This window comes from Polyodon spathula, chromosome 22, assembly GCF_017654505.1.
Source record: "Polyodon spathula isolate WHYD16114869_AA chromosome 22, ASM1765450v1, whole genome shotgun sequence".
NCBI lineage: Eukaryota > Metazoa > Chordata > Actinopteri > Acipenseriformes > Polyodontidae > Polyodon > Polyodon spathula.
In genome coordinates this window covers 10,773,374-10,917,552 of record NC_054555.1, presented here as the reverse complement: position 1 = coordinate 10,917,552, position 144,179 = coordinate 10,773,374, and the positions used below count along the sequence as shown (strand labels likewise).

The following is a 144,179-nucleotide window of genomic DNA, read 5'->3' as shown; positions in this document are numbered from 1 at the left end:
ATAAATGAAATCAGGCAATGAATTCACAGCTGCAAATAACAACAGGGGTTAAAGAGACCAAAGATTTAAAGACAGAAAGATGCCAACTGGAAAGAAAAAGAAGAAAACATTATTAATGTATGAAGGAATAGAATATAATTATATATCACAAGATGGTAGACCTGACAGATTTATTGTGAGGTGACCCAGAAAGGTGTGCCACTACTGTAAAGATATCCAATTCATATTTATTATGCTTTAAATACAGACTCATTGTGGATGGCACCTAATACAGAGGCTAATGGTGTTCTCTTAACAATTGGAAAAAGTAATATGTTAACCACTGAAACCTTCGTCTATATAAACGGCTTTCAGGCACATCAATTAAAGCTGCTGTTTATCCATGACAAACTTTTGTGAAAAGAGTACATATAAGAAATAAAAAAACCTAAGATAAGGATAATCCATTTAAGGGGGGCCACCAAGCTCTAAGCCACTAAAGCAGTAATATTGTCACACTTTTGTTTGCCAATGTGATTTAAAGATTTAGTTCTCCCTATCATTGTTCCTCACTTGCAGCTCATTCAATGCATTCTAATCCAGGATTTTGTTCCATCCTGGTCCTTTATTACCTAATTGAACAAATTGGTTCAATACAACAATTAGACCTGGTTGCACAAGCCCCTAGACAGCTCAATTCAATAATTAAGGACAAGATCATGGACTGGGAGTGATTGAAAGAGACACAATGGAGGAACATTGCCCTATCTGTTTGCTGTTTTGTTTCGAATTTTAAAGCTCCAGTGGAAATCTAAAGCATGACATGAAATGAAAAACAGACACGCCAATAACAAACAAGCCTTATCGTTCAGCAAGCACACCGCCTGACATTAACACTGTATGTCATGTCATGGTCTTTCATGACATATCTTGTTTATGCCATACATTTCTTGTTTTAAATGCGGTGTGCTTCACAATAATGTATACAAAAACAACCTAAGGATAAATAGATCTGCTTTTTTTTCCTTGTTTATTTTGCTCCTCTGAGCTAAAACATATGCTTACAGGTTGTCTGTCTTATATTATTAAAGAGCACATGTCATTAAGAGTCTGGGGGTATACTGGGAGCATTGGGAGCAATTGTGATGAAGCTTGTTCATGTACTGGAAGCTCTAATTTTGATTTTTTTTTTTTTTTTTTTTTTTAGCGGTAAATGCAAGATGCAGTTAAGTTGCAATTATTTGCTTTATTCCACCATCTTGTGGACAAAAAAGTAAAAACACCTTTTTCTTTTTATTCATGATCAAGATTTTGAACGTCAATTTCATTACTGGACCGAGTTGCATTTTTTGCCACTACAATAGTTTTATGTGGCTGCATAAATTATTTTATAATTTATAAAAAATGACTTGTATCCGAGGAAGTAAATACGTTGTTTGTTGTTTACTTGTTTACATTGTTTCATACATTACCTGTACCTCAATGCAAACGCTCACTTCTACACAAGTGAATGGGTACATTTTGAAGAATATGTTTTGTAGAACTCCCTTTAACCGACCTCACTCCAAAGAATCGATGCGATTTTTATAGTGACGTTTTGTTGAAGGCGGATATTTTTTAATCGCCTTAACTTATACAAACGTACAAAACGTATATTTATACAAAATGTGATTAAGTTGTATGGCCCTTGATACATGGTCAGAAACCTCTACAGTTCATCAAATGTTTCCTTATTGTAGTCCAGTCTAACCTGTCCTACAGGGCTGCGAGAAGACAAAATAATCATAATGATAATAATCAAAATCATAACACATTTCTGAGCATTTTACTTTTGCTCATTTCACCACTGCCAAATATTTTTTTATAGTGTATAGCTACTTTTTTTTTCAAATACATAAGTAAAGAAAGACATTTGACTTTTAATAATAATAATAATAATAATAATAATAATAATAATAATAATAATAATAATAATAATAAATAATAATGCAGAAGGGATGTTTACTGTTGCTTTATAATAGACCTCTCCAAATATTCTTAACTGTCTTTCGATTTGTGGTACTTGACCATTTCGTGGACTTTCTTGTTGAGTACCCCTCCGTGGACGCCCTTGTTACCCATGAGAAATACTAGAGCTTTCCCTGTCTTTCCTACAGCTAGGAACTTTCCGTCGCCTCCTTTGACCCTGGCATCCAAGGCAGAATCATCAGCTTTTAAGAGATTGTCTCTTATAACCGAGTTCCCGCCCCCCCGTCCCCGTCCCCGTCCCCGTCCCCGTCCCCGTCCCCGTCCCAATGGTAATGCCAGTCTTCAGGAAGCTTGTCCGATCTTCCCCCACCAGCACCTCAACCTCTTACGCGGTAACTGCAGCCAGGAGTCCGCAGGGTTTGGGTGCCCACACCGATTTGTTATCGGAATATCCAACGATGGCAGCATCTTCCACATTCTTTTCCTTGAGAATGGTGCCAATGTAATCTTTCCAGTCTCCCATCTTTTGGTGAAGTTTTGAGAGTTTCTGTTTATATTCAAAAACAAACATAATAACTAACAAAATCTGCAGTTATTGTAATATTTGCTGCATCATATTGATTTATACTTAATTTATTGTGCGTTTGTGTTTATCGCATTGCCAAGGTGTTTATTATGACATCGCCGTGGATTAAACATTGAAGAATAATACCCGCGCTCGCAGTTACGTTGTAATATTTGCTGCGTCATATTTGTTATACAACAATTATTATTATTATTTTTAAATTTATCAGTATCTACATTTAAATCCCATTCATAATTTTTGATGTTTTCATCAGTTTAATCGCATCTTTCTGTTGAGCAGCTCAGCAGCTCTGAGAGTTGAATCAGCGTTGAGGCAACGCTGCGCGTCACTAGCTCTCACCGGTGAGTTTAGAAACGATTTTAAGGGTTGTTGCTTTTCAGCGTTGAATTTAGGAACGCAGCCTTCTTAAGCGATAGAGCCCGTCGATGCTGGCTCTACCGTGTGGTAGATGACAGTGGCTGGAATTATGCGTCCAGAGCCGAGTCAAAGGCGAGGGCACTAACGAAAGTCAAGGTCATCTACCACACTGTAGAGCCCGCATCAAGAGGGCTCTATAGCTATTAGAAAAACGATTTATTTCTTTATTGCTTTTTACAAACCAAAATGAGACAAAATTGAATGTAACTCCCATGACTCCCCGCTAGAGGTCAGTACAGATTTGTATATCTGGAATATAATTTATGTACTCTTTGTACAAAGATCTCAGTCTAACCTCGTGACGTGAGGCACTTAGTTAATAATAATATATTTAGGGAAGATGGTTCAGCTCAAAGACAGACTCCTAAGAAAGCAGCAGGTGTAAAACACGAATTGGAGAATAGTTTCATGCACTGCTGATCCTGATGATGTGCACAGACACAACATCCCCCATACTCCTGTTTACACTGAGATGGTACCACAGTATTGCAATAGATTACCATGTTGCTTGGTGAAGAAAGCTCTTAATACAAGTTCAAGGAAACAAGACACAGACTTACATCAACATATGAAGAAGGTGTTGGAAGAATAATGAGTATATACAAGGTCAGCTTGAAGTGCAGGTCCAGCATTGTAAAGTAAGGATATAATGGCACAGAAAAAAAGCCTTATGTAATTTGGCTGAGGGCATATAAAGTGATACCTGATGAAAGCCTTGGTGCAATATCCTCACAGTGAAATGTTGACACGCTGGTGCAACATATTATTATCACTGACATTAGTTTCAACATATCTGTTTTTTTCCACACTCAAGTGGTGTCACTCAAAGTTCTTAATATTTTTGGCTGTTCTCTGTCTCCTGCTATCAGTTGTCATGGCAACCTTGCCTTTGGGGCCAGTAGGCCACTCCTGTTACAGAACTGATAAAGCAATGCAGATACCAAATGTGTTTATTTCATAAACTGGAAGCAGTGAGGGAACAAGAGGATGATATGCGCTGAAGGGACAAGGTAAGCGCCACAAAGTCACCTTAGTCTGAGCTGCTAACCTTAATGATACACGAGAAAAAGGAAAAGCAGTAGGCTGTTTGGACAGCTTACAGTTTAAAAGCTTGTTTTTTGTCTCTTTTTTGTGTTAGAAAGAAAAACTGTTTCTATCAAAGCTTTGTTTTTCGTTTTTGGTAAGGCTTGTGTACTGTACTATTTCTTGGTTTTGAGTACAGCTTTAAATTGTGTACATTATTTAGCAGGCTTTGTCACGACACTGCAGAGAGCTACAGAATGTGACCTGGCTTTAAAGGAAGCCTTTTGATGCCATGTACTGACAGTGCATGGGACTACAAATATACCAGATTTCTATCGAACAAAGCAGAAGCCACTTTGTTTAACACAATTGTCGGTAGGATTCCAGTATACCAGACCAACCCCGTTCCAGTATCAACTAGGGAGTTGCCTAATATGTATCTGCTTATACAGTACAGTATATAATTTAATCTGCGACTGGATCTTTAGACAATAGTCATAGACAGGCTATGTATCTCGTTTTTGCATAATTGCCTTGAATACATTGCTTCATCTACCTTCAATATAATACAATGAATTAGCAGCTTGTGAGTTCCCTATAGTAAGTGGGTAAAGAATGTTTACCAAGAGTCAACACTAGAATTCCTTCCAAGTTGCTGTTCATAAAATTGGTTGGAATGTAACGAAGCACATCATTCCTGAAATCATATAAAAAATAAATGCGCCTGACTTAAACCCATATAAATAGTACTGAAGCAAAGGTGCTTAGACTCCAGGATTCGAGTGGTTTACAGTAACACGATTTGCGTCTTTTCAATAAAGCAACACTCAAGCTTGTCTGGCTCCTGCTAATTTAACAGTCACAGCCTGAGTCAAGCGTGATGCTGGATGTATCTCTACTGCATTTTTTATTTAAAATGTATCCAAAATCAAATAACTCCTGGGTGTCTTGGGTAGGCTCTGGGCCATCTTATAATACCAATTATGAAAAAGTGTTGTGTCTAACTGTCCTTTTCTTTAATGCATGCTTTTGTATCCTACTCTTATAATTTAGAATCAGAATGTAAAATAACATCTATTTATTTTGCAGATGATTCAGGAGAAAGTATTGTATTTCTATCTTGCACTGCAACAGTGTTAAAAAGAAGCATATCCTTCCTGAATGCTCCTCATGAGCACCAGCCCAGCTGTTAGCATGGGTACCGCTCAGCCTCCCATTCCCACGGGCTTCCTGGGCTACACCTTTGAGGAGTCTCACATGAGAGTCCACATCATTTTGATCGTCATCATCTTCTGCATCGTCTGCGTTCTCCTGCTGGTGGCATTCTTCTACGCCTTCTGTTTCCACTGCAGCACAGCGTCTGTGCCCAAGGACAGCCGGGCCAAGTGCAGCCTGGATTGTGAGGACTCCACCTTCAGGAGAAGCTCCTCACCCTCCGTGGTCAACTCCATTTGAACACTATTCATATTGTGAGAGGACTTTTATTTCTGTGTACATCAAGATCCAGTCCAGGCACTACATTTGTTAACTGATCAGGCTCATGGTTAGTGAACTAATTTAGGACTTGACTGAGACAAAGTCCTGGACTGGAACAGACCTCATTGACAACCACCACTGTAGGTGATAGGTCATGACACTGTACAAAACCACATGATCCTGGGATATTACTATATATCATTTAATGGAATCCTGGTATAATTTTTCTGTGAGACACAGTTTACAGTACAGTTTACATCAGGACGTGCTTGGGGCGGCTACTATAAAACCAGTTAGAGCTACAGGACTCAACGTTATATTCAGGAGCGGCCCCAGTAATCTTTCACATGGTACGCACAACTGAACCACAATCCCTTATCATGCCGATAACGACTCTGTATCACCATTCTGTAAAGTGTTTCAGCCAATCAGAGTGCTGCATTTTTGTTCTTTCCTGATTGTTTCACAGCACCTACACTGTCACATTAGAAAACTGCAAATTGCATCACTGTTTCCATTTCTAAAAGTGAATAAACACAGTGCACTGCCATCGAGATAGAACAGCAACTATAGTGATAGCCAAATAATCCACAACAACTGTACAAAATACATTGTATTTAAATTATTTGAATTTTTATTGTAATTATTTGAAATACAGACTTAAACAAAGGGAACAACTAGCTCACAAATATTTTATGCTGGTTTCAGTTCTATTCATTTTACTCACACAATCACTATAACTAATCATTACTCCTCCCCTAAGCATGGCATATAAACCTAACATTTATTACACGTGGCAAAACAGGCAGTTAAAAAATTAAAACATCAGTGACAACAATATAAGGAATAAACTCTCGTGGCAAGATAAATAACGAGACTGAATGTGGCGTATCCATGTCACCCAAAATGCAATTACAGGATTCTTATTACACACCTTGGTTTACTGTATTTGTTATAAATTATATCAGTTTACAATCGCTTGATAAAGTAATGTTTACTTACCATGCTCAATCCTGGAAGAACAGCAGAATTCAAATCATGCAGAAATACTGCACTGACATTCGATCTATTTGCCAGACAGAGTCGGTTCGGTGCTTCTACTAAAGTATTTCCCTCTGACATTCTGGATTATCAGAAGAGATTTTTGCTCTTTTTGAAGCTTCAACCAAACCTATCTGCTTCCGTTTGCTCATTACTAGCAGTAAACAAACCATACGATTTTATAAGCTTAAAATGTCTGTTTTGCGCAAACCCATTGTGCAAGATACATGCAAGTCCACAAGTATGAAGATGAGGTTTTTCAAACTAAAGGTACCCACAGTGCATAACGTGCACACGGCTGTGGACACCAGTGGTATATTGGCAGCATTATAATTGTAATGTTACCAGTAATTGTTATTGTTGGCTTAAAAAAAAAAAAAAAAACATAGTTTTGTGCAGCTTCACACTTGTACTGTAACTGTTCACTGTATTTTGTCTGAACGGCTCTTTATTATATTAGTATTAAAGGTTTTGGTTTTAAACAGTGAGAATTAATGTTCTGTGTCACAAGCCTAACCAGTCCTCAGGGTTCTTCGCAGAATAAGTGCAATTCCCCGTGCTCACATATTATTACTTTTTACTTGTACATGAAGTGCTGTGAAATCCTTGTGCCTAAATACAAATATATGTTTTAAACACTCGTGTTACACTGACCCGTTTATATCCCATATACCAATGACTATACACCAACATTAAAACACAACACATAACACAAAATATACACAGGGGTGGGCACTTTGCCACAGTTACATGTTCCCAGGTGTTGCTACAACTGTTTACGTAAGGTGTGTGTATTGCTTTTTTTTTTTTTTTTTTACATTTGACCACTTTTTTAAATTTTTAAATTGCATTCCCTGTCTCAAGATGGCTTCACATGTACCCGCATGGACCTCTCAGAGCTACATTTCCCATCACCCTCCTGCTCCCTGGTAAATCCATCTCAGTTACATATGTGAGCAGGATGGTGATGGGAAATGTAGTTCTGAGAGGTCTATGCGGGTACATGTGAAGCCATCATAAGTAGTAATTGGGATTATTCTCATGAGTTGTATTTTAACACACAATAATAATGGATCGTTTCAGACCAACACTGTCTGGATCACTTGATCGACAAAAAGTGTTTATATGATATGAGCTGTGGAAGGGTGGTGGGTAATTCACTGACACAGGAGACGGACAGGTGCCCAGTTTTATTTCAGGGGTGCTTTTTGTTTTTTTAGCCCGCAGAGGGCGCTGTTGGTCCGTGGTCTGCTTACCAACTATGGTAAACAGAACCACGGGAATACCAAGCGATGGTAAACAGTTCAGACGCACTCGCAGGTGCTTCAAACAATAATTCAAAAATAGAAGGCACAAAGAAACAGGGAAAATAAAACAGTAACAAAACTACAAAGGTGCTGTACTTGGCAGCGATATCCCAGTCGTCGCTACACATGCGACCCAGATCACCGACCTACGCTACCGGCTAACTAGCCTGCTCTGTTACAATACTCCGGGGTCTGCCCAAGGGTTCCCCGCTCTCACTGTCTCGCTGTGAAACACTCAGTTTCTTTTTCTCCCGACTGGTTCTCGGTCCTGGACCAGCTCTTCCGCACTCTCGGTACGTCTAAAAGGGCAGACCTGAGGAAACAGCAGAGCACTATCTTATAGGGCTAACAGTCTCCCCACCTCCCAGCCATTCAGAGAGGGGGAAAGTCCACACACCCACTTTCCCACCTTCCCATGTCACTGCCATGACTCACAGGCGGTTGTTGGACGACTGCTGCCCTCTTCCTACAGCACTGTGAACATGCCAGCAGAGTCAGCACAGATCTCCCCCTGCTTCAGAAGCATTCCTGGTAGGTGCTTTCATGATGCTAATGCACCATTTGAGGAGATTTTGTCACAGCTGATCTGGCCATTTATAAATGACCCCACCTTTCCTGAGCATTACATTCAAAGAGGAGGAGAAAAAATAGAATGCACGTCATTAGAAAGGTAACGGCAACTATTCAAAGCAGTCAGTGTCTTTCTGATGTTATCTCATTTTCTCTAATAAGGATGTACAATGCAAATATTCTGAGGTTACAGAACTTACTAGACTCTTTTTACTCTCAGTGGCTCTACCAGGAATAAAAACAGCAAAGATTGTAAGTAAACATCTTAAAAACCTTACTGTATTAGTTTCATAACCCTTGGGTATTGGTTTTATTTATCTTTTACAAAGCTTGATTACTGTTTACACCAACGTCAATGTAAGGAATTCAATATTTTATTATTTTACATATAAATCATACAATAAAACAGTAATACAATTTAACTATTTATTACACAACAATTCTACTGAAAATGCTTGAAAGTTATAAGGCTCCTGGTTTCCGTATTAACAACAAAATATCAGTATCTGGGTATTTGGTTCAGCAGCATACCCTATTGACTGTGGAAAGTAGGTTTCTGTAGTTTTCTTTTGTAAAATAGACAGTATAAAATTAGTTGGAATGTTTTGTTTTACCATGTCTTACAGCTGATATGTATGGTTATGGAACTATATTGAAGTACCATGTAAATACTGAACAGATTCTAATGTGCATTTTGATTTTACAGGGATGTTTATACTCAACAAATGGCAGGCAATACACCCCTTGGAAATGAAGTGCAAAATTCTGTTTTAAATGTGACTTACGAATGTATTCCTCCATACCACAGTGCCCAGTTCATTCTGAGACCAGTGGTTTACAGCATTATTTGTTTCCTGGGTTTGACTGGAAACAGCTTTTCTCTCTGGACCTTGCTCACCAATAAGAATACCACCATCTTCCGTAACCCCTTCATGATAAGCCTGGCTGTCATGGACCTGCAGTTTGCCTTCTGTTTGCTGTTCAAAGTTATTTACGATGCAAAAGGCAGCAACTGGATCTTTGGGGAGGTTTTTTGCAAAATCTTCCACTCTCTTTACATCGCCAACATTTTTGGCTGCCCGTTGATCCTGACCTGCATTTCCATAGAGCGTTACGTTGCCTTAGCCCCACCAACCAGGACTCTCCAGCTGCATAGACAAGCCTTCAGAATCACTCTCTGCTGTTTCATCTGGGTAGTGGTTTTAACAGCTTGTGTCAGTTTAACTTGTTCTGGAAAACTGACCAACCAGTTAGATAAAGACAGAACCGCTTGTGGGGAGAGTTTCTCTCAAGTCGAATGGATTAATCGCATAGGGATCATGAGCATTGTTGGTTCATGCATTGGTTTCTGTGTTCCTTTCCTAATACTGGTTATCTGCTACACTGTGATCGCCAGGAAGCTGAGCAACCTGCTCGGCGAGAACCCAGCTACTCTCAACATCAAAAAGAAATCCATGAGGACCATTCTGATAGTGATCACTGTGCTGACAGTATGTTTTCTTCCTTTTCACACTATTAATATTATCAAAAGCACACTGAAACTGCTGAAGTTAAATAGCTCCTACAACTCTTTCTGTACAGCGTATGCAATAATGGAAGCAGTAACAAGTTTCAACAGCTGCTTGAACCCTATAGTCTATTACTACCAGGCTGAGGGCTTCAATTGGATGAGTCGCTGCTGCCATTCCCAGGGTGAACTTGATGAAGCAGCTAACATGGAACAGAGAGACAGCCACAAGCATGCCACCAGAATTGACAACATCCCAGTTACAAATGCCCCATAAGCTGTGGCCATATGCCTAATCAGAGGGGCCAAGCACTGTTATTAATTACTCTTATTACTGTCAATAGTTTCTCACAAACGATGCTCCAAAATCGACATTTAAGATGCATCCTTCGTTGTCAGGGAGATCTTGGAAAAACAAAATTTCCATTGTGATTTTCATACCTCATTTCAGAGAGTATAGATCTTTTTATATCTGTTTGTAACTTGTGCCATTGCCCAGGCTCTGTCGTCTCATTTTTTATTAATGTATGGCCTATAATAAAAAGCTTTAAGAATCTGGCCCAATATCATGCACAGTTTTATTGGTAGAAAGATATTTGGTTTGTACAGTGATTGTTGTGTTTTATTTAGAGAATTATTCAAATATAACAAGACATGTTGAAAACATGTGGTTTTAAATAAAAGTAGAAATCAACAACATATTTTTTGTTATGAAGTCTAATGTCTTTGAGCTGCGGTAGAATCATTTATTATGTATGTTTGTTTTTGTAGGTATTGTCACATTGTCTTTGCAGAACATGGATAAGAGTACTTCACAAGATCAGGGTAAAGGAACTGGTGATTTTGACTTCAGCGATATTTATATATGCTCGTTGTGCAACCATGTCCATTTCACGCTGTCTGCTGCGTACAGTGTCATTTTCATCCTGAGTGTGACTGCAAACATCTTTTCACTATGCAGCTTGCTCAAGAAAAGTAATGTCTTGCTTAAGCCCTTTATGATAAGACTGGCTGCCATGGACCTGCGTTTTGCTCTGTCTTTGCCATTTATTGTCATTTATGAAGCAAATGACAAGGACTGCAGCTGCCCCTTGATTCTCATCTGTATTTGCCTTGAGCGTTACATTGCCATAGTCTATCCAGACAAGCCTACAGAATCCTCAATACCATTCCGGATATTGCGAAGCGTATTCAATTGCCACAGCCATAACTAGTTTCAACAGCTGTACAACCCTGTACTGTATTATTACCAGATGATGGGATTCAAATGGAGGATGCCCTGTAGTACTTCCCAGGATGACCTTGCTGAGCCAGTCAATGACACAGAAGTACAGAGAGAGACCCCAGACCTCACCACCAGAACTACAGCCAAGGCCCCATAACACTGGATGTCAACAGAATTACTGTATTTAGGAAACACTTTCTGTTTAGGAAATGTTGCAATTGGTAATATAATTAAACTAAAATGTCTCCAACACAGTGAGTATCATCAGTAAGTTAAATTACCTTCTCATGGCTCCAAAATAATCCTCATTATACCTAGAGCAAATTCAGGATAAAAATCTCATCTACAGGCAGTGCTTTATGTGTATTAAGTTAATTAATATGAGACCTAAATCAAAGGCCTCGCTTTCCATATTGTACCTTCAAAAAACCTTGGTTTTAGGCCTCACTGCAGTATCATAAATTTTAGTAGCCAGAAAATCTCTCTGAAATCCTCCATAGTCCCATGATTGGGTTGGAGATAGATGAGGAAATAAACATGATAGGCAAAATAGGTACTAAAAGGTCCTTGTTTACTTCCTTTTGCTATGCTGAATGATACCATTGTGTATTTTTTAAATGCAAATGCTGCTCCCAAATGCTCCTTTATGTGGAGTTTTTAATGGACCTTACTGCACAAATGAACATTACAAGGGTAATGCTAAATATTCAAATGTTTCTCTATCTTGTGTAATCTGTACTGGGATTTCAATCTGTGCACTGACTTTTGTCTCCATTGGAGAGCTAAACATATGTTCATACAAAACATCATGTGGCACCTTCTCTTCAATTGAATGGGATTTGTGTGTTTCTGGAAATTCATTGTATTGGTTTCTTCCTGGGTTTCCTTTTCCCTTCCTGCTAATGATCATCTGTTATAGTCCAGCTACTCTAAGGCTAAAGAGAAATCTATGAGGAACATTGTGATTGTGATCATTCTGCTGTCAATTTGCTTCTATTCCACACAATATTTTATCATTAGAATATTTCTTGCCAAAATAACCACGTTCATAGACAGTTTGAACAGCTGCCTTAACGATATAGTGTATCATTTCCAGGTTGTGGTCTTCAAAGTGAGAACGCCCTGTTGTCTGTCCCAGGAATCCCTTTCTGAACCAGACAGCAACAAGGTACAGATCCCTAACCAGGTCACTGGTGAGATCCAAGCAGTCCATTCCCCAGTAATCCTCCTGACTTGGAAGTGTGTAGCTGTTCTGAATGTTGGTACAAAATATTACACCCAGCAACCCTGTACTCTCTGAAATCAATGCTTGTGAAGCATAATTCAGGGGGAGAGACTTCACTTTCCCAGAGTTATCCATCTCACTTCCCTTAGGGTAGAAATTCCCAGTATTCCAGTCAGCCAACAGTGCTTGCTAGATTTCTAACTAACGATGTCTTTAATTTTGTAATAGCTCGATTATTTTCAATATGGACCAGCATATCTTTGTACAGTATATTATCAGGAAGATCATTTTTTCAAATCATTAGTTTATTTAATATGTTTTGAATGTACCTTTTTGCTGCCTTTCTGGACCAGATTACAAGGGTTCTATAAATAAATGCATTTGAAAAATGCCTTAGAGTTTCAAACAATTTTGTTTATGTCTTATAATAAAAACAATGCGATGAATATCTTTTCACTGCTCGTTTGTATATTGTATACTGTGAATACAGTATTAGGTATACAAACACTATGCTTTAGTATACATCTGTAAATGCAGCCACTTGTGGTTTGCAGTAAATGATGATTTTAACCTATATATCATTTTTATTACTTTGTTTTATAATTTAAATAATTGATTCTTTAATGTTGGTAATGTTTGAAATTTCACATTCATTTTCTGTGCTTCTGTATTTAGTAATATACATATATATTATTCCATTTGTGTTTAAGTAGAGGGGCTCCACTGCAGTGCTGTGGATCTCAATACCTAACCTAATTCATTGATTGATACATTAGTTTGACAGTTAAAATTGCCTTAGTCACTATGTTATTTAAACTGGCTGGGTCCAATCACTCGAGAGAGGAGTCAAAGAGACTGTGCACCAGGATGGAGCTGGTGACTCTGTAGCTTTGCCTTAGAGACTTTTATTCCCTGTTCAGATAAAGAGCAGTGTCTGTGTGAGTGTAACTTTTAAGGAGTTTGTTTTCAGGGGAGATTAAGGTTTCAGGGTCAATTGCAATGTTGTTGTTAAACTGGTTTGAGGTTTAAACCTGAAAACAAAACCTGCTTTATGGGCTCAATTTTCAATGTACAAATTTAAACCACAAGTTGTAACTTGTACATACCATCTGTAGCTTCAGTGAGCCTATTTACAGGGTAACCTAAATGCACATCATGAGGTCTTTTTTGTGTTTGGGAGATAACCTTATAGGTCAACTACAGGTTGTCTGTGTGTCTGTCTGTCTCTCTCTCTCTCTCTGTGGATTTTCTTTAAAATTTTGTATAGTTTACACTTGGATAGTCTAGCATGATGTATTTTGGTATAATATAATGCCCATATTATATTTTGTTTGTTATTTTGGATTCCACAATGCTTGAACGAATGTGTTTGTGTAGTTTTAATGGAAAGCAGTTAGGCAGCATTGGAAATTTTAGTTTTAATACCAACATTCATCGCACCTGTGCTAATGCAGTGCATAGAATTTAAATAATCTGCTACTTGGTCTTGATATAGGCTGTTGAATATTGCTGCAGTAGGAAACCTTGGGAGACTTTTTTGGACCCAAATAAGCCTGTAATGTATCTATTGATTGCATTACGTTGGTTTAAGACTTGCCAATTAAGGGGCTATGTATTGATTGCATTATGTCATTTAGATTTAAACCGTGTATTTGATATTTAGGATACTGTCACTAATTATCTGCATAATAAAAAGACCTTGACATGTATTCTTGTCTCCTCCATTTTTTGTTGACCAAACCAACCAACTTCAAAGAACCTGCTATTAATCATGCTAGGGTTAATTTAAAATTTATTAATATGTTTCTGGGTGTGGCCTGTTCAAGGTGGCAGTCTGGCTGCTGGCTTGTCCTGTTAAGGGCAGGTCAGATTGGGTTAGAGAGTTAATTTAGTAACATTAATCTTTTCTTCAATACTTTAGACACCAGCACCTCCTGCTGGGGTAGTCCTGGCCCTACATATTGGGTTATATTACAAACCTATACATATAATTAGGTTATAATAACCTATTCATAACACAAGAACATCATGCTCTAAATAAACCCAAATATTTAAGGTCAGTGAAACAGTAAAAATGTGTAAGTTAATTATATTTTCATTCAAAATGGGACACATGTGTCTGAGGAAACTTGTTAGGTCTGGTTTGTATACCAACCTTCTCCGAGCAGTAAATGCAAAACAGAAAGCACAGAAAACAAACAGAACGAAAGATTATGCAAAGCACCCTAATGCAATGACATCATTCATTACACAATCCTGGATCTGAGGCTAGCTTAAAGCTGGTATTACTATATTAATTTTTACTTTAGGTGGACAAGCCAACCAAGAGAGATTGTAAACAAACCTATTCAGTTCCCGAGTAGTATCCATGTAATCCATGTGGATTGACAAGGAACTCATTTTAGTTGTGGTTTACGCTGCTAATATAGGCAATCCTGTTGAAATAGTTTAGGGGCCATAATTACTGCATCAACATTTATATCAGCATTAATTCAGAGACTGACTTGCCTTAAACTCAGATCTACCAGTGGGACAAAGGTATTACATGTACATCTGTGAAAGAATGTTGAAAGGAACCACAAAAAAGAACCAAGAGTTAATATCTTGGCAAGACAAAATAGTTTAATAGAACAAAAAGAGTCTGACAGTAGCTTTGTTTCTTTCATTTCAGTTAGAGAATACAGGTTAAGGACTTATGAATAAACACCGTGTAACACTTTTTTTGTTCCTGGGTAGTATTTAGAGTATAATCATAAATCTCAAAAAACTACTCACTTCTAAATATTTTGTAGTCATTTTTGTATTACTTTAGTATAAATACATGTTAATTTGGATTCATGTTGTTTTCTGACTGTGAACGAAGACACAAATTCGCCCGGTTTCCCATTGGAAATAGTGATATTTTGAAATATCACTGTCCTGGTCACAAAAGCAAAGTTTGTGGGGAATAGCAGCCATTTTCAATGCTTTTGAGGCATAAGCAATTAGGAAATAACATTTACTACCCAGGAACAAAAATTGTGTTACATAGTAAATTAAAAAAAAAAAACTACTTATCACCACTGTAATTCTAACATTTATATTACCATACTGTCTGCATTGGCACACTTGTGCTATTGCAGACAGATCTAGCAGAGCTGCTACAATTACATTCCAGGAAAGACTTGTATTGAGAGCCTAGCCATGACACCACTTTAGGAATATACTTTTCTGTTCTGCTTTGCAAAGAAAAGCTTGCTTGTAATTAATAAAAGGCATATTAATCTGTTGCTTACCTTCAGTTAACAGTAATTTGTAGTCCTTGTAGATTGCAGCATACACATGTAGTGCAGTACTTAAATTGGGCTACCATAGTCATTAAAGGAAGAAAAAAATATATACCACAGTTGTTATAATGTAACTTACATCCTGTATACCACACTGTGGATAAGGTGCATGACTTTGCAACCTTGTGTGTAAAAATACCCCAGTATATGGTATTGACTATATGATCCAAGTGTACTGCATACCTCATTATGCAATCCTTATATAATAAACAGAAATCCCCTAAAATGTGTAAACTATTTATAAACTCCTAAAATTATGGTAAATAAAATTGAATATATATACACACACACACACACATAATATATATATATATATATATATATATATATATATATATATATATATATATATATATATATATATATATATACACACACACACACACACACACACACACACACACACACACACACATTGTAACCGACCTTGCAACTCACACACGTTCATTGCCCTTTTCAAGCAGGACCCAGGAAACAGAAATTGATTTTTCCAGTGGTTAGTAAACACAATAAACAAACAAAACAAACAGCTAGCTCTCACAAGCACTAACTACCACACCCAGGAACCTAACTACAACAGAACAGGTAAGCTGTTTACCTGTAACACACATTAACAAAATACACAAAAAGGCTTTTTCACACTACCTTTTTGTTTCAGTTGAAAGGACCATCAACCAAGCTCCTCAGACACCAGCAGCAGCAAACAGACTGGCTGCTCTCTTTAAATACCCTGCACCTGGCTTTTTTTTCACTAGCAAGGAGGAAATTAACCCTATCCCTGCTCATTATATAGATAGATAGATAGATAGATAGATAGATAGATAGATAGATAGATAGATAGATAGATAGATAGATATGCATGCCAATCCACTTAAGATTTTCTAGCTTAGGGGAGTAGAATACGGGATGTTTTAATAGATAAACAAAATGCCATGCTTCTTCACTTTGCAGCTGACTTTTGAGCAGTACTATATTTCCTTTTTATTATAATAGGCTTCATATATTAATTTGGGGTTTTATATGTTTGTGGCAATCTTGAAAAGAGTATATATATGTATACATATATGTATGTACTGTATGTATGAAGAGTATTTTCCTGGTTAAAATCCATAAGTTGTTTGAATGAAAGATGTTTGATGCATTTACAAAAGAAGAGCACCAAAACAGCATTTCAGAATAATTTATTTACAGAATTTGAACAGGTAACTTTCCCATTGACTCTGATTTCCTCAGTCAAGCAAGCCATGCAAGGCTGTGATCTTTTAACCATATTAATGTCTTAGCTCTATGCTCTTGAGCATCAAAACTCTGAACCACTGTGAATGATGCACATATAAAAAGAGAAGGGAAATGTGAAAAACAAACAACAACAACATCAAAATTAGTGTCATTTACAAAGCTCTTTCCTCTTGAAAGAGAATGCACTTCTGCACTTGCTGCTGGCGTGGAGGTTTTTAATCAGCAGAGGGAGCATGTGACACTCTTCTCTGTAGAACAGGTGGGAGATTTGATGATGGCGTCGTTCCCATTGAACTCAGGAGAGTCCAGCACATCGCTGACATCCTGCAAACCATTATCCATGTGGGAGTCTTTAAAATGAGACTGCAGAAAGAAAACATGTAGTATTGGTGAAGCATATTGTTACACATATACAGTGTTTTATATTTGTATTACATTTACGTACTCGTGACACTAAAAATGTACTGAAAGTTTCATTAGCCGTGACTCATTTGTCTAACAAATATTCTGTAGTTCTAAGTTAAATTCAAGTATAATACAACTATTACACAAACTGAAAACAGTTGGCCAAGGTTATATAAAATGTAAAAAAAAGACCACTACATTTTTTTTATTGTTTGTCTACCGATTGTTATTTATTTATTTATTTATTTAAATTAAGTGTGGCCAGTTATTTTACCCCCTATTTTTCTCCCCAATTTGGAATGTCCAATATTTTTTTTCCCCTCATGGCAGCAATTCCCCACACAGCTCGGGAGATCCCAAGGTTCAGTGGGCATCCTCCAATCCCACAACTGAGCCAGCTCAGGAACTCGAGAGAGGATGTAAGTAAGCTACCGACCTCTGGAGGACAGTGTCTGCTTTTGAGCTCACTGGGCGTCTGGCCAGCAGGGTGCGCTGTAGTGTGATGAGGAGAAACAGTCCCTGCCGGTTTTGATTCCCTAACCGACGGAAGCGCCAGAGCCAATGTGACGCTCCCTTCGGCATCCCCAGCGAAGACCGGCGACTCTGTACAGCCAGTACGCGAACCTGCGCTGTATGACTCACCCTGTACACTACGTGGCTGTGCTTCTACCAGGTGACCCCCTTTTCTACCCAATTTGAATGTTGCCTCAGCGCTGCAATCTGCTAACAAATCAGGAGAACTAAAGATGAACAGACGACCATAATTTCCACTGTAAAAACAATCATTTCTTTCTCCCCAGCATACCTAAGACACAAAGGTTACAGAGTTACTGAACCCCAAAGGCGAGGACCCAGCCTGGTGAGGCCACAGCCTGCCTAGTTGCTGTCTGAGGTGAAATATACCAAACAGTTTTTCCTCTCAGTGCAGCATTCTCTAAGATCAGCAACTCAGCACAACCAGGATTCAAACCACAGTCTTACGACTCACCCTACACTTCCCACAGTAATGGTTTGAAATTAAACCCCAAAAGTTTCTAAATAATTGCACGTGGGTTCTTTCTATATTCTGTTAAATGAGCTGACAGAGTCCCTCTTACCTTACAGACTGGCTGCTCCTCCAAACCGCTCTCCTCCAAGGACTCTTCCAAGGAGTTCCCAGATTCCTCTATCTTTATACGCTGAGAGTGAAGAGATTTAACATCATCTTCATCGTCTCCAATCACTGAAGGGAAATTCTGGAAGAAGAAAGGAATGAATGAATAAGGCATCCACTGTTGTTTTGAGACTCCTAAAATAACTGATGACTAACAGTAGAACATGTGGCTATTAAGGTACTATGTTTACAAAGAAATTCAAACTAGAGGTGTATGAAGAAGAGTTGCAGAAGAACATCAGGATGGCGTTCTTCTGATTGATTCTGCAAAACACAGTGCTGGTTGACTATTTTCCAATGTCCTTTATCCTTTATCCTATTTTCCAAAGATACCTCTATCCACCGTAAATAATATACAAAAATAGTGTTCTTTAATGAAATATTATGAAAGATGAATAAACTAAACTCAACATGCTGAGACAAGAAAAATAAAGGGAAGCAGGGAGAACTCACCAGCTTGTTCTCATGGATCGGAGAGGCTGGGGGAGAGATGGTGGTCTTGCTGATGGTCTGTGCCTCGAACTGTGGGCAGGCTGCCTGTGCATTGCCATCTTTGTCCCTCTTACCCTTCAGCCAGTAGGTCTCAATTTCAACATTACCCTACAGAAAGGGAGATGACAGTATCCAGTTTCATGTGCAGTTACACAGTAAAACAGAATTCAGTTTACTGGTTTCAACCCAGAAGCGTCTTACAGGCTGCAAAGAATGTCAGTTCTTGAGAGGGAGAGCAGCTGGTTGGCTTCTGACAGGAAAGAAGGTCCTGAAAGGGTGGAGGCTATTTTTCTCTCCAGGAACAGTCTAAAAGCATGACTTGCAAATTGAGATTCCCTTAGCCATGTGTAATATCAGAAATTATGTTTTAAATTAAAACATGTTTGTTATGTTTTGTCAAGAAATAGCATGGGTCAAAAGGCTTTGAAGTGCAGTAACTTACTGATGTTTGATGGTAAATAAAATCTCAGCTGTCTGTAGCCTGTCAATGTCTTTGAAATGGGTATTTCAAAACTGGGTCTCTGCATCATTTTTTTAAATAGCTCCATTGTTTTGATGTTCTTGTATTAACTATTTCATTTTACTGAAGCAATATACAAGAATACCATTGTTACAGATTTGACAATAGCTTTTGCTCTCCTCAAATTGCGTATACTATAATAACTGGCCAAAATATGGCAATCACTTGAAAATCTATAACATAAAAGAATGTGTAAAAATGTTTGATGTTCAATACAAAACGGTGTTGAGCTAAGCAGAATGGGCTCATTTTATAAGAACTCTGTGAGAGGTTACAGGTCAAAGTAAAGCACAAGCTGTCCTGAGCCACAGCTGGGCTTAAACTGTTCAGCCATTTAACTGTGTACATATACTCTCATGACATTTTTACTGTTAATTGTATTTTTAAACTACTGATTCTGAAATAAAACTTGAGGACTTTAGGTTGTTTGTCCCCCTTTTTCTATTAGGCTAGCCTCTCTTGTTAAAAACTATTTTATTCAGAGTGTAATCGTTCTAAACTGGCATAGTCTCTAATTAAGCAATCGATCCGATTGGAGGGCACTGCCGTCCGGTAGTTGAACATGTTGGAAAGTACAGTATGGGTGCTGCTATACAGGCAAGGTCAACTACCAAAGTAGTGCCTGAAACTAGTAGCTTTGTTGTCTTTTTTATTATGTTTCATTTTACCCCCAATTTAGAATATTCAATTACGTTCCCTGACCGCACAACAGCTCAGGAGAACTGAAGTTCAGTGCGCGCCTTCCAATCCCATGACTAAGCTTTTCAAAACCAAGAACTCGAGATGTTGGAGAAGAAAGGCCAGCGTTGTCCACCAGGAGCTCACCAGGCACCAGCCCAGTAGGAGTCCCTGACGGTATTGCCTACCAAAGCTAATGCCATGCTCCCTCTGGAATCCCCAACAAAAACCAGACCCCTAACTATATGATCCACCCAGCCAGCACACCACACAACCAGTTGAGCCACTCAGGGACTCTTTGTTATCATTTGAATAATTTAAAATATTTATTTTACACAATTTTTTTTAGGATTGATTTCATGTCAGTTTTTAAAGCTAGACATTCTCTCTGAATGTTCTACAGTCAGCTACTGTACAGCAGTGGTCTGCAATCCAGCTTCATGATTGGTGGATTAAAGGTATGAAGTTCCTAAACCTACTTGATTTTTAAATGACCATATAATTAGACTGCTACTAGGGGTGTTGCATTATAATCACACTCATCATACGAGTTCAGGGCTGTGTTTGAAGTAATTGGTATACACTTTTCCTATACTACACCTTACCATGCTTAGCAGGTTATGTCACAATAAATGCTCCTGTTTAAATTCCTGGTTAATAATGACGTTAAAGCTTGCACTGGGGGTATACATCAGAAACCCTTTAACGTAATTGCGCCTCACTGTAATATGCTTGAAAAACATAACAAGTTTGTCCATTAGTCATAGTTCATGCCAAACCACTTAGGAAATTGTACAATACGAGAAAATGGTAACTATAAATATACTTGAGTCCAATCATATAATTGATTATACTCCAATGGCAAGTTGTAATGGGATATATCTGACTGCAGAAAGACTATTATGGCGCACAAGCAGGTTTCCAATCATAGTACCTGTCACTCCATATTATATAAAAAATATTGTATATCAAATCCTATGAGTGCAGGAGCCTGAACTGTTGAATAAAGTGCTTGTGATTGATACTTGTATTTCAATTCAGCCCATGCAGAGCCAGACAGAACCAATCAGATGTAAATGGTTCACTGAAAGCAGCTTTAAAACTAAATCGAAATATTACAGTATAACATTGATTTCTTCCAGATATCATTGATTTAAATCTTAATAGTATCACCATTTTAAAACAAAATAAAGGTACACAAATACCTTCCTAACAGCTCCTGCCCACGGGCTGCTTGACTTAAAGTAGTTGTTTTTGTATTGTCCAGGGTCACAAATAAATAAACGGGACTGGTCACCTTAATTGTGATGGTTCCTCTGCGCTCAAATATAAAATGGCTTCCTTTCAGGTGTTCGTAGGTGGCCCCGCTTAGCTGAATATGCATTTCCTGTAGGAAGAGAAGTAAATAAGAACATGAAATGGAATTGTAATGCCTTACATGCTGTTGATAAGGTCACTGGATACTGTTGATTTAATTATACAGTACATATTTCCCTGGAAGTAACACACTGAGAAGAATCCATCACCTTTTCAGCCATTTTCAAGGAGACACCACATACTGTACACAATAATGTATAGCAGGTACCATAGCAATGAATAATAAAAGAATCATACTGTGTAGCAGTTTGAGCTACTCTAGGTTACTGTGAGCCATAATTGGAAGTTAAAAATAAGCTTAGGAGGTGTCTTATTAAGCTTAAACTAAAAGCTCGAATGGCTATAAAATACAGTGTCATTTTTTGCCAATTTGGCCAAACACGCATGACATTCAAATTTACATTGACACTCTGAAGTTATTATATTGACACAAGTCGTTATCGCCACTTATGGTTTTTTTTAATCTTTCTGATAAAAAAAAGAGCACAGCTGCAATGTTTAACTATCACACTAAAACAGCCTATTTGAAAATTCTGCTCTGCAACGTGACCACAGTGCGACCCTCAGGTGTGCCTCCTACAGACAAAGAAGCAGCAAAGTAAAAGAAATGCAATATCTCTTTACCTTCCCATTGCTCTCCATGGCAGAGGCAGTGTGCACAGTGTCACCGTAGAGTCCATAGCGAGGCATCTTGTGTCCCACCACACCTGCCACCACCATGCCAGAATGGATTCCTAAACACAGTTCACAAAGGAAAGATATACTTCAGAAAGAAGAAACACACTCAGGGTGTGTTCAGTAGCACTGGGTGTTCGGCCCAAAAACAGCTAGGCAGTATCATAGGTATAGTATATGATCTGAAGCAGTGTGGCTAGACACTTCTATGAAGCTCTTATTAACCATATGGGGCACTGCAACTTTAAAATTCTGCTAAAGGTAAAAAGACAATGAGAGCAGCAGAGTCCTGCAGTGAAAGGTCTGCACACACCGACTCGGATCTGGATGTTGTTTCCTGTGGAGGGGTCTTTGAGGTGGTCAATGGAGCGGACCATGTCCAGCGCCATGTCGCAGATGTTGTGGGCATGGTACTTGGTCTTATCTGGGGCTCCAGCCACCACCATGTACGCATCTCCGATAGTCTCCACCTGAGGACACACAATTCAGTCTGTGGAACCCACTGCTTTGAAACCGTAAACTTCTGTTTGTGTAATTATAAGAAGTGAAATAACAACTTAACAATGAGTGTGCAAGAAACTATGGCAGTCCTGGATCACTAAGAATGCCAAATCGCTGAGCGTTGTGTGATAATGAATGGTGGAATCCAGCTCTAGTAAAGCACAGTAAAAGCATGGGGAGTTACAATGGCCATGGAACTTTGTCCCAGCAAGGCAGAGCACAAACTGTACCTTGAAAACCCGGTGCTTCTCGCTGAGGGTGTCAAACAGGGTATACATCGTGTTGAGCATGGAGACCACCTGTAAGGGAGTGATGTGACTGCAGATGCGAGTGAAGCCCACCACATCACTGAAGAGGATTGTCACATCTGGGAACACCTGGGGAAGCACAGAGCAGGGGAGTTAGCATCTTAAACACACTCCTTGTGCAATGGACAGGATAATAACGCTAACTGCTGCTGCTGCTTCACAGGACACCTGCTTGTCCTGATGTGGTGGTTCATGGCATGATACCATTAGTATGTCAAAATAGCTACCTGCAGCTACCCTTGTGTCCCATAATTCAAAACCATTGTATTGCCATACATTCAAAACCATTGTATTGCCAATGTACACACACTGCAATTCCATTGGCAATCATTTGCATTTATTCTGTTTTACATGGAATTGACTTACATACTTTTCCTTGGACAACCTTACTATTGGTTACATTATGTAGTGCTTGATAAAGGTCAGTGAAACCAACCAATAGTACGTTTGCAGTTTTGCTGTCTGGTTATTGGGCGGAAGCTCAGGTTTACCTCACATGTGTGTACAGCCGGCTCCCCTTTTCGCAGCCGCTTAGCAACCGGCTTTGGGATCATCCTGTAGAGTAGGTCATCCGTCTTCTTCATCTCATAGTCCAGCATCTTCATGCTCTCCTCCAGCTTACTGGACTTTTTCTGTTCCTAAATCAACAGTGCATCATGTATTGTACATACAGTGAATTCCATGACAGTAAGACTGAAATATATTGCAGTATCCTGCTTTTCATTAGCTTTAGTACAACGCTCAATTTCGGTGCTGCTGAATCTTCCGTGCTTTAAAGGTGATATTGTACCTGTATCAATGCTCGCTTTAGCTCCTCAGACTGCTGTGTCCCCGCTAGCACTAAATCTCGACTGGAGTCATGCATGCTCAGATCATTGATGTACAGCCCGGTCTTAAACATGGCACTCAGGCTTTCCATTCTATACAGGGAAACAGAGAGCAAACCAAACATCAATTTGCCTAACATTGTTGATTATAATTATTGTGTAATAACAGTTATTACACAGTAATTATATAGCTATTCGCCCCCTTAATCTAAAGAGTAACCAACCATGGTAAAAACCATTGAAATGGCTGTAAAATGTAGACAGACCAACGCTGTATAAACTATACTTCTAGCAGTATGTCTTACACAGGTGTGCCCAGGAAGATGATGGACTCCCACTCAGGCATGTATCTCATCTGTCCTTTCAGCTTCAGGCATCGGCTCCCATCTCCCCAACTCTCTGTTGCGTTTGCGCTGTTCCCGTCTAAGAAGAGTATTACAAAACACAAAACGCTCAGCAAAAGGAAGCCTATTGGTTTTCCTGTCCAAGGGATTACCCGACAACTTCACAAAACAAAGGAGCTCATGCCCTTGTAAAGAACTGCTGTTTGCCCTGACTGAGGATCTAAGCCTCTGTCTCCAAGCTACATTTTGTATTACTTACTTTGGTTTGCATTCATTTATTTATTTGTTCGTGTTTGGAGAATGTTTGACCTTGTGAAACATTATTTCTGGTGGCCTGTTATACAGAGTTAGGCTTTGGAGCACACATTTCCAGCTTTTGTTTTCTATACTGTGTATCAAACTGGTATATACACAGCCTTTACAGAAACTAGATAGACCCCAGTCAACCAGGGTGTTAACGACTGGTCCCACAGACCCTGAGCAATAATACTATCAGATTGCCTTATAGTAACATAGAGATTGCAAACAGAAACAGAAGCACTGTTTGCTGGTCTCCTTCAGCGCAAATTGACTGCACTTAATCAATTCACTTCTGTTGCTTTCTGTGTTCAAGTGGCATGTTACATTACCCCAGTCTCTTGTGTGCCAGCACCTGCTTGCTGTGGAGAGCTCAGACTGAATAGCTGATTCATATGTTTGAGCAGTTCTATTGACCAGTGCTGCCAGAGCTGGGACTCTGATATCAGGAATACTGGATTGGTAGCAGCACAAGCACAGTGCCCACTTAACCTGCAGCCAATTTAGTCTCGGTTCCCATACACAGGTAGGCTGAAGCTGTCTGCAAGGTACTGACGAATTGATCAGTGGTCCCCTGAGGTGCAATCTGAGGCTTCTAAACTCATATGCATGTAGACTACTAAATCTATGCTTGAGGTCAAAGAGATTTCCTTAACTTAGTGTAGTACCATGTATCATGTTTTAAAATTAAAATGTATTCATCAGGTCTAACATGTGCTGTTTTGAAACCCATTTTAATGGAAGTGCTTTAAGGTAAGATGTATTAAATTATTTTGTTGGGTATAATCACTTTAATACATGTTATTGACTGGATTGTTTTCAAAGGGACACGGATGTGAATCCATTGTTATAAAATAGCATCGTCAGCAAATCCCATACAACACAGTGGAGAGACTCAGGATGTGACAATACCTTTATAATCATCTCCAATGATGGACTGAAATGCCATGAGCTCCACATCCACGTCAGCAGTGCGGTTTGCATTCTCGTAATCAGAGTCTGAAAGAGGAAGTCAATCAAAGGACCCATTCAATTCAATGAAATAAGTTCATGCAATAAATAGTTCATGTGATTTATTGATTTGTATTTATTAATGTATTAGAAATTAATTGAGACGCATGCAGCTTGTTCGTATGCCAAGCCAAATTATCATGCAAAGATATCTCAGATTATATTTTAAGATATGTTTTATTTAAGATATTTCAACATTATTAACAGGTATCTTTAAATGAATAGCAGATATCTTATTAGTAAATTTGAAGACATCTAAAATCGATTTAGGGAGCTCTGCAAATCAATTGAAGATATCTAAGATTAACTTACAGATCTTTTAACCATTAAGGGATATTTTAAAATGAGCATTTTGAGATACCTTTAATGCATTATCTTCACTTAATTTGGAGATATTATCAATTATAAGACACCACTAAATTATTTTTTGATATCTCAAAATAGCTTCCTGTGCATTTCAATGCATCTCTAAAATACTTCCTGGAATGCATTTGGTTTTCGTAGCCTCTTAGTGGTCATTACAAAACCTCTACGTTATTTGCTCCAGTCTGCAGTGTAGTCTGGATGAATGGGAGAGGGTCAGGAATCAGCAATATTCTGATTCGGAATATTCATTGCTCGGATTTATTATGCTTTTTCTCCAGTGCAGTTTACTACACCTCAACGTGAAAAAAAAGGCAACAGGCAATAACTACATTATGAATTACATTGTAAATGCACAACCGTGTGTAAAACAATGTCATGAAAAAGACACTGAAGAAAATACGTAATTAGACACGTTATTCACAACAATGTTTTTATTAATAGAATTCAATTTGATATTTATGGAACTATTCTGTACTCTTGTTAATGAAAACACAAACAGTTTCAGGAATATCAAACTGGATTTTCATAAAAAAGAGACTGAAAAAACAACTTTATTTAAATAGCACATGAATTTCTGTGACTAGAGCCTGCTGTTGCATTGTAGCTACCCAACAAAAAGTTTTAGCAGCACTCGTATTAGCATTTACAACTGTTTATCTCTCACTCTTTTTATTTATTAATTAATAAAACACATGAAAGTGGACTGCAGAAAAAACACAGTAAATCTCACCCATCACCTTATGTCCAGCTAAAAACTCCATAAGCTAATTCACAATGGTGAGGAATCCACATCATGCACCACCTTTCATTATTAAGTAATTAATAATAATAACAATAGATGGATGTGGTCCACAGACATTAATCTAAATTGACATCTAAGATATAATCAGAAGGCAGTATTTCTTCTATAAAGAAGCTAATTACTTTGCACACGGTTCTGAAGGTTCCGCTCTCTCTTCACTGGCTCCTTGGACATGATCTCGAATAAATTGTTGGGGTGTGAATTAATCTGAAATCAGTGGAAAGACAAGAGTAACTGTCATTATAGTGTACACCAAAACTGTGGTTCTCAATCAAAGCATTGTTCAAAAAAATAACACTGAACCCCAAGTGTATCATCAGCTATTCAGAGTGTCTGGGCTCATGTAGCGGAACTTGCCAGTTCATCAGGTGAAAACAGTATTTTCAAAGGGATGCGCCAGTATGTAACAGTCAGTGGCTATTCCTGGAATACACATTTGCTTTTGCCAGGCATATTGTAGAATACAGCCCCATCTAGTGGACATGTGGGCAAATGAGTAACAACTAAATTAAAAGAAAATACAGGCTATGATTTTGATTCAAGGTCTGGAATAATAATTAATACACTTTTATATATTTTCTTCTGACATTTTAATAGGCCCTGTCCATAAAGCTTGAACTCACTAGCTATTTAAAAAAAGTAAAGCCTGATATATGTTATGTTAAAGCATTTTAGATAGGGACGACTATCTCAAGCTAGAAAACAAAAGGGGTTACATGCTCAAATTCACTGATACATTCAGAAGTAGAGCTGAACTAGTTAACTGCCATTTCCCTTGGAGAATGGAAGAGATTTACAAACCATATTCCAGGTGAACTCCGCCAGGGGGCGTGCCAGTAGAAAAGCATCATTAATTTTCTTTCCGTCCAAATCAGGGAAAACTGTGGCCAGTCCTGAGCCAATGTTATGCACCACCATGTCCTAAAACAGCAAGGACCCTCGTTACTGGTTATAGCTGTTCAATATGACTTAATGATCCCCTGTCCTTAAAGACACTTTCCCTTATAACGCCCTTATCATTATTCACTATGAAATTCCAGCATTGAAAACACCAAGGCAGTGGTTTAGTGAGCTATTGGAATAAATTTGGTCATGTCATCCAGAGACATAGGACAGGCTTAAACCCATCATCAATTATCATGCTAAGGCTATGGGTTACTATACAAAGGAGACAGAAGGAACACTCAGGACAGTCTGAGCTAGTGAATCTCCTCTACAGATCTCCCTTGCTCAATGGAGCTGTCCATCCAGCATTGCTCAGAAAAGTGCTGAAATGTGTGGCCAAATGAGGTTTAAGAACAAAATCTGTTTTTGACTGCAGATTTATTGAATTTCCATGATGCATAGACTTTATAGGATTCATTTGTTTAAATGGTGTATAATGAAATGTGAAATAAATCCATTATTTAACATATATTGAATTCTTCCTCTGCTAGAATATATGAATGCACTGTTAAATGCTTTGAATATATTTAGAATTCTTATCAAGTATATGGCTAATCATTTTCTGAACACACTTAACTAATTATAAAATTAGCTACTAGAAATCAGATGCTAATACTTGTAACCTACTTAATGTTATAACCTTGAAATAAACAAAAGTAATTAAACAGATTTGTCTGATTAATTTTTGAATATTAATTAAGCACTGTTAGAAATAACATATATTAAGTCAATGGGGACTATTGATTAAAATATTAAATTAGCTATACACACACAAATAAAAAAGGATATATTTAATTATTAAGTTAATACTGGTATTTTAATTGAATGTATTTACATTAGCTGATAAAAGTTAGACAATATTTTCTTTTGAGTAACTATAATTAATGTATATACTGTACTAAGCAATGTGTTATACTTAATTTACCCTAGATAATCAATATTAAGCTATAAATATCTGCCACAACAAGCAAACAGTTAAGAGATCTTTAAATTATTTAGAGATACCTTGAATTCATTATCTCCACTTCATTTGGAGATATTTTTCATTACAGGATACATCTGAATGATTTCTTGTTCATTTTGAGATATCTCAAAACAACTTCCTGTGCATGTTTTACTCCTGTTATCAAGTCGTCTATGATAAGGTGTTGTGATCTAAGGTCAAGAGAAGCTCTTGAGTTGCAGTTACCAGGCTCTATTAGCGTCACCCAGATCAGTGTCACTAGCATTGTGGCAGCAGGGTTTAGTGAAGATCCACTGTGATCCTTTTGTAAAATCTTTCTGTAGTTTATTTGATTACATGATGTTAAGTAAAATACCTTAATTATGTTCATATAGGTTTTTTGGTTTGTTTTGTTTGATTTTGTGTGTGTGTGTGTGTGTGTGTGTGTGTGTGTGTGTGTGTGTGTGTGTGTGTGTGTGTGTGTGTGTGTGTGTTTGCATCTCAATCCTAAAATTGTACATGATGCAAAACATTTGGCCAAAGCTGTAGAATGAATTTTAGAAAAGCTGACAGTTACCTGGCGGAAAACGACATTGAATGGAAAGACATCGAAGAAGAAATCACTGGTGATGGGCAAGATCTCGTGTTCCTCCTCATCCTCCTTCTGGATGTAGCGATACGCAGAGTTATCAAAGTTTAACCTGCAAAAAGTTAGCAGGACGGACATCGGCATGAGAAAATAGATCTATATTTCTAACTCCAGAAGTTTCTAGACAGTACTCAATGTAAACATGCCTCATGGAAATGCGTATGTTTATCGAGAGATTCAGGCCTGATAAACAACCCCCCCCCTTTGTGTTACAACACAGTCAATGCAGCTCTATTAAGTGAATCTGCTCATGTTGTTATAGAAAGTGGAGAGAATTTTGTCAAATACTTTTACAAGTTACATACAATACAATTAATTATATAATTCTGGATGAAGTTTACAGAAAGATGGCATGATTTATTTGAAATAGAATGCATTCTAGTTGCTGTTCTCTGCAGGTGTGGGTTTGCTTTGCTGTTCCCTGCGATCTCTGTTCTACCTCATGGTAACGTGAGAATAGTCCCCCACCAGCTGCTCAGACAGAACCTCCACATGGATGTCTGTGTCGTAGAATTGCTTCCCCATCTGCCGCAGCTGGCCCATAGCATAGTGCAGGTAGCCCTTCCGCTTGCTCCTGCAGACAGGGCAGGAGACATAAAATAAGATCAGCTTTATCCATTCACTTGTTTACAGTACATACAATTTCAATAAGGCTGGGGATCACTTGTGAGCAAATCCCAGGTGATCCCTTAAACAAAAAAAAAACAACAATTAGGATATTGCATCTTCCATCATCTCTACACCACAGGTGCAATTTAGGAGCAAAATGTGTCAGAGGGCATAGCATTTATACATGTATCTAGAAGAAAAATAAACTAAATTATATTTAGTTTTCTTGCATGTCTTTGTTAAAATATACCTTCATTTTGACATTTATGGTTCCTTTTTCCAATTTGAAATATTTGTGCACTCACCCACCTGCTCCAAATACACAGCCAGGTAATGAAAATGCTTAATTCGGGGCAGGACTATATTCAAGCACAGTAAACATTTAGTAATATAATATATTTTAAACTGCAGTTTTGCTCATTAAACACCAATTTTAAAACCCTGAAATCTTGGGTGTTGATTTGGTTTTGTATTTTGGTAGTCTTTGTGAAATTTGGCAGGGATGGGGTTAAGAACTCATCACTGAAGAAACAGAAAAAAAAACTCTCCAGTAGCAGACTCCTCCTGGCAGCAGAAGGTGAGAGCTGCACTTTGTAAAGCACGGAGAGGCGTGGAGCTCAGGTACCTGTAGTGCAGAGTGACTCCAGTAGCAGACTCCTCCTGGCAGAAGAAGGTAGGAGGCTGCACTTTGGGGTAGCTGAAGCGGAGATACTCATGCAGGTTATCCAATCCGTTGACAAAGTCTCGGACATGCCGACCCAGCACCTACAACAAAGAGGGGCTGCTTCAATGAAGGTTTACTGAATTATACCATGGTAAAATCAGACCAAAGTGTAACAAAATCACAGCCAGTGAATGGTAAAGCTCAGATTTACAGGACTGGTATAAAGTTGCTTGTCTCTGAATATTACGTACATCCTGTGGCTTATCCAGGTTGCTGGTACTGGCACAGCACAAGCCATGTGGGACACAATGCAGGAATAAACAAACTGAAGCTGTTATGTGCATAATGCATGATTAATTAACTATGAGCAGTTAAAATGCTGTGTGTCAGCATCATGTTTATATGCCCTAAGCAACTTTATTTAGGTGTTGATATACCCTAGGCATCTTTATTCATATCATTCAAAGCAGTGGGACATATTTCTTTACTGATTATATGCACCCACCTTTAATATTCTGTCATATCCGTACTTCCCAACAAACCCTAAGAAGTAGACCCCCCAGGAGTTCATCAGCTCATTGTATGGGGTGCCAGTGACCCCGCTGGCTGCCTTGGCGATGCGGGGAATGACACTCTCACTGTACACCTGCAGCGGAAGAGGACCAGCATGTATCAGCAGCTGCACCTTGCTGTGAGGAGGCAGAGTTGAGCCTGTGCTATGTGCATAGGCCAGTCAAACTGCAAAGTAAGTCTTTGGAATTTGATTGAGTTATTCCTGCAAGAACTCCATCCTTATCCTTATATAACTCTTGCATTCTGCATCTCGCTTCATTCTCCTTCCAATAAAAGGATTTGGTAAACCAACCACTGCTTAGCTAAACCAGTTATCCTCAAAAATGAGCCAGCAAGACCACAGAGATGTGCAAGTGATATTACATGCAATACTGGTGTTATTACTAGTCTGTGCTCTGCTTTTCTGTATGAAGGATTATTTTATGTTACTTTTCAGAATAAGAAGTTTGCTAAATGTCAAGATGAAAATGATCACGCCATCGAAATATACATTTTCCCATGGCCAAATAAACTGAGCTTGTATAATTTATTTCTGGGACCCAGCACAGTTCTATAGAGAGCTGAGCGTGTGATTGTGTCTTGCTGCTGCTTCTGTCATTCAGGGCCCTCCTGGGAGCAGACCAGAATGGATTTTCATCCTGATTAAATGAGAAAACTTGAAAGCATGCAAAAGACACCGGGAAATACATTTACAGCGTGCATTTCAGCTTTCTGAAAAAATAAAATGCCACTATAGAATAGCCCATTGAAGCAAGATATACAGGATATTTTCATTTTAATAAACAAAAATCTAAAAACGACATATTCGTTGTGTGAGACCATTTAAACGTAATGGTATAGGAAATCTTTTTTTTTTTTATTGATGATTAATGACTTTATTATGAACTCTTTATTACTTGTTGCCTCGCACTAGCAGAACTGGTGAAGAAGCAGTACACTCATGAGGCAGATGATTACCTGGTGGGTCACAAAGGAATGCAGTCTGACGTCTGCTCTCTCCCGAACCAGCTTCCACACATCGTCTCCATACGACTCCTTGATAAAATCGTGCAGACTCTCACAAAGCAACCCGTACATCATCAAAGCGGCTGCCAGAGACTGCACGAACAGAATGGAGTTCACTTCAAGCATTGAAACATACACATTGTTTTCTTTTTTGCTGCCATCTAACAATACAGAGCCCCATTAAGACTACATAGGCACAGGGGCTGGTTCTCAAATGTAAAAATGAACACAGGTTGAGTAGAATGCCTAATAAATGTAGTGTTCTGTGTTCTACTTGTAAGACCGACGCATTACATAATTTTTAATTAAATTACATTAAAAATATAATTGTCACACACCATTTTAGGAGGACTTGTATTTCATCTTAAACTTTTAACAGCGTCCTGTCAAATCAACTAATGAAACAGCAGTGTTGGGGAGATGTCAGGTGTTTCTGTAATCTGATTACATTTTTGAGTAATCTGAAAAGTAACGACATGTGGTAACACATTGCACTTTAGGTGAAAAAAAAAATGTTGCATTTTAAAAAATATATATGGCCAATGCCTATCATGGAAATTAGAAAGCACTTCAACAGTGCAAGTCAAATCTTAAATGTCACAAGAATGCGCCATTCATATCACCTTGCTATAAAATAGCATCTGAGGAAACAAGTGATAGCTGGATCTTCATACACAATTTTAAGCTGCAGTGTACAGAAGTGTGTAGCTGTAGAGCAATGTATATACATGTATTTCCATTTTCACAAGATAATTATTACGTTATACTATAATACTTATGCTAAATGTTTCCCTTTTCACAAGATCATTATTCAAAACCAGTGCCAGTATTTGTCAGTCCCAAATCTCCACGTACTCGTGTCAGACATCCCATTCTTGATTTCAGACCCAATAAAATAACTTTCTACTTCGGCCAGGCCTAATCCAAAACAGAATCGGATTTTGTTTAGGGGAGACCGGGGTCGATTATCACACGGGGTTGGTTGTTACAGTGCTCATAACTATCAAACTAGATGGCGCAGGCAGGTGATATGAAATGTGTTCTATTGTCTGGAACTCAACCATCTTGAAATTTGAGATCAACTCCATCTAACATAAAGGTTAGCACATATATTTTTTTGTTTTTTTTCATACCCAAAGTAAAAAATGTATATCTTGTTATTTATGTTATAACTCTTAGTAGTATTGGAGTTTGGTTGAACTGGTGGTCATGTTAAATAGAACCAGATACTGTCTATCTTTTGGTGTAAAAACAAACCCAGTAGGTTGTCCCAGTTACTGAGAAAATTCACTTATCGCATAAAGTCTGGTTGGGGCAGGTTGTCACATCGTTTTTGGGGTTGGTTGTCACATGTAAATCCTATAGGAAGAAGTCTAATTATTCTTTCAACTTTTTTTTACACCAATATGTGGGATATGTCACCAGATAATGCTCATTTTAATTATTTACTGTTTGTTTTCCGGTTCTGTGGAGGCTGAGATATTATTTTATAGCGTGGGTCAACATTTCAAATATATAAAGGTCTATATTTTATTTTTATTTTTTGTTCACATTAAAAGTAAAAATACAACTTTTTTTCTGTCATTGTACACAGTAGAAACTTTAAGTTATTTAAAAAAAAAAGGTTGTCACAGGTGACCTGCACATTTTCAACCGCCTATCATATTTTGTAAACCATCAATTTGTACGCGAAAAGTTATTCTTCAATATAGCGAGAAACTGAACCCCGCAGAGTGTCACCAGTGCGGAAAACAGTAAGGAAAAAGCGTGACAGTCAATCCCGCGGTCCCTACTACATCAGCCGTGCGTGACAGTCTCGCCTGATTTGTGAATTTGTACTTGCGCTGGTGAGATATTGCATTATTTATTTATTTATTTATTTGTTTATTTATTTATTTATTTATTTATTTATTTATCTGGCAGACACGATTCTTTATCCAACATAGTATCATTATTTAACGTTTTTGCATACTTGCGTAATATTAGTTTTAATACTATACAATCTGTGAGATCATATCACTTTGTATGCTACTTAGTATTTAATACATACACTTTTGTTAATATTAATAAATTGTTAAAAAAAAAATAATAATAATAATAATTTTAAAAAAATTAAAAAGTCAGCCTTAAAAAGCTTCAGGTTCCTGTTTCGTTTTTAGCTGTCTGGACCTCCACTTTGTAGAAATGTATTTCAACGTCTAGCTTGGGACTTAAATAAATAAATAAATAAATTTTAAAAACGGTTAAAAGTTGGATTTGCTTTTTAAATGCAATTGCTTTTCGACCAAAAAGTAAGATTAGGATGTGTTGTTATTTTGCTATAGATGATTAGCGTCATGGTTGCTACTTTTAGAGAAAGGGAAACAGATACTTGCATTACCTGTTGTTAGGTTAAGGAAATATTTAAACGAAAGATATCTCAGGGAATCCAGCGAAGACGGTGCTAGGAAAGCACGTGGATGTGTTCAGTGTGTGCGCACAGTAGATATGCCCGGAGTAGCAGACGCCCCGGTGCCTTTTTCAGAGGAGAGATAAACCTGCGATCCTATCTCTCAGTAACAGTTCGGCAAAACAGACACAAATACGCATTGCTAAACTACTGAGATTTCACCAAACATTTTCTAACAAAATCACTGGTCACGCATGGATTACAGAAATAATTCCTTCCACAATGAACACCATACTATATCAGCTAAATCTCTTTACACAAGCAAGGAAAGTTGTTTAAAATAAGATATATATCACTGCCTAAAGCTATTTATAAATAGAAACCAACATGTAAGTAAAAAAAAAAAAAGAAGAAAAATACCTGCAGCAGACTCTGGGGTAGTAGCTTAGGGATATCTTGGTTGACTGATTTCTAAACAGCAAGTTGGACAATACATGGTAACTAAAACAGCAAGGTTTTTACAGTGACCTCATTTATACACACCCACATGTTGATAAGCACCTGTCACTACCTGGTGCCTCTTCACATGTAAAACAATGACAGTTATAGCACTGTATGACACAAACAGACTGCAAACAGATGCCTGCCCAAAGTGCTTATTTAACAAGTACAGCAGCTCAAAGACCAACGTGCTGCACATTCCATTTTATAGCAAATATTGCAAATAATCCAGTGGTTTAAATGGATTGCTATGGGTGTTTCAAATGAATATGACAAATTGTTTTTAATGCATAAAACTGCATTTTAAGGCGAATATGTTCCTATAACAATGGCAGTAAATCTTGTATCCTAACCTGATCTGACATTGAGCCTGCAGAGTGCCACAATCATGACCGCCTTTATAGTAACAGATTTACATAACATTTGAAAGTGCACAGCTTGGGCTGTTACCTTTCTAATGCAGTCAAATATCAGAGTGTAATGCCGTCTAATTAGGGATCTACCACTGAACCTCAATTCACTGGTGTCTGTTTACCAGTGGTTTTGCCTCAGGTGATTTTTATTGTCAGAAAGCAGAGCTAGTTTTCGTGGATTTGTGTTCAAACTTCCTCTTGCTTTTACCTGCATCAGCAGCAGGTTGTAGCTTCAAGTTGCAGCTCACGAAGCAATGCAATGCAAACAGAAATATAAAAAGTTAGTTGACTTTATTCAAATTTAGATTTTCATAAACTGGTAGAGAAAGGAGCCTATGTGAAAGAGTATAAGAATGAACCAAAAACAACTTATAACTACCTCTAAATATATAAATTGAATACAGTTCTATGTCTTTAAGTATGAGGTTCTAAGTATGTTCTTTTTTACTGAGTACGTTTTTACTGATATTTCGCAGATCATCTGACCATCATTCTTTTCACCTTTATGTTACCATCTATAGGCTAATGGAAATGCCTACTAAACTGTTATTGCCAGTGCTAGAGTGTTGGCAAACTGAGAGACATTTACCTTGAAACACTGCTGGTGATGTTTTCTGTTTATCAATCAAGTACTGGCTCTTTTTGTGCATGTGAAATGTATTTGTCAGTTTTCTGAGTACATCTGGATATAATGACTGGAGAGTGGATTAGGGCCTCCCCTCGCAGAAATGTGCTTCCGTGCTGTGGGTCTCTCGTGCTCTTTTAGGGATGTCACCCAGCCAGGATGCCCATGACACATTGACTGCTTTTTGGATTAGAGGAATGTCAGCAGGACAAGTATTTAAAAATAAAAACATTAGAGGTGGATTTAATCAGGAAACACTGTGGCTGCCTTATGTTCCTGTACTATGACAGCTTTTATTGGCATGTAGGTGAAGTGAGCAGGTGTTTCTACAGTTCAGAGGAGCTAATTGGACGATAAAACAATGGCCTGTTTGTGGGCAGACCTTTAACCTTTATATCCCTGCTTACTTTTTTAATAACTTTTTACTGGACCAAAGTTTATCCAAGCTTATTTATATACAGTATGTCCCACTGGAGGACATGGATGTTGATAAGAAGCAAAGTTGTCTACATTTGTTTACAAAGAAAACATGTTTAGAATTTATTTTTACCTGATCAAGGGACGTATATTGTCCCGAAAGCTTGGGCAGACATAATGACACCCAAGCTGGTCCAATTAAAATGTATTAAAAGAAAAGAAAAAAAATGAAAGGTGGACTACTGCAATACTTTTATATCCGAAGCTGTGATTGGCTATTTCCATGGGACACACATATGGGAACAGTAAGCATAAAGTATTGCTGCTTTTTTATGTTTGCAGTTCAAGCATTGCCTATTTGAAATGGTCATTTGTGAAATACTGCAGTTCTATTTTTTTTAGTTTTGGTAGTTGTCAGGAGCCTTTGTGAAATTAATTCTGTTTCTCTCAATCTAGCCCCCCGTGGTCACAAAACTTTTCAATCAGGCAATAGAACGGGAGTTAAATCTGGCTCATTGTCCAAAATTCCTACACCTCCAATGTCCCTGATTTTAACGAGAATAACCAAACCCAGCTGCTCCTGGTCAGCCCACAGTGTAACGTATCCAGGTCGTGTTCTTATTATTAAGATGATGCAGCCAGAGACTGACTTAAAACTCCAACAGTGTTCACATTTCCAAGCCAACCCTGGCTCAGCTAAATTCGGTTTATGGTGTCATGTGGAGATGTCCAAGACTTACCCAGCTGTTCCCTGAGAAGAAGGGCTACTGGCAGCGAGGGACAGCAGCAGACAAGTGTCTCCGAGGTTAAGAAGCACTGTAACTTGAAGATTCTTTTTAACAGCTCAAAAACGTTTCTCACCGCCTGGAGCAGGTAAGTGATTGCCGGTCAGTACGTTAATTGGACTTTATCTTACTGAAAGACAAGTTAACGTATTATATAAACAATATTTATTTGGATTGGTTCATGTATGTGTTAATTAAGTCCAATTAAACACACTCTACAATTGCAGTGTTTGTTAGTGGACTCCAGCTTATTTCCCCAAATGATCTTTCACAGCTACAAAGTTCATAGAATTAGGGCTGGGCCTCTAGTTTTTGACAGGTCTTTGAAGAAGACAGCAAAATCATCGTCTAACCATCTTTGAATGAGTACAAAGTTCTGTCAATTGTATGAAGACTTTCATGGCATATCAAATTTAAATTGGCCAGGTGGAAGATTAAACAGTCTTTAGTTAAAAATCTGTAAGAATGGTTAAGACTATTTGGAAAGTATTAGAAAACTTATCTTTAACTTGAGTGAGGCTTGTGTCTTACAGAGACCAGGTCAAAACCTAAAGCTGCATTTCAGAGATTTCTGGAGGGAATACTTCATAAACCAAAGTCGAAATTCCCTTGTCTACTGTGTAATAAGTTCAGCTGCTTATTTCCTGATTCCAGGAACTTATTAAGACTGGGTTTATATGTTGTTTAAGTGTTCTGAAGGAACAATGCTGTAAGAAAATAAGAACAGAGCATACTAATGCTGCTAAACCCATTTGGGGGATGTGTTTCATTTCTGTAATAGGAGCTTTCTAATTAGTTTGTTTCATTTGCTTCTACTGAAAAACCTAATATGACCTGCTTAAGGATTCCTCATGATTTGAATGAAAAAATCTGAAAAAATAAGTTATTAGAACATTTAGCTACAGATAGAGACTCTAATTAAAAATCAGGTTTAATTTAACATGAGCCTGATATTGAACCTGTTTCTAAATCAGAAGGGCCTCTGCTGGACCCATCTACATATCGACAGATACAATGTTGAAAGGTCACATTGCACATGATTTGAAACCTAAAGCAAGCTCACGTCTACAAACCATGCAGAATGACTGCAAACATTCTCTTTATTTTAAAGAGAGTTTGCAAGCACTGTCACTCTGACTTCTCATCTCCTCGCAGTTTGATCCTGCCTTTATAGCAAAGCTAGAGAAGAATCCAGCTATATTACTGTATTGAATAGAGCTTTATATTAACTGAGCAACAATTACCATTAATTGCAATTTTATAAAGTACAATTTCGTATTATTACATTTTATGAAGTTATTTAGTATTTTCTTCATTTTATTTCCCATCATTAGCCTCAATCTTAACCTTAATCTAATCATCAGAGACAATTACTGTGTGAAAATAAATTACATTTATATCATAATATGCTTCATAATAAACTTTTCATGAACACCAAATCAGATGTTTTCTAGAATCTGAAGTCCATAAAATGAAACTTTGCTATTTCTTTTAAAAAAAGGAAGAAGAAGGGCTGAGCTCGATCAAACCAGAGAAACTGAAATAAGCCCCAGCACTGGGGAGGTGAAGGTGGTCAGTTAGGTCTAGTGGGATTCCCTGGTGCTGTAACATGCTCTTATACAATCCACCTTATCCGTAGAGATGCACATCAAGCAGCCAGAAATAATGCTCTAGTACCTCTGTTTTTGACTTTCACAGGAGGAAACAAAGAATGAATATGATGCCAACATCTTACTCAGATCTGGTAAAGGAGAGGAAAGAAAGGGCTAAGGCAGCACATAAAAAGATTGAGGGAGGTAGGCATCTTGCAATTAGCCATTACTGATGAAATATGCTAAAAGAGTCATTATGACTCATATCACTAGTAATTAAGTCATTGATGTCATAGTTTGTCCCTGTTTGGTTTATAAGTGTAGGTAACTATATAATGTTAATCACACCGGTAAACTGTAATTTAATCAATTTAAAAAGTGCTTATCAAGAAGGGTTTAATAATGTGTTCTGGAATTTTAGCTGACATTTTTTGATTATTAAGCACAACCTCCTATTTAGTACCTAGAAGTGGCTCTTTTTCACAGAGGTGTATCATATGTAAATAAATATGACTTAAGTATTTGGTGGAAGCAACAGAAACAATGTTAAGACTTGTTAGATGTGTGCATTTCCATTTTGACTCAGATATTTCATTGGACTGTATACTTAACTCATCAAAATGTGACTCTGACACATGTTTTATATTGGACTGCTGATGCCATGTGCGTGCAGCACAGTAACACAAATAAATTTCCATCTGAAATCCAGACTTACAGCCCTTTAGAGTGTGCTTACACAATGTCTATTTATAAGCCTGTTTCCCATGCAACCACTCTTCAACAAACAAACGCACACACATGCTGTTCTGACATTTGTAAGGGCCAGTTAAAAGTGTCTTTTTTACAGCCTGCAATAAATATAATAAATGTGTTTATTATACTGTACTTCTATGGAGTCACATGTAGAAAAAAATATGTGGTAAAAATTTGGCAACATTTTTATCCTTTGCGAAAAAGTCAGGATCTAAGAGCAAAAATTACTGTATAACTTTTCTGACCCTTTTAACAATGAAGATGGAGTAAACAGCTTTAAAAACTAGTTGACTAGGTTCTAAGTGCACTTGTACTTTAGGTCAATGGGTACATTGCCTATTTCACCTCAAAAAGAAAGTCAGAGATTCATCCTGCCATTACCAAAATAATTCTGTAACCTCTCCACGTTGCTGCTTTTCCAGAATTATTTTGACGACTGTGTGTGCAGCTGTCTACACTGCCTGATGTGCTTGGCGGTAAATTTACAATCGCAGAATGGAACAGAACAGAATGAAACACACCTCAAAGTTGTGCAAGATCTGGTTAAGGAGGAAAGTGAAGGACAACTCAATCTAATGACCTGGCCTGCCCAGTCTCCAGACCTCAATCCTATAGAACTTGTATGGGATGAACTGGACAGAAGAGTCAAAGCAAAACTACCCACAAGTGCCCTACATCTGTGGGAATTGCTGCAGAAAAGCGGGGAAGACATGTCGGGTGATTTCCTGCTGAAACTTGTTAACTGAATGCCTCATGTTTGTGAGGCTGATATTAAGGCAAAGGATGGCTATTCTGAGGAATCCAAGATTTAGAGACAATTTTCTTGAACATTGCTTTGATACGCCTTATGTTTTGTTTTGTATATTGTAACATGTTTTCATTTTCAAGTATTTACAGAAACATATACAACGTAAAACACTGTCAATTATTCAGCAAGTGTACTCAAACTTTTGACTGGTACTGTATATAATTTTAACATAATGTTTAAGAACCACTGGAAAGTGAACTTCACACACACACACACACACAAAAAAAAATCACTCTTCTAAATTGTGTTTGCACATGTTTTCTTAAGATGTAAACTAAAGCTGTTCAATACCTATAACTCAGTGCTCGTTTCTGTGACATGAAAAGTGTCTTTCCAGGTACGCGTAAAAGGGAGGGGCTGGGTTAGGATCAGGTCCGTAACCTGTTACAGAATTAGAGTTCAATGTAAAAGTGCAGAGGCACGTAATATTCATGGAGTTGTGGAATCACAGCCCTTCCATAAATAATGGAATACTTGAACAGAAACAACTTATTACATTCTATAAGAACAAAAAAAAGCAATTGAGGTATTTTAAAAATCAAGCAGTGTTTCAGATAACACAAAGTTCTGTGGTGGCAGTTTCTTAACTTTAACTATGTAGTTATTCTATAAAATTCCAGATTCCGAGCAGTTTAAGAATTTATATTTAAAAATGTTAACCATGTTTTCCAGCGCGCCTTTGCCTTTTGGAGGAACAGCAGGATATGAGAGGACATTTCCTTTGCCAGGTTTTGAGCTCTCCCATACACAGACTGAGCCCACTTTAACCCTGGCACGTATCCTAAACAGACCCAACTTCAACCGTGCACCCAGAGGCTGGGGGGTCTGCTATTCTCCAGAGTCTGCTGAGCTGTAAACTTAAGGATTACAATCTACAAATCAGAGCCATCACAGAGCAGCACTGCCTCCCTATCTTTCTCTTTACAACCCTCATGAGCCAGACCATTCAAAATACAAACTCCATTTAATTAGGTTTTGTTTTAAAATATACAGGAGAGGGTAGTCAAGAATGGGAAATTATCCCCCCCCCCCCCCCAACCCGAACAAAAGTACTCCAGCATCTGAACGAAACACTGTTCTTTTACAGTAAAGACATCACTATTCACATTAAAGGGTCTTGACAAGAGGAGAAGCTTGACGCTTGTTTAATGTTCTAGAAAAAAAATTACTTGAAATAGTCACGCTATAAAAATGAAGCTGCTTCTTGTCATTTACACATGTAACATTAAATTAATACAATAAAAAATTAAGTATCTTTAGTTAACATGGGCTTCATTAGAAAGATGGTTAAAGAGCCCTCCCCTCTCCACAAATCGCAGGATTGATACATTATAATGTAATACTGAACTGTCCCAGTGAAATTATGGTAGCCTATAGGAAGTTTTACAGACTCTAGGTATTTTACTTGCAGTGTTCTTTACAGTAGCATGAATATATTTTCAATTGTGCAGTTCAAAGATGATCAAGCAATCTTTACATTATCAGGATAATTAAAAGGGATACCAAAAACTTTAAAAAGGACAAAAGACAGAAACAGGGAGGCTAGGAGTTCCCATGTCTGTTGGCATGGGCGCCCATTCGCTGGGGATCCTGGGAAGGGTAGTGGATAGGCCCTGGGGCTCTCATGAACTGAGGGGGAGGTGGGGGTGGGCCCATTGAGTGGAACATGGGAGGTCCAAAACCTGCAGGGGGAAAGAAGTTTAGAAACCATGATGAAGTTGTTTTGCATTAAATGAATCCATTAAACAACACGGGATTTACCTAACGTATTGCCCACATGCAATTAGTGGACAGTTTTACCCAAAACTGATTTTAAATATTTTACTTTATACTTAATTTAATACTTGTGTTTGTTTCTTCTATGCAGCACTCATTTTTATTTTACATTTAAATGTGTCTGCCCACTACCACATTACCAAAAATACAGGCTTTTAAAGCTTATCCAATCACACATACTGTGCCAAAAAAATTTGTGAACCCCAATTATAATTATAGAAATACCACAGTCTTTTCTTAAATATCCAATAGGGTTTATATTAACCAATTCCATGTTTTTTTAAACAAAATGATGTATGAACTAAACAATGAGTAATTAAGATTCAGGGTATGTGAAAAAGTAAGTGAACCCGTGGTTTTATCAGCTCAATTAAGGGGATAATTAGAATCAGGTGTTTAAATAACCGCTGATCTTCAGGGGTGAGTTTGGGAGGCCCCACACTATATAAAGATCAGAAACTTTGCGAGTTTGGTCTTCACCATACAGGTGTGTGGAAGCACGTCATGCCATCATCAAAAGAAATCTCTGATTACCCCAGAAAAACAGTTATAGATGTTCAGTCTAGAAAGGGTTACAAAAGCATTTCTAAGGATTTGGGGCTCCACCAATCCACCGTCAGACAGATTTACAATTTTACAAATGGAGAAAGTTCAAGACCACAGTCACTCTACCCAGGAGCGGTCGTCCTACCAAAATCTCTCCAAGAACAAACTGGAAAAATCATCAAGGAAGTCACAAAGAATCCCAGAGTAACATCTACGGATCTGCAGACCTAATGTGAATGTTCATGACTCAACTATCAGAAAAAGATTGAACAAGAATGGTGTTCATGGAAAGATAGCCAGGAGGAAATCACTGCTCTCGAAAAAGAACATTGCTGCCCGTCTGAATTTCGCCAAAGAGCACACAGATGATCCACAAGACATGTGGAACAATGTTCTCTGGACAGACGAGTCAAAAGGTAGAACTTTTTGGCCTCAATGAGAAACATTATGTTTGGCAAAAACCAAACACTGCGTTCGAACAGAAGAACCTCATCCTAACAGTCAAGCATGGTGGTGGGAGTGTGATGGTTTGGGGCGGCTTTGCTGCTTCAGGACCTGGATGGCTTGCCATCACTGGCACAACCATGAATTCTGCATTGTATCAGAAGATTCTAGAGGAGAATGATTTTGTGGATAAATAAATGTTGAAAAGTATGTTTGTGTCATTTGTTTAATATTTATCTATTATTAGGACTAAGATTAAGATCAAATAACATTTTAGGTTTGAAGTGAAAATCTTAAGGGGTTCACAAACTTTTTATCGGCACTGTACGTAGAGATAATACCGTATTACACAAAATGTGAAACATCAGTCAAGTTTAATTTTAGATGAGCTTTCCTCAACATGTATCTAAAAATGCAATTGCCGACAGCACTGTAGTTAGTTACCTGGAGGAGGAGGGGGTGCAATGCCTGGTGGGGGTGGCAGGGCGATGTTCATCACTGCTGGAGATGCATTTGGACCAAGGTTGAAGTAATTTGCTGGCGCCTCTTCCTCTGTAACAGGGGGAGGGGGCAGGGCTGGGATAAAATACAAAATGTTAAATGAAATTTAAACAAAGACAGTGGACTTTTGAGACGACACATTTACAGATAATAGAATTTTTGGGGACTGACCATTTGCACAGAAGCATAAATTGTTACTCTAACTGGCTGCATTTTGCTATTAAACAAGTAGCACTGCCCTTATGTTCCTTGCTATTGCAACATACTAGATCATTCCATCAGTCACTTCATGTCTTAATAGTATGTAAATGTGCCTGATCCTGTGTCTGCTAGATCATCTGGTTTGCTGTCTCTATGTGGGCCTGCCTATGAAAGAGAAACAGTACATTTTAAACAACCCCTCTTACTTCCTGGAAGACCTGGCACTGGCTCCAATCTCATACCAGCCTCTGTAATGCCATCTTTTTCTTTCTCCTTTCCTCTCGCTGCCTGGGACCTGATACACAGCGAAGGCAGGGACATATTAAACAAAAGAAATGGTAGACTGCATCAAAAAACTTTCCCTGTTCGTATGCAGAAGAAGCATGTTCACATCTTGATTACATTTCAGGCTTTAGATGTGTGGTTGCCCTCTAGTGTAGTAAATTGGTCATTACAGCAACAGCACAGGAAGCTGCTGAGCAAGTAAGTTATTTTGAAGAGCTTACCTGTCTTGTTTCACTGGAAGAAACTGACTGAAATGAACAATGATATTTTCAAGAATAACTCGAGGCATTACTGAAAGCTGGGAAACAGATTTACTTTGACAGCGTTACATGCCAACGTCGATTAATATTCAGCTTTTACCTTAAAAGATGCAAACAGGAGATCTAATTGGCAAGCATAAGCTAGTTTCAATTAAACTATAAAGGCAAGATAAATATGAACATTCATCTTTGGCAATAATTTTTTATGTTTAGCCCCTAAAGATACTAGGTTCGATTACGTTTACACACAGTCTACTGAAGTACAGCTTCTTAAAGTTGAGACCGTAAACCTGCAGCCTATTAGTTCAAAGCCTTTGATTTAAAATTCTGAAGCATAATCTCTCTACTGTCAAGGGAATGAAACACCTCACACTTAAAATGCAGGTCTCACTTTCAACAAGGTTCCCAACCAAGATTAGGTCAATTCAGGGAGCTTAATCTCTCATATAAAAAAAACAAAATCATAAAAGCAATTTTTGCTTTCACTCACTTATTGTAGCTGCTATGTTCACAATATCTAAAAGCAAACGTTTACTCAAGATCAGAAATCAAACCTTTAAGTCCCTTACTGATTTAGAAAGGGCTTTGTTAAGAGATTAATTTTTAAATGATAAATACAGCACTCACTATGCATGTAATATGCTATATAAATAAAGACCATCTGTGGGCTTTAACAGCCCTCATTTTGTAACAAATGCTTTCAAATATATTCAGCTTTAAAATTCTGCCAGATCTCTCACCTGCCCCATTTGACTGTCAGCCTGCGGCCATTGATAATCAATTTGTTGAAGGATTTTTCAGCAGCAAGTTCAGCTGCTTGTCTTGTAGCAAATTGAATAAATGCGCACTGCTGCCTCTGCACTATTGTTGTGGTGCGAATCTCTCCAAACTGGTAAAAGTGATTCCTGTAAAATCAAGAGCATATTCTGTTAGGTACCACAAAAGACACCACAACGGGTTTAAATTGACTTTTTTAAAAACACTTGTTTTCTGAAGTTTAAAAACATGCAGCTCAAGCTTCTAATTAATTAATTTGTCCGTAAATTAATTTGTCTGAAATCAAAAGCAACTGAAGTGTACTACCCTGATCCTCACCTGAGATCGGTCTCTGTAACAGTGTCTCCCAGCCCACCCACATACAAGGTTGAGATGGATTTGTCCTCAGGCGGGTCTAGACGTGGCATGGTAGAGGCTCGTTTAAGAAGCTTGTCTGCCACAGGGTCATTAATCCCATAATAACGGTCTTTAATATTCTGGTCTGCCAGGGGGTCATCTGGGTCTGTTGGCTTCTCATGCCTAAAAGTTAAAAACAGTGTTACAAGTTGTCAAGGTTCAACATAATTTCTCTTTGCATAAGAATTTGGGCCAGATATTCAAAAGGAGACGTGAATTTTGCGTGGGCAGTTGCAAGATTTTTATTCCCCTAAATTATGCCTTGAGAAAGAGGTTGTGCATGTGAGTGAAATATAAAATGGGAGTTGCAGAACAAAAAAGCTTTAGTGTCTTTACTTTTTTTATACTAATTTATGTGTAAAATCACAAGCGTTTTCCTCAACTTTAGAAGAGGAGTCCATCTTATAAGTTCAAAATAAGGATGTGTCGGTATACCGGCTTTTCGGCATTACGGTATTGATACCTTTCCTTTTATTCGGCACAGCAAGAAACTAGTGGAAACTAAACGGCAAAATGCACATGAAAGTCGTGACCACTGTGATGCAATCATTTCCTTAATTGTGATTTCTAGCCCTGGGTACTGCAATGTTAGTAAGTTATTTCTTCCTACCTGTAGGGACACTCTTCTCCTCTCTTACACTCTCCTTTCACCCAGAAGGAGCAGATGTGGGGTCGATTACGTTTGTAATAAGGGGTGGTCCTTGCCAGTTTCAGCAGCATGTCACTGGAGCTTGGTGCCTTCCCCAGTAACCCAACCACCCTTGTCCCATCAGAGTTCTGAATCTGCAGAGCACAGGAACAGATTGGGGAGTGAATCTACACCAATCTAGATTGTCAACAGTAAATATAACAAAGCTGCAAATCTACAATAGCCCTTATTTTTAACATCAAACTTACATTATATAAAAAAAAAAAAAGTTTAACATTGGAGGTCAGTCATGATCAATTGTCAATATGGTCCTACTTTAAATTGAATGAATTATCTAATTCTGAAATATGTATTACAAAAAGGTGCAAGTATATAGGCCATTATTTGTCTTAACTATTGCAGTTAAGTCTAAAATTATGTAATTTCAAATAAAAACCTATATTCCAATTTCTTTAATAATGGTACAGAACCAAAACTAAACAGTGTGAATGCATATTTCATAGAAAATTACCTCTCTTTCCATGTTCTGAGTGTAAAACTCTTTATTGACATCCGATTTCGGCATGTCATCTTTGATGGACAGACTAGTGTCACGAACCTGGATTGGCAATCCTAGAGAAAGACAAAGAATTCATAAGAACAGTACAAACAACATCCAGTCAATCACAGGAACTGTACATTAAGAAGTACAAATTAGGCCTGGGACAATGCATCAAATCAATGGAATAACCACCGATGGATAAAATAACCAATCAATGGTTGGGAAAAAAAAAAAAAAAAAAAAAAATTAAATGCACGGGTTGTTTATCAGGACCGACAAAATATAAATCTACACTCTTATTCCTTGCCTTTCCTTTGTTTACTTTAAATAATAATAATAATAAAAAAAAAAACTCCCTGCCCACTGTGCAGCACGTACATTTTCAGAGTAAGCATGACCAAAAAAAGAAACTTGGAGAAGACACTAGAGGTAGGCTGCATTTCAGGATCAGATTTTGCTAGTTAAATTATTAATTTAATATAATTTTAAATAATGCCGTCAGACGTTTAGAATTTTATTTTTTTTATTTATTTATTTATTTTTTTAGAAGAGAACAAAACGGAAAGGTAAAATGTGCTGTTTGTGGAGCTTCTGTGGCAATACCACCTGTGGGATCTTCAGTAAGACAGCACCCGACAAAACACGACAGCGGGAACGCAAGTACAAAAAAAAAAAAAAGGAAGTAACACCTTCAGTGATAGCTTATTTTGGAAAGAAATTTGATCCAAAAAGCAATAACAGGCCTGACAGTGGTTGTTGTCACACAAGATATCAGACCTGTTAATATAGTAGAGGGAACTGTGTTTAAAAATCTGATTGCAAATCTTGCTCCGGGCTATGAAATGCCCTCTCGAAAGACAATCTCCAAATTCATTACTCTGGACCACAAACATGCAAAGGAAAAGCTTTGACAGGATCTGAGTCAGGAGTGTAATTCAGTGTTAATCACTACTAATATATGGACAAGGTGGAAAAACAAACACACACTTTCCCAATCTAGCAGCCTTGGCAAAGAGCGTGTTAAGTATCCCTACAACATTGGTCCCAAGCGAGCTTGTGTTCAGAAAAGCAGGGATGCTTGTGAACAAACTCCATTCTTCTTTGAAACCGGAATGTGGATGCCATAATATTTCTGAATAAAAACAGAAAATAAGCTCTTGTGTTCCCGAGTTTGAGTTGAGTTTTTTTTTTTTTCTCTAATCCAGTTGCTATCAAGACATTTTAAGGTAAGACAGTAATATTTGTAATGTTTTATTAACTTTTTGTGGGGGGAACCTTGCTGACACTGTGAGTTGATATAAATAATTAGAAATGTGTACTTTTAAGTTCAACTGGACTTACGTTTGCATTTAGTGATTTGATGAAAATACACCACCCATCGATATATCGCGGGTCTAGGGGTCCAAAATAAATCTGCTATATATTGAGGGCAGCAATACAGCGAGAGACCCACAAAAAACCAAATAGGCTAACAAATAAGTTACTGTACAACCATCCATCCATCCACTCCCTCGTTTTATTGGGAGAGTCAGGGTCAAGTATAAATCCTCTACGCAACCTGCATTTTCTAATTTTTCGTGTATAAAAAGCAGCACACTGTTTTAATTCGTACAACGGTGGGTAACTGCTTCTCATCAACTTCAGTCTCCAATTAATTTTGTAAGTCTTCCTCTCCTTTCTCAAATGCACAAACCTGCTGCATTGAAATAATCAATTCCCAACAACAACATAGGAGGCTTGTTGCTAGGGAGCTGACATCACTGCCTTGTGGCTTTTGCTAGTACATTGCTGCCACACGTGAGCACCTCATTGGCTAAAATAAAAACTGTTTCAGCAAGTAGATATTTAATTTGCTTTGTGTTATTGTTCAATACGTGTGTATATGATAACTGTATGATTGTCATGCCTTGTTTTTAATTGTTTTGTATATTTGTTTGTGATGTGCAGTACAAAATAAAACGAACAGCAATTGTAACTGCCTACGTATATTGGAGCTAAGGCACACGCAATTAGACAGTAAAAATGGGGAGCCAACTCCAGGACCGATCCGAATCTGCAGTATAGTGAGGGGCGATATAAAGAGGGGTGTATTTGTACTTTTACACGTTTCTTTTGCGTTATGAAAAAACAATGCATCGGGTATTTATGAAAACAATGATAGTTAAAAATACTGTTGTCCCAGACCTAGTACAAACTGGCGTGGTGTTAAATAATACTGAAACGTACTAACTGTACTAATTTCCAGGTTAAACAGTTGAATGGGTTTAGTAGCAACTTGCCATATTCCAGATCCAACAGACAGGTTTGACACACATTCTTCAGTTTGCTGCATGTCTGACACACTTCTGTTTTTTTGAAGCGCATCCGCACCCCTGGGCACCAGCGAAACACTGTAAAGGGTCTGGCACAGATCTGTGTATGGGGGGGGGGGGTTGGTGGTTTAATACAGAATTTATTTGTAATTGGAAAGTACACAGAAAATTGAGAAATGTGTTGGACAAAAATTACTTTAACAGTTAAATGTATTTACTAGATGATGTTTTATAATAAGCAATATAGTGATGATACAGTCAGTTACAGAAATACTCATGACACACCTGAACTCTTTGTGAGCTGCAAAGACAACCACATTATAACCAATTAAATAGATTTTGCATCTTATTATGGAATTAACTATTATAAAAATGATACAAGGCAATACTAAAAACCAGTACTGGTTTGTTGCGTTATTTATTACCACTTTGGAATCTGCAGTGTTGAGAATTAAGTGCCATGAACGAAACTGTACATCATGTACTGTATAATGCTAGGCAAGTGACAATGGTTGGTTTATTTATTTAATGTTTACCAATAATCTATGTAGACTATTTTATAAAAATAAACTGAAAGTCTTACCTTGCATTCCTTGCCATATTTCTCTTTTGTCTATAAAAAAAAACAAAAACATATTACAATCAATATATCAACTTCACTATATTAAAACTTCCTATTAGCTAACAACAAATGGCTACTTTTAAGTAGTATAATCGTTGGACCCAAACTAACATACTGTGCTTTTTTGTGATTTAATATACTGAACCTGCTTTAGAATGCATGGACTTCAGGAAAAACAGACTTGGTAAATATCTACACAGTACAATCAGACTCATTCAAAATGTATTACGGGTTAGTCAGATAACTCAGTGAGATCAGCTTATAGCATATTGAGTAGAGTACAAATAAGTTAAAACATTTTTAACTGATACGACTTTTCTGGAAACTAAGGGTAACTTTCTTACTATTTGTTCCGTGTGAAAAAAATAAAAAGCACACAAAATTCAAACTTACCATGCGGATATAGGGATTTTCTCCTAGGCATGTTTGGCAAAGAATGGGGAAGTCCTATAAAGAGAATGACTAGTTAGGCGAAATAACCCATTGAGGGTTCAATGGATAGTAATTTGTTTAATAAAATGTATGTTATGTATTATTAACCACATTATTTAAAAGCAAGTGTGGTTAGTTCGAATCATAAAACTATTAATATGCCCACTGTATGCATACACTTAAATTCGTTACTTTAATACAGTGGAATCGTTTATTTACTTTACAACTGAAGTGTTAAAAACAGTTTAGTTGCTTTTTAAACGTGTTACGTACAATACACTTGTGAGTTGTATGGCAATTTATTTTGACAAAACAACAAGTAAATAAAACAATAATAAAGCAACAGTCCACTATTTAACACATGTATGCTTTTATTAGTAGTACAGTACGTAACGCCAAACAAGTAGGCCCACGTTTTCCAACCACGACATGTGTTTACTGGTAGTGTACAGTAAAAACACCGGATCAAAAATAACACATAGTTTTTTCCAGTAATAAACATCTACTCTCCATCGAAACCTGTAATTCATAAAAACAGGTTTCAATTTCTGGGTTGTATTGTTTATTCGCGGAAGTGTTTTTCTCGCAGGTAATTAAATACTTGAAGGTATTCATGCCCAAGTTTCATAAAAGATGAAGAGAATATTAATCCAAAGATCATAGCTTCGCCTTGTACAGTAATTCTACTACAAATTAACGTAATCAATATTTTAAAATAACTTTATGTTTAACCGTACCGCGTCTTCCCAGTTTTGCCTATTGTAAGTGTTCGCTCCCAACGACGTCGCCATCTTGCAAACACGTCTCCCACAATACACCGGAATAATCAATGGACCCGCCTGTATCCCAGCATCCACCTGCAATACAAAATGCACTCTCGAGCAGCGGAAGTCACTGAACAAAGCAACAGAAGGGCAACGTGATGAGCCGACACAATTCTGGTGTTTTTAAATACGGCATTTGCAGATAAGTTACTTTCGACAAAACAATGTGTTGTTTAATCGTTGCCTGATTTCTGAATAGAAGATAGAGGGGTCCAAGCACCCCTTGTAAAAGTTTACAACGATCGTGGGAATCGTTAGCAGGGTTTTATGTTCAGATTCAAAATCAAGGTAAAGGCATATAACCATCGTAATCATTACTTAAAATAAATAAATAAAACTAACTAATTTAAAAATGTTTTAATTAACAAAGGTAATTTTTGGTAAATATCCTGCCTCTGACCTAAAAAATAATCCCTTAAAATTAAAAAAAAAAAAACAGAACTGTATTTAAAAATGTGGTATTATTTTTAATAAACATTGAACAGATGAAAAACAAAAAGCACTATTTTATAGATGTTAAATTGAACACTGCCGTTGAAATTGCAGCTTTGAAGATTTACAGCCTTATTATTATTTAGATGTTCATTCTCAACAGTAGGCGGAGCTGCAGCAAGCGAATTCAAGCAACATGGTGTTTGATTCATTGCTGTCCTTGTCACTGCCCCCCCAGGCTCCTTCACCCCCCCGTTTTTTGTTTCGCGGTTCATGTCTGCGTCTGGAACAAAAGGGTGTCCGAGGAAGTGCAGCAGGACAATGACGCAGACCTTGTTTGCCACCTCTGGCCTGGTTTAGTTGCACATCAAAACAAACCTCTTTCTCAGAAGACCTGCGACAGTATTGGGGAAGATTACTGTTTTTGTGATCCGAGAGTAGTGACAGGCGGTATCCATGCCAGATTTGCGGTACCGTTTCATAGTGGCAACAAAGCATTTTGAAAAACTCGAACAGTGGCATAAAAAGGACACCCCATGCCCAGGCAGTTGACTTCTGTGTATTTTTTCCTAGAAGCTGTGCTTCAGTAAGTACGATACTAGCAGTGTTACTTTTTTTTCACCACTTGAAGATGTCTGATTCAGACTCTCATCTAGAGTTTGGTTTCCCAAAAACTCAAAAGTGATATAACTCGTCAGTCATCATTATTGCGAATTTAAATATGGCTAATATATTTTTCCAAATTATATATTAAATGTGGTTAGTCATGTTTATTAATATAAATTTGAATATGGCTGCCGTTTTTTTTTTTTTTTTTTTTTTCTTCAAAATTCTAGTGGCGTATGGATATCTACAAGTGATTCACCCTTTTTTGAAAAAAAGTTTCAACCCATGGGAATATGCTGTATAGTCACAGCCCCATGTGACCTGTTTTGACCAATCAGGATAGAGTACACTGCCTATGGAAAGTCTACACCCCCTTGAACCTTTTTTCAAATTTTGCTGTGTTAGTGCCTCAGAGTTTCATGCATTTAAATGAGTCTTTTTTCCTACACACCATACTCCACACTGTGTTGTTTTGAGAAAAAAAAAATGATAGTATTAAAAAATACAAAACTGAAAGATTGTAATTGGATAAGTCACCACCCCCTTGAGTTAATACTTGGTGGAATCACCTTTGGCAGCAATTACAGCTGTGACCCTGTTGGGATAGATCTCTACCAACTTTTCACACCTAGATTTGGCAATATTTGACCATTCTTCTTTACAAAACTGTTCAAGCTCTGTCAAGTTCCTTGAGAAGCATTGATGGACAGCAATCTTCAAGTCATTCCACAAATTTTCGACTGGATTTAGGTCGGGGCTCTGACTGGGCCACTCAAGGACATTTATCTTTTTGTTCCTTAGCCACTCCTGTAGCTTTGGCTATGTGCTTTGGGTTGTTGTCATGCTGAAAGGTGAACTTCCATCCCAGGTTCAGCTTTCTTACAGAGGGCATCAGGTTTTCCTCAAGGACTCCTCTGTACTTTGCTCCATTCATTTTCCCTTCTATCCTGACAAGTGCCCCAGTCCCTGCCGATGAGAAACATCCCCATAATACGATGCTGCCACCACCATGCTTCACAGTAGGGATGGTGTTCTTTGGGTGATGTGCTGTGTTGGGTTTCAAGGTGGGCTTTCTTGAGTAACGGCTTCCTTCTTGCCACCCTAAAATACAGGCCAGATTTGTGGAGTGCTTGGGATATTGTCACATGCACACTTTGAGCAGTCTTGGCCATAAAAGTCTGTAGCTCTTGCAAAGTTGCCATTGGCCTCTTGGTAGCCTCTCTGATCAGTCTCCTTGCTCGGTCATCCAGTTTGGAGGGACGACCTGATCTAGGCAGGGTCTTGGTGGTGCCATACACCTTTTACTTCTTAATAATCGTCTTGACCGTGCTCCAAGGGATTTTCAAGGCCTTTGATATTTTTTATACCCATCACCTGATCTGTGCCTTTCAACAGTTTTGTCCCGGAGTTCTTTTGAAAGCGCCTTGGTGCTCATGGTTGAGTGTTTGCTTTGAAATGCACTACCCAGCAGAGGGAACCTACAGGAACTGGTTAATTTATCCTGAAATCATGTGAATCACTACAATTTAACAAAGGTGGAGGCTGCTTAACTTGGTGTGTGATTCTAAAGGCGATTGGTTACACCTGAGCTAATTTAAGGTTGCTATTACAAGGGGGGTGGACACATTTTTTTATTTTTTAATTAATTTTCTACAAATTTCTAGAATATCATTTACACTTGGTAGTTGTAGGGTAGGATGTGATAAATGAAAAAAAAAAAACTGTTTTAATGCATTTTAATTCCAGGCTATAAGGCAACAAAAGGTGCAAATTTTGAAAGGGGGTGTAGTCTTTCTATAGGCACTGAATTTAAAAGACACTTTTTTAAAAAAATTTAGTCGTTGCCAATTATTTTTGTTATTTTCTCCCAATTTGAAATGCCTAATTATTATTTAGACTCAGCTCACCGCTACCACACCTGCGCTGATTCGGAAGGGTGAAGACGAACACATGCTGTCCTCCAAAGCATGCGTCGTTAGCTGACCACTTCTTTACACACTGCAGATGCACCATCCAACCACCCAGGAGCTACAGTGCCGGAGGACAGTGCAGCTCCCGGGCAGCTAACAGGCAAAACCGCTGGCACCCAGACAGACTACAGGGGTTGCTGGTGTGCGGTGAGCCGAGGACACCCTTGCTGATTGCTGATTTAAACCCTCCCCCTCTGGCGACGCTCAGCCAATTGAGTGCCACATCCTGGGAGCTCCCATCCACGGTTGGCTGTTGAATAACCCAGACTCGAACCGGCGATATCCAGTTAAAATACATTTTTAAACTTGCTCTAATCTCCTGTGGCTTGAGTGCTCCCGCTATCTCTTTCTATCTGGATTGATTGGGCGTGAACTGCCTGCTTGCTTGTATCTGTGCATACTGGAGGTGACTAATCTTTTGTTCCACTTGCCTGTTTGAGTTTACTGTCCGTTTGTCTTTTTTTCTGTTTCTTTAACCTTCAAAATAACTTTTTTTTTTTTGTAATTATCTTCCACAAGGTGTTCTGTTGAAAGGTAACCACATTGAGCAGGTTCAATTCCTTCACAAATTGGTTGTGATGAATGTGTAGTGTGTAGGTGTAGTATAAAAGGCACATAATGGTATACTAAACATTCAAACTCTTCCTACACATTGAGACTGATATTCCTGATAGTTATACCAGCTGGTGGTGCTGGTGTTCACTCTTGACATGGTTGTTCAAAAGACTAGAATGCTCATTTTGTTAGTTTAAGAAAAAATATATACAGTCAATGTGTTGATGTCTCTCTAATTAGATCTAGTTTCTGTAAACCTGTGCTGTTTTTTATAGTCTAGCTCAGGGGGTCTCCAAACCTGGTCCTGTAGAGCACCAAATCTTCATGTTTTATAGGTGTCTGTCATCAATGGCTAAAGATCTGGAACACATGTTAATCTTGACTAATTAAGCCAATAATTGGTGCAATTAAGTAACAGCTTGGTTGAAACGAAAACCAGAAGCCCCAGCTGGTATAAATATTAGCCTAGCTAATTAACCAAGAAAGGAACAACACTTAAGGTCGTTTCAGCCAATCACAACACTTTCTTATTGTGCAGCAACAACAGAAATCCTATTCAAACCATGTAAATATACCCTCAACTGCTAAGTAATAAAGCCATACATTTGCACTACAACCTTGGGTGAAACCTTCATCACAGTTGCATTGCACATTGTTCAAACACAGCTTTATTTCATTATTAAAGTTCTATACACTCTGTGCCGCCACTGCGATCACAACACTGAAATCACAGAGATGGGAGGAACCGTAATCTTTACTATCCAAAGCGTCATATCAATTAAGGAATCATAGAGCATCACCTGGTAACCCTGGTAATGATTACACTTGACCAACCTTCAGCCTTCACCTGGCTGCATGTAGATATTTAATAACCAGGCAATTCTACTTGATTGTTTCATATGTCTTTGAATCCCTTATAAATGATGACTGCATTTTACCATGGTAAAACTATACCAAAACTTACTAAATGTACAATAATGTAGGGAAATGACAGTTTAAAATTACAATAGCACAATTAGGCATTTTAATAAATATTATGCCATGTAAAGATATAGAGGTCTATTCAAGGAACAAAAAACTACAGCAGTTCTAAATTCCATCAACAACACAGTTAATAGGATCTGGCTGTATTTCAGCATGCTGATAGCAAATAAAATAACACTAGAAACTGTTTGTATGCCTATACTTGTCTTTAATGCATTTATTTGTTTTATTAAAGGTTACACTCGTTCATTGGTTTATGTTGGTATTATTAAAGGATCTGTCAGGTTAATAACTATTTTAAAAGGAAATTCAGAAATCAGGCTTTGATACTTCTAATCAGGTTGTAGAATGGGTCAGAGAACTTTTGAGAGATGAAGGATTAGCAGCACTGAAGAACAGAGTCTTGGGTTTGTCTACAGACTATGCACATCAAGGGAACAAACAATAGTTCACAGAAGTGCGGACTGAAAAGAGTAGTAGCACCATGTGCATATGCTAAGGGTGGAGACAGTGTGGCTAAGTAGAGTAATGCATTTAAATAAAAAACAGGATTGCTACAGACATATGCCACTATGGTTAAGGGATGCTGCTAAAGTGTTATTTAAGTGGAGCTCCCATCATTTAGTGTATTCCACTATATACAACCAATTAAAAACAAAAAATCATGTTAAAGAATAGTGGGAAGGTCTGGACCCAGAGTGGAAATATGGTGAAAACATATACAGTAGTAGTAAAGGTTTGTAAATACAAATTATTCCACAATTATGTTTAAATGGACAGTATGAATTCCATATGTAAACTCTGCTTTACTCAGCTACATTGAGTTTTTGTATTCTGCTAACATTTAACAGGAAACATGGAGTTGAGCGCTATCTTAAATATGTAAATACATAAGTAACCATTTGGTAAAACAAACCAGGAGAACAGACCATGTCATATAACTGTAGGTTTAATATAAATCAGTTAATTACCTTTAAAACAAACCACTGCCTATAGCAACAAAAAAAAAAAAGGCACACTTATGGAAAGCAAGTATACCCCCGCTTTAAAACAGAAGGCAGTCTTTACAACCAAGTATTAGGAAATAGGATATACTTAGCTAAGCCCTGTGTCTAACTTGATGGCCATGGGCAAGGAGGTTCACCTATCATTACCTCATAACCTTTTTACAATTAAGACTCAGTCAGGTAGGACAATGTGGTGTCCCAGTTTGACTAGCCTAGCAACAAACTAAAAAGGGAGAAAAGTTGAATCCGTATTTATTAAGGGAGATGGCCTCCTGTTTTTTGACTATGTAAGTATTTGTGGAATTGCTGATTAGTTATCTTCTGGCAGGTTCAGGCAGATTTCCTTCAGGGATAGTTAAGCAGTATTGTGTGGAAGGATATGAGCACTACACTGAAATTCCAGTTCTTACGACTGGTCAGTAGAACAAGCACAGGCTCGTGAGAGTCATGTATAGAGTCAGTACAAGACCAGTTGGGTGACCGATTACACCGAGAGACTGGCTTTCCAATGCTAGCAATGGAGTTTGCCAGGTCAAATGTATTTTGATACAGAAATCATTAAAAAATAAAAAGTCACTGTTAAAATATCAATACATAAATGGAAGCTGAGTAAGTTTAGAACAGAAGGTAGGAAGCATTTTTCTACACAGAGGGTATACCTTAATAAGATGCCAGGTGAAGTAGTTAAACACTTGTAACATTATAAAAACAATTATATTATGTCCTAAATAATTAGCTCACCTTAGTAGGGGGAGTGCTAGGAAGGAGGAGACATTATGAGCTGAACACCTCTTCTCGTTCAAACGTTTCCTATGTTCATATGTTTGTATTAATGAATCTGGAGACGAGCAAGTTTTGATATAGGATATATGTTATAATTATTATAATTAATATATATACAGTCATATAATATAGATCAGTATCCGTAGTATATATAATATATAGATTATATATGGTAATATATACAGCATATTTCTATTAGATCAGTAGGTGTTCCCTAAATAAACACACAGTGGCCGACAATCATGTTCAGTTTTACATTCAAATGTAATCCTCTAGTAAGAGTCTTAGCTTTGACCCCCAGCAGCATGCTGTACTTGAACATGTGATGCACCATTGACATGTTCCTAGTAAAACACACTGGGGTTATCTTATTCAAACAATAGAAGAGGTTATAGAATTGATGCTATTTAGTCAGCATTATACTCTCCTCCAGAGAAATGGTGCCCATATAAGGGCAGTCAACGCGATAGAACAGAAGGTGTTAGCACAAGGACCTTCTTATCTGGGGGGAACAGTAGTCGTTGAATCTTGTTTTTCATTGTTTGATGCCACCACCTGCCAAGTTTGATTGCTCCGTGGGGATTGCTTTCTCTAGCGCCTCCACCAGCTAGCGTTGAATGTTGCTTCAGTCTTGGCAGTCACCTTTGAAGAAATGTTTTAGTGTAAAATAACCCCACCTATTCTGCATTGGTAGTAAATGGATAACATTTGGGTTGCCACTGTACTATATATTTTTTATGAGAATGGACAAGTCTCTATTCATTGGGGCATTTAGCTATTAAATAAAGATGGGGTCTGAGTTAAAATGCAATACATTTACCACCCACAGTCATTGTCAACAACAGAAAATGGATTTTGAGATACTACTGCCCTTGTAAAATAGCTTGCTCATTGAAATATTTTGATATATTTGAAGAGTGGACAACTATCTACAAATGTAAAGCAAGATATTTAGTAAGAAAGTCAACAGAATCAGATAAAACAGTAAAACAGGGCTTCTCGTCCCAAGCACCACAAACCAGAAGAGTTTAAGTCGATGAATTCATATTGCATTCCAACTGGATGCCAATGGGATTATATTACCATGAAAAATGCATGTCATGAAAGTGAAAAAAAAAAAAAAAAAAAAAAAAAAAAAAATACATTTAAATGTACTGTGCCACAAATAAAAATGATCATAATACAAAAGGTCATCTCCAGGTGTGCCTTCCTAAAACGAATGCTTCTTGAAAAGCAATTACTCTAATAACACATTAATCCACACATGACAAAGAACTTGCAAAGGCTACACATAAAAATGTATTGTGCAAAAATAGGACTCATGTTTGAGAAAGGTTAATCCTGCCCACTGGCTGGTTCAGGTTTAGCTCTGTATGAAAGCAGATTTCTTTCATTTGTGAACAGAAAAGCCTATCATCTTAAGCCACTCCATACAGTTCTGTTTTAATTTAATTGATCAAATGTAGAGAGTGAATGCACACAGAATATATGCAGCAAATTGGCTGCTATATTTTCTTTTGTTGAATCATCTGGGCATTTATATGTGTATCATTAATCATTTGAATGTTGCATTTTGAAAACCTATATGAATATGATAGTGTAGCATTTGAGGATTGAAAGTTTGATTACTAGAACAGTAGCAGTAAAATAAACTAATTTGAAACCCTACTTTTAGCTATTTTATGCAGGTATTATAACTATATGTAGGCATTTCGATGGCCCACAAAAAGTAATATTGCAAAATCTGTAAAAGCTTTTGTCAAAATAAATTAAAAAAAAAAAAAAAAATGACTCGTCTCTCCTGCAAGCTATACATTTAAGGTGAACTTTACTATGACATACAATATTGAACGACTATTCGTTCAACACCTTCTAACAATTATAAAATAAAGAGCTGGTCTTTTACCCAAGTGAAACTGTATTAATATAGTATTACTAAAAGACACTACTATCAAAGACAAATATTTGCACTACATATCTGTCTCAATGCATAAAAGACCACACTGGCACTATACAATCTACTGTTTCTTTGAATGGAAAATACAAGCAAATATCCTAGAATTCAAGGGCAGAAATCCACATTTAATTTTTTATAAAGTCACTTCTGATATATAAAAGCAATGGAAATTGCTCCTTGGTGGCTTTTTTTTATTTTTTTTTTTAAATCACATTTTCAAACATTTTAATGTTTGAATTAATTCCACTGTGGCCATATCTCAAAATTGGCGATTTTATTGTGAAATGTGACAGTCAGGCTCTAGAGGTGCAATGTGCTTTGTAGTTAAATGAACTGAAGAATATTTCCTGGCATTACACTAGTACAGTATTTGGGTGAATAGATAATTATTCAGTTTCAGAGGGTTATGCCTTTATCTAGGTCATGTATGCCGTTTTCTTTCACGCACATTTTAGCAAGAACAAGCAATTCATTCGGTGGAGAGGAATACATGTGGCTTTCCTACTGATAGTTTGTCACTTATTACAACAAGGGGCAAAAAACAAATGAGTGAATTCTGAAGTAGGGCAAAGTGTACTGACTAGTGCAATTTGTGCACACTGCGGTGCAGTAAGGGGTGGGTGCCAGTTTTGTTTGCAAAGCGAGTAATGCGTGCAGGGTCTATCGGGGAAGAAGAAACACTCCCTTGGGCGGTAATTTAAGGAATACCACTGCGCTACGCTGAAGTCATGAACCAGCGAGTCAAAAGTGCAACCACTTATTTCGTCCACTGTATACTTTACCGTAAGTATTGTCCACTGCCATTAAAAAAACAGTCAACCGTCGCTCTTACATTTTGTGAACGAGGTTTTTTTTTTTCTTTTTTTTTTTTTTTAATCAATGTGAAAAGATCTAAAAAGAATGAGGCAATGTTTATAGAAAGAAACACAACTCGCTGGCTTGCATGAATCGATCCGAATGGGTTAATTTAGGCCCGCTGCCTGGTGCTCCTGATGCCCTCTAGCGAGTGTTGTGGTTTTCCTTCCCCGCTCTCTACTGCAGAAATAGATCTCACATTACTCCAAACCATAGCCTGCAACAGAACACCGGGAGCTACTATACTATAGCCTGTTTCATTTGTCTCTTTCAAAAAGCAACAGAAGACCCCTCTAAGCCGATAAGATTCTGAAGTCCCTATTAGGCAACGGTTTTATCTAAAACGGATTTAAAAAGAGCTGCGGAAGGGGTGAGTAATACATAGTTTATTTTAAAATGTACGCGAATGTTTTGTTCTGAAAGGACTTTCGGTATGCGTGAGACTCAATGCTCTCTGACGGAGACCCTTTTGGTGCCTGCATGAGGGGGAGAGAAACAGCTTGGCCTGACAGATTCCCGGAGAGAAACAGAAGCCTGGAATTTGAGTGGTTACTCCCCTGCTTAGTTCTGCCCCACATCTGGAAGTATTGCGGGTTTCTTATGCTAAAACTGTCGAAAGATCCACAGATTAGATCAGAACGGGGTTTTGCTATACGGCTGTTCTCGTGGAATTCAAGGAAGCCCAGTTGTGGTTTAAATATGTGGCGTGAGCTTTTAAAAAGACGTGCATAGTTACTTGTGGGGGTGAAATCAGTGCATTTTGCAAAACATAATTATTGTAATATTGGCATCATCGTTGCTATTGGTATTGTTGCAAAGCAGTTGAAAATCGTAAAAACAAAATGTCCAAGAAAAAAGACTAACGCAGAAAAGAAAATACAGAAGAAACTATTAATCTGCCTAATCTTATACATTTCACATGCCTGTAAATATTCTAAAATCATCTGCATGTACTGCAAAGATAGTGGTAGTTTTATTTAAACGGTCTGTAAATGTTAATGGTGACGATAATCATTTTAACAGTGCAGCTTTAAAAAGTGGAGCTAGTTGGGACTGACCAGCCTGACACCTTGTTTTTAGTGTGATTTGTTTCTTAAGGGACATTAACTAAACCACCTGTTAAATTGCAAGACATTTGTGACACCTCAGCAAGATCAAAGAAATCTGTTTATTATGTTTACACTTGAAAACAAAACAAACAAATCAACAAAGTTTTAGCTGAGAAATCTATGAATACTAGAATTCAGTAGAAGTGGTAAATGGTGTGCAAACATGTAACATCACATATTTGAGATCATTGCTATTTATGTCTCATCTTGCTGCAAATACTGTACTAATGTGATGACAGATTGCTGGACATGAACAGGTGGAGTGTTGTTGTATCCCATGTTTTAATCTACAGAATGCACATCAGCTAAAATAGTGATTCACAGCAGTGACTCATTAGTAAAGGATCAGGTAAGAATTCCCTGATGTGGAGGATACAAGCCTCTGAATTACAAGAAAACTACACATCATAAATCAAATAGGTTTTTGAATTGGAGCAGGCTGTCTGTGCACATGCTGCCAGGTTGTGTAGGGGTTTGTTACAGGGAAATGTTACATATGTGGGTAGTCACTGAATCAGATACAGCAGTGGGTGTTGACAACATGCACACATATTTATTTAACAGCACAGGCCCAAAACTAGGGTACCAACAATGGTAATGCTAGCTTCCGGATTTAATAAAGAAAACAAAACTAAAAATAAGTTTACCACACAGGAGAGCGCTAGTCCCACTAAAAGGATAATCCCACTCCAGGAACCTATTACACTACGCAAACCCACTCTATACTGTTTGGGATCAACATCCCCTAAAGTGACCTACTTCTGGGCTCCCATAGTTCCAGCATCCTCACAGCGGCTCTTCAAACAGTCTTTTCCAACGGCCTCGGCTGGGCAATGTTTTCATGAGAACCGTCTTGGAGTGGAAGGGTTTTGTATAGTAGTTCTGTGCCTCTCTACCACTGACTTGTTTCAAAAGCTCCATGGTCTTCATGGTTGCTTTGTTGGATTGTGTGAGTTGAGGCTTGAAAGTCTTTTATATACAGTGGCTCTCAAAAGTATTCACCCCTCTTGGACTTTTCCACATTTTATTGTGTTACAACAATGCCACTGATCAACACAAAAAAGTCCATAATGTCAATGTGAAAAATAAAATCTACAAATTGTTCTAAATTAATTACAAATACAAAACAGAAAATAATTGTATTCACCCCCTTGAGTCAATATTTGGTAGAGGTACCTTTGGCAGCAATTACACCCATGAGTCTGTTTGAATAATTCTCTACCAGCATTGCACATCTGGACACTGCAATTTTTGCCCATTCTTTTTTTCACCTTTTGGTGAACAGCAATTTTCAACTCTTTCCACATATTCTTAATTGGATTGAGGTCCGGGCTTTGAGTGGGCCACTCCAGGACATTGACCTTTTTGTTTTTAAGCCACTGCAGTGTGGCTTTGGCTGTGTATTTGGGGTCATTGCCCTGCTGGAAGATGAATCTTCTCCCAAGTCCCAGGTCTCTTGTAGACTTCAGCAGGTTTTTCTCCAGGATTTCTCTGTACTTTGCTGCATTCAGGCCCTGACGCAGAGAAGCATCCCCATAGCATGATGCTGCCACCACCATGTTTCACAGTAGGGATGATGTTCTCAGGATGATGTGCGTGCACATAGCATTGAGGCCAGAAAGCTATTTTGGTCTCAACAGACCATAGAATCCATTTCCAGTTGGTCTCAGAGTCTCCCACATGCCTTCTGGCAAACTCTAGCCGAGATTTGATGTGTTTTTTTTCAACAATGGCTTTCTTTTTACCACTCTCCCATAAAGGCCAGTTTTGTGAAGCACCCAGGCTGTTGTTGCCGTATGCACAGTGTCTCCCAGCTTAGCCGTGGTAGACTGTGACTCCTTTAGAGTTGCCATAGGCCTCTTGGTGGCCTCCCTGACTAGTACCCTTCTTGCCCGGATACTCCGTTTTTGAGGACGGCCTGTTCTAGACAGATTCACGGTTGTGCCATATTCTCTTTTTTTCTTATTAATGGATTTTACTGTGCTCCAGGGGATATTCAGTGCCTTGGAAATGTTCTTATATCCTATCCCTGATTGGTGCTTTTGAAGAACCTTATTCCGGATTTGCTTTGACTGTTCCTTCATCTTCATGATGTAGTTTTTGTTAGGAAATGTACTAATCAACTGTGGGACCTCCCAAAGACGGTGTATTTAACCTGAAATCTTGTGAAACACATCCATTGCACACAGGTGGACTCCATTCAACTAATTATGTGACTTCTAAAGACAATTGGTTGCACTAGAGCTTATTTAGGTGTGTCATAGCAAAGGGGGTGAATACTTATGCAATCAATTATTTTCTGTTTTATATTTGTAGTTAATTTAGAACAATTTGTAGATTGTATTTTTCACTTTGACATTATGGACTTTTTTATGTTGATCAGTGACAAAAACTCCTAATTAAATCAATTTTGATTCCATGTTGTAACACAATAAAGTGTGGAAAAGTCCAAGGGGGGTGAATACTTTTGAGAGCCACGGGGCCTGAGGGAAATTATCTACAAGTTAAACCACTCTGAGTACACACAGGCTGAAATAGTTTCACTAATTGTGCACCTGAGCTGATTTAGGGCTGTAGTAGCAAAGGGGTTGAATACTTATGGGGCATTCCACAGTATCCTGAGCGTATCTGGAGCATCACATAATTGCATTTGTAATAAGCATCAACTTACTTCACTATATGAATAGTAAACAAAAAAATATTATTATTATTATTATTATTTTTAAACAGGGAAGTTTCTATTTGTGTCACGGAGGGGACAGCAGAAAAAAAGGCTTTTTATAATTTCAAACTACAATTTAAAAAAGTTTGAACTTACAATAAACAAACATACAGCTTTTATCTTATTTTATTAAGATAATGTATATACTTTTTCACTTTTTCACTTTTTTTTTTTTAAAAACTGCCTAATCTGTCACATTAACAGATCTCGATGAATGAATCCTTCCTCTTCCATCAACATGACAATCCGCTTTCTCAACAATTTGATATCCAGCTGACATACCCTCTTTATAACTGAACACCTTTCCACGTCTTTTTTTCTCATAAATTGCACATAAAATTCTTCTTGGAGATGCTGGAGAATTTCAGTGTTTCTGACTTCTAGTAGGTAATGTTTTTCTGTCTTATTCACAACATATTTGACAGTGACAAAGTCCCCAGCCTTAATCACCAATGCGGGGGCCTGTTTATGATTTGCTGGTTTTTCTTCTCTCTCAGGCTCACTTGGAGGCACAGTTACGCCACTGCCATTAGCATTACTTTGGAGCTGAAGGAGCTGGTGATCAGTACAGATATCTTGCAACAAAAAAAACATGAATTTCATGCTACTGAGATAGTAGTGCTGTTTGCTTTTTGAAGTGCACAGAGTGATTATGTGCGATGGCCTTTACTCTGCCATCTCATTAGCAGCATTTCCATTGTACTTCTTATCTGAAGTCTAGAATAATAGAGGACATGGATCTTCTTGCACACAGTCTGTGCAACCTTTGCAAAATCTTCTGCGTTCTGGACAACCGCACAGTTCTGCAAGATGGCTCTCCACACAGAATGCCTGACTTCTCCGCCAACACCAACTGGACCTTTCCCATGTGATGTTTTGAAGAAGCTCCATGTAGCTGATGATCTGAAATCTTATTCATGGTGTAATATATTACTCCGATTGTACCGATTTTTAAATTGGGAACCAGCCCTATCACTCCATTAGTGCACTTTTTTCACAGTAGCTTCTTGCTTTATGTTTCTATTAATTGCCTTGTTAAGGACAAACGCACCTTATTTGTCATAGGACAATTCATCTGAAACAACAGCAAATGACTTGTGCAATAATTCACTATCATTTCTGTAGTAAATGACTGCAGTAAATATGGTTACAGTTTCATTTGACCAATGTGCAGACATAAGTCTCTCATGTCTCAGTTGGAAGTTTTCAGAAAAATCTTCCTGCAAAATTATTTCTCCAGGTTTCAGAACTTCCTTTTGGTATCTTAGCTCCTTATGTTGTCTTCTAGTATTAAAAACATGTCGTACAAAAGGCTCAAGCTGCCCTATCAGGTCATCTTTGGACTTCTGTAGTGGCATCCACCAGTATCTTCTTTATCCTTCCATCCTCTACTGTCTGCCACTGGTAATAAGATACAGCCTTATCTTCACTTAAATTATATAGAGTATCCACTGCTGCGTCTGCTCCACACTTTTGGCAAGTCCTGTCAACACATGAAGTAGATTCCATGCTGCAGACAGTGAGACTTACAATTTCTTTGGCTGATTTGGGCAGTGAAGTAATGACCTTTCCAACACCTTCAATGAGCAGTTGTACATTTTCATGGTATTTGCACAGGCATACTTCATGATCTCTGCTTGCCATCGGTAACACATGAGATGGCCTCAGTGCACAAAATTTCGATTTCCCAATTTTAATTTTGTCTTGTATTCTTCACTGAAAAGCTTGTATGCCTCAAGGATATTGGTCAAGAGTAACCATTTTTGATGATGCTCTCGTCCCTCATTTGTTTTAACAGAGATCACATCTTTCTTTCCAGGAAGCATTCTACTGATGTCATCTCTTAAGAAAAAATTGTGCACCAAGTTGATGTCCTCTTCACTTAGTGCATCATTCCACTGTTTATGACCTTGATTGAGATTTACTTTTATTTGGCATTTTCTTTAACAATAACAAGACCTTATTTTGCGTTCCTGGTATCGGAGAAGCAGGATGAATGCATGCCCTTGGAAGTGCTATACGTGCTTACTTTAACTCAGGGGTGTCAAACTCAAGGCCTGCGGACCGAATACAGCCCTTGGAGGTACTTTATCCTGCCCCCCACCCCCCATTCATTACAGTGTAATTCATTCATTACAATGTAGTTAGGCCCGGCCCAGTTTGAGTCTTTGGGTTATTACACGTAAGAACTCCAAATTCCATCAGCCATCAGAAAAGTAGTGGGAAGCTCAGAGCTAAAGAAACAGAAGACAGCTAGAGACAGCCAATCATATCTCATGCTTTGTGCTTAAGGCGTGTTTTCCATTAGACACTAGCCTACTGGCCGTCAAAACGATAGAATAACTCTCAAAATGTCCAAGAAAAGAAAGATCCATAAGGAAGGCAGATTGTTTCAGCAAAGGTGGGAGTTTGAATATTTATTTGTGGAGCAGCAAGAAAACCCCATTTGCTTGGTATGTAAGGGAAATATTGCAGTGATGAAATAATTCAATTTAAGGCACCAATATGAAACGAAACAAAGAAACATATGGCTAGTTTGAAGGAAAGCAAAGGCAAGAAAAGCTGGCCGAATTAAAAAGAACCCTCGATTTACAGCAGAACATGTTTAAAAAGGCAAAAAGTAAAGTAAAGGCAAGTTACCTTGTGTCAGAGCTAATCGCAAAGTTGTCAGATCACTTTTCTTAGGGTGCTTTTGTAAAGACTGCATGCTTAAAGTCACAGAAATAGTCTGTCCTGAGAAAAAGCGTTTGTTTTCCAATGTCAGTCTTTCAAGAAATACCTTGGCTGAAAGAGTGGATGAACTGGCTACCGGTCTTCAAGAGGACTCGCTGAAAAGCAAGCAATGTCGTAGCCTTTTCTCTTGCAGTTGACGAAAGCACAGATAATGATACCACTGCGTTATCTATTTTTATCCGGGGTGTTGATGCAGACTTCACTATTAGCCAAGAGCTTTTGGATGTTGCAGCTATGCACCTCCCTACCACAGCAGACAATATATTTCAACAGCTTGAGAAGTGTGCGTGCAACAAAAAGAAATTAGTTGGATTGACAACAACTGAAGGAGCACCTCCCATGTATAAAGGCTAAGTTTGATTCTGTCTCGGCTGAGCAGTTTTATATGTTCCTTCCAGCTACATTCCCACAGCTCCGCATTCAGTCTGTATGAGTCATGTCAATGTTTGGCAGTACGTACTTCTGCGAACAGCTATTTTTACTGATGAAGATTAGTAAATCTGCTCAAAGATCTCGCCTGAATGACAAGCATCTACACTCCGTGCTAAAGATCATTTCAGCACAAAACATGAATCCCGATATTGACAAGCTTTTCTCACGAAAAAGTTGCCAGATTTCTTCAGTAAATGAGAACGCACAGGACAGCAACTAGGTAAGATCGATAACATGTGTTTTAAATTAATAAGTCATACATAAAATACATTTCTATGTAAAATACATTTCTGTGTTTTCTATATCGCCTATTAAAATGCATGTGTTTATGTAAACTAAGATATGGCCCTTGATAAAATTGAGTTTGACACCCTTGCTTTAAATGTATTCAGGAACATTTAAAATGAGATTAGTAATAGAAAAACAGCGCTTTTTGGATTACGATAGAAAAGGTACTAAGGTGAACTTTAGATATTAATGCATTGCTCACACCAGTCTGTATGTAAAATGTGTTAAGCTACCTCACCGAAACATGATTTAAAATGTCAACATTAACATGTTTTTACTCACTCGAGGTTGTGTGTTCGGTGAGTGGAGAGTGGGATTGGAGACAGAGGTTATAACAATAATAATAATAATAATAATAATAATAATAATAATAATAATAATAATAATAATAGTTAAATATCAGCTCACCGTGTTTGTCTGTGTAGTCTGTTTTGTTTAGCTCTTTATTTTGGCGAAAATGCCGTGTCCTGTGTGTTTTGTCTTTACAACCTTTTTATTTTCTGTCTGTTTCATTATTAAACACTGAGCCAAACCAATCGCTGAGCTTCACCAAACTCCACCGCTCTGTTGTTTATTTCCTGGTTCCTCTTTCTGGTCTGACGTCATCCACTGCAGCCATCTTTGACAGATGGATATGTTGATTCCACGGAATGCGCTTCAGTAAATTGAAAACAAGAAATTGAATGCCCAAGCTTTAGTTTCCATATGAACTGAACACTCATCCCAGGGATAGAGAGAGAAATGGCTGTTGTGCAATTTTCCAATCGTTCTGACCTTCTGAGCTGTTTGTTCACTTGGGACCGTACTGGGTGACAGATAAGACACGTTGCATAGCATGTAAGGGTCTTCAGGCTTTACTGTGAGCTTATCTTGTCACACCTGAGATTAATTGCATGTCCTAGATGCTAATGACTTGGGACTAACACATTCATACAGTAAATGTACGAGCTGCTGCATGCATGCAACTTTGCAGTAAACTAGTAGTATTACACTGGAAGGATTTCTATTTTTGCTTTTTGTAATATTTGTAATATGCATCAACCTGTAATTGAAGTCTCATATCTAAATGGAAGAAATGTATCAGACATATGTCATTTAATATATTGTGGTGTGGAGAACTTTGTTGTAAACAGTAAATGCATTTACTAGTAGTGTCTCACCTACTAAAAATGTAGGAACCTAGTTTTAAAAAAAAAAAAAAAAAAATGGTATTAAGCACTTCTAAGCCTGGGCTCTGTGAAGGACAGCAGGGCGGCATTTGTGATTGTGAATAGTGCAGGGCGTGAAATAACAGGCGGGAATTGCTGAAGTGCTGAAGTGCCCAAGGCACTTGCCTCAATGCCTCTCAAATTAAAAAAAAAAAAAAAAAAAAAAAAAAGTACAAGCAAAAGTTGCCTATATGCCCGCCCTAGTGTGTCTGATTTTTGGGTTTTACATTATTTAACCCGATTTCTCCCCCGAAGTGCTTTTTTCTGCATTTTCTGCATTATAAAGAGATCTGATTCTATGTTTAAAATTGCAATACTTTAAAATGCAACAGTGCAATACACATTCTGACTCCTTCCATGTCTTCAATGTATATACATTGCTAATTTTATATAGAAATTTCAGTGACTGCTGCTGTTTTGTAATTCTGTGTTATTCCCCCCAAAACACCAACGCTTGAAATGAACAAACATAATTATTAGTTTTGCTCAAATCCTTACCCCCCCCAAAAAACCCGTCAAGTAAGTATGTATGACATGGTTCAAGTAGCAGCTCCCTGTGTTATGAAACGAGTAGGAGAGATAACATAATAGTGAACGAAACACGATATAGAGAAGTGGATCAATTTCTGTTTTCATTTATTTTTGTGTAAAACCTCACTACCTTACGTATTTCTGCTTTTTAGCTAGTAGAACGCGTGCTTTTACAAAAGAGGTTAGAATGTGTATTCTTTAAAACAGCAAAGCACCATAACCAAGCTGTAAATCTTTTGCAACTGTAAATTTCAAAACTGTGAAACTATATAAAGTCTCTCCAATGTACACATCTAACATTATGTATGCCTACATCCAGCTGTTCATCATTACGATGCAGAGCACTCTGCATTGCCTGATGAAATTTCTATTTTGAGTGTTTTTTAGTTTTTTTTTTTCTTTTACAGCGGTTAGTAAACTACAGTTGCGCAGACACACTGCAGACCAAACAACTAATTTGGCCACTATTGTTATTTCACTCAAGCCAAGGGTAAATCTTCAGCTGGTTTGCCTGAAAATCTGTCTTGCTTTCCCTTCACCGACATCGCTTATTTGTGCTGTTGTATCACTAAGGCTGTATTTTTTCATGGTGAGCATGGATTTCACAATTTCCATGAATTAGAACCAGTGCTGTGTAATAATAATAATACCCAATTCTCTGTGAAAATCTCAATTTCTGAAAGAGTACTATTGTTAGCATTTAAAAATGCACTGATTAAACGTTCACTTTTCCAGCGGACAACTTTTTATATCAAGTCCCTTGAACATTTTTACACTAAATTATGAAACACATATCATAGAGTGTTTTTAAAAAAGCTTTAATTACAGTACACAGACAAGCTGTATTTAGCTCTTGTTAACTGGGTGACAGACTTTAGTAAAAAATACCCTGAATATATATATATATTTTTTTGCCAAATTACCCTTTGTATTTTTTCACTATGAAAGTTTGTTTTTAAATTAAATGTTTTTTACCATTTTATTTTTCCAATGGAAAAGTGACCTATGTTTTATTTTTGTAACGATTTGTGTGTGAATCACCCAGAAAATATGAATCAACATAATAGGTTCTCTATTTATTTTTTGTTGTTTTATGAATGAGTATGAAATTGGATTGGATTTATGTTTTGCCTTTCTGCCCCCTAGAACTGCCTTGGTGCCACTGAATTTTCACGCCCAACGAAGACAACATTGCCTTGCCCTTCATGACCTTAACTTCATTCCCTGATAGTGACATGATGCAAAAAATCTGTCTCCATGCCAGTCCTTTTTCAGAAGGCCTGCTGCATGTTGGTGTCTTCAAGTTTTCTTTGTCCATCTTCACAATTATTTTTTAAGCTCTGCAGTTTTTCAGTGTGTTCATTACAATTCAATGAGCTAGTCTAGTTTGTAGTATAATACAGAGTAGGATTGGATGAATGTGGTATTGTGTGTGCCGGCCTTTTGTGCTAGACAATGTATTACATTTAACTAGGCCTATATGTTAAAATTGTAAGGTCACAATGTTTTGAACAGAATGTTTTGTTCTAAAATGACAATGAAAAGGCTATTCCTCAAAACATTTCTATATTGTTACCATATTGGGATTGTGTTTTGTACTAGTATTCTGCACAGCTAGCTCTCATGTAAATGGTTGGTTGAATGAACAGGAGGAGGGTAGAGGGAGGGGGTTGTTTAAGCTGTGGATTACATAAACAATATGCACTGTAGTCAATTATTCATATAGTTTTTCTGAATTTGAGTGCCTTGTGAATCTTAAATCAATACCATTGACTAGGTGGTAAGAGGATAGATACTGTAAGAGCTTTAACAAGACAAGCAGAAAGCTTCATTCATCTGCGGGGAAGTGAAGCGGCAATACTTCCAGAATAATCTGAATTAAAAGAAGAAATAAAAATGCTTGAAGCAATGTTGAACCTTGGCTATATGCTATAACATGACCTCTTAAAAGATATTGCATTTTGCCACTCCGTTTCATACATCTCTGGCTGCGCTAATAGATTTGTCCATACAATTATGCTAACTTAATAGTGCTGCCTGACTGCTCAGCAGTGTGATTGAAGCATTATTCAATTGCTACTTTGAATGCTCTGTTAAGCCTGTGTTTAAATTATATATGATATTTAACAGAGACGTAACATATGCCTTTGCAATCTGTGTCTACCATTCCTAAAGTATGGTATAAATCGCCAAAGGTATAAGGATTTTCCTTCTACAAAATACATACCCATTATTCAGAGAAGACCTTGGTACACCTGACAACAGGTACTTTATGATTCATAAAATAATCAAATAATAAATATATATATATATATATATATATATATATATATATATATATATTATATTATTTATTTTTTTGTACGTGTTCTGTAGCAGATTAATACCTTGGCATGTAAATATAAAATATTTTTTTGTGACTTGTACACTGTAGCTCCTGTTTTTTTGTTTTTTTTTGCAAAAATTCATTTTTTCACTAGAGAAGTTTGAGCTTTTTGCATTGGTGTCTGATCACTGGTTTTGCAGGTAGCAGTTATGTCTTGTGAAACACTTATTCATCTGCTGTATCTTAGGGTCAGAGTGAGCATACGTGTTCAATGTATGTTGATGCACTGTAATTAAATACTAGCTAATTAACAAGTAGTGCTGATCTTAATATCTTGACACAGTTGAACAGTGAACTTGGAACATCTAAGTCTGACATTAACAGGTCCTACTTAAGCCTTTAAATCTGATAAAATACAGTGGAGCACCTTGACAAGAAGCATAGTCTAGCTCGGGACAGTACAGATCATTAAAGCGCTGCATCATTACAGGGATGGAAACATGTACTGTATCGGGAACTGTAACACAAATGCTGCAAAATAATAAAGGGTATTGAGAAATAAGGGATGTTTAAAGTACAATGGGAGTGCACTTTATGGAGATATTCCTACTGTAAGAGAACTTCATTCTGGCTCAGTGTCTGGGTTCAAAAATAGAGAAAACATACAAAGCAGCATTATGTGGGTATAAACCACATTGACAAGTGACAAGGAATTTTACCAGCAATGCTCGATAACTGTGGAACAAAGAGATTTGAGGACCTAAAAAAAATCTTGAGGTTGTATACATCTTCTGAACCATGAACAGCTGATTTGTAAGTCTCTTCCAGGTATATGTTTGCTTTCACATGTTTCCTGCCTGTTCTCAGGCCTACAGCATGTACCCGGCACTGAGTGCTTGTTTTCCAGCCACTCTCCCTGTCACTGAGCAGAGCAGAAACAATGGTCTCCTTACTGCTGCTGTGCGTAAACAAGATCGGGAAATTTACCGCATCACTGGCTTGAGTTTATATCTTAACTGGCCTGGCAGGGCTGGAATTCCAATGCAAAAAGCTTTAGAAAGAAGCGGTGTGTGTGTGTTTGTGTACAATCTATTGCATTGACGTACACAGTGTACTTTTACAGTACCTGTTTACCAGATTCTTTAATCCTTTGTGGATTATCATTCAGCATTTGTCAGCTTTTATTTTAGTCTTTTTCTCAGCTCTATTTGTACAGTAATAACACGTACTCATGCCTCCAAGTTAAAGACATAACAATAATAATGTGGTGTATCCAAAACCCTGGAGTTAAGGGCAGTTACAGTGAAACGTGTGTTAGGAGCTGAAAGGGAATTAAAGGGTATTGTAAATTGGAGCCCTTAAATGATTTGTAAACAAACATTTAAAATCTAGCTGTAATGGATTTGTTTGCTCGTATCTATCACTTTCATAAAAAAAGAGCTACAGTGCAGTGTGAAGCACCCTGTCACTACATACTGTGCTGTAGGCCTAGAGCCAACACAATGGCCTATTTACTGCAGATCCTAGGGTACTGCCAATATTGAGAACCTGTCACTGCCAACACTATGCCCCTTATGCCAGTGTATAAAGGAGCCCATATAGGGAAGCTGTTACATTCTTTTGCCAACACAGAACAATCGAAAACTGGGTTAGGGCCTGTTCCTAATATACTATGCAGTAGATTTCCAGTAGTGCATGTATCTGGGGACCAGTGGTATCCTATTACAAACCAAATGTTGAGCCAGCATTGACTGTCCTGTTGCTGCCTAGTGCCAATGCAGAGCACTGAATTGGTTTGGTTCCATCATAGCATCTTTGCTTGGCATGGCTTGATTCTAATGTTGAATATCTTTCAATGGCTGTATCCTGCTTACTGTATGCAGCTGCCTGGTCATCTTCTGTACAGCACCTTGTGTCAGGAGTGAGTCTGCTGTCCTTTCCTGAAGTAGTTGGCACCAAAGCCCTCTTTTTGGGTGAACATAGTGTCAAGACATAGCGTTCCTAAGCAGCCTAGCTTCTGCACCGTTTCAGAGCACTCAGATTTCAGAGTTACTTAGATTTGTGGGGGATAATGTGGAGAAGTCTGTTGGAGTCTGTTCCTTTTATCAACTGTCATAGCACTACCTCGGCCCTGTTCCAGTGCAATCACGGAGAAGAACTCTTATCGCACCAAATGCATCGGCGTTCAGGCGTTTTGGCAACCAAGAATGAAAGCATTGTGAAATCTACATGTACCAGTTCAGGGAACCAGTCACAGCCTTGCCCATGAAAAAACGAAACAACACTGTTACTTTTCTAATATGTAGTGCCAGCCCAGAGCGCTCCATAATGCTGTTTGTTGAGTGCCATTACCAGACCCCCCCACCCCCACCCCCATCCCCTTGTCACAAATACTAAATGCTAAGAAGATGGATGACCTGTCGCAGCTAGTGTGGCGCATTGTTGCATCCCACGCCCTGCAACAATGCAGCGTTCTGCTTGTGCCCAGATTGCGGATGGCTGCTGCCACCACAGACTGCTCCTCTGTTACTGCCAGACCCACAGAACATTTACTGATGTAAAAAAAAAAAAAAAAAAAAAATACTGATTTCAAATATTTTACATTCATCAGCATCTGAAAAAAGGACTTCAGCACTGATCGAGTACTTTTTATTTATTTATTTATTTTTTACTGTTGGATGTTCATCCGTGTGTGGTGGTGAGATTCTAAAAGCATTTGAACAACACCAGCACTGTACAGATCTCAGATTTTATACAATTGAAGCTACTTTTCTGTACACTCTTGAACTTTGGCTTTTAAGTATTTCTTTTTTTTTTTCTTGAGATAATGTACTGAATCTTAGTTATTTTATGGTAGCTGCAGGCAAAGGTACATTTTCAATATAGAAAATATTTACTTGTTGAAGTGAACAGTAACAGATAAACTGTCAAATGAGCCAAACATTGTGAAATTTAAGAGCATGTTGAGGGCAAGTTTATCATCCAATTAAAACCTAGAGTTTTCAAATATATTTTTCACTTCACAATGAACAGGTATGAACAAATTACAAAGCATTGTATGTGGGCATTGTGCTTGTTGACAGATATTGTTAGAATTACCATACATATATATTTCTCTTCCTGTGTTTGGATAAGTAGTGTATTAGAGCCATTCTTGGTCTTTTGAAGGAGACTGATATGTCTCTTGAGTCATATAGGTTTCTGACCCTTGTTGTAGAATAACCACAAATAGGATCAAATTACTAAATTGAGTACCAGGTTTCTGCTTTAGCTCAGGAGTCCAACTAGAACAATTCCCACTGCTAATCAGTGTATAATTTCTTATAAAAGGGTATAGGTATTTCAGTTGTCATGACAATTCTACAGACAGGGTCCCAGAAAACCATACACTTGTGTAAATGGGCTATCCTTAATGGCTGTTACACTAGGTGACACCTCAGAGATATTGAAACCCTGTTCACAATAAGTAAGTAGTCCACCAATTTTGGTGATTTTTCTAGCTGATCTACTCATTTTGGGAATGTACTCTTTATTATTTTAATTGTTAAAAATATATATTTTTTGAATGTCGACCTACATTTAACTCTCCAGTTATTACCACACGCTTTAGTTTGTTCCTTGAAAATTTCAAGCTGGGCTTTGGCAACATTACTCAGAGAAGGTCATTTTAAAAAAGTGGGTTGATTTGACATTAAGTAGTGTGCCATAAATGCAGTCTCAGAAGGGACATCCTCCCACAGAGTTGATGTACAATCTATTGCATGAAAATATTGTTTATAATAATGGTCTTGCAAACAAAATTGAACCAACTGCCACATGACCCCAGCTTGCTGTTTCAACTTCAATTATTATTATTCTACTACTGGCACGGAAATAGGTTCTAAATCTTTACTGGACAAAGTGGAACAAAAAACAATAGTACTTTCAAAAATAATAATGGATACATCAGAAAGCCAAGATAAGCTTGTGTGGTAGAAATAGGTTAGTTCAGAATCTAGTATGTTGTGTTAATTCAGTATTATTGCCACTCATGAGGAATTACCTTTTTATAACCTTGCCCTGTGTATTAGGACGTTCTTTAGTCATTCCTCATCATTCATGGCATGAAACTGATAGAACCAGATAGTAACCTCAACTGTATCTCTGTTCTAGAGAACTGACTTTTTCATTGAGTCTTTTCATACACTACCTGTGCTGTGCTGTACTGTATTTCACGCAGTGCATTTCAGTGCAATGAAAACTTGGTATTCTTCCTGTCACAGTACTGGTATTCCTTTGAAGAGCACAGTGCACAGACACACAACATCAGGTGTTACACGGGTCATCATCTCCCGACTTCAAAAAGAATACATCCACAGTTTCATCCACTATCCCCAGACACTGCTTGTTAACTAAAAAAAAAACACTACTAAAAAACATGGAATGTTTTAGCTGGTTCGTCACAAAAATTGAAGATGAGCACAGAAACCATGACATGATACATGGCAGTCATTTTGATTTCAGGGTTTGGAACACATCCACAAACCACACTCTGATGTCATAACCTCCTCACTGAATTACTGTCATGGTCTGGGTTTTTAGACATATAAAGCATTAATTCTCTCGGCAGCTTGACTGTCACGATGACCTAATGTACAGTGCGGTCTTCCAGACACAAAATACTGGGATGCCCAAGTTATTGAGTGCATTTGTGTCTTATAATAATAAACCCACCCCTCAGATTCGGATATATCGCGGTCCTGGAGTTGGCTTCCCATTTTTACTGTCTAACTGCGTATGCCTTCGCTGCAATATACATAGGCACTTAGAATTACTGTTCCATTTTATTTCATACTACACATCACAAACAACAATATATATAGAGAACAATTAAAAACAAAGCATTAATATTGATTGCACTGTTATCATATACACACGTATTGCACAATAACACAAAGCAGATTAAATACTGTATTTATTTTATTTTAGCCAACGAGGTGTTCACAGATGGCATCAATGCACCAGCAAAAGCCACAAGGAAGTGATATCAGCCCCCTGCAACAAGCCTCCTATGTTGTTGTTGGGAATGGATTACATTATTTCAATGCAGTGGATTCTTCATTTGAGAAAGGAGAGGAAGACTCATGAAATTAATTGGAGACTGAAGTTGATTAGAAGCAATTACCCTCCGCTGTACGAATTAAAACGGTGTGCTGCTTTTTATACAAAAACCATATTTACATAAAACTAATAATAATATTATAGAAGCAGTCATGTTTTTTAGGATTATGCTTTTTAGTGTTGAGTGCTTTGTGAATTTACAAGTCCTTATTATATATTTTTTTAAATCAACATTGCCCCACTTTTTCTTCCCATCTCCAGTGACAAAACGTATTGGTCCTATTACAGTGGTGTTACTTGTTAGTTCAGTATTCAATAATCATTAAATTTGGTTCCTTCACGGTTGGGCCACGTTACTGTGTAAGTGCTATATTTCGCTGCTTTAGATTTATTGATGTGCAGGTCAGATAGTGTGGGAAAAAGAGGTGGCGTTGTTCTGTGAGATTATTCAGGTGAAGTTTCATTTAAGTTGATGGCTTCAGATCTTCTTGAATGGACTGCCAGACAGTTTGAAGCCTGTCTTGGAAACAATATAGCCCTATGCATCTGGGGGAAAAAAGGTAATTTATTTATAATTGCAGTTCAAAGCTTTTTGTTTTTTGCATTTTAATATTGGAATCTAATAACATTTTTACTTGCCCTATAAGCGTTAGCTATGGAATCTAACATTTTTACTGTAAATAATTCCACCCCTGCCTCTTATACTGTGAAAAACAGCCCTAGCACATCAAAGCCAATGTTATTTCTCCTATTGTTGGGAAGGATCACAAAGAAGGAAGCAGAAACCCCCTATTTAACTGAACCCCTCCAGGGCATTCAGGTGGTAGACTGACACGCACAATTTCCATGGGGGGCTCCTAAAGGTTTTTTTTGTTTTGGTGTGCATTTTGGTGAGTTCCTATTTAAAACCCATTCTAATACCTTATAAAAATGTAGGACCCCGAGGCAGTGAGGCAAGATCAGAGAGGGTCCCATTCATCATATTCTGCCTCAGCCTGACAAAATATTCCTCTAGCAACAGCTAAAGAAAGGTAGCATCAAATGCATCGACTTCTTTACAGAGATAGTTAAAAGTTAATTTGAATTATGGTCATTGGAGTATATAGAAGTCGTCTTTTTAGTCCATGGGCGTGCATGCCCCTTTTCAAAGAGGCCCAGTGCCTGATCTTGGGCTGGTGTAGAGGCAGGGGAATTAACAGTACTGCTGTTAGCACTGATACTAGCCTTCAGCTCCGACAAAGCAGACAGGAGCCACAGGACAGCATGCTGGGGCTTTGTTTGAGGATGTATTTCAAGCCTTCACACAAGAGGCACCACAGCTTTATATTTCTGCTGGTTTTTTATAACTAGTGGCTTTTCTGTATTACAATCAGTATGTTTAAATAAATTACCATTTTGATTTAGATACTTCTGTAAACTAAACACATAGCTTGATTTTGATAAATATTTAACCTGTGCTCTAAGATATTAGCAGCTTATTATTTTTGCTTGAATGTTAATGTTGGACTATTATGTAATGTAATGGTGCGTACTAACTAAGCAATGTAGCTTAATCGTAATGGCTGGTTTTACTTTTTCATTGTGCAAGGTGGTGTCTAGTTTGTATTATTTTTTCTGAACATTTTAAAAGTTTTAGTACAGTTTAATGATCTTTGTGTAGACAAAATTGTGCCACCAAGGCCATAGGTATCGCTATGATACCAAATATGAAATACTGCAGTCATTATGTACAAGTGGTAGTGGTGGACCTAAAGTCATTATAATGCAATGTACTAGTCTCTGATCTCAATGCTTACAGTATGTCATTTGGGAAATCTAATATATTGTAATTTTATTTTACATTCTGCAATTGGCAATTAGTTTAATGTCAAGAGAGCAAAATTGTTATGCATTGTGAAATTAAATAGGCCTACACCCATGGAGACCATCCTAACTATAACACTCATGGAGAATGTGCAGAATACTAAAAGAAACGTAGCAAATTAACGTTGACAAAGAATTCCACTGGAAACATTAGTCAGTGTTTCTTATCGCTAGCACAGACTTTTGCACAAAGTTGTATTGAATCTTATTTTTTTTTTTTTTTTTTTTTTTTATTCTTTCACAAATACCATTTTTCTTTACTAACTACTTGCACTCATCCCTGCAGGTATTTTCAAACACTTTTAGTTTTCTATTTTGCTCTACATAAACTTGACAGAGGCTGTTGACTGGGAAATGGTACTGTGCATTAAAATTCAATTCAATGCTGAATTATCATCTGACACCAACCTTGCTCAATTACGTGTCCTTGTGTTGAAATACTGTACTGTCTGTAAACACGCTTCCATAAACGGCATGCTCAATGCTGAATGTGCATAATGCTTCTATTACTGTCTTTATTGATGATGATGTACATAAACCATGTTACTTGATATATTTAAGTCCTTTTATTTTAATATATACCTACATTACGATAAAGAATCCTAATTCATGCTTTGGACTTTTTCATGGATTGGAGAGCTACAATATATTAATTACATTTAATTGAAGCTTAATTCCAGAATGGACATGGAAAACTTGCAAAAAGTATATGTTTACACATAACATAAAAAGAGCATAGTACAGTAACATGCAATTGGTGTGAGTGAGTGTGCATTTTTGTATGCTTGTGACTGAATTTGAAGAAGTAGGTTTATAGCAAACATTGCTGCATCTATTTTAACATAGTGCCGAACATTATATTTAGGTTGATGTTTCTTAAGGAAATACTGTACAGCGATTTGTGAAGCAGCTTAAAAGCAGGGTGTACTGCTTTTGTCTAAGCTCGGGACCACCCTGAAGTAAGTAAAAGTAGCAAAGCTTAAAGTCTTTGTTGCCAAACCTTAGAAAACCTCCAATTTTATACTATTGAGGGGGGAAGGATTTGAGGTTCAGATATCCTTGAATAAAAATTTCTGAGAATTTGTGCTATAATCTTACTAATGCAAATTGTGGAGGTGTTACTGTAAAATGTAATTCTTCATTCTACCATTAATCAGTTATTCTGCTGGATCTTTTATGCTTAGCACAATGTTTGTTTTTTTCTATACCTTGCCTTTCATTTTGCACTTCAACTGCAAACATATAGTACTTTCCCAGTGTCACTGAGAGTTTGTGCACTTCCCGTAGTGCCACACTTGACTGGATTACTCTGGTTTTTCAGGTCAATTATCCCATGTTATTTGTTGATCGATCTCAGATTAATTAACTTTAGACAATTCATCAGAAATATCTAAGTGGATGGGTTGGGGTGAATTCCGAGCATATACTGTAATGTAATTCTCCCCCCAAACACATTGCCTTCTTACATGAGCTGCTAGATGAAAAATCAGCATTTAATTCTTCTAAACGCAGATTTTAAAATGTCATTGCCCAAAACAACCAACCAGCTCTTTGCTTTACGCAGCATGCTGTATAGCTGTTTCTTGCAAAAGCCTCCAGAGCGAATTTCTGTGCTGTACCATTCTATCAATCCCAGCGTTATTGCTGATTGCTACTCCAAGACAGATAATTGCTAATCATTTATGATGTGTGGTGCAGATTGCAAACTCGACTTTTAAAGCCTTTTGCGCTCACTGTTGCAGTTCTTGCTTGCTGGCAACCAAGGTTTAGTACGCTGCTGCAATGCAGACTAAAACCAACCAATATATATATATATATATATATAAACCTGATTTCTTATTCGATTGTTGTATAGGCATTTATCAACGATGCAAAATAAAGAACAAACGTCAGTTTGTTTTTTCTTTTAACAGAAGATCCAATAACTACAAATACTGTTGTGCATAATAGTTAAACTAACAACTGAAAATAATATGCATGTGTCCACGTAAGATGCCCCTTAAACATTATAATAATAATAAATACTATGAAGTCATTTCTGTCTGAACTATGGTTGTTTCACAGAAGTATTTTAATTCAGAATAATATGATTATGAAAATATAACTTGCCTTTTTTTTTTTTTTTTACATTACTGTAGCTTGTCTTGTTGGCTTTGTTTTTGCTACATTTTCGTCATGTGAAATTGGAGGAAGCTCTGTCTAACTGCACAATAACTGATTTGGCATGCGACGGGGGAAAAAAAATGCAGACTATGATGGATAAACAAGTACATTGTAATACTGAAAAGGTGTGTGTGTGTGTATACCTTTGCATTAACACTAAGGTAAGTCAGATCAAAAAGTAGAAAGTGTCATAGAGCTGCACTGACTACGGATTGGTTAAATGTGACATTAGACAATTGGGTATTGTTTGAGATTATTATTATTATTATTATTATTATTATTATTATTTTTTTTTTTTTTTTTTTTTTTTTTTTTTTTTTTATGCTGTAAAATATATTTTCAGGTGCAGCATGTGAATTGTTTAATACAGAAAACTGCACAACTTAAGCATCATCTACGGTACGTTTGGGATCGGATCGGAAATGAGCAGTATTACAAATTGCAATATACAGTGTGTAAAAAGATAAATTATTTATCCATACATAGTACTAGTCAGGACTAGGAGTAACTGGGACAGTATAACGATCCTCCAGTGACAAAGGAATGCATTGTGTGTGTGTGTGATTTGCATGCTACAGTTTGTACAGTACCTTCTTAAATATTTAAGGATGCAGGACCTGGATCTAAACATTGTGCTTCTGACTTGTCCTTCAACACAAGCTAGAGAATAATGCACCAGTTGACAGTGATTAGTAATTGTTGTTGAAGGCATACTGTAGCCTTGTATGTGTGTTCGTTTTTTGTTTGTTTATTCTGTGTGTTCAAATACTATATAGATTTCCCGAACTGTCCATCCAATTTGTGTTTTATTACATTGTCAACACAAGGGTTGAGTGACTTCTCCAGGCAGAATTGTCAAAATCCATGCTGAGCATGCATTTGTTAGTCACTCTCACCCCCTTTTTAAAAAAATATAAGCTGCCTAGAAAGTGGATTTATACTGCATTTTTTCAGAACGGTTGACATCAAACACTGAAATGGGATCCCTACCTCATTTTTGAAGTTTTATTTGATGATAATAATAATAATAATAATAATAATAATAATAATAATAAAATCTTGTACTGCACAGCTAGTGGCCTACAATATCTGGATAACATTTCATCTAGTCTGTGTTCAAGATCAGCAATCAATTCCTATGACTTTTTACATTTTTTTAAATTTATTTACAGCCCAATGAAAAACCTTTTCGTCGTTTAGGATAGTGTTACCGAGGTTCCAGATGTGTGTATACTGTAGTGTGAATGGTCTGGTGGGCTTGGCCTGTTTAATACCTACACACACCCTCTCAGACACAGGAATTTGTAACTTGTTAAAACTTGAAGGTGTAGATGCTTCGCTTCTCTGCGCAGTGATCTGTCAAATTGTATTTAGTTTCAAAGCTAAGGTTCTGGAGAACTGAATTAACTCCCACTTCTCTGCGAGGAAGGTGTACAACCTTGGCATATTCTTGCATTATGCACAGGCATTTATAAAGTAATAAATACAATCATACTCCTTTTTAGTTTAATGGGGAGTTTTAGTGTTTTTAATGATGAAACATATTTAAACTGAGCTGTGCATTGTACTGTACTGAGCATATTGCAAAACCAAAGGTGGGAATTAACCCATGAAACTGTTAAAGGATATCCACTTTGGAATTTGAGGTAGGGAGGTGGGGACATTTGGTATTAATGTTATCTTCAGTCTAAGATTCAAATGTGTATTGAAGTTGGGTATAGTGTACAGTACATAATCCCTACCTTTGGTGAAGCTGGAGGCAGCCTGAGAGTGGTTCTGTAATGTAAGATTTAATATGTGGTCAGTATGGCACTGGCCTTGTCCCAGCTCTCTGATGGAAACAGGTGTTGATACTGTAGAGGTGCTTGACCGCTCTCAGCTTGTATTTACTTGCGAAGGACTTTAAACCTCAGACTTTAGACCAATGTTGTGGCATAGCATTAGGCCTATTTACCAACAGGATAAAATGGCGTGGTAATCCCGTGCCAAGGGATTTGATCAATTGACTCAAATTTAAGCTAATGACTACTTCGGTATTGCCAATACTACATGGCATTAGACTTTTTTTTTGCCCCAGGCCTTCAATTTTTTGGGAGGGTTAACATTTGGAATTGGGGGAGTTTAATCAATTGACCCTAATGGTTTTAGTTTTCTGCCTAATCCCATTTATTTTGAAAAAAAAAATCAGGTTTGCTATCAACTTGAATACTTGCATGGATGCATTTTGGCAGTCCGGGTTAATGGGAGGTCGCTTTTTGTTGATACAGGTGCGCACACACATCCAAGGACCATTGTTCTACTTCTGAAGCCAATTCTGGAGTCAACTTTGAGTGCATTTGCAAAAGTTATTATGTTATTGGCCTTCTGTATAGTAGAGTGCAATGCCTTAACTTGTTGATTAAACTGCTGCAAGCCTCGAATATATAATGAAGGCAGATTGCATGAGACAGGCTGCTTCGTCTGTGATTATTTAAAAGTCAGTTTCCCCTGGAAAAGGCCATGGGAAGGCGTGGAGGTACCATATGGAAACTTACTATATAGCTGCTGCTTCAGTCCCTTCTTATTCCATTAGCTGTCATTAAAAGGATCACTGGAGTATGTAAGGTAAAGCGAAATACAAGTATTGGGAATGATTACTGCTGAATCCCATGTATTATTAACCTGAAGTGTTTTTTCCTTGGAATGCATGAAAAAGCAGATGCAGTCCTGGAGGGGAAAATAGTGCTGATCGTTTTGGCAAGCAATTAAATTATTCATGTTTTGATGCTATGTCTGTAAAAGTAATTTGCGTATTCTGATACATTGCATTTTATTTGTTAGGTCTGTCTATATATCTATATCTATATATATCTATATATATATATATATATATATATATATATATATATATATATATATATATATATATATATATATATATTTGGGGGGTTCGATTTCTATGTTCAACACCCCAACACTAATAAACAGATAAAAACAAAAACAACTTGTAACTCTTACGGGTAGACAATTCTAGCTATTCTCTGTCCACAGGTCCAAAACAACGGGAATTGTGAACCAGTCTGGGTCAGACTAAAAGTGTTCCTATTAAACTCCGAGAAGTAGTTTTTGCATGTCTGGATCGGAGGGGCAGAATTTCCAGTAGGAGAAATGATCTGCCATTATTTTTGACTGGAGGGAGGTGGTAAATCACATTAAGTAAGTAAGCGTGTCAAAGTATTGAATGCTGACAGGACGAGAACCTTCGTGAAAAATACAACTACTATCACATTACTGCCATGTTTAATTCTTTTCCTAAAGATCAGTTTGAATTCAATAGTATTTTATGTCCATTCAGATTACTAAATGCTTCAAGCACAGTATGGTATGCGATTTCTTTTTTCTCCTAGCTTTCTTCTGTAGACCACAGCTTTACCGTCAACCATGCAGAAGTATGGGACGGTATTTCGTTTCATATGCTATTTTTCAAACTGAAGCATTTGCAAACCATCTGGAGTCGGATCACTTCTGGAATTGATTGCAGCCCTTCTGAATCCCTAGAGTTTACTCTATACACCTCATAAAGCCAGCTTGAGTTCTTATTTCCTGTACTTCCTTAATGGTCCTAGAATGATTCTCTAAGTTTTAGAGTGTGTAAGTCCAATTTACTTTAAAGCAGTGCAACTTATATACAGTAGTTATGCTCTGTACTGTAGGGACCTCTCTTTGATGCAATACAGTATTGTTTTTAAAGGTTTGTCAGTGAAGCAGTATTTTATTACAAAGGCTGTTATATATAAAAACAGAAAAGAAGATGCATACTGTAAGATTAATAAACCTGGTCATTAGGCCTACAGTAAACATAATACTATCAAAAAGAGCAACCCTTAACAAAAAAAAGTTAAAATATAATATAACAGGTTAAAATATTTATAAAAGATATATATGTTTATGTATTGGAAGCTGTCTAGGAGTTGTTTTTTTTTTATAATACAAATATGACAGAGAAATATATGCTAGAGTGCTTTGAAAAATATTTGGATAGGAGTTAAAATGATGGGCTATAGCAAACCACAGTCTTTCATCGTGGCTCTGTAATAACCCCCTCAAAGCAAAATATAATAAAAACGGTTCAGCAAAAAAATGCAGCAGATTATGAGAAATTGTGCACCGGATCAACCATCTGCTATTCAGAAATGAATGACTGCTATACCTTTAATTATTCCACATGCATTTTTTTTCTGTTTTACCTACCTTCCGAATACTGCAGAGACGCACATTCTTTCATTCACACACTATTTAAGGCTTTATACTGTAGTTTAAATACAACGGACTGTCTCACTGCTTGAACACAACCTTTTAATGCAGTACTTCTCCAATACAATGAAGTAATCCAGCACAAGGCATTAGACTGGAATTTGGTCAGATACAACAGTAGCCTAGAACTGAAGTGCTGCACCACATTTTGTGGCAAGATTTATTACATTTTGCGTTACGTAATGTGATAGAACAGTTTTGGTACAGTACTTTTTGTTTCTTCCAAAGAGCCCCAGGATTCGGTTTTGAAGGATAACGGTGGAATACATTTTATCAGCCTAAGGAGTTTTTTGCTTGTATTACCACTGTTTGTGGCCAGTGTTATATCTGTTGCATTATATAGCTGTGAAAACTTCATGTCTGATGGTATGGTAGGGTTTGGTCAGAGACATTGAATAATGCATGATTGAATTACGATCATTTAATGCAGATTTGTCTGTTTTTCTCCTGCTGTATTGTTATCCATGCTCCTGATGTGAATGTATTCTAGTTAAAATGGAAATAACTTTTTCAATATACTGTGCAATAATCATTCATATATTTAAAGCACCTGTTTAATGCCTTCTTCATCTCCAAACCAGCTGGAGTACAGTGTGAAAGCCACATTATTAATTTAAAGAAGACACTATGAGGGCCTCTGAATCAGCACACTGTAACCACCTCCACGTCTCAGGTTTGTTTTAAATCTGTGCTGTTTCCAGTTCACATGAATGGACACTCTGGGCTTCGAATATGGTATTACTGTGTGTACTGCAGTGCCCCTGTAGTAGAGCAATCTCGTAACACTGGACTCGTTGCACTGTGACACAGGGTCAGTTGGTCTGTATATTGGTTCAGAGGGTCAGATGGCTAGTCATCACCCTACTCAGCGGCTTAGTCAGGACTGTGAAATCTGAAGTACTTCTCCCAAGACATTCTACAAAGCCTGAGGTCAAAAGAAACAATGTGAAGAGTTCTTTCAATAATGTAGGTTAGTGGCCATTATAGGGTTAACCAGCCATTCCAGATTAACTTGTGTTTTAATATTTTATAGCCTAATGACAGTTAGAGACAAGCAGACAGACTGTGGTCTGTTCCTCCTATATATTTTTGGTGGAGGGGGCGGTGGGAGGGAATGTAATTCAAGACTCATTTATTATTGATATTGTTTCAAGAAGCTAAAAAAAAGTATTATTGAGCTAGAGCTTGGCATTTTCTTTTTATTTATTCTTTTTTATATATATTTTCATAAATGAATGAAAACATTCTTTCCCAGTTGCGGATTCAAATATACTTTCCAAATCTTAGCGATGTGTAACATCGAACTGACACTCAAACTGAGTGAAATCAGCACAGGAGTCAATATCTTTAAGTGCCTGTTAGGGCTGGAGCCTGTGAATTAGACCTAAATACTGTAGCATCTCGAAGAAGCGCTTTGAGATTGTGTGCTGTTCACATGTGAAAATTATACTCCTGTGCTGCCAGTCTGCAGAGACTAGGAAAACATAACCCTGGCCTGGGGGAAATATGCAGATGTCCATGTAGCTCTACTGAAATTGTTTTAATACAAATCTTGTCTATTCATGCTTTTAGTACACTTACCATTTCAGATGACACAGCAGTAGCCTGCTGTGGATGAAGTTATGCCATTAATGACCCTCCTTTAAACATGTGCACTTTATATATACTGTACAGGCCTCATTCACTATAACCTCTGTAATAGTACAGCTGCTGTTTTCCAATCAAATGATCACCTTCAGGCCTGTTGTAAAGATTTGTCAATCTAATTATACCGTACAAGGTGCGAATTGGATCCCAGGATTGAGGCAAAGTTGTTATGCATGCAGAGATTCAAATTGAGGATCTTTTCCTTTTGGTGGTGTGGGGTCTTTTATAATGATCTAATGAAATTTAGAAACTTGCTTTTAAAAAGCCGCAATAATTACAGTAAAGTATTCAGGAGCTGCTGTATAGCCTGGTCTGTAACGGGCAGTCCAATTCTACTTGTGGCATTCAAATGAGTGAGTCATTTCAGTAGAAGTTGAGAAGAACAGTATCTGCAGTTTGGCTGCTCTGCTATCAGTTCTATAAAGGATCCTACATAAATCATGTAATAAATACTGTAGCTGCAGCAAGTGCCAGCCAGAATTGTGAATTGATAACCTTGAAATCAAAGTGTTGGTGTAGATGAATAATATTCAGCAAACTGAAAAAGCTGAAGACACACACATGCCCATGGCCTGAAAAAATAAACACTAAAGATGTTGTGAAACCAGTGGGTGGTTTAGAAAAGGGTCTTGCCTGTGTGTTACTGACTTTTTAGCATTTGACAGCCGTGAAACCATTATAAAATATAAGCACCTCGGGCAATGTAATAAACCTCTAAATTGGAAGTGTATGGTTCTTAATGCTTTGGCAGTCAGTCCCAGCATTATAAGTGTACACATCTCACATCTTTTGTGTTTTAACCATTCCCACCCCTTTTTTTTTTTTTCTTTCCTTTGGCCACAAAAATACATTTATATAAATATTTGATTTTTTTCTGTCAGTCAAATGGTTCTGTGAAGAGATTTTTTTTTTTTTTTTAGGGCAGCGGTGAGAATGTTTAGCATGATCTTATGTGTGGGAAGAATAGCTAATGTTATCCAATCGAGAGAATTTCCTTTCTTCAACAACAAAGTTAACATTGTCATCTGTAAAACCAAACCAGATACATTTGCTTAATTGTTTAAAGAGACATAAATGCATCTGAAGACACAGTGCACACCTCTCTCCCTCATTAGTTCAGCTTTTTTCATACATATAAATTTTGTTGCCCCCACCCCACCCCCAAGAACCATCATATATTCTATTTAGTAAGGTGGCCATTTGACTTAATTAGAAACCAAGAAACCCTGTGTTATCTGAAGCATTCATATCACCATCGCCTCTTACAGTACAAAGATATTCACTGCAACATTAGCTATGTGAAAAACCCAATTTATTCCAACAAAATGTGTGTCGGATGAGTACAGGTAGTTAGATGTCATTTTTTATTGTGATTTAACCCTGTCCTTAGTCTCCACAGCCATATCCTCCAGTTTCCTTGCAGTCTACAGCATTTCATTCACCATTCAGTTTCAACTCCATTTTCAAAGGGGGCACTTGCAGCTGTTTCTAATGGGGGAAACCATTATCAGAAATAAAGACGTAGGCAAACTTCTCTTTAGCAAATCTGGATTACTGGCAACTTTTTTTTTTTTTGATTTACTACTGTAGCTTTAGAAAATAATAATAAAAAAGCTGGTAAAATGTAAAATAATGCAATAATAACATTAAAAGAGTGGAATTGTGTTACTGCAGTATAGCGGGCTGAATTACATGTAATTGAGAGCTCATTTGAAGCTCTTGATATAATGGTACTGTTTGTTTTTCATAGAGAGAGTTCAATGCAAAACCCTGTCAATTACAGAATACCAAAATACATTTCCAGTAATTTTTCAGTTTCTGTTTTCTGTATATCACTACATCAGTCCAAAACAGAAGTTACTAATTGCTTCCCGGATCGTGTTGCTGCATATATCTGGGGCTGAGGGGGTTCAATCTACTCCACGCTGGGCTGATTAGATACTGTAAATCTGATTAGACTTGGAGCTGCTGATGTGTCACAGCTTGATCTGAAGCCTTTCTGCCCGAGCAGAGGGCCTGCCTCTTGCTGAAACTCTGCTCTTTCTGCAGTCATTTAGTAAAGGGGGTTGCTGCTCTGTTGCTGAGCTGTGTCGTGTCTTATTTTAGAGGGGAGGGGTGAGAAGGGAGATTGCAGGTGTGCCCATTTGACAGACCCAGGGATTTAGAATGACCTCTCGTTAGTTGTTCCAAATGTAATTTACACATTTCCAGACCCCAAATAATGTGTTTCCAGATGAGGTATGTGATGGAAACTTTGCTTACCCTGAATTAATACATAGTATAATCTTACCCAAGTCCCTCGACACTGTCTGGACATATTGTTCCAGCTCGCTTCGTGTTTCTTGTGCCCAAAGGATACATTCAATTCTATACACAGACAATACAATGCCTACACGACATACTAAAGGACGAGGGAATGTGACACTTATCACGCTGTTCTCGCATGGTTTGGGGCTTTTTTTCACAATGTGTGTGGATTGTGTACTGTACTGCTGAGCTTGTATAAATCTTTTGCATGAGACATTCTGTACTGTATCTTGCGAGAGAGATGGCTTAGGGTGATCCCCCTTATTGTTAAACTGCTTTTTGTATGTAGGCTTTCTATTCCCTCTAAAACACTGGTTTTCATTATGTGGTTAACTCTTCTACAGTAAATTAGTGGCACAATACTCAAGGGTCTTGTTTTTTTTTTAAACCAGTTTACAGCAGTAAAACTACTGGTAGTGTCCTTAGAACAAAAAAGGTGCAGATTGTTTGTTTTGTGCTGTCCCTTGATGTTTGTGCATACTGTGTCATACAGTTTTGCTTTTGTTTCACTTTGTTTCCTTGCTGTGATCGAAGATGTATGAACAAACTATATTGGTTGAAGAATTTTAACCGGTATTGTCCACAGATTTGCCTACACTCACTTTTCAGATTTACGGACCTGGAACATTTTCATCTTGTTAAAGGTAGCTTGCTGTAATCTGCACTGCTGAAGACAGGGGCGATTCTCTGGCTGTAACCCTCGGATAACGGTGCTGTACTGCAGGCAAGAGGTCCCCCACTTGGGGTCTGGGAGATGATTCCAGATTGTCCCTGATTGTCCCTGAAAATTACAAAATTAGGCTACTGTACTTCTACCTATCCCCACACTGTCGAACCACAGCAACACCAATGAATTAGCAAAACAGCTCATTACCTGCAACTTCTACAACTATATCTAAGGTAATGAACTATTTAACATGAAATAGTCCCAATTACAATTAGGTTTTTAGAACCATAATAATATTATATAATAATAATAATAATAATAATAATAATAATTAGGAATTAGGATGGGATTTTTAAACATTTAAATGTATCCACTCTAAAGACGTGGTTAATCGTTGAATAATATGCTAACCGATTACGTGACAAATTTCACCAAATGCATCTTTTTTTAATGTATTAATTTTAGTAATTTATCATCGTATACAGCAGTCCGTCACTTATCCGACTGCTGTGGTGCCACATTAAGGGTGGATGTTATTAAAAAGAAGGGGTTTGGCAATTGCTTCCAAGTAGTTTTACTAATGGCTGCAACAGAAAGATTGACACTGGGGCGGGTTTTATTCTTAGTCGATCTGGTGCTTCATTGGTGCACTCTGTTCATACTGTACTGGGCATGGTATGGTTCAGTCTTCACGGGGTAAGAAATGCATTTTTTCTGACATTTGTTACATATTTTTCAGTAAAATTGCATCTCTAAACAATGGAAAGAGGAAAAGCCACATTTTGGAGTTATTTTGAGGAACTGGACGAGAGAAGCGTGGTATGTAAATAATTCTGCCAATCAGAATTGCTGTACCACAAAAACACAAGTTTAATGCTTCATCATTTGAAATGAAAACATTAGAATTATTGTGGATGGAGTTACTGAATGCAGTAAAAATAAAACATCCATAATAAACAGAACACTGTAGATGGTTACTGAATATGTATGTCACAATTTTAAAATTAATTTGTTGGGTTTTTTTTTTCCAATATTAATGCAGAGAACATATAAGTGTAAATGAATTATGTATAGGCTTTAGTTTATCAGTACACTTTTACACAAATTATTTGTTTTTATATATATATATATATATATATATATATATATATATATATATATATATATATATATAAAAATTGATGATTTCCTATTTGTGGCATCGACCCCAGAACAGTGGAGTTAATATAACAATGTAAATACATTTATTATTATTGGTTTTAGTTTAGTTTCTCACTTTGTGCCCACGGGGCCAGCAAAGGTGCATCTCCCTAGTGCAGTACAAATACAAAGAGACATTTATTAAGATAAAAATAATAATACAAATGCTTTTATAAAGACCAATTACATGCAGGGCCCGTTGATAGTGATCACACCAGGTTAAATTTCAGGGGCTTGTACAATGGTCTTCCAGTGGACAAGTTGTGGGAATCCTCCTCTGCCACTGGACTGACACTGGTGACCGTGAGCAAAGTCAATTTAACGGAACACGAGGTAGAACTTGTGGATACTCTTACAATTTAGTTACAGGTTGTAAGTGACTGAGACATATATTACGTGTCGGATGGAGTACATTTTGCGAAACACTACCACCAGGTGATGCTTTACGAAAGGCGCTATATAAAAATGGATATTATTCTTATTATGTTATAAGATCGTTACCTTAATTAAAAATGTGCACAGATGAATCTACTGCTTAATGTACTGCTTAATCAACGAATGCCCATAAATTAATTGATAAAAAATTTGAATCATGTTTTTTTACTTTGTAGTTAAGTCTTTGTGATGTTAAAACATTGTTTGCTTATTTAGGAGTTCTTGGCTTGGGAAAGTACTAACCAGGGCTATCAGTGTACATCATAATGTAATATAAAGTGTGTGTGTGTGTGTGTGTGTGTGGATATGGTTTAAACGCTGACACCTGCATAGCATTTAAACCCTCATAAAAATGTACCAAAAGCACACCCCTAATAATAATGATATCTAATCTGAAATACTGGTTCTTGTGTAGTTTGACATGTAAATATTTATGTAATGATTCTGTGCTGTCTGGGGGAACCAGTGCTTCAGCACCGTTAGAAAGGTGTTTCTACTAGAATCGCAGTGCTGCCGTGCTGATTCAGGTCAGACTTCATACACAAGTCTTAACTCTCTGGAGTGCACACAGTTGATCCAGTCTGTACCACACATTGTGGCTCTGCTGTTTTAGGTAAGGTTCAATGCATTGAAAGCTAAAGACAGATGAAAGTGTGGGGGAGAGACAGAGACATCGCGTTGGATGTGGAAGTTTTGAAAAACAGTGATAAGAACCAAGGTTTCTAAGTAAGTGGTTGGCTGGAGTATGAAGGTCTAGAGGCTTTTGTACTCTGTATTGAGACTCTTCAGGAGGCCTGGCTTTACACTTGACTTTGTGAAAGAGGAGCTTTGTAGATCCCGCTTATCAACCCAAGCAGCTGCTAGAGATAGCATGACTCCTGAAAAAATCAAAGAACACTGAAAGAAAATGAAAATATAGTTCAGCCTCTGTCTAAACTGAACGGAATGCAACAGATATCCACTTCCGAAAGAATCCAAAAATTGTTTAATTGAGAGGGGGTGGGTGGTCAAATTCAGGTCATTTTGTGGTTGGATTAATAAGCAGAAGCTTGTAGCGTAGACTTTAATATAATGGCAACAACAATAAAAATTCCTGTTAATGGTGTAAAACTAAAAAAATACCTGAATTATTTTGTTCCATGACAGCATCCAGTCAACCGATTCTATAGGAGTGGTAAATATGTGTTCTAACTGAAGGGCAGATCAGTAAGTCATGGTGACTAAACCAGTGTGACAGGAATATAGCTTATAATGAAAGTAAGGAGGAATGCTGAACCAAGAGAAATAAGAGAAGTGGAATGGAAATCTTCTTTTACCTTTTGTAAATGTGTGAGGTAATTAAACAGAAAACTTCCTTTATGCTGGTGCAAATCTTTTTATAATTTTATAGAAAGGAGTTTTTTTTTTTGTAGTCATTAAGACAATAACTACAAATGCATGGCCTCCAGTTTGCTTTCCAACAGATTAGACTTTTGTTTGTCAAGTCTATTTGTGTTTTTTTTTTTTAAAGCAGCTGTTCCTATTTTTTATTTTATTTGTTAATGTGTTCATTTCATGTGAACATCTGTTAGTTTCTTTACAGGTATTAGTACACAATATGATAGAAAACAGGCATTGGCCATTACATCGCACAGACAGACATATATTGCTGATAATCAACAGATGAACTGTTATCTTTTCCATTTGTGGTGGGGTGGGTGACAGTTACTTCCTTATCACCAGCGATCATAAAACTTGTCAAGTGGTGGGCAGGGTGATATTAAACCCCTGTCAATCTCATTTATCACTGCCCATCTCTGTAATGGAATATGGGCTTTTGTGTGGCTTGAGAGCACACATTTCAGCATGCTTTCTGTAGCACCATCGTATTCAATCATACAGTAGTTGTAAGGAGGTTTTATAGAGAGTTTTCAAATGACGTTTCAAGTCAACTGATCCTTATCCCATGTCTTGAGCTGATGGACAGGCAAGCCGTATCTCTGATTCACTTAAAGCGGTTTCAGACCTTAAAAATAGTTTAGTTTGCTTTTATGAAAAAATGGTGAACACTTGTGCAGTTATTGGCTGTTGCAGTAGCAAGGACGAGACAACGTTTCATTTTATAGGTTGCCAAGGGTTATACAATTGCAGGGAGAAAAATAAAAGACATAACACAATGAAGATTAGGCAGGTGGCTAGCTAATATTATCAAGGGCAGACCTGAAGGAGTGTAGCTGTCCTCAAGAGTATGTTCACGACAGTTCATTTTGGGTATGTTACTTTTACCTCATTACTGAATAGTAGTTAATAGTAGTTATTTGAAATGTCCTTTCCAGAAATATAATATAAATAAGTTACAGTAATATAAGAATATAAATTGAGCAACATATATTTTTTAATGATTAAAGAAGACCTCAATATAGTAATGTTTGTTTTTGTTTAATTAGGGCCTATGTTTGATTTTGTAACATGCAGAATGCAGGATTAGAAAAGAGATAATTCCTGTATTTATATATATATACTTTTTTTATTTTTTTTAATTGGTTTAATGTCTTAGCAAAAAGTTAAAGAAACATTTGTAAACTTGCTATTTGATTTATTATAGTGTTTGGGTGTCTCTCATTTTTGTGTAAATGTAATGTGATATTAAATAAGATACAATTTTTTTTTTTTTAAAAAGCACAGGTAAAAGTTTTAATGACACAAAGTTTGTTTATGATGCATGTCTTCACCTGTCTTACCCATCCACAGATAAACTGGTTTTATAATTCCAGTCCTTTCTATCATCTCAAATCTTCAAGGGTGTATGGGCTAGGTCTACCAATCATGTAATTTAGTCCTGTAAACAAACGCTTTGCAATAATTGCATGCCTTGACTCCATCTTTGCTCAGAAATAGCATATGAATCTTGATTTACCAATTATATATCTTGTCACTGTATCTTTTCTTAGGTCTAAAGTCCTAAAAAAAATGAGAAAATGTTTCCGACATTGTTCAATGATGTGTATCGGAAAAATTCACACGAGCGCACAAACGTGGCCGTCTGCCTCTGTTAAGAACAGTTGCTAGGTGATTTATGACGTCATCGAAAATGATCTTTTGTGTTCAAGGATTTTATTTTAGTATTGGTACCGAGAGTGAAGGTGGTAGTTTTAATTTTATTTGAAAGAACAGTCATTAGAAATTAGGGTTCAACAGGGTCAAGTAAAATACTGTGTTTTTCACAAAGCACAGTTTTTTCTGTAGCACTAGCTCCTGTTTTGAGAAAAGCCATGTTTGTTGTTTTAGTAGCTTAAAATTATAATAGACAATAAAATAATAAAACAAAAGCCCATGATACACAAAGGGACCCTTGAAAGTTGGTCTCTTTGTTTTTTAACACAAGATTAAACCAGCTAGGGTAATGGCAAATGTGCACCATTCAGGTCTAGATTAAGGACCTTTCATTAAAGTTATGTGAACCGTGGAAAAGCCAGAAAATAGATAGATTATCATCATCTACTCTACAATAGTTGCCAGGCTTGGGTATTAAGGCTGTGAGGTTCGTAGATTTCGCTTGCATGCAGTAAGGTTGCTTTTAAAAGAAACCATGTCATTTGATATGACACATCCACAGCGGTAAAGATTGTATAAAGAAATGGTTGTGATGACTGAAAATAATGAAAAACACTGTGTGTTATACTGTGGGAGAAAAAAAGTGGCTTTACAGTATTCTAAGTTGCAGTTTGTAATCTGCTGTACACTTTCACTCTACAAGGGTTAAAGTGTTGAATATAAGAAGCCCCATGTGTTAAACTGGTGACCTCAGTTTTAACCAAATGTCATAGCTTTGAAATACTTTGAACACTAGCGTCCCTGTAGTCCAAAAATAAAACTGTGACATTGCTAACAGTCGGCTCTAAATAGGAAAATAACCTGACCTTTTAAAACTGGAGTGGATTTCCTCAATCCCTCTAGTTATACAGCTCCCACAGTCTCTTTTTTTTTTTGTTTTTGTTTTTTTTACTCTCAAAATAGACATATTATTAGCCTGTAACACTGGCTGGCAGTAGAAGTACAGTAAAAAGCCCACACTCGCACAAATAAATCAGTTTTGTCTGAATCACACTGTGCCTAATCTAATGAGATCTAATACAACTGAATGCTACAGTGCTGTATCTGTATAACTAATGGGTATGCTTGTGTTCTTTATGCTCAAGGAGTAGTTGGTGGAATTTTGATGGGGCTAATGTGTGAATCACAGATCTGTCTCTCTCTCTCTCTCTCTCTCTATATATATATATATATATATATATATATATATATATATATATATATATATATATATATATATATGGATGAAGGCTAGACTTGCATTGTGCAAATCATTAAAAAAAGAACCCATGCCCCAACTGTAAAAGTGCAGATTTAGAGTATCGCAGTCATCTGCTAAGAACGAGACTAGAGTGTTGAGCTGTTTTATGTCTTTTCCATTAATAAAGAGAATTAGAAAATGAATGCCAAGAGTTTGCAGCTGTGCGGCTTTTTAAAATGCTTAAAAAAACAGAAAACGAGAAAGAGCTTCCCAGCAGTAATCACATATAGAATTGGAATATAAACATTCAGCCTTTTTCAAATTAATGAATACATACATTGCAGCCAAATACAAAATTAGTACTGCCTTCTGGAAGATATTATAGCTTTGTACTTTCAGTAAAAAGAAGAGGAGAAAAGACAGCTTTTTTGGAACCTGCTGCTATAGGCACCCTGCTGTTTTATAATCCAGATTGACTGTAACCCATAGAGCAAATTACTTCAAATCTTTGCTAAGCAATCAGAGGAAACCTTTATAGCTGATTAGCAATTCACAGTCCGTTGAGGAGCAGTTGGCTGTGGTAGTGCTTCATTTGCATCTTATTTGGAGTACCAGTCTTTCTTTGGCTTCTTAATTTGCATCCTATAAAATATGAAGTATTTTTTTTTTTTTAACATAGTACTGAAACAGTAAGAGATCACTGTGTATTGTTTTATTTTTAATTTATTAATGTGAGTCTGATTTGCTGTGAAGTTTGCATAATAATAAATAACAAATAAATAGTATCAGCAATATTAACAAATGTAATAATTTTAGAGAACGTAGTGTAGTGTCAAGTCGTAAGATTACATTTACTATAATATTATAATTGTACGCAATTTATTGGTGTATTTCATGACTTTAACTGTTATTAGCATTTTTTTTTCAATTCCGTTACCATATTTTACTCTAGACTGTTATCCCTGTGGCATTGCAGTGACCAAGTTCTAAACAAAATGTGGCACCACAGTTGCGTAACGGCTGCTACTGTAAACCTTGTGTTAATATTTACCTAGTTATAGGCCTAAAGCATGTTTTGTATTTTGCCATCCTAACAATCTGTCACAGCAGGCCAATACAGTCAGTGTTTTAAATAGTACTATTGTTAGCCTTGGCCCTTGGTACTGCTCCAGCCCGTTATTGTCTTGTGTTTAGCTATGAGGAGCCTGGGGGTACATGCCCCCAGGAGGCACTGCCAGTCTCTTATCTCAAACACATCAGACGCTTACCCAGTGTTCCCGACCCCTCCCCTGCAATAGACAGACAGTTGCCTCCTCAGCTGAAACACTGATAATCCACTTACACATAGCATGGGGCGGGGAGGCCTTGCAGTTTCTCCAAGTGGGGCAGATTGGTACTTTTAAAAAAGGTGGCTTTAATATTAGACAATGGCCGTTGTGAATGCTTGCCTGTCATTAGCTTGTAACCATCCCCAAACTGCATAGTATTATGCCTAAATCCCTGCCTGGCTAGCCATATAGCAGGCAGGGGCCTGCCTGTGTGTCAGCTGCATCGCTGTTTACCAGTGATTTTATACAGTGTAAACCTTGCTTACTGTATGAAGACTGCTTTTCTTGTGTATCTGAAATATGTTGGGGGGCGGGACTGAACCATTTTTATTTGAAACTGCTAATTCTGGATAGAAGACAGCTGGAAAAATCACATTTTTCAAAATTAAAACACAAAAATGTGATGGTATGGAAAAAGAATGATGTTTCCGTCAATGGTGCTATGAATTTATATAAGATGAGTTCCTTTCTGTAGCACTCTGGCCAGTAGTCCTGAAGACAATAAGCATTAAATTATTTATCTATTGAATGCCAAGCTTTGCCTTTAAAACATCAATGCTAGTGTAGTCAGTCCGGGTCATGAGTTTAATGAGCAGCCCGTTTTAAAAGCTTGTCTTTGACTATTTGTGCATTTGCACTGGTCCAGATAAACAGGATTATGGATTTAGCATTACAGTTCCATGACCTTCCCAGATTGTAAGAGTTGCAAAGCAATCCGCTTGGAGTTTACATGTAAACTCTTTCTTTAACTGAACTCAGAGTTCAGTAGTATTTAATGGACTGTGCATGTGTTTAAGTTTACAGTACATAGGTGTACCTGCTGTATGTTTCGTTTTCCAGTGTGCACACAAACAGAAAAGTGATTTGATATTTTCTATTAACTTGATTAAGATCAACATCCTGAAATGTGTTTATTCCAATTTCGTATACCCTTTCAATATGAAAATCAGTACTGGACTTCATTTAAAAAAAAAAAAAAAAAAAAGTTTATTTATTTTTTTATTTTTTTTCTGATTTAATCCAGTCTAACTCTAGTATGGTCCTGCATCTGAACAAGTGGTGTTGCCATGGAAAGAATTGCTACTGTGACGTTGCCATGGAGAATGTGTTGTTGCTATGGTATTGCCTTGGATATGGAGGGACATCATTTATTACTGTCGATGTGTTGGCAGAGTAAATTGCAGCTCGATACGAATTTTACTGTTTCCAAGTTTATTTATAGAAGAAAAGAATGTATCCCCCTTTGCAAAAAAATGCTACTGAACAATTAATCTTCCCAGTATGCAACCCTGTATGTAGTTATTTGGCTTGCCTTTACTGTAAACTGTTTGTTCAGCATGGCTTGACTCTATAGAACACCATTGTTAAATGTACAATAGTTTGTTTCAGAACTGTCAGATTTGAATTGGGGCTGCAAAAGATGGTCTTTATTAAGCAGAGCAGTAGGAATTGTTTCTTCCAACATATTTTAAACCGTTTGTGATGCAGAATTCATAGCTTTAGTGTTACGGGTAATAGCTAAAGTAAAGGTGCTCTTCGTATTGCAGTAACCTGTGACTCAGTGCAGCTTCTGAAATGCGTTAATATGGGACCAAATACTTTGAGTCGTTGATTTGAGTTTGGTAATGCTGCATTAAGTGGAATGACTCATGAAACAAAGCAAAATATATCACCTGTACCATTGCAATAAACAGACATACATCCTAAAACATGTGTGTACAGTATGTACAAGTGCCTGCAGCCATACCACTCTAATGACGTTCCGCCTGTTGAGGCAAAGCATCATTTAAATTGCATGAGCTGCATACAGTACAAACTTAATTTAAGATGGGATTTCTCTAAAATAGGGGGTTCTATTTTCTATCCTTTTCTAAGATAACCTGAAGATGTTCAGTAATGCACTGTAGGCTGCTCTACTTCACAAAGAGTATTGCTAAGAAAACCAAAGGGCTATTAAAGCAATAATTACAGTGTGACAACATCTTTCTTATTTTTTGTGGGCGCTTATTACAAAAGGGCCAACAAGACAGGGATGTTAGTTGAGGCCAAGATTCTATATTTTATCCTGACAGCTCCTGTAGAGTTTCCTCTGGCTTTGTTTCACTTGATCACTTTTTCCGCTTTCTCTTTACCCCACCAATTCCTTGTGGGGTATTAGATACCTCCTTATTGACTGTAACAAACTCAACAGAGAAGAATTCAGGAGGATTCTGTTTCATTTATTTTATTCTTCTGTTGAAGTAATTCAGTTATATTTAAAACAAATTATCTTCTCTCGACATCTAACTTTAACATTGTACTAATCTAACAAACCCTGACCCAGTGGCTGTTTTGTACATATTGTGATAACCCTTGATGAAGTCACTATGTGATACTAGCTGCAGCTTGCCACTCCCACACAAGAAGGTTGGTTTTGCATAATTTAGTTCTCACAGTAAGGGGTAGCGCAACACTAAAGTCATAGTGCAGTATGCATTCTAACGCATCTCATGCTTTGATTTTCAAGTGTGTCGAGGCCTTGAGTAGAGTACACTATTCTAGAGGTCTGGAATCTGGAGGAGATTTGGTATTAATTGGGCTACTTTACCATTCCGGTTGAAATAATTGAAGACCATGAGTTTGAAATTGTTCTTATTGTCAAGAAGTTAAGCTAATAAAAAGTGTTTGTCCTGGTAGGTAGCACCGTAGATGGGTAGCTGGGTTTGAATAGTTAAACGCAGACATGTATTTCAGACTATTTCAAGTATTTAATTGTATAAAAAAATATCTGTTGAGGAAATACAAATATCTGTATAGAGCATTTAGTGGGGCATCGTGAACGCTTCAGTCCTAAGATGAAGTTCTACCCGGCCTGCCATCCAGAGTGTAATGTTTTTATGTGGTGCATTTGTGATATGGACTGAAGGTCAAAGCTGGCCATACTGCATCTAACATGTGAAAAATTATTATGCGCTATGCAACCAAACTTAAAACAGTTAATGAAATAGAGGTGTGTTCCTCCAAACAAAGCATCACTAATGTGTGTGCTGAAAATTCTTTCCATTTCCTCAAACTCTACTGTATTTGATAAACAAATTCTCTGCTAAAATTTCCACACATCAGCGTATAATTCAGCCTTAAGTCTGTCTGCAAATGCAGTACTGTACATCTTATTAATAACTCTTGACTTTCTTTCAAAACCAAAGCTCTAGGTAGAGCAAGGAGAGTTTAAAAAAAATGTAAATCTTAAATGAAACAATCTGATAAAAGATCTCAACAATATTTATTTCTTCTTTTGTTTTAGATCACTGAGAAGTTTGGAGGGAAATGACTAGGCATGACCTGCAGTGATAGCACCAAGTTTGTGTCTCCTCCTGAAGTCTGCATCTTGTTTCAGCAGCTACAAGAAGATAACCACCCAACAAACTCTTCTACAAAATCTGCAAGGAAATCCAGAACTTAGGGGGGGAAATACAAAACGAAAACCGCTCAAGTGGATGATTGGGTGCTCCGATGCAAAACCCACAACCTGTCTGCAATGGTGACATGAAAAGGCCCGTTGTGCTGAATTTTCCAATTTTTAACAGTTGTTTTTATTGAGTTTATTTTTTAAAAGACAAAACTTCCTCAAAGGAAAAGAAAAAAAATGCATTTGTGCGGGAGAGCGCGGCGGGCTTTTCGACAGCCGACGCTCCAGATGAGTCTGCTGCTGCTCTTCGCCTTTTGCATGGTTAGCGTCTTCATCTCAGCCTACTTCCTGTACGGCGTGAAGCGGGAGTTGGAGCCAGCCGGAGACGTGCTGGCCCCGGATTGTGATGACCCCAAGGTGACCCCATCACGCTTGCTCCCCCTCAAGACCCTCAAGCAAGTGGACTCCTCTCGGACAGATCCTGTGGTGTTGGTGTTTGTGGAGAGTCTGTACTCCCAGCTGGGCCAAGAGATTGTGGCTATCCTCGAATCCAGCAGGTTTAAATACCAGACAGAGATTGCGCCTGGAAAGGGCGACATGCCTACCCTCACAGACACAGACAGAGGCAGATTTGCCCTCATCATATACGAAAACATCCTCAAGTATGTGAACCTGGACGCCTGGAACCGAGAACTACTGGACAAGTACTGTGTGGAGTATGGTGTTGGAATCATTGGCTTCTTTAAGGTATCGTATAGCATCAGGTAGCATTTAGTAGCATGTCCGTATTCAATTCTGTTGAATGAATCTTGTTCATTGAAATCCAACGATGGAATGGCAGGGTTGCAAATTACACATTGTTGCTTAGCAGCTACAGAGCTTGATCTCCAAATTCATTTATTTACTTTAGGTTATAACTATAGGTGACTGTACGTGCTTTTTGACCGTTCATGGAGTGCTGTAGTAATTTCACTTGCACTCTTAGGGGCTTGTTGGTTATTTGCTTTAGTATAACACCAGAACTCCATGAACATTTATGACATCTCTATATCCTTCTACAGTAGGATCTGTACTGAAATTACAAGTAAATCAGTAATTAACATACTAGCTAGTGAGGCTGTTGAAAGTGCCATGCTTTTTAATCTGTTTTCGAATGCCTGAGAACCACTGTGTTTTTAACGTTTTAAATGCAGCCATTTCCCTTCTTTCCCACTTTCTGTGCTGCTTGTAAGCGCTCCCTTTCTGGCCACTTAAAGCCCCCCTTCACTTTTCATTTTGAAGTGGATCTTGATAGAGTGGAGTTGAAACTACAAGACTAAAGTCAAGTAGATACTCATTGGGATTATGTGGAAGGCATTTGTTGAAATGATTAACATTATGTGCTGCAAGAATAATAGGTAGGTTGGCTCCCTTTTTGTCTACACACATTTAAAAACAGAACATTGATACTTCAAATGATATAACCTCCTTGTGTATTTTTAAAAGAGATGAAAAAAATACGGATTCTTGAAACTCAATATCAGAATACAGTAATTTGGTAAAAGTTCAAATACTGTATTCAGTGTGTTGAAGGTTGCTCAGTAAAGAATAGTTTGCTAGAAATGCAATTACATTTAATTCCACAAAGTTCATATTCAATGGAAGTGTCCTGTTTGCATAGCTCATTGTGTCTTTACTGTACGAATACCATCTGATTCCACTACCAAATGGCTATCCACTCAGGATGGGAATTTCAAATAGTTTCCTATTCAAATACACGGGGGCCAACATTTTTGTGTATTCGAATAATCGAAATAAAGAATACAAGGCAAAAACTTGTGTACTACAGCAGACAGCATAAAAAGTGTGAGCCGCTTAAGAGGAGTCGGCCGGGTTCACGCAGTGTCCAAAACGAGATTTCTGTGTTCAAGTTACTTTGCTCATACAGTAACATGTAAATAATTCTAACAAGGAACATACCTGGTTGTACTTTTAATGGTCAGTGCAAATGTTGATGTTACTCCATCCAACTCCATCCACAGTGTTAAAAAAAAAAAAAAAACTACTTCCATGCTATTTCTCAGTTTTTATTCGACTACACTGACCCATCCCTACTGTCCACCCAGCTGCAGTGTGTGTGTGTGTATGTTTCCTGCTTTCCCCAGTTATTTATTTATTTATTTTTTAAGTACATATAGTTTTAGGTTAAGCTTTATGATGTGCCCATCTGGTAGAAATATGGCTGCTGGACTTGAATGATCTACTATAAAAAGAAAGAAATAATATTAATAAAAAAAAGTAATGTGTGTTTTCCAGCACTCTTTTTTTTATATTTGAATATGCAAAGTCTACTTTCTGTTTTCAAGAGTCGTTGAGAGAGAGAGAAACTGTTCAAGAACGAATGCATGTAAAAGTTTAATTCTAGACTGTTGCATGGTTTTTATTATTTTTTAATTTCAGGCAAACGAGAACAGTTTGCTGAGTGCCCAGCTGAAAGGTTTCCCACTGTTTCTGCACTCGAACCTGGGGCTGAAGGACTGCAGCGTGAACCCCAAGTCCCCTCTGCTGTACATCACTAAGGCCAACGAGGTGGAGCGAGGGATACTTCCAGGTGACGACTGGACCGTCTTTCAGTCCAACCACTCCACCTACGAGCCAGTACTGCTGGCCAAAACCAAGTCTGCGGAGAGCATCCCCCAGCTGGGTGTGAGCGCCGCGCTGCACACCTCCGTTGTGCAGGACCTGGGCCTCCACGACGGCATCCAGCGCGTCCTGTTCGGGAACAACCTCAACTTCTGGCTGCACAAGCTGATCTTCGTGGACGCCGTGTCCTTCCTGACGGGAAAGAGGCTATCTCTGTCCCTTGACCGCTACATCCTCGTCGACGTTGATGACATCTTCGTAGGCAAGGAGGGCACGCGCATGAAGGTCGAAGACGTCAAGGTCATGGGCTTTTCAGTTCAGTGCTAAATTGTGTGCTGTTCGTAAAACTAAGTTCATGTTATTGAAAGACTGATTTTTAGTAACTGTGGGCCCTGTTCTCAAAACCTGATGAGTTATTTAATAAGTATATTGAATAAAAAACAGTTTGATATTCATGAAAAGGTTGTAGATTGCTGTTAGCTTCTTTTGCCTCCTTCAACTCCTTTCAACACTGCATACCTCTAAAGAGGATTAGACAGAATAACTCCAGGCTGCTTGACTAAAGTACTGCAAGATTAGTATTAATCAGGTTTTGTGAAAACTGGCGTGAAAATATTTCATGAGTAATCACAGGGTTGACTTTTTACAAAGCTTCTACTTGTGTTGAAAGAGTCCTGAATTAAAGCTTTGTGAATGCAGCCCTACATAAGATTTTTAGCATGAAAGAAAAACTGCAAAACGCATGCAAATAGACTACCTCCAGAACGTCATACTTTTATACGACTTCAAAATTTTCTGTGTCCCTTACGGTTTTATTAAATCATGTTTTTATCAAAAAAAAAATTGCATTTAAATGTGCAGCTGACTCTTAACAATAAAAACAAAATACGGCGAATTGTACAGATGTTTTAAACACAATTCGGTTCCTTTAATGTGGTTAGACAAGAGTAAAAATGTTGAAGTGTCATGTTGAGCAGTGAATCTGCAGCAGTAGTGTCTAGAGTGATTAACACCTGGTGTGCATGTCTCTAGGCTCTGCTGGAGACCCAGAATGATCTTCGAGCCCATGTTCCCAATTTCACTTTCAATCTGGGATTCTCAGGGAAATTCTTTCACACAGGTAATTTTAAATTCAATTTAAAATAGAACAAATTACCTAAAGGATAATGTCTAATGAAGTCTATACAAACTGTATTTAATAATCGAAATTCACAACACTGTGTGTATCACAATATGTAGGTCAAGATACGATAAGGTGTATAATAAGATACAGGGATCATTAGAAGTACATAGAGCTGAGAATTATTCAAGTCAATCTTGCCTGTCATTTTGTATATCTCAAATGTTCCTATGTAGAAGGTAAACACATGATGGAAATTATGTATGGTTTTTGGCAAAACCTCCAATGAACTATATTTTAACAATATGTAGTATTTACTGAATGCTCCTTCCTGATATTGTGCGCCATAAGAAGAGATTTGTCAGTACACAATGCATCGTTACACCCTTATTGATTTAATGAATGAAGCAGAATTGATGGAAGGATTAGAAGTCATTGGATTGTGCCAAGTGGAATGAGAGAAGCTGGGAGGACCATGTTTTGTTCTCTGATGTATTTAAAGGTACAGATGAGGAGGACCAGGGGGATGACCTGTTGCTGTCATACGTCAAGGAGTTCTGGTGGTTCCCCCACATGTGGAGCCACATGCAGCCACATCTATTCCACAACCAAACTGTACTGGCAGAACAGATGATGCTCAACAGAAAATTTGCAGCTGTAAGGGTTATAGTATATAGTAGTAACCTTGTGCTAAGCTGATAAACGCTTTCATTTTTGGTTAGTTTTCTGTACCTTTAATCACCTTAATTACAACCTACTGTATGCAGCAGTACTAAGAAGACTTGGTTCTAATATATATACACTGTTAGATTTTCATGTCCTTGGGTGAATTTTAATAATGTTCAAAAGTGGCAGTGTACAGATCCGTTGGCATTAAGATCAATTGAACAGACTCCCTATGTCTTCTGAATCAATTATATTTTATCATACATGCAGTTTGCTTGGCAGGGGGAATACGGGTGTTGCTTTCAGACATATGCAGTACCATGTGATTTATAAAACATAATGATATCCTCCTTTTAAGAAAAGTAGAGTTTTTGTTGTGACACTACATTGTGTTTTATAGGAACATGGCATTCCTACCAACATGGGCTATGCAGTTGCACCCCACCACTCTGGAGTATACCCTGTGCATGTTCAGCTGTACGAAGCCTGGAAGAATGTGTGGGGCATCAAGGTGACCAGCACAGAGGAGTACCCTAACCTGAAGCCTGCCCGCTATCGAAGGGGCTTCATACACTCCGGGATCAGTGTAAGGGTGCACCCCTCTCTCCATTTCTATCCTCTTTTTTCACATTAGACGTGCCGAGTCTCAGCTGGTTTATACAGCTGGCAGCTTTCATCAGCTTGCCTGCAGGAGCAATGTGGACTGGTAACTCTAGTCTCAGTGTTGGATTAACCTACATACAGCACCACCTGCCCACTCCAAATTACTGGGTGGGGAAATATGATATCCACATGGAGTTAGCCATCCCTCGTATCATAATTAAATATCATATATATTATTTATTTTATTCTTATGAATTTGATCACCACAAGTTTGCAAACTATTTTGAGAAAAAAAAAATCTTCAGTCATAGAATTTGGCACCCGAACCTACTTGCTGAAGTAATACACATTTAGCCTTGATCGTGTTTTATTTCAGTTGACTAATATTACCAAGGACACACACCAGCAGTTGACCTAGTTTTTATAAGGATCCTCAGTATTACCTAGTTTAATGGGTGGGAATCCCTCACACAATCTCATGAATATGGTTAGGAACCCAAAGTTCCTAACCAATATGATCAACTGGTTTGCAATAATGTAACAGATAATGTTATCTTCATGGGAATATGCCATGGCCCAACTGAAAATATTGGATTTATTTCACGAGCTATGACTTCACGCGTGCGTGCGTGCGTTTCGTTAGCGGTCAGATGGAGGGAGGCCCTGAGACTGAGTTAAAGACAGATCTGAAGACGCGAGTGTTGCCTTACAAAATAAAAAGTTTGGATTAAAAAAAACTGTCTACTTAAGTCTTCTTCTTGCCACGGTTTTTCTATTGAAACCAACATCCTCCATAATGTGTTTCTGACATCCCTGATCTCGTAAAATAATTGACTTCTGACGTCCACAATAATAGAAAACAAAAGCCACTATAGTAAGGTATTCACTGTGTCACAACCTTCTCTGGATTGCAGACAGCTGCTACATTGATCATTTTCACATTAAGTTTAATTGAGATCTGTTAGCACCTTGGTAGTTGTTCATATTGCTGTAACACTGTTGCTGTCATTGGATTATATGACTAATGTTGATAGCTTAATGTGTGAGGTGCTGCTAAAACATGTACAATAGCCTGTTGTTTCCCAAGGACCTTTATGGAAAAGAAGCATAGAATCTCATAGTTGCTTTTCCTGAAAATGGTAAATGAAAACCACATATCCTATGTAAACTCTTACTTTGTGATCTACATTAACCTGCTCTAATTTGTGTCTCCTGCATTTATGGAATTAATACTGCATCCGGTGCTCAAGGCAACTGTGTTGGCATACAAATGTAATGAGTCAAGTCATTAGGACCATGATTTAGAATGCACCTGTATGACCTTGAAGTAAAAAAGTCAACGGGCATTCTGGCTGGTGCTTCATTTAGTGCAATGCCTCAAAGGTTACTGTTGCTTTTTGAAGGTCAATAGTTACAATGAGTCACTTCCAGATCTACTCAATTAGACCAAAAAAATAAACATTTTCATATACCGGGCAGATCTTTTTATTCTGAGCTTGGTACAAGGAACAGGGTCTAGTGACACATGTTATTATAGCGTTCCTCCATTCAAAATTTTTTTGGAGTCTGTCTCTAATCATTCTCCCCCTCCAGGTTCTCCCACGGCAGACCTGTGGCTTGTTCACACACACCATCTTCTACAGCGAGTACCCGGGCAGTCCCAAGGAGCTTGATAAAATCATCAACGGAGGGGAACTCTTCCTCACTGTCCTGCTCAACCCAGTGAGTAACATTGGGGTCCTGGAGGGGGGCACAGGGACTGTGTGGGTATGTGCTGATAACTACCAGCACTGGAATACAAGAGCTGTCATACTGCAAGAGAGGCATTATTTTTGAATATTTTCCTATTTTGGGACAATATACTGGAATTCATTAGGAATTATTGCAGTAATGTTTTGAATATAACATGCATGTTATGTATAATAAGCATTATTGAGTAGAATATGCTTATGTCGTGCACATCTTGTTCTGTTACCCTAACAAAAACTCTGTAGTATTATATATTAAGAATACTACAAGCCAAATATACTGTACACCTTGTATTTAACACGTAATATATAGTTAACAGACATTCTCTGTGTGTGTTAATTGGAAAATAAAACTTTTCAAGTGACCGTCTAAGTACCTTGCAGAACTCTTGCGTGTTACCTCTTTTGATTTGATCTTGTCAGTGGTAGTAAGAATGAATCAAGTGACTGAGGCCCCTGTACTTGCTAAGGGGGTGTTAATGCAAAAGTGATGCTGTTTGAAAATGTGCGTGTGAGCCACTGCCACTCTTTCACTGTTACTTATGGATACTGATCCCTTTCTACACTGTGTACAGTTTAGTCACTTTTCTGTTAGGAGTATAGACACAATTAACCATGTAAACGCTTTGCAATTCATTCACTCATATGTATATAGACACAGACCAGTGATTTCACCGGCAACTATTGGGTCAGCAGTGTTCTTCCTTCTTTGTTACAGATACATTGTGCTGCTAGATGCATAGGCAACGCAATGTTTGTTGTATAGCCCTACACAGATATTGTAATTTGCTTTCTGATAGGCTACATAGCAGACACTAAAAAAAATAGCCCCACTGTATTAATACAGCTAAGTAGCTTTCTCACTGTTAACTAAATAGACACTGTGACATTGTTCTATTTCTGACGGTCACATCTGTTCTACTTTTAAAAACACCTGCTCTCTGTTAATTAAAGAGATGCATGATCATTGTGTTTGTTTGCTTATTTTTAAGATCAGTATTTTCATGACCCACCTGTCAAACTATGGCAATGACCGGCTTGGACTGTACACCTTCAAGAATCTCATCAAGTTCATCCAATCGTGGACCAACTTGAAGCTGCAGACTCTGCCACCCATCCCGCTGGCACAGAGATACTTCCAGATCTTTCCAGAGGAGAGGGATCCGCTCTGGCAGGTAAAGGCAGCTAGTATGAGTCACCCTGACATTTTTATTTAAATTGCTTTCAGTTATTTGTATCCAGTGTGGTTCAGTCAGGCTTTTAAGAAGAACCACTATTAGCCCTTGCAATAAAGAGCAATTGAAATGCATCTTCAGTTCCAAGATGACAGAGCCAAGATAGCAGTTTCAAACTAAGCTTGGTAAAAATAAGATTTGATTCTCTCTCTCTCTCTCTCCCTCTCTCTCTCTCTCTCTCTCTCTCTCTCTAGATATTTAAAAAAAAAGCTAACTTATTTATCTATGCAGATTTTCCTGTAGTTAGAAGGCATACAACAAGATTTTCAAACGCAACAAATTAAGATTTGATTGTATACCAATTTTTGACACTTGATAACAGACACGCACACACAGAATTAGGGTGAGGTGTTGTTGTAAGTGACTGTGCAGCTGATGCACCCTTGTCTCTAAGTCACCTAGGATAAAGGTGTCTGATAAATAAACAGATGCTATCTATATATATATATATATATATATATATAGATAGATAGATAGATAGCTTTAATTGTTTAAAGGTTAGTGTAAGGTTCCTTACACTAATCACTGCTTAGTTTTGTTGGTTTAGCAATTCATTGCACTACTGTAGGTGGTCCCGGGATCATGACTCCATCCATAGGTGTTATCAAACGCTTTACAGCAAACAACAAATCCCAAACAGATAAGATCATCTGTAACATTTGCACATGGTTCAGTTAAGTGTTGATACAATGCCGTGTTAGAACTTCTTAATCGCTCTGGCCACTGGCAGTCTGTTCCATCAGATCGGAACACAGTATGAGACCGCCTTCTCTCTAGTGGTATTGTTTTATATGTGAAACAACTGCTGCTGTTTTCACCTGGTCTTGTTTAATATGCATGCTTGAGCCCAGCAGGATGACTTTTAATACACATTGCTGTATCAAGCAGTGTTAGAACATGGTTGCATTCAGTGGTAAACGCTCCAGTTGCTGCATAGACTACAATGGGGTAACTCAGCAATGCAATTTTAATACAGATCTGCAGCTTTATTGTAAGCAACATTCAGTTTTTGAACTAAGGTAGAATCAACCATACTGTAAACTGCATCTCAATTCCACACTGCTCAATACCTCATACAGAACTGCTTTACTGAACCACAAGACTTCACCCTTTTCAATTCCTGGCTTGCTAGTTCAGTTCAATGTGTCATAATACACAATAGTTTTATACATTTTAGTTTTAATTGGTACAATTCCCTGCTGTTCCAGTAACAATGATAATCTGTCTAGTAAGTAATGAATACAAACATTCAAATTGTAACTGTAAAGAGTTGAGAGCAGGAGCCTGCTTTTGTATATAGACTGAACGGTAGAGACGATTACATTTTTAGTTAATGGTTTACTTTTGAAAATGCAATACAGAATGACACTCCACAATTAGCTTTTCTTAAAAGGTTTTTTAGTAAATGGGATTGGTCCTTTTGACTCGAGTTTGGCCACTGCACATTCATTGTTTTGTCTTTGTACAAATCCCCATATGCCAGTGAATTAAAATAGACCTTGTATGAAGTGTTACCTCAAAATGCACAACTATTGTCCTCTTGCCTGGCTGTCCAGGCAAAATGCCTAAGTGGTTTCTCTCTGACATTGTTGTGTCCCTCACAACACACACACAGAATACATTATGTTATTCTCCTGACCTTCCTGTGAGTTTTATTTTTCATACTCCCATCTGCTGAGAGCACAGTGGTACTCGTTATCTGATAGGACTGGTAGTTGTTTTGAAAAATGCACGTTTTGCTAGATAAAGAATATTTTAATTGCCAGTGTTGGCTGGTATTTTACTCCTAAAACAAACCAGCTGTTCTTGTAATATGCTTCCAACTTCTCCTTGTATTTTTAGTTTCTAAATTAACTATGGTAAATAAGGGAAGATGTCATTTAAATGGTCTTTCTAAACACCTGCACATTGCATGTGCGTCTCACCAATGCAGCAAGACACCACTTCTAGCAGTTTTTTTCCTAATCTACTGGTCAATAGTTTTGTTTCTGGTAAATGGCTGGTTACACTCCAGTTGAGTGAGAGATAAATAAATCAGGATTTTTTTTTAAATGTGTTTTTTCTCTGCCAACGGAACAACTTGAGCATGGCTTGGGTGTCAGGAGGAAGAGTGACGGGGAAGTTCTTGTCTGGTATAGATTCCTGTCATGGTTCAATAAGTGGCTATTCCAAAGCACCCACTCCCATTTGGAACGCATTGGAGCTGGCAGCAGGTCCTGTCGTGCTTCTCTCATCAGGGAGTGCTATGAAGTCTGTAGCTCTTCCAACCTCTTGAACTAGTCCTACTTTTATACTGTGGTCTCATGCCTGTACTCGCCCACCCCCTGGTAAATTTATGTTTGGTAATGATGCTTTTTTTAATAAACTAATACAATATACATGAGTTTCTGTGGAGCCTGCATATGATCAGGCTTTGTGCCCTCCAGTATAAACGACTGCAGAGCCTTTTCCCTGGCCCTGCAGTGTTGGTCGTTGTAAAGCCTGTTGTCAGTTTCCGCCCTCTGTCTGGTGAAGGGAAGTGGTGCAGTCTGCTCTCATGTTGCCTCCCTCAGGGAAACAGACTGGGAACTAGAACATACTGTAAGCCTGGTCCTCACGGCAGGACTCCAGCTTCCAGTTTGTCCCATCGGAGGAACTGTGGATTGAAACAGGTAGCGTTTGCTGTAAGTGTATTGATGTACACTACACTTGGCTGCAGGCTGAATAACTTGTCTACCTGAATAATTTTCTTGTGCACCAGTCCCATTTATTTGCACTTCAGTAGTGTTTACTCTGGATAGCTGGATGATGGATTTAGCTGAAATGCAGTTTATACACAATTATTCAGCTATGCAAGCTATACCATGTTGCAAGATAAAGTGAATGCATCTATTAGGGTAATGGCTGAATAACAATTTCTGGCAAAAACACTGAGGATGCTACTGTGTTAACATTAGTTTTGTGGCATTTTTTCCGCTATTCCCTTTTCAGGATCCATGCGAAGACAAAAGGCACAAAGATATCTGGTCGAAAGAGAAGACTTGTGACAGGTTTCCCAAGCTGCTCATCATTGGCCCACAGAAAACAGGTACAGCACTGGACATGGACAACTAGGACCCCCTGGAGGGGGATTGGACATTAACTTTTTAAAAGTGCTCAAGCACTCACTCAAACACTGTTGTGAAAAAATACATTTTCCCAAGAACACTAAAGTATGGCAGGTGGAGTGTACAAGTGATGGTCAACAGGGGGCTTAAAACTCATACTACGCCCTGCACTCATTTCTGGCTTTCATAACTACCCTCAATTAAGTGTATTATTTAAATAATCAGGAATGTGATGTAAAAAAATTATAAATACATTTAAAAAAAAAAAGTTATTGCATTGTAGTTGCATGAACAACTCCCAGTAAACCTACAGATGTGGATGTGAATTATTCATTCTGTAATGAGTGCGATTTAAGTTCAAAGCAGATTTAGCAATTTCAGTGAAATATCATAAAAAGGGAAGTTCTGAAAACCAGGACTGAGTGCAGGGCTAGTGCGATTTTTTTCAAGCCCTGCCAACAAATCCAAGGTTCTCAAAAGGCTTCTAGAAGCAAATAGTCAAAATGCAGCACATTGATGTGATGTTTAATAAGCAGGAAGCTGCTGAAGCTGTGTCTTACCCTCAGTTACTTACCCTCATGCATCTCTTTATTCTTGCCACAGTCTTTTTTAATTCAGAGTTCCAGAAGTGGTCTTGTGAAGATAATTCAAGCAACATCTTCAGTCACTGAGTGAAGTCATGAGCTCTAATATCATTGAGCAGATGTGCAAATGGCAGTCTGCCATCCAGGGGTAGAATTCCACAAACCACTCCTGGGCAGTGCAAAATCTGTGAAATAAAACACAGTGGATGTGTTCAAACTGACATTTCACAACAAAGCTTTGTCAAGATCAGCATTTTGACAACAGTATCGTAAATCAAGCTTGATTTGTGTGAGATGTTACCCCTTCAGAATTAACATATAGAAGAATGATATATGCACCACATCGCTATTGTACAGTATGTTGTGAATACTTTAGAAATTTGATATTGACAAATATTTTCTGTTGGAAAGAAGTGCTCTTCATGGTATATTTGACCTCATTAAGGTTGTATATTTTACATTTTTTTAAAGGTACAACAGCACTATATCTCTTCTTGGGAATGCACCCAGACCTAACCAGTAATTACCCAAGCAAGGAAACCTTTGAAGAGATCCAGTTCTTCAATGGGCACAACTATCACAAGGGGATTGACTGGTACGACCTTCGTAATGCAAAAGTCAAGTTTCAGACTAAGTCCTTGTTGTCACACTAAGCTTAGCTGGAATATTAAAGTACCGTCTTTGGTTTTGACCCTGGCTGAGGTAGTGCTAAGTGTATTAATTTATACAGCACGGGATCTTGACAGCCAAAGCAGCATGATTGTAGCCTGGATTTATTCCTCTTAAAAACTTGGCATGGCTGTTCAAAACTCTTTCTTGTGACTCTTAGCATTCTAGAACTCTTACTAAATTGTATTTTCAAGACCCCTCAGTCACCCTAATTGAAACCTGTTTAAAGGGGTTATAGCAGTGAAATAACTGCCTGTCATGCACCTACATTCATTATGCAGTATCGCATGTGCAGTCTTGAAAGAAGCATCTGTTAAAGTACACATGTATTTTCTGTGTACAAAGTGAGGTCTAGTGCCATACTAGGTTAAAGAAATCTTATTTGGCTTGCTTTCAGGTAGTCTGTTACACTTCCACTTCCTCTATCATTTCACCTTGTCTGGCTACAATTGCTTGGCTTCAAAGCGTGCTGGTAAGCAGGGGAGGCAGCTGGTATTTATTGACTGGGGAACAGGCTGTTGAAGCCACTCCTCCAGGTGAAATGATCAATGAAATACAGGTATAACAGACTAATTAATAGGAAGGCATGCCAACTTTCATTAACCTAGTATGGTACTAGATCTCTTTGTTATAGTGACCAAAGATATCCCCCAGTCATGTACAAATCGATACTAAATGTTCTTAAAGCTACACTGAATGGGTGTCTAGTATTAATGATCAAGACTTTTGATGCTGAGAAATATGTATTGCCATTAAAAATGGTATAGTAATTGTACATTCAGACAGCAAAAATACGTTGACTATCTAAATATAGGCACTGTAGTGCAGTATATACAGTAAGTGCATGCACAACGTTACTGTTTGCTATCTGATTGGAGTTCTCTTTCCTATGCTTGTAAACAAGTCGGCAGTGTTTGAAAGGGTTCATACAGAAATAAGAACAAAGCAGAATTGCATTTTGTAGTCCCAGATTCCTTTCCTTCTGTCACAGGTACATGGAGTACTTTCCCACTCCTTCCAATGCTAGCTCGGATTTCTACTTTGAAAAAAGTGCCAACTACTTTGATTCAGAGCTAGCAGGGAAGCGGGCAGCTGCTCTCTTGCCCAAGGCCAAAATCCTCACGATTCTCATCAACCCAGCAGATCGGGCATACTCCTGGTACCAGGTAAGAAAATGTGCTGTCCAGAGGAAACCTTGCAGTACACGTTTTTAATAGCAACTAGTGCCCGCCTACCTGGGAGCTATCAATTTAAACTAGCCATTGATTTAATTAACTGAGTGTGCATCTTGAGTCATATTGGCTTTGCACCAATGTTAATACTAGAGCTGTCAGTGTTAGTACATGCAATTGCAAATACATTTTTCTTGTAAACAGGTGGCTTAAATGGTTTGGCATAGAAATGTACTGTGTGTGTTTGTTTTGTCTATAACACATAAATACCTACATAAAAGAAATGACATAAAATGGTAAACTAGCATAGTTGGTACAGACAAGTGGTTTCATTTTCAATGCACGGTTTTCTATTTAGATCATAATTTTATGAGGTCAACAATGTGGGGTTGCAGTTTGTACATAATTTAAAGTGCTTTGTTTTAGGTTTTACCTTCAGTTCCTTTGACAAGGGTTATCAAAGTTAAGAACTGTACTTTCTGCACACCCATACAAGAGCCCACATGTCAGTGTTGAAATACCCAGAAAGAAACTTCCACTGCTTTTGCTCTCAAAATTTGAAATAAGTGCTTTACACTGGCTGTGCTCCAGCTATTACTGCTAACCTGGCTGATGCTAAAGCACTGCCCCAGCACAAACTCACTCTTACCTTTGCTTTGTTTGCAGCATCAGCGTGCTCACAATGACCCTGTGGCTCTGAAGTATACTTTTCACGAGGTGATCACGGCCAGGCCCGATGCCCCAGTCAAGCTCCGTATCCTACAGAACCGCTGCTTGGTACCAGGCTGGTATGCTACCCACATTGAACGCTGGCTCAAATATTACCATTCGAACCAGGTGTGTGGGTCTCTTCCGCATGTGTGTGAATGCGTGCTTAAAATATAAATGAGATAACTTGCTGTATTAAAACATAGGGGCAGACCCACGATAAGGATTTACTTTAGTGTAAAGTTTGCCTCCTGTGAGTTACTGTAAAGTTGATCACTGTGATTACGGAATCACTTATTAGGTTTTGTTACATTAACACTGAGAAAATGCTTTGTGGTTCTACTTCTAACTGTGCCGTTTCCTTCCCCTTTCAAGTGGATGACCTCTTTCTTTTCATAACGGTGCTGCTCTGATTCTCTTCTGACTTTAGATCTTGGTGCTTGACGGGCAGCTTCTTCGAACTGAACCAGCTTTCGTCATGGATAAAGTACAGAAGTTTCTAGCTCTAACAAACGTTACAAACTACCACAAAATCCTGGCGTAAGTAGCAGTTGTTCTAGAATCTCCGGGGAAAGGCGGAAATATTTGCCTTCGAGGCACAAAGTTCTGGCGATTTCAGTACTTGAACCCAGAGAACCTGCTGCTGCCAAAATAGGGTTACCTTGTAACTTTAAAACTTGCTGTAATACTGAGAAATCTTCATGTGTGGATTGTATTTCAGTTCTGTCTTAGAATTATCCCTCTATTTATTTATTCTAGGTTTGATCCAAAGAAAGGATTCTGGTGCCAGCTTGTAGAAGGAGGGAAGACCAAATGTCTGGGGAAGAGTAAAGGAAGGAAGTACCCTGAAATGGATTCTGATGTACGTAGGTTTGCTCTTTATTCTCTCTATAGAGAAAAAACACCAACACCCTCCACTGCATGAACAATGCGGTTTCACTGATAGCCAATTAAACAAACATTCTGCAGAAAATTCTTTAATCCCAGTTACCCGTGCACTAAAATGACAGTTGACAGATTTGTGCCCTTTTTTATATTTTGATTTTCTTTCTTTCAGTCCAGAGCCTTCATGCAAGACTATTACAGAGAGCACAATATTGAGCTGTCGAAGCTGCTGCATAAATCAGGACAGTCTCTGCCTACCTGGCTGCGAGAGGAACTGCAGAATACCAGGTAGCGAGGACAGAGAGACGGGAGCAAAAATTGAGAGAAATGGGTACCAGCCAGCTGCGAAATTCACGTACATAGAGGACTGAGGAAACTAGAAGGAAAAATAATAATTTTTTTTCAAAGCTTGGAGAGGAACCGGATTGAGAACCTTGAGGAGAAAACGAGCGATCAGTTATCAAACTGTGGACCTGGCTGCATTTCTACTGTTGTAGAGCTGTAGTCCTCTGTCCTCATTGCTCTGGCTCTAAAGTAGCATTGGCTGTAACTAATGACAGCTGCCTTAGAAGAGGAATGGACCAGGGGAGGAGGGTAAAGACTGAAACCCAAGTCTGGTTGGTCGCTGCATATGCCAGTGACGTCCAGCCATATTACAGTAGCCAGTAAGGGACTACAAGTGCCAGGATGTGCATTCCCGGTTAATGTGGTCAGTACCAGTTGTTGTTTATCCTTCCATTTTTTTGTTGTTTTTCGTTTTTTAAAGCCGTCATCAATGTGTTTTAACACTGATAGCCAGTAGGAATACAGGTATTGTAGAGTATTTGGGTAAGGGCATCATGGAGATTTGTAACTGGCTTTTTAAAAATGTTATTCTATCAGACCTAGAAAAGTTAATTATTGCAGCACAACGGGAAATGAAATCAGAAGAGGTTGGGATTTGTTTTTAAAATATTTGTTTTATTCCACAGTATTAAATAACAATGTTGACATGCTTGTGAGCAGAGGTAGACAAGGTTAGGCCAAAAGCACCATTAACTAGTTTCCTGTTTGCCACAAAATTCTACTTTTGCGAAGAAAAAATGTGATTTGGCTGTTAAAACACAAACCTATGTATTGATCCACTAATGGAGATTGGAGGAGAATGTAAACTGGGTTGATTTTCATTCAGCAGTCTAAACAACTTCAATTGCAGTGCAGTTAATGTTTTTAGTTCTAGCTGACTGACTGTGTTTATTGCATATTTACCATGTGTGCGCCAGCAGTGCTAAATGTTTGTAACATCCCGTGAAATGATGCGTTGTTACAATAACAGGTCAGGCATTCAAATGCTAATAGAAGAATTTAGGCAAGTTACTCCTACAAAGCTGTGGGAGAGAAAGGGGAGGATACAACCAGCTGGGAGTTATCCATTGGTGGAAATTGGATATAATGATGCCATTTGGCACCAAATGTGGGATGTGCAATGAGGAATACAAATAATAATTACTAAACCTTTTTAAAGCACATTTCAATTTTGTTCCAGTATTGCTATTAAGTCATCAATTTCATCAGTCATGCTGTATTGTGATCATGCAACATTCCCCCCCAAGCCTCAATCACGCTCTCTGTCTTTCCGGTCCATTGAGAAGGCAATCTCGTTTGTCTGAATAACCAGAGATACACGACTGAGATCATGTCTAAGGAGTGTGATAGACCCGGTCAGGGAAAAACAAATATAGAGGTTGTTCTTCTGTAGTCCCATAAAGGGCACACAATACAAACGGCGACGTATCCGTCTTCAACTGAGGAAGTTAGCTATCCTTCTGTACAGTTTCAATGGTGATATATAGTTTGTGAACTGGTCAAAATAAAAGATGCTGGTTCAGATCCCAGCGCAGTCTCCTGTGGGGAGGATCCCAGCAGCAGCCCTAGATTTACCTTCAGATTCTCTTATGGAACCTCGAGTTTCTTCAACTGTTAGAAGCTTTTCATGAAAGCCACCTGAGGATTCTTAAAACAATCAGGTCAGGAGTGTATATGGAATTTCAGAAATCAAGTTTAGTCAGTGCCACAAGGGTTAGGAACTATTTGTTACAAAGGGCTAAAGCCATAATCCACCACATGGTGTAATATTAAGGGGTTCCCCATGGTAGTATTTACTTGAAAACACACATACACAGTATATTGTTCTGTTTTTGCAGAAACGGTAAGTCTGACAGATATATTGTTCCTGACCTGAATTTAATCAAAGTTTATGGTGCTCCGTAGCTATAAAAAATAAAATAAAATAATCGTCATAAGATTAAAGCATCACAATAACTGTTAATTTGTTGGTTTTTTTCATGTATTTGAGTTTTAATAACTGCGTTGGGTGGCTATTTATACTGCAGATTGAGTTAGAAGTACGTTATACAGACAGATCAAAAGGAAACCCACACTATTAAATACCAGGCATAAGAAAAAGCTTTAGTTGGCTTCATGCAGGATCGATAGTGCCTTGTACAAGAGCAGTACATTTACATGTCACATGTTGTAGTGCATAGTTACCAAGAAGCAACAGTACAATCCCAAAGTGCAAACCATATTTGCATTGACTATTGCTATACAACCTTAGCCTTCATAAAATCCTCCAAACATGGTGTTCTTTTATTTTGAAGCAAATACTGGTTAGCAGACCACTTGGTACTTGACTGTGAGGAAAGTATGGTTCAGATGCTTGTACAGACCTAGTACCTTAATCGTGGCTTTATTAAGATTACACAGGGTTCAACTGTTTTCATTGCCTGTCCCCCAGTCTTTACACGTGTAGTTAATTTGCTTCAGCTAAATGTATTGATATATTTCAGTGATTGTGAGAGGTAATACATTTAATAGTACACTGGCATGTTTGGTCTGTTTTTTAATGAAAGCAAAAGATTCGAGCTGAATATTACAGCTCACCGCTGCTTTGAAGTTGTATCCACTAATGGATCTTCTAATTGGTGCACATTCTGAAGCTTGTAGTGGCAAGAAATCAGTTTTTATTATAATTATTTTTTATTATCGAACACAGTGTGCTGTGACAAGGTAGTTTTTGGTACACTGCTGTGAACAGCAGTGCCCCAAAACCAGGAATTTAAATGGCACCTTGGTAATTATTGCCAAGATAGTCTCCAAATGTTTCTGCAAAGCCATGTTTGGCTGTGCTAAATTTCCTTGGTTTCTGTCTCCTCACACTCAGGGTAAGCTCTGCTCTGCTAATTTTGGTAATTGGCTCCCCACAGTTAAGAGGAAATTGCTCTGCGGTGCAGTGCCTTTCCGTGTAATTCTCTGTTCCGAGAAACAATGATGATGCACTTTGCATTGAGTAGATAAATGACATCCTTTGAACTGCAGGTTTTTCTTTATTGGGTGGTTTTTTTTTCTTCCCACCAAAACAGAGATTGTATTAAATAATTAGGTACTGACAAAACTCCATTAAGTGTAGGTATGGTACACGCTGTATTAACTAACCAAATTTCAATTCTTATTATGAAAATTCAGGATTGTAGGAATGTAAACTGTTCATGATAATTTAAAGCCTACAAATTATTTATTAATATTGGCATTATTATTAGTATTATTTAGTTTAAGTCAAGAAAATGAAATACTTACATTAATATTGAAGTCTTGACAAAATCAAACCACGTTATTTTTAAAATCAGACTGTTTCTTGGATATTTTATATTGTTCTTGCAATTAAATCAGGACATTTCTACAGGGGATGTTGGGCACGACAAGTATCTTGACAAGGTTTTGCCAAAAACAACTAAATAATAAATATCCACTTAACAGTATATTGGGAGCATATTTTACACAAGATGTTCTATATTGTGTGAAGTCATCTGTTATGATGTGGAACAACTATTCCAGTTGTAGTGTTCATCTCGAAATGATGGATAATGCTGTGACTCCCACTGTACTAGAAAAGTTACTGGCTTTCAGACAGCTGTGTTAGCTTTTGGCTTTATTGGAAATAAAGCATTTCTATTCTGGCAGTATGCTTTCAAGCACAGACGAGTGCAGGATAATCAAGTATTTTGCAGCTTTTAGTAGAAAACTCAAATATTATGAAAGAAATATATATTTGAAACAGATTGTGCCTATATATATATATATATATATATATATATATATATATATATATATATATATATATATATATATATATATATATATATATATATATATAAAATGAATATCTGTGTGTGATCTCACCTAAGTTTGGATTCTACCACTAAATGTATTACAGCCACAGCATTTGCTTGTGTTTTGCAACACGTAGAGAAATCATGCTCAAACTTTGCTACTGGCCTAATGATCTAAAAATGTTAGCTGAAAGAGCACTTTCCTAATGCACTTGCCTGCCTCTTTTTAAAGTCATATTACCCTCTCCCCTCCTTTGTAGCTCTGAGTTTGTAATAAGTAATCCTGTTTAATTCTTTGTGGTCCATCTTTGTTCAAATACTTAAACTGTGAAGCATTCTAAAAACATGTGTGTTTAATTGGATTCAATGCAACACAAAGTTCAAAAAAGTGAATCTTGGCACAAAGAGCCTTAAGCATGTATAGAGTGCTAAGAAAATGAACTACATTCCATGGCAGATGGTGCATAACTACTGTACTGCTATTACTACTAATACATTCTATTTTGTACTTATTTTGGTGGGCTGGAAGGGGAAGAATCAGGCAGTCTTGTACCTGGTAGGGATGTTTAAACCTCTTTATTGTATTATCAGACTAAACTGTAAATACATATTCTTATATGCAGTATGTAAGTTCCTGTTATCCAGAGTGTCTAATTTATACCTCATTATCCCTCCCTGCCATTAATCAGTGTCTTTTTGACTTTTCCAAGCAGCATCTTGTGCTTTGTACTGCTGATGAAGCAACCAAAAAAAACAGCTTTCTTATTGTTCAACAGTATAGCACCACTGTGTGCTGTACAGTACCACTATGTGCAGTATAGTAGCACTGTACAGTATCACTTTACAGTACAACACCTCTGTGTGCAGTATTGTAGCACTGTACAGTACAGTACCACTGTTTGCAGTATTGTAGCACTGTACAGTACAGCACCACTGTGTACAGTGGCAAACAACTGTATACCAGGAGTCGCTTTCTTCAGTAGCAGTGACAATAGAGAAAAAGGGTTTAATGCAGACCATTTGTAATAAGAGAGTTCTTGCTAAAGGAAAAAATCCACTATGTATAAATGTACTCAATTCAGTGACGTGAACCAAATGAAGACCAGCCGGTCTGAGAAAATGGTATTACCACTACAGGACAATATGTGTTATCAAAGCTGCTTATTTCATGTTTTAAAAATAAAGAAATACTTTTTTTAAAGCTGTTTTCCTGATTCTGCACAGTGAAACCATTTCAATTATTAAACACATCAACTGGTGGTGCTGTGCTGCTTTAATGTGCTTTAACCCTTTGAAATCTGCTGGGGTTGGGAATCTCCTGTCTGCCTGCAGCTTGGCAGGCTATCCAGGAATGCATCTTAGAAGTTAGAACAGGACCATTAACATTGTAAATGCCTATGTCAATTGTATTTATTTTGTAAATTACTTGAAGTCAATACTGTTATGTAACCCAGTTTTTACTATTATTATGGGGGGGGGGGGGGGGGGGGGGGGTACAGCAACAGCATTCTAAGGGTTAAAAGACAGCAGGGTGTACATTTTGGATTAACTGATTTAATACAATGGAGTATTTGAAATGTGCGTTAAACAGTAGTTCATGAAAAACACCCAGCTGCTGCATCATCGTTATTACAGACAGTATAGTTCTGAGCTAAAGCAGGGTCAGCAATGCTAGTTGGAAAGTTATGGTATATCCTGTGGGATCATGCGCATTCATATACTGTATTACTATTTATTTCTCTGTCTGGCAGGAGATCCCGCTTTTTTTTTTTTTTGGGGGGGGGGGGGGGGGGGGGTGTCATCCATGTGACCTGCACACTGTCAACTGTGTTTTCTATATTTTAAAAGTCCTGTATTTTTAATGAACTCATAATTATATATATATATATTATATATATTATATATATATCATATATATATATATATATATATATATATACATATATATATTATTGGAAAAAACCTGGACTGTACAATAAAAGACTGTAGTTGTTAATATTTTTTATTGTGTAACCTACTTTTGTGCTTTTAATTACAAATAAAAACACCACTTTTTTTCTTCTTTTTTTTTGTGGGCACTCATCTGAGAACTGACTAAAGAGCCCATGGAACAGTATCTTCTGTGTTTTTGTTTTTATTTGAATTTGTTTTATGTTGTTATCTACCAGTGGCATCCAGAATGTGTGAGTCTCAAATTGAATCTCGTCAGGCAAGGACTTCAAGCCAAAGGAAAGCCCAGTGTTACTAATCATTTGTAGAACCATACCAAAAGCTACAAAGTAATACCTGCCCGCATTATTACATCTGTCATAGTGTTTGTTGAATGAAATGCCTTTTAGAAATCACCATTTTGTTATTCTGTAATAAAAACATTATGCTTGAATGCATTTTCGATTTGTATTGCTTTTTGTATGCAGATATCAAAACACTAATGACAGAAGTTTCTTTTTTCTTTTAAAACTACTTATTCACTTTACTGTACACAATGAAAAAAATACAGTAAAATGAAGTCCATGAAAAATCAGATTTGTAAATTTTAACATTAAAACAGACCCCAGAACGTAGGTACAATAATAAGCCTGGACACCAAATACTCCGTAAACACATTCTCTGATTATCACAAAATTAATATTTGTCTTTAAATCTCCAGTGGTCAATTGTGAAATCAGCACAGCTACTTCTGACATGACCCTTGAGAGAGGTGGGCACTCTAGGGTCTAATTCAATCAGTTTTTACTATAGCTGGAAAATACCCGTTCATATTTATTATTATTCCTATTTGCTAATGTGTTTATTAAATCAAAATTGTTCCACATTTCCTGTTATTGCAGGACTTAATATTCTAAAATGTGTTTTTCTGAGCTGAAAAAGCTATTGAATCTTATTCTGTTTCTATTGAGCACAGGTGACAAGTCAGTGAAACAGTCTGTAGTGCCTCTCTCCAGATGACATTTCCCTAAGCCCAATCAAAATGGTCTTTTACATATGTGTTTATGATGTGCTGCATCTTTCCAACAACAACACATATAATTTAACACTTGGCACACCCCAGGGGAAAGTGATTTCCATTTCTAGTTGCATGCCATATTTATGTGGAATCTAGGGAAGATCAGCCAGTTCCATCCAGTGGTCTGCCACTATGGAAACAAGTTTCCTTTAGTTTTGCTGGTAAGACACTTCTGTGCACTAGATGGCGCTAACGCTTAATAATAAAAAGACCCTGTGGCTCATCTTGTCTATATTACAAATGTCTATAGCAGGCTACTATAACTGAGGAGCAGATCATGGACTTCCTGTCAAAGCACAAATAAAATTAAAAAAATAATAATATTTGATTAACAGCAATAAGAACCACTAAGAGTGATTGTGAAAAAGTAACAGAACAAAGTCATTTGAGCCACTTGCGCTTTGATATATTGGACTTTATGCGGGGAACATTTGTTAGGTATTAATTAACAAATACATTTATACACAGTCCAAAACAAATCTGGGTGTAAATGATTAAAAAAAAAAAAACACGTGACACAACATTTTATTACCAGCTATCAAGGGCTGGTGTGGTTGGTAACAGGTGAAGCTGTGAAATAGCACAGACTCATTTCTCTTGCCTGAGGGGACAGCTGCACAGCCATCTAGAATAAACCCAGCTGAGAATCTCTGCATGTATGAACCTGCTAAACACTCCTGCACCACTGAGCACTACGGGAGAGGCTTCTGAGGAGCGACGTGCTTCACTGTAAGCATTTTCTCCCTTGCCTTTTATTTTAATCTCAGGGAATGCCTGCATGGTACTAAGTACTGTACATCATCAGCAGTGACAGTTTGTAAAATGTTTTGACGTTAATCTCCATACTCTCAGATTAGAGATCCCTCAACATATTATTCCAGATGGAGCATTCTTTATGATGCCCCCTTTGCCCTCTTCAGCACTTAAACTCCTTAATAAAAGATCAGCTGTTTTCCGGTGCGACAACATGTCCATGTGAGCCAGAGGATGCCAATATATTTCAACGGTGTATCGCTATAACACTAGCCCTAATCTTCTATGCAGTCTGTTTTATGTCATCCCTGTTTCTAGAATGTTCCTATTCTGCTATTGTTACCTTCTAGGATTGTGGCTGCCAGATGTGCGTATTACCCTAATAAAAAAGGCTTTGTTGATAAGTACTTAACTGTATCTTTGCAAGCATTCAATTGTCTTACATAGAGCACCTATGCTACTGCTGCTCTCTTACATATAGCAACTCTGACCCTTCCAGACCAGGCCTTTGTTCCAGCAACATTCTTAAGTGTTTATTTGAACCAGTTAAATCTCCAGCTAAGCCTCAAAGCAGTAAATTATTGCATTATCTCTGTTACACCTAGTGTGGAATGGCCCTCCATACTGTAAGTACAGGACCCTATTCAGTTTAGATGAGTGTCATTTGGTTCGCTTTACTTCCTTAAACACCAAAGTTTAATTTAGCAATTGAAGACCTGGTTGGTACTGCGCCCGGGGCTGCTCAATTTAATAAAAAAAGGATGTGATTATAAAACTTGGAATGGCTCTCCTCCTAGTGGCTGATGAGTTATTATTACTTACATTAGCATTAGACATACAGTACTTACCTCTGGGCTGCAGAGCTTGCTGTTTAGTTGAATGATAAGATGTTTGGCGTTTGTCCAGCCCTTGCCTTTCCATTCAATTTAATGGGCTGAGATGCCAATTATCAGACTGTCCACTAGGGGGGTAATATTGTGTGATGTGACTAGTTTCCAGACAACAAAATGCCTGACTTTAGAAAAATAAATAAACCTGCAGTGGCAGTTATTATATAAAGCTGCCACACAGCAGGACTGTCAGGACCTCATATCTCAGAGCTCATGTGAAGTATCGACTTCATGTTTGCAGGGTTACATAAATCCTGCATTCTAAATGTGTTGGTTACCATGACATTGAATTCTAATATGGTTGCCATAGTGAGGCTATGTTACATTTTAGGCAATTCTGTATTAGAATGCATCTTTGGAGTTTTTGACTGGGTGAAACAAATCACATCCATTTCACATATTAATTTTACTTAATGTTTACAAATTACAACTCGTTGATTTCTACTGTAGCTAACGTTTAAGCTTATATTTAGTGATGTGCACTGCAAATAACACAGTTGGCAATCGAATCCACAATGAAAGTAGGTAAAAAGAAGAAAAAAAGGAAACCATAATTTGAACTCTTGAACAATAATGGTTGTCAGTTAAAAAATGTACAGTAGCATAATCCCTCATACTTTGAACACTCTGCTGTCCTTGTGGAATCAGAATGTGTATTAAATTATGAAATTAGAGGGTCTACAGATTAAAGAGCCTTCGATAGTGAACTACATCTTTGAGGAATTCAGAATTAAACAGATTTTGAGAATTACTTAATTTGCTATAAAGTGCTCAAAGGCATGGAACAAAGTATATTCCAAGTAATGGGTCAATGATGGAAAGTAGTTTTAAGAAAACGTTCCTCTTTAAAAAGAGATGGTGTGTTTATGTGTTTAATTAAAAATAAATAATGAAAAAAGTTATTGATATTTTATTCTGTTTGTTTTCAAATGTTTATTAAAATTAAAAACGATTTGGCTGTATGGTTAATAAAAAAAAAAAAAAAAGATTTCAAATAGTAATTATATTTAGATTGAGATACTTTTGGCAAGTTATGTAACTAATGTGACTTACACGGGCGCACTTTATAGGAAAACTTGTAAATACAAAATATGTAAATTTTCTATAATGTAATGGAATCATTCGCCACCTAATCTAAAAAACAAACATTCCACCATAGAAAATATAAATAATCTTAACACAGCAAGAGAAGTTAAAAAAACGTTTCAATGTATACTTTTATGTTTAATAGCGACGATGTGTTGAATTCTTAGACTTTTAAACGGTGATTAGGTTTTAGAGAAATGCGTAATGTACAGCACGTTTCTACGATACACGTCGTGTAAATCTCGTAATTTACTGTAACATCACCTGACCTAACTGTTTTATGCTTGATGTTTTCTTCTTATTTATTTTGTTATAAATATTAAAGAGCACAGTACATATAAGCAACATGCACTGTACCCTGGCTCTTGTTCAGTCCATGTTGCAAAAACAAACATTAAAATAAAACCAAATAAAAACACACATTTAGCTGCATCGGAGAAGCCATTACTGTGAGGGCGATTAAGACAGGAATATTATTGTATTTATTGAATTTTCATATAACGTGTATGTGGAAGAATAACATCGTTTATATAGAATTTTCATTAGGAATTATAAATGAAAAATAAACATTTTCATTGGTTACTACGTCGTGTATTTCCGGAACAGAATGTTGACCTTTCCCCCGGTTTCAATTTTTCCTTCCTTTCCTGTTTCGACTCCGCATAGGAACACACATAGGTATGTGCGCTCCCAGATTTTATCCGATCAAATCCTTTATAATCTGAAGAGATATGTGTAAATGAAAATAATAATCTGACAATAAAAACTCACATCTACTGGTATCAAGTAGCATTTATTAAATGGGTCGATATAAAGGCGATAGTTCAAAGTATTTGAAACTTGGGTTGAATCAGGTACAGGCCTCTTTTGGAGCCTATTGCTGTGTTGAGTGGATTTTGGTGTATTTCAGTTTTGTACCGGCAGTGCGTTATGTTTGTTGAAATAAAATACTGTTTTTTGCTATTGTAGAGGTCGTCTGTATGTCAGTACTACCGTACTTCAGTACCTGGAACTTCTCGGGTCTCATTTTGTTTCGATTAGTGCTGAGACCTCCAGCGTGCAGTGTCTGTCTATGCTCATGCTTCATTACAACGATTTGCAGTACCTTGCATATAATCCCTGTGCTGGTTTAGACTTGTATGTTTCTGTTCAGTAATAAATAAAGCGTTTACGATGTTTAGAACGTCACGGTGCGTCGTTGTAGCTAGTTTGTAATTCCAATGAACTGCACTTTTACTGTAAAAACATGACGTTATTATGGTGGTAAAAATGCACCCAATTGTACAGTTTGTAAGTGCATATCTGGTTTGGAGCCAGGCCTCAATCATGTTAACATGAATTTGGTCTGTGAATGAAGGGAATGCGTTATCTTCCAAATTCATGATCCATTCTTGAGATTCGCTGCTAGGTGTCTGTGTTATTGGAGACTTAAGTTTTAAATGATTTTTGCAGTGCTTGCTTTGGCGTTAACTTAGTTTTGATTAAATTCTGTTTCTTAAGTCCATTAAAACCAACATCTAGGCAAGTGGTTGTGTGGGCCTATATAGGAGAAACAAGCAGGTTGCTAATAGTGTAACCATTCATAAATCCTAGTTTTTGTTAATGTTTACATTGGCTACCTGAAACCTAAATGTCTTGGTGCTTTTGTACATGTTGATAAAAACCTAAAATAAAAGGAACATAACTCATGATTGAGATGGTAGCTTTCCGGTGTGTAGTAGTGCCACTAACTAGAAATAAATTTGTTCTCTCAATCTTAACATTGGTGCTGATTTTTGTTTCGTTTGTCCCCAGCAATGGCACCTCGTAAGGGTAAGGAAAAGAAGGAAGAACAGGTGATCAGCCTGGGACCTCAGGTTGCTGAGGGCGAGAATGTTTTCGGAACCTGCCACATCTTCGCTTCCTTCAATGATACCTTCGTTCATGTCACTGACCTATCTGGCAAGTATGTATCTGACTGGTACCTGCAGTTACAACTGCCACACGTCCATGTGCCCTCAGAAGTGGTCATACACGAATAGGTCTGCCTTTGTATTGCTGACAAATGTCTTGCAGTGAAGAGGGGAAAATAATGGTGTTGCTGCATTTAAAATTAAGCTGTGCACTACAAAATGAACATGTTTCAGTTACAATGCATGTCAAACCAGAATACTGTTTGGAATAGCCTGCTTACATGACAGGTATTCACATGCTGCTGTGGTTCAAATTTAATTGAATGGTGTCTGCATGCAAATTTGGTATGAGAAATTGCCCTGTCAGTACCAGGCTTAATAAACTGCAAAACTATTCGAGTGACAAAGCTGTGTTTTAAAGGTGAAGCTGAAGTGTGTGCTGCTTTTGTTTCCAGGGAAACAATCTGCCGCGTGACTGGTGGTATGAAGGTGAAAGCCGACAGAGATGAGTCCTCTCCTTACGCTGCTATGTTGGCAGCTCAGGATGTAGCGCAGAGGTGCAAGGAGCTGGGCATCACTGCCTTGCACATCAAACTGCGTGCAACTGGAGGCAATAGGTGAGAGCATATGGGCATTGACCTCTTGCAAACAGAATTTCTCTTAAAGCTGCAGCTTGGAATAAGGTATCATTTGCATGCTCAAGATTTTCAGACAGATGTGGGGTTTAAAAGTGACTTGTAATGTGATGCTCTGGTTGTGGAGTAGCTTGGCAGTATTTATTTTAACCTGTTTTGAGTTTAGGTGGTGCTTGCTGCCCTATTGTATAGACTACGTATTTTGGGGGATGAAAGTGCATGTCGCTGATACTATATGAAGACATTCTACCCTTTGACTTTGAACTTGTACTCCAAATCCTTACTTCATGCTAACTACCTATTGGGAAAATCTGTGCACTTATTGGCAACCTTGTATTGTGTAAAGATGTAAAAACCCTATAGGCCAAATGTGGTAACCTTCAGGAACCAGTTGTTTTAGGTTACATGTAACTAAGGTGACAGATAAAATTGTGTGCTCTGGATTTAACCACGTGGTGACTAAATAGTTAACAGCAGTAGCACTATTTTTTATCTAATAAGGTCTGTTAAATTGATTCAAGGTTGTATGGTAGTACAGGGTCAAGGTAGGATGTTACTGCTACAAGCTTCAGAGCTCTTGGTATCCTCAAATTCAAGCATCCTAATACATGCTTTGCAAAATGATTAAGTTTAGAGGGTTATAAAAATGAATTATATGCTTAATGCAAATCTGGTAGCCTCTTTGTAACTGTAAAAGCTGTTAGTTGGGGTACGTATTGACATCTCCCCTCAGTGCTTGAAGCGAAGTGATGATTAATTTAAGACATTTTGTCATTTTAAAACCATGTAATGTGTTCGATAGACTGTGTTTTTTCTCCCAGCACAGTTTAACTGTTCTCTTGGGTTGATTCTAAGGGCTTCATGAAATGCTGTTTTATCTATTTCAGAACTAAGACCCCCGGACCTGGTGCACAGTCTGCACTCAGAGCCCTGGCTCGTTCTGGTATGAAGATCGGACGTATTGGTAAGGATTACGTAGAAAAGTGCAAGATATGAAGCTGTCTGACTGGATTATATTTAAAAAAAAAAAAACAAAACAAAACAAAACTTAAGAAATATACTGTAAGGCTGCAGAGTATAAGAAATGAATGCATCCTGTCTCCAGCATTATCTACAAGGTGACAAGTCAGTAGAGGTTCCATTTAGGTGAAATGGATTCCATTAGAAGAAAATTTAATCCTGTTAGATTTATTACTGCATGCCTTTTAGTATAATTTTGTTAGCATGGACTTATCTAGTCCATATTGGAATACTTTTCCTTCTGCTGGATTTGTTTGTAGACATAAGTCTATATACATATCTGAAAGCTAATGTATGAAGAAATACCAATGTGTAGCATGCTTTTTTCTTTTTTCAGAGGATGTCACCCCGATCCCATCAGACAGCACCCGCAGAAAGGGTGGTCGTCGCGGACGTCGTCTGTAGAGCGTTTTCTGCTACTGTCAATAAAAAAAAAAAAAGGCAAATTGGCATCTGGTCCCTGCTTTATTTTTTTTAGTATAATGAGAATGAATGCTTAAGTGGTGGCCAAATTTCTTTAGTCAGTGGGATTCACTTAATGTAGCTTTCTGTTAAATATCATGGTCTGTAGGGGTTTGCATGTTGTGGCTCAGTTGTTGCAAATAAGATTTAAGTTGTCTTCTGATTTATCTTCTAATCTCTTTTAGATTCATAAAATAATCCCCCTTTATCCTGATGACCCTGGAAGTTGGACATCTTGGCCAATCTAAGTAGCTTCTGAAATATTATTTCTAATTTTAAGTCAACAGCAAGGCAATAGATACCTGGAAATTGTTGAAGTTTCCAGCTTTTGAACTGCTCAGAAAGATTGCCTGAGGACAGATCAAAGACGGTCTTAAGGCATTCCCATCCAAGATCCAATCCCCAAATGCAGCTTCAAGGCAGTCTATATGATGGTTTGAAACTAATAGCGGAGGTTTTGAACTAAAACAAACCTCAAACTGATGGTTTTAGTCCATGTTTATTTAAACAACATTCACTCCCTAGCACAAACTAAGATACCAAGTTAAATGCATCCTATAAGGAAAGGGCAAGAAAAAATCCCATCTGGATCATTGAGTGGTAACTAAAATCTGCAGATCAGCAATCCAGGGTTTACCTCTCCATGTACGATTAGTGCATTTGGTAAAAGCTTCCAAAGGAGAATATGGATTACCATTTTTAAATGTCATGGAATCCTTTTCAAATCTAAAGAACAGGATTCAGAAATATAGATGTGTTACATTTCTCAGTTTGGAATTGGTTTGTGTTTAATTATCAGATTTCTTACCTGATCCAAGGACTTGAGTAACCTGATTCAAGTTCATTTCCAATTTGGTTTGTCATTCATGCAAGTTTAGGAATGCTTACCAGGCCCAAAAGCAACAGGCTAGAAGTGCCACAGTAAGGTGCAATGGTCTGGTTAAGAGCAGGTTTAGAGATGTCCTAGAACAGTGATGTACTTCCTATGGACGGGGAAATGTACATTGCTTTAATTCTGATTGGCTGTAGCAGCAGATGGGCTGTTTAAAGCTAAGGTAATCATTTTGTGAAATGTTAGTGTTTTTCTGAAGCTTTTTTAAAAAAAAATTTAAATCTGGTCTCAAGAAATGCAAATTGCTATAACTACATTTTTATACAAACTGATTTGAGCAATGTGTCTGATTTTCAATTTTTTTTTTGTTTTGATCAGTTTGCTTGGCTAAGGAAACCTTCTTGCAAATTCTCCAAAAAACAAAACGGGTCAAGTTAATTTCAAACACAAGCTACTTTTCCCACCTTTAGTGGAGTCTTGGTATTATCTATAATGTCTTGGTTATTGTCGCACTCCAGTTACTGTCACTCTTATTAGTAATTGGACTTTCCACAGCACCTACTGTCACTAGAAAAACTAGATTGTACATTTGTTGAGCAATCACAAAGGCATGAATCCCTTTGAAGTGATACTAAAAGGTGCTGTATCTGGCCACTAGATGGCGCTGAAAGCATACTCCTTTGTTGGCCTGCATCGGAACTTGGAAGAAAGAATTTGTGGTTAGGGTGTTGTCTTGATTTTTAAAGAATGTTAAGCACCTGCAGTGTTCTGAAAGCGGTTTGTTTTAAATATATTTACCTTTAATAGCATTACCACAAGGTATAGTGTTTAGGATGTGTACTGGTATATCAAATTATTATTTTATCTCATTGGAGATTTCCTGTTTTACTTGAGTATCTGACATGAGGAAACTAAGACATGCACATTCTAATAGATACAAAATGTTTCATTCTGTTAGGAGGTTTGTTGGGGTTGGTTCCGTGTCAAGCACTAAAAATAAAAGTTGTCAGTAAACCATTTTTAAGTATTAAAACCTGCTGACAAAAATATATACTTGAGTGCTGAGTAGCTAATGTACATCATAGTTCATAGGAATTTCAAATGCTTCTTGTATGCATTTCAGCCATGTATAGTTAAACCTCTTAGTATTTGTGTTATTGTGTTAACTGTTAGTCCAACTTTGCATATCCTATAAAACATGATTTTATACAATAAATGAATGGTCAGTATGTAAAGAAATATATGAAATACATTCTGCTATGAAACTTCACATCAGGAGTTTTCCAGAGAATTAATTCTGCCTTTATTCTGTAAAAGTAATTGTTCAAGGTTGGCTGCAGTACATATTTTTTTCCTCTGCAAATACAATTCTAATGCTGAAGCAGTCATTTGTTGCTAGGTAGAGGAGAAGTACAAAAGCACTCTTTGATGCAGACGTGAAATAAAAAAGTCATTTTATGGCTGGATATTAGAAAAGTAGCATTCTCTGTTTATTTATTTGACCAATAATGTAACAAAAAACAGCAAATGTAACAAAAAAAAAAACAATCGGACCCTTGAATCGTCATACTATATTAACATCCCCACTGAGTATTGTAGAGTTTATTTTAATGATCATGTTTATCCTTGTAAGAAAACAACTGTATTGTCTTAACATAGAACACAAAGGATACATTGTGAAGTTTGCAACCTATAAAGTACTGCATTATATATGCATAGGTACTGTATTAAATATGTGTTCTGTGTTGCAGTGATGCAGATATCCTGTTTGGCGGTTTGCTAAGACTGCACTTTTAAGATATCCAGTGCAAAGCAAATAGTAAAGATCAAATGGTTTAATATTAAACACTCAAATCTGACTGGGGTCGCTGCCTTTTGAATTACTACTTCATTTGCTGTTATTGCACATTATTGTGATATTTTATATACATTTATTTTTTTACAATTTTCATTATTGCCTATGGATTATTATAATTTTTGTCAATACTTGTGATAAGAATGGGATGGACAACTTTTAAACTTGTGTTCCTTACCTAAAAACAATTTATTGAATAAATGCATGGCACAATAAATCTAGGATATGGTACAGTACAAATCTATCACAGTGGATAATTGTAGTCATGCAACAACATGTTTGTCACTGAGTTTCCTGTTACTGCGCTAAACAGTGTTCTACTGTATGTGATTAAGTGATAATATACTTAAGAGATACTGCTTCAGGTAGCTTGAATTTCCCTGTACCATGAAGCTTTACATGGTTGATTTGCATCAGAATGGTTTCGGTGAAAGATTGAGGGACAGGCTCACTGATCATTTCCTCCAATGCTAAGTTTGCATACAGTCTTAAATGTTAGACCTATATAAGCTCTGGGCAACTGTGCAGCAACAATCATAGGAAAGCAGAAGGATCTCCGAGTCTGCAAAGGGGCATGACAGTGGGGGACTGAGCTACCAACTTGTCTCTCAACGCAGTGGCTGCATTAACCAACATGTCCGTCATGCCCTTCTCAGAAAACCACCACTCCTGTCGCTATCTTATTCAGACAGATTGTCTGCAAACACTATGTGTGTTAGATGGTGACAGGAAACGTGCTGCAGTGGACCAAATCACAGAAACCTTGAACAAACGCCATGGAGGTGTATGCAGGGAATAACCAGCACTGAGCTGGAGAGAGAAATGTTGACACCCTGAAAACGTATTAAAATTGCAGCCTGGGTTTCAAAAATGAGATTGGATCTGCTTGCTTACGTTTCTGATCACTTGAGAGCAACTCTCCTGTCTACACTATCAGTAGTCTTCTACTGATTTGGGGGTTTTGTGTGATTAATCTACACAGAGGTGTAAAGTACACCTGTTATTTCTTGCTATGACAATACCTGTACTGCTGTCAGATCAAGATTAAATACAAAATACACCTTATCAAAGCCTGCTAATAATTCTGCTAAAGTATGTTTGGACATGTTTAGCTTGATGTGGCTGGTGGCTGACTGGAAAAAGAATGATTGAATTACTATGCTGATGCTTACAGTCAAACGGATTCACTTTCATTAGCACTCTGTGAGTAGAACAATACTGTATTCTCACAGATGACAAGCTTAAGAAAATTCTTGTAATGCAAAATCCAGGTTCCATTATATATATATATATATATATATATATATATATATATATATATATATAATATATATATATGCCTATCAGAAAGTCTACAAACCCTTTAAAATTAAAAAGAACTTGCCTTATAGCCGGACCTTAAATTAAAAATTTTTTTTTTTTTTTTTTTTAAATTTATTTACACATCCTACCTCACAACTTCCAAGTGAAAAAAAATATTCTAGAAATTTGTAGAAAATTAATTAAAAATAAAAACTGAAATAGCTTGGTTGGATAAGTGTCCACCCCCATTGTAATAGCAATCCTAAGTTAGCTCAGGTGTAACCAATTGCCTTCAAAATCACACACCAAGTTAAGTGGCCTCCTCCTGTGTTAAATTATAGTGATTCACATGATTTCAGGAGCTCAGGTGTAACCAATTGCCTTCAAAATCACACACCAAGTTTTAAGTGGCCTCCTCCTGTGTTAAATTATAGTGATTCACATGATTTCAGGATAAATTCAACAGTTCTTGTAGGTTCCCTGTGCTGGGTAGTGCATTGCAAAGCAAAGACTCAACCATGAGCACCAAAGTGATTTCAAAAGAACTCCGGGACAAAGTTGTTGAAAGGCACAGATCTGGGAATGGATATAAAAAAATATTAAAGGCCTTGGAGCATGGTCAAGGTAATTATTAAGAAGTAGAAGGTGTATGGCACCACCAAGATCCTGCCTACATCAGGCTGTCCCTCCAACCTGGATGTCCAAGAAAGAAGGAGACTGGTCAAAGAGGCTACCATGAGGCCAATGGCAACTTTGCAAGAGCTACAGGCTTTTATGGCCAAGACTGCTCAAAGTATGCATGTAACAACAATATCCCAAGCACTCCACAAATCTGGCCTGTATAGTAGGGTGACAAGAAGGAAGCCATTACTCAAGAAAGCCCACCTTGAATCCCATTTGAAGCATGCAAAAAAACACTCAGGAGATTCTGTAGCCATGTGGAAAACGTTTTGTGGTCTGACAAAAGTAAAATTGAACTTTTTGGCCTAAATGCAAACTCAACACAGCAGCATCACCCAAAGAACACCATCTCTACTGTGAAGCATGGTGGTGGCAGAATTGTGTTATGGGGATGTTTCTCTTTGGCATTGACTGGGGCACTTGTCAGGATACAAGGGAGAATGAATGGAGCAAAGTACAAAGAAGTCCTTGAGGAAAACCTGATGCCTTCTGTAAGAAAGCTGAAACTGGGACGGAAGTTTACCTTTCAGCATGACAACGACCCAAAGCACACAGCCAAAGCTACACTGGAATGGCTAAGGAACAAAAAGGTAAATGTCCTTGAGTGGCCCAGTCAGAACCCTGACCTAAATCCAATCGAAAATTTGTGGCACGACTTGAAGGTTGCGCTCCTCAAGGAACTTAACAGAGCTTGAACAGTTTTGTAAAGAAGAATGGTCAATTATTGTCAAATCTAGGTGTGCAAAGTTCACAGCAGTAATTGCTGCCAAAGGTGCTTCCACCAAGTATTAACTCAGGGGGGTGGAGACTTACCCAATTATGATCTTTCAGTTTTGCATTTTTTAATATATACATTTTTTTCTCAATAAAAACCCTTTTCCCCTTAACAGCGTGGAGTGTGGTGTGTAGATAAATGGAAATAAATCCTCATTTAAATGTATGAAACTCTGAGGCACTGACACAACAATTTGAAAAAAAAGTTCAAGGGGTGTAGACTTTCTATAGGCACTATATATATATATATATATATATATATATATATATATATATGCCAAGTCTTGCTGCATGTACTGTGTTATTGCATCATATCCACTGACTGACCTCAAGTATTGAGAATGCAAAATAAGAAAAAGCCCTCTTCTGTGATGCTTGCAAGTATATGTGATCACATGATGTGACCCCCTAGAACTATATAAGCTGTGTGAGAGTTGTGTGCAGCTATTCAGCAACTATCATGGGAAAACAGAAGAATCTCAGTGACTGCACTGCATCAACGTGCCCATCAAATCTGAAATCATGCTGTTATTTAATCTTCAGCGCAGGTCCAGGAAAAGGCCCAGGCTGTGTGAATCAGAGTCAGAGTTTAAGTCAGCATAATCTGGGATCCAGGGAAGGGAGCCAGGCTGTCGAGGAGAGCATTATTCTTCGGTGAAGACTTAGATGGGACTCTCAAACTTATGTGTTGTGTATTTGAAACCAGCATTTAAAGAGTTCTTTCTTGGATGTGAGTAAGCTGTGTCTCTCAAGGTTCAGGAGAATTGCTATTTTATTGATTGCTAAATCTGTTCCTTAAAGAGACAGGTCAAACTAGGAGGTGCTTTCTGTTTGTCTGTCTATTAATAAAATATATTATTCAGATAATTGTTCAACACATAAGGGTTTGTTTTAATAATCTGAACACTGTCCCTCAAACTTATTACTACATTACTATGAACAATACATATACAGCAAAGTGAGGTCCATTAAGATCTACCACTGTTTCAGTAATGTAAATATACATGCTAGGAATCTCTGTAGTCCTGGATATACAATGCAATACAAATGTACTTTTACATAGTGCCCTGCATGCCCTGGCATCCCAGAGCGCTATTCAACATTGAAAATAAAACAAGAGAGCCCATATGTACAACACACCTAAGCTACAACCAGTTATATAAAAACACATTAAAAAAAATGTTTTCAATTTAGTCTTAAAAGAATACGAATATCAACCGGAGTAGAGTTCCACAAATGAGGAGCAGAACAGCAATTAAAGATGATGTTTTGGAACCATTAAGAGTTTTGTATTTTCTGATCCCTAAGAACAAAGCATTGGAGTAACATATTGAGAAAGACTAATGTGAGCAAGCAGACTGGCAGCTACATTCTGGACAAACCTTGTAAGTTTAGTGATGGGGATGTGGAAACACCTGCCAACCAAGCACACATCAGCTCTCCATGAAAGTGTCAGATCTGTTGTCACGCCACTGTGACTGAATCAGTCTTAAAGAGAAATGTCTCTTTTTACAAAATCAAGAGGAACATGACCGCAGATGTCAGAGAGATGTCCCTGATTTCCATGAAGTGCAGGTCTAGTTATTGTGAAGGAGAAACAGACATTCATAAAAAAGGGAAATGCGCATGCTGCAGCTAAAAAAAAAATATCGATTCCTTTTTCCAGGTTTCAGTAATAACTATGTATTGTAATGCAACATGCAATAAGGTAGTTACTTAATATTAAAATAGTTTACTACTTTATTTAAAAAGCAATTCTTTGAGCTCCCTTTAATTTCCCTTTTAATTAGAAAAGTCGTCTTGATAAATATAAATTAATTCAATAAATCTTATAAAACTGTGACAACTTTGAACTGACAAACCACTGAAATATTACTTCATATATTCATTGGTGTAGTAAAGGCAGTGTGATCTCTGTTAACTGTGTTAATCAGTAATAGTGACATTGAACAGCCTATGTAGAGTTTAACCAAGTAAAATGTGGTCAAGGCAGAGACAAAACAAACGACATTAATCACAAGCAAAGCAAGAACATGCCTCTGCTAAACAGATGTTTTATTCTTTTAGAGTTATTTAATTCAAGTCATTTTGAAGCTCATTCCAATAATTTTATTTTATATTTCTCAAATTCTGTGTTCATTTCAGGAACCACAGCTGTTACACCAGCCTGAGATGTGAGGTTATAAGTGCTGCGGAGTTCTTGAACATTCCATGCAGAGTATGTTGGACAGACAGACACAGTTAGTGCATAGCATTTTGAATGACAACTATTAAAATACATGACATATAAAAAACTAATTCAACACAGGTCTGCAGCCAAATCACCAGTACTGGTAAGAAATCTAGACAAGCTTTCTTTTCACTCTGTGTGATTGTAGCTGTTGCTCTATTACATGAATACATTTTCTTTGAGAACTTTATATCCAGTATTTGTGTTACTTTGAGCCCAGTGTTCCTCACAGGGTGTGCGTCACTGGCACTTATCTGAAACTGCAAATCAACCAATCAGTGAATGTTACAGCAGACACAAAGTTGTTGTCAGGGAAAGTGCAATGCTGGCCATGTCTACATTTAGCTATTTGTAATTATAATGTAAGTTTTAGCAAAAACTATTTATTCTCAAAGAAACAGATTGCCTGAAGTCTTTACACTATCACCAGGATTTACTGTGGTGCAATAAACAGAATAATTTTCCTTCTTAAAGACATTCACATTCCTCCTCTCCCCATCCTCCACCTCGGTAGTCAATAGAGGCTCGTCATTAAGAAACAGACATCTTATTTTCTTATGCCTGCCTCCATATACCTCCAGATTGTAATCCTTTTAATAACTTACTACTAAAGAACATGGCCTTTAGGGTTTCAGTAAAAACTATTTATTGTAATGCAACATGCAATAAGGCTGTTACTAAATATTAAAATAGTTTATTACTTTACTGAAAAAGCAATTCAGAAAGGAGACATCCACTTAGTAGTAGAAAATAACAATTTATTGGCTGTGAAAGATATGCCTGATGGCACATGAACAATTGACAAACAGTTATGCTCAACATGAACATGATAATTGACAGATACATTATACATTCACGTTACAATTTGGCCCTTGGCCTTATCCATTGGAGCTCGATAGCCGACCCTATGCTTACCAAGCTGAGATGAATGCAATACAGTGATTAAAAATGGCTCGGCCAGCGGACAGGACAAGGGGCACTTGGGGCCACCTTTCCCCTAGACAAGGCATGCTGCAGGGAGGAGGCAGGGAGGAGGAGGACCAAACAAAGAAACGACGGGGGTTTGTGGGCAGAGAGACCTATTTAACTGGTTAAACTGGTAACGTATGAGATTGATGGGTGGAGTCTCCTTTTGGAAAGACAACAAGTTTCCAGTTCTTTGAGCTCCCTTTCATCTTTCATTTTTAACTGGAAAAGTCGTCTTGATTAATATAAATTAATTCAACAAAACTTATAAAACTGTGACAACTTTGAACTGATAACCACAACTAAACCTAATATTTTACTGTATCCTGGGTCATTTCTACTTTTTAGCTGAGAAAAGGGGTATGAGGAAATATTACTTCATACATTCATTGGTGTAGTAAAGGCAGTGTGATCTCTGTTAACTGTGTTAATCAGTAATAATAACATTGAACAGCCTATGCAGAGTATAACCAAGTAAAACGTGGTCAAGGCAGAGGCAAAGCAAACAACACTAATCACAAACAAAGCAAGTGCAGCCAAATTATTTTTTCAAAGTCTGTGTTCATTTCAGGAACCACAAATGTTACACCAGCCTGAGGTGTGGGGTTATAAGTGCTGCTAATACTAATACTGCATTGAGATACTGTGGGTGTTTACGTAAAATAGTCTTATAAACATTATAGAAAACATGTTGCAATCTGAAATGTCTGGAGGAGGTTATGATAACAGTTTGAAGATTTTAGAACATTCCATGCAGAGTGTGTTGGACAGACAGACACAGTTAGTGCATAGCATTTTGAATGAGAACCATTAAAATACATGACATATAAAAAACTAATTCAACACAGGTCTGCAGCCAAATCACCAGTACTGGTAAGAAATCTGGACAAGCTTTCCTTTCACTTTGTGTGATTGTAGCTGTTGCTCTGTTACATGAATACATTTCCTTTGAGAACTTTATATCCAGTATTTGTGTTACTTTGAGCCCAGTGTTCCTCACAGGGTGTGCTTATCCCGATATGTTTCACTGGCATTTATCTGAAACTGCAAATCAACCAATCAGTGAATGTTACAGCAGACACAAAGCTGTTGTCAGGGAAAGTGCAATGCTGGCATCGTCTACATTTAGCTATTTGTAATCATAATTTACTTTTTAGCAAAAACTATTTATTCCCAAAGAAACAGATTGCCTGAAATCTTTACGCTATCACCCCGATTTACTGTGGTGCAATAAACAGGATTATTTCCTTCTTAAAATCATTCACGTTCTTCCTCTCCCCCTCTTTCATCTCGAGAGTCAGTCAAGGCTCGTCTTTAATAAACAGACATTTCTTATGCCTGCCTCCATACACCCCCAGATTGTGATCCTTGTAATAACTCACTACTAAAGAACATCTTAATAAAGTTTCAGTACAATTGGAAACTAGGTCCTCTTCATATACAGCTTGTTAAAATGTAAGCATTTAGACAGACGGACAGCCAGATGCCTTCACATAGCCAAGGATTTCCACAATCTTCCACTATACACCTCCTCCATATCTTTGCTGCGAAAGGTATATACTTCCACATGGCCAGCCAGGAAAGTGTTTTAAGTTCTGGAAGGATACATGACTTTGTCAGTGACAACTGCTGCTAAATGCCTCATAGAATACCTGCAGTATTCTCTCTCAGATAATGTCATTGCTTTTTTGGGAAGCACCTGCCATCCAAGAGTCAACTGTCAGTCCTCTGGAAAAGTTTGTCTGATCTCCTGTCTTGCCCGTCATGACTGAAACTGACAAGCGTTGAGAGAGGCAGCTTCCATATAATACAGAATACATTTCAATGCACTAATAAAAGTTTGAGCTACATATTGCAGTTGTTGGCAATTTGTTGTCTCACTCCTGTATCTATTTTGCTCTGTACAGAACCTACCTAATTCAAAAATCAGTTTATTGCATCCTAATTCAATTCTATCTCCTCTAGGATAGCTTTCAGGTACAGTCTCCCTCTGGTAACAGATGATGCTTCTCTGTAGCAGCCAATAGCAATAGATAAATAACAGTGAAACAAAAGCGTTGTACCCCTCCTTCACAGCTATGTATTTGGGGGTTTCCGAATTAGATTATGCTTTCACTTCTTATCGCAGATTAGAAAGGCGTGTTCTTCCTTTTTCTGTTGGCTTTTAAGTGAAGGTACAGGCTGACTGTCTAGTTCATTATACTTCAGACAGCCTTGGTGCCAACAGCTTTTTAAGAAGTGCAGAGCATCAATAGCAAAGTCGACATGTCACAAGAACAGCTAATGGGGAACGAAGCTGCCCCACCGGGAGAGCACACAGGTCTGATTAGGAGTGACAGGTAAAAACAAATAAATACAACAATATTACAAATTAAAAAAAAAAAAAAAATACTTTGACGCCACGCTCGTGCAAGTTGATACATTGCATATGCGTATATATTTTCATATTATCTTTTGCTCATACACATGTAACAAAAATAAGTTTAGCGTATATGAAATAAAAAGTATGCTAAATGTATTTAAATTCTACTACTACGACCACTACCACTACTAATAATAATATGAATAATATGAGCTTTATACTATTATCCAGTACTATTTATTTATATATTTACGCAAATGTTTGTTCTTTGTTGCAATTATTTATTTTGAATTTATAAGGAACTTTTAATTTATGTGTTTGTGTCAACAAATAGAATGACCGTACGCGTGTGACGCCAGTTGTTGCTTGGTAGAAATGATTGTGGACTTTCTATAATCTGTGGACTGTTCTGTAACAGGTTCTAATTTTTTTTTCTTTTTTCTTTTTTTCTTTTTTTGTTTTAGTTAGTGGATTTATTTAAAGGAACAATTCCTTAAATATAGCTGCATCAAGGATGCCACATCCGCATGAAATCAATTATTTTGTCTTAATATCTCTGTCGTGAATATAAGTTGTCAAAAAACTCTGTTTTGTGGCTTGTTCAGCAACCATACGGCAAAGCAAAATTGATTAAAACAACACCACCAACAACAACAACAAAACCTTAAGGATCTAATTAACTGTTCATGTCAAACTTTTTGGTCGGGTTGATTTGTTTGGGATGTTTGCATGTTGGATGAAGATTCGGTGCACTTTGACGATTCATGTCAGGATAAAGGTTCAGCTTCAATTCGGGATGTTCGTTATAGCGAGGGTGTGCTGTATTTGATACAGCTGACTTTATACAATAGTATAAACAAAGTTATTATTAAAATACGGTGTCAATTAATTCAAATTAAAGTTAGCTGGGTTACCACACGGTGTGAGATTGGCAGTAGAAGAGAATTCGTTTTAAAAATAAATAAATAAATAAAATCAACAGCAACACCCCCTCCTAGTTGTCTTAGCTTTAACCCAGATTCGGGGGGGGGGTATCCTGTTCCTTGTTTTAGTTCCTTTTTGTCTACTTTCACTTCTGTCGTTAACATTCAGAAGGATTCATAACCCTTCAGAAAAAACATCTGCTGGCAACAGGTGACATAAGCATAGAATATATAATATTTATAGTTCATAGTTAATTAAGCTGTATACTATCGTTATATATGTAGTAGTACAGTGGATTCGTGAAAATGATCATAGTAGACAGATGATACTTCTACAGGGGTAGGTTTTTTTCATACAAGCTTCACCTGAACTGTTGTTTCTTCCTGTGTGTCAGTGGCAGAGGCTCCTCCAGTCGTGGCTGGAAGATCGGTGGATTCACTTTACTGGGGCTGCTTCTGATTGCTGGCCAGGCGATCACTGTTTACTTTGTGATGGCTCAGAAGGGACAGATCTCCTCCCTGCAGGAACACACAGACATACTGAAGAAACAGCTCAACAACCAGCAGCATGCTCGTGAGTGCCCAGTCCCACACACATGGGCACTTTACCATCTCTGTGCCCAGTCCCACACAGTCCTACTGAATTGACTGCCATTATAACTTATGATTCCTAACTCCACCCCCACAAACTCCACATTGGGGAAGAGTAGAGGGGAAACTTTTAATTTTTCTTTAAATTAATTATTTTTTAGGTCAGAGCAAAATGCAAAAGTACAAACCATCATTTCTGTGCTCACTGTTCCTCAATGCTGACACTTTTATAACTATATAGCACACACACGCACACACACACACACACACTGACATTCTGTTTGTGTAATAGAAATATATACAAGAGAAAATAGCTTTAGATAGAATGTACTTTCAGGGATGGCTAGTTTAATATTATTACTATAAAAAACAAACAAAAAAAAAACTTTTTGTTGTGTGATAAGGGGAATCCCATAGACAAAACTGCAGTAAAAATGCATCACCAGAGGGTTTGTTTAAAAATGTCCAAAACACCACCAACCAAGTGCTATTGTTCTCTTTGCCGCTCAGCCCCGTCTCCTTCCAAGATGCTGCGTATGTCCATGTTCAACATGCCCATGCTGGTCAGCGACTCTGTTAATGAGAAGCCCAAGAAGATCCCCATGATAGTAAGAACACAGCCCCATTTTCAGCTTGAGCACATTTTCATGACAACAGCATTATTGTCCTTAAAAGCCAATATGAGTTAATGCTATGAATTGGATTTTCTCTTGATTAAGTGACAGGAATTCATTATTTTATTTTTTATTTAATTGCATATTGTTTTCATTTGTAGTATTTGCAATGGGGAAATCCTCAATTGATAATATATTCCACACTTAATCAAATTAAAAGTCTATTCATATCAATTGGCACTTATTGTTAAGTGCTACCTAAAATGTTAGCAAAATAGCTTTAAAGGAATTACTTAAAATTAGGGACTTTTAACATCCCTCCTTTCCTCTGTTCCCAGCCCCTCGAGGACACTTCCACAGTGAGCCTGGAGAAGCAAGTCAAAGGCCTGCTGCAGGTAAAGAAAATAAACATTTCACACAATACCCCCGACACACAGGGATTCGTTATCTTTCTTCTTCAGTTTTTTGTCTTCAATTTCCCCTTTGTAATCTTGCCTCTTTTGTCTGTTTATCCAAAACCATTTGGGTTTAACATCCAAAAAGTACAAGATATGGATCCGGAACCAAATAAATGTGTTTCAAAGAATCTAGTAACCATGGGAATATGACATTTGTGAACCAAATGATACCTAAATCTTGTTATTATGGGAGCACCCCTGACCAACATTTCTTCTGCTCTTGAGTAAAATGAAACCACATCATAAAACACAAAACAACACGTGTCACTTTGTCCGAATTCATCTTGCAATGAAAACGATGAGCTTCCAGTTTCCTACAGTTGTGTGATTGCTGGCTTGGTCCTCTGTTTCGTTGTTCTCTGCAGCAGGAGGACCCTGACCAGCCCCTGCCCCAGTTCAACGAGACTCTGCTGGATAACCTGAAAAGCCTGAAGGAACAAATGAATAGCTCAGAGTGGAAGGTGAGACCTGTGTAATGCTAAGAGGCGCATTTTGTTCTTGTTTATCCAGCCTTCTCATGAAGTAAAGTCCTATACTTTGGAATTCATTTTTGTTTTTTATTTTTACACCTCATGTAACATGTCATTCCTAAGTTTCATTCGGTTCCAATGTAAGGTATGCTTTGCCTATATTATACTCACATGGGAAGTCTCCTGGTGATTGGGATATGAAAGGCCAGTTATGTCTTTCATAGCTTACAGTACCTTACCACTCATCCCCAACCAGGCAGTCCCAGCAGTAGTGAATGAAGCGGATTCCAACAGATAGCATTGTTGAGATATGAACATTAATACAGATAACCAGTGGAAACGCAGTTGTTTGTTTCGGGGAGGTGTGGTGTTGTATGAACAAAATTAACTCTTTCTCTTCCTACAGAGTTTTGAGTCCTGGCTCCGTCAGTGGCTGCTCTTTCAGATGGCTCAAAAGAAACCAGCTCAGCCCACCACAGCTCCAGTGCAGACCACCACTGCTATGGAAGGTATAAGCGAGATATCCATTGAATTGCATATTAGTTTAATCTGATATTATGTTTTCAGATAGTGTAGATGCTCATACATTAAGCTTACACATTTGAGAATTACAAATATAATAAAGGAGATGGCACGCTGATTTTAATCAATATAGGTCAATGATCTCCTTTTACAAGATAATATGATAGTGATAGCTCTAATTTTATATTTACAGCAGTAACTGTTATTCTTTTTCTCAGAAACTAAAAATATAGCAAGAACAAATATCTTAAATTACAATATTATTTTGTATGTATGAATATGTTACTGTAATGGCTTAACACAATCTTGTACAGAGAGAATAAAACAAATCCTGATTGTGTTATGTTCAATACCCCATAAGTGAGAACCTACAAAGGGCTCAGAAAACAGCCTTCCAGGCAGGGCAGTAATTGTTATTTCTTGCTGTGTGTTTCAGAGTCTGGCGTGCAGTCCAAGTGTCAGCTGGAAGCCTCAGCCCCCTCTGTCCATCCCGGTGTGTACCGTCCTCAGTGTGATGAGGAGGGCAACTACCTGCCCAAGCAATGCTGGTCCAGCACTGGGTAC

General features: G+C 37.6%; 6 protein-coding genes, 1 long non-coding RNA gene and 1 pseudogene across 7 annotated transcripts in view; 5 read left to right on the top strand and 3 right to left on the bottom strand.

The window, feature by feature from the left end:
• Positions 1–1,985: 1,985 nt before the first annotated feature.
• LOC121296942 lies at positions 1,986–2,486 on the bottom strand (annotated as a pseudogene).
• A 6,606-nt stretch (positions 2,487–9,092) lies between these two features.
• On the top strand, positions 9,093–10,151 carry LOC121297528 (cysteinyl leukotriene receptor 2-like). Its single transcript, XM_041223880.1, has one exon. It carries the CDS (start codon positions 9,093–9,095, stop codon positions 10,149–10,151), a length of 1,059 nt encoding a protein of 352 aa, XP_041079814.1.
• Positions 10,152–16,883: 6,732 nt separating this feature from the next.
• Positions 16,884–34,916, bottom strand: LOC121297499 (soluble guanylate cyclase 88E-like). The gene is made up of 19 exons (XM_041223847.1): positions 34,843–34,916; positions 31,986–32,126; positions 30,961–31,101; positions 30,417–30,556; positions 29,622–29,756; positions 29,111–29,234; positions 27,447–27,566; positions 26,768–26,852; positions 25,379–25,465; positions 24,131–24,248; positions 23,789–23,918; positions 23,490–23,636; positions 22,921–23,067; positions 22,503–22,659; positions 22,139–22,248; positions 21,435–21,524; positions 18,901–19,047; positions 18,392–18,529; positions 16,884–17,252 (listed from the first exon to the last, which is right to left on the bottom strand). Exons 2-19 carry the CDS (start codon positions 32,106–32,108, stop codon positions 17,109–17,111), a joined length of 2,283 nt encoding a protein of 760 aa, XP_041079781.1. The 5' UTR covers positions 32,109–32,126; positions 34,843–34,916; the 3' UTR covers positions 16,884–17,108.
• A 2,249-nt stretch (positions 34,917–37,165) lies between these two features.
• LOC121297089 lies at positions 37,166–40,073 on the top strand. Its single transcript, XR_005947127.1, has 3 exons — positions 37,166–37,251; positions 38,862–38,959; positions 39,931–40,073. It is a non-coding gene; the product is annotated as an uncharacterized LOC121297089 (long non-coding RNA).
• A 1,372-nt stretch (positions 40,074–41,445) lies between these two features.
• Positions 41,446–50,891, bottom strand: LOC121297451 (pre-mRNA-splicing factor RBM22). Its single transcript, XM_041223779.1, has 11 exons — positions 50,796–50,891; positions 50,020–50,073; positions 49,588–49,617; positions 48,972–49,104; positions 46,663–46,763; positions 46,113–46,285; positions 45,425–45,625; positions 45,070–45,234; positions 43,991–44,079; positions 43,527–43,658; positions 41,446–41,998 (listed from the first exon to the last, which is right to left on the bottom strand). The coding sequence occupies exons 1-11, from the start codon at positions 50,847–50,849 to the stop codon at positions 41,859–41,861; spliced, it is 1,272 nt and encodes a 423-aa protein (XP_041079713.1). The 5' UTR covers positions 50,850–50,891; the 3' UTR covers positions 41,446–41,858.
• A 7,480-nt stretch (positions 50,892–58,371) lies between these two features.
• Positions 58,372–119,262, top strand: LOC121297212 (bifunctional heparan sulfate N-deacetylase/N-sulfotransferase 1). Its single transcript, XM_041223357.1, has 15 exons — positions 58,372–60,401; positions 99,940–100,791; positions 102,484–102,966; positions 103,699–103,786; positions 104,289–104,443; positions 104,853–105,038; positions 106,649–106,777; positions 107,796–107,978; positions 111,009–111,105; positions 112,180–112,303; positions 113,369–113,543; positions 114,216–114,386; positions 114,688–114,797; positions 115,017–115,119; positions 115,315–119,262. Exons 2-15 carry the CDS (start codon positions 100,282–100,284, stop codon positions 115,432–115,434), a joined length of 2,634 nt encoding a protein of 877 aa, XP_041079291.1. The 5' UTR covers positions 58,372–60,401; positions 99,940–100,281; the 3' UTR covers positions 115,435–119,262.
• A 6,379-nt stretch (positions 119,263–125,641) lies between these two features.
• Positions 125,642–131,325, top strand: LOC121297294 (40S ribosomal protein S14). The gene is made up of 5 exons (XM_041223534.1): positions 125,642–125,704; positions 126,821–126,971; positions 127,374–127,535; positions 128,441–128,517; positions 128,911–131,325. The coding sequence occupies exons 2-5, from the start codon at positions 126,823–126,825 to the stop codon at positions 128,976–128,978; spliced, it is 456 nt and encodes a 151-aa protein (XP_041079468.1). The 5' UTR covers positions 125,642–125,704; positions 126,821–126,822; the 3' UTR covers positions 128,979–131,325.
• An 8,473-nt stretch (positions 131,326–139,798) lies between these two features.
• The window catches only part of LOC121297280 (HLA class II histocompatibility antigen gamma chain-like), a 6,670-nt gene continuing 2,289 nt past the window's right edge, over positions 139,799–144,179 (top strand). The window contains exons 1-7 of the mRNA XM_041223514.1: positions 139,799–140,014; positions 141,356–141,534; positions 142,062–142,159; positions 142,504–142,560; positions 142,989–143,084; positions 143,500–143,602; positions 144,052–144,179. The exon at positions 144,052–144,179 is cut by the window's right edge and continues 73 nt beyond it. Of these exons, the coding sequence (XP_041079448.1) occupies positions 139,941–140,014; positions 141,356–141,534; positions 142,062–142,159; positions 142,504–142,560; positions 142,989–143,084; positions 143,500–143,602; positions 144,052–144,179 (735 nt within the window). The 5' untranslated portion in view covers positions 139,799–139,940. The remainder of the gene's footprint in view (positions 140,015–141,355; positions 141,535–142,061; positions 142,160–142,503; positions 142,561–142,988; positions 143,085–143,499; positions 143,603–144,051) is intronic.

Coding starts and splice junctions, on each gene's coding strand:
- LOC121297528 (XM_041223880.1), top strand. CDS start 9,093: ATGGCAGGCAATACACCCCTTGGAAATGAAGTGCAAAATTCTGTTTTA.
- LOC121297499 (XM_041223847.1), bottom strand. CDS start 32,108: ATGATGTACGGGTTGCTTTGTGAGAGTCTGCACGATTTTATCAAGGAG. Junction 24,249..25,378: donor CATTGGAGATGATTATAAAG/GTATTGTCACAT, acceptor TACTCTTCTTAG/ACGGGAACAGCGCAAACGCA. Junction 19,048..21,434: donor GAGGAACCATCACAATTAAG/GTGACCAGTCCC, acceptor CCCTTTCTGTAG/GGTAATGTTGAAATTGAGAC.
- LOC121297451 (XM_041223779.1), bottom strand. CDS start 50,849: ATGGCGACGTCGTTGGGAGCGAACACTTACAATAGGCAAAACTGGGAA. Junction 46,286..46,662: donor CTCAGAACATGGAAAGAGAG/GTAATTTTCTAT, acceptor TGTGCTCTGCAG/ATTCAGAACTCTGATGGGAC. Junction 43,659..43,990: donor AGTGCCAGGTCTTCCAGGAA/GTAAGAGGGGTT, acceptor ATTTTATCCCAG/CCCTGCCCCCTCCCCCTGTT.
- LOC121297212 (XM_041223357.1), top strand. CDS start 100,282: ATGCATTTGTGCGGGAGAGCGCGGCGGGCTTTTCGACAGCCGACGCTC. Junction 102,967..103,698: donor TGAAGGTCGAAGACGTCAAG/GTCATGGGCTTT, acceptor GCATGTCTCTAG/GCTCTGCTGGAGACCCAGAA. Junction 114,387..114,687: donor AATATTACCATTCGAACCAG/GTGTGTGGGTCT, acceptor TTCTGACTTTAG/ATCTTGGTGCTTGACGGGCA.
- LOC121297294 (XM_041223534.1), top strand. CDS start 126,823: ATGGCACCTCGTAAGGGTAAGGAAAAGAAGGAAGAACAGGTGATCAGC. Junction 126,972..127,373: donor GTCACTGACCTATCTGGCAA/GTATGTATCTGA, acceptor TTTTGTTTCCAG/GGAAACAATCTGCCGCGTGA. Junction 127,536..128,440: donor CGTGCAACTGGAGGCAATAG/GTGAGAGCATAT, acceptor TATCTATTTCAG/AACTAAGACCCCCGGACCTG.